General features: G+C 38.9%; 3 protein-coding genes across 5 annotated transcripts; 2 read left to right on the forward strand and 1 right to left on the reverse strand.

The window, feature by feature from the left end:
- Nucleotides 1-19,537: 19,537 nt before the first annotated feature.
- Nucleotides 19,538-24,842, forward strand: ALKAL2 (ALK and LTK ligand 2; the record flags this gene model as incomplete). The annotated part of the gene is made up of 4 exons (XM_084202984.1): nt 19,538-19,820; nt 22,148-22,201; nt 22,312-22,392; nt 24,778-24,842. The coding sequence occupies 4 exons, from the start codon at nt 19,538-19,540 to the stop codon at nt 24,840-24,842; spliced, it is 483 nt and encodes a 160-aa protein (XP_084059110.1).
- Nucleotides 24,843-35,262: 10,420 nt separating this feature from the next.
- ACP1 (acid phosphatase 1) lies at nt 35,263-54,313 on the reverse strand. Of its 2 annotated transcripts, XM_084202148.1 has the most exons (7): nt 54,297-54,313; nt 54,013-54,139; nt 44,298-44,371; nt 43,913-44,026; nt 39,583-39,644; nt 37,282-37,387; nt 35,263-36,392 (listed from the first exon to the last, which is right to left on the reverse strand). In XM_084202148.1, the coding sequence occupies exons 2-7, from the start codon at nt 54,053-54,055 to the stop codon at nt 36,315-36,317; spliced, it is 477 nt and encodes a 158-aa protein (XP_084058274.1). In that variant the 5' UTR covers nt 54,056-54,139; nt 54,297-54,313; the 3' UTR covers nt 35,263-36,314. The 2 variants fall into 2 exon arrangements, with proteins under 2 accessions (XP_084058274.1, XP_084058273.1); XM_084202147.1 differs by lacking the exons at nt 43,913-44,026; nt 54,297-54,313 and adding an exon at nt 44,082-44,195.
- Nucleotides 54,118-100,661, forward strand: SH3YL1 (SH3 and SYLF domain containing 1). 2 transcript variants are annotated; one of them, XM_084202145.1, is made up of 10 exons: nt 54,118-54,166; nt 66,696-66,806; nt 67,816-67,929; nt 68,434-68,498; nt 71,077-71,189; nt 74,353-74,481; nt 75,198-75,342; nt 76,007-76,076; nt 76,780-76,836; nt 100,241-100,661. In XM_084202145.1, coding segments are annotated over exons 1-10 (1,005 nt in total). In that variant the 5' UTR covers nt 54,118-54,165; the 3' UTR covers nt 100,441-100,661. The 2 variants fall into 2 exon arrangements, with proteins under 2 accessions (XP_084058271.1, XP_084058272.1); XM_084202146.1 differs by lacking the exon at nt 54,118-54,166 and adding an exon at nt 54,320-54,406.
- Nucleotides 100,662-144,179: the final 43,518 nt, after the last annotated feature.

The following is a 144,179-nucleotide window of genomic DNA, read 5'->3' on the forward strand; positions in this document are numbered from 1 at the left end:
TTACTATAATCCTTCTTCTTATTTTTAAACTTGTTAACAGTAGTGTGTTCCACAGGAAGGAGAGTACCTTCTGGAAGATAGCTCTGTGGCTACCCCAGCCTGCTACTGTGCAGTTAAGACAAAGGAAAAGATTGTGGTCATGGCAAAATTCATTGAATTGTCAAGGAATGCTACTTGTCAAACTGGGACTTGGGCTGGCACAGGCAAGATCTTGTATCTTACAGTTCATTCCTAGGTTATTGTAGGCTGATGGTAAGTCTAAGAATAAGATTTGACTCTGGTGTTGGTAGTACTGTTGGGGAGAGGAGATCATAGACATTTGGGGATATAGCCACAGCGCTTTCACCTGCTCTCCTGGCACCTCTATGTCCCCACCTCTCTCAGTTTTGAGATTAAATTTAAGAATAGAGGTGATTGATTTATTGAGGTTATTGCTGTATCTTGATAAAAGTGCAAAATTTTGATGAAGGCTAGGTCTGGAATGACTGTATCCTTTTTCTTCTTAACCTGATATCAAAGCATGCATCTACCTTTAACCAAAAACAAAAATAAAATGCTTCACCTAATCTTGGGTCTGCCTGGCTTGCAAGATGTCTTCAGCACCAAGTTCTTCAGTATCTCTGCTGCCCGCATTAATTGCGCCGCTGCTCCTAATCTTCAGTCTCACTTTGCATCTATTAGTCATAACTGCCAGAGAATGAGCCATGACTCCCCCACTCCTATTGGCACCAGCTTTTATTCCAAGACTATGAGCCTTTTTTCCAATACGGTATTATTAACTATTTGGTCCCACTTTCTAACACTTCATAATGTGCTGGGCACTAATATCTTACCTAAAGTTTTAGGGAGGAATGAAATCTGGCTAAGTGTCTATGCTTTTGGAAAAGGTGCGAGGTTCTCAAATAAGACACAGTAAAAATTTAACTTCTCCTGATTTCTTAGGGGCCAAAAAAGCAAAAAATGATATGACAGAGGTGGATGGGTTCTGTTAAGTAATTTCCTGTCTACAATTCCCATCTATTGAATTATCAGTGTTATTGATTTATTGGAAAATCTATTCATGGTTTTAGTAAAGGTTCTGCTTAAAAGCATAACAGATATAAATTCAAAATGAGATGTGCTGGATGTGATACACATAAATGTTTCAGAGATGTTAATCTACCTACTAGAAGTATCCTTTGGTATGGTAAAGAGGCAAGGATCTCTTGGATAAGGACCAGGGACAAAGGCCTGAACTGGAATTCTCCTCCTCACCCAGCTGAGGCCTCCAACACAGCTTCTTGCAGCTCTTTCACAAATCCTTTTGCAGCAATTTGATTCCAGGTTACACAGCTGCACTGTATCTAAGCTGGCCTTGACCACAGGTGGTCAAACATCTCAGAGAGGGGAAAGGAATGAAGGGGCTGCTGTTGGCACTCAAGGCCCTGACAACAAGAGTGGGTGGGAAACACCTATCCAATTTTTTAGCAATAAACTCTTACCATGAGAGCTGAATGAATGAAATGAATGCTAACAGAAAAGAGGCACCTAAGAGAGAAGATCAGCCTCACAACTAATTTTTCAGTTTTTATTTGCTGTCAACATTGTTGCAGTCCATGCAAAAGTGAAACCCCCAGGTTCGCCTGCTGATACTTCATCTAAGATAAAAACATCAAAGTGTTCCAACGTACATAAAAGATAATTGTGGCACAGTCAATACACAGATCTCTGGTCACTCTTTGTAATAACTAATATGGTTGATCTAATCTATTCCAGATCTAACTCTTCAATATTCTTAACACCCATATTTTGCGATTCTTTTAATCTATGCTGAACGTCTTCTATATTCAGAAGTTCCACCTGCAGCCACCTGCACAGAAGTGTCCAAAAGCATACCATGTCCTTAATCACTAAACAAATGTCTCTGAAAAATTCTGAGGCAGCTGCTTATCTTTTCTCTCATCACAAGGACAGAATCTTCATGTCTGTTATTTGGCCTCATTCCTGAAAATCAGGTGCCAGTTAAAGCATCAACAACTTCACAACCATAATAGATCCCTGCCCTGTGTATTGTAGCCATCCTTTACAATGCCACAGAATTCCATGAAGATCAACAACTTAATCTCTCTTAAAGAAGCAAAATAGAGTGTTGGTCCATGGATATTCTAATAGCTTCTGAGAATGCTTTTCATGTTCGGATCAAGTAACTAGTAAGATCTAGCCTTCACTTGCAGTCAGTGCTAGACCACATTTGACATGTGACCATACATTCCCTGCCCAAATTCTTGCAGCAGATCTGGGATTTTCCAAACTGTCTTCCACAAACTGGATAGTTTGACAACCTAAAGGTGTCTGGATCACACCAAGCCACCTGAAAGCTCTACAAATGCTTCCAGGTTACCCTCAAGCTCATTTTATTGGCAGACCACCACTCCCTGTGCATTTCAACACCACTGTACTTATGCTGTGCATGGGTTTCCTTTTTATTGTGGTCTGCTGATCAGAGCAAAAGCTTTTAATACGTTGCCTTAGTTCTGGAGCCACTTTTTTTATGTTCCTCCTGTAGCAATTGCTCTTACTGTGCCATAAGTTCTTGTAAATGCTCACAGGTTCTCAAAGCTTCTACTGGGTCTGCTGCTGCCACCTTTACCTGCACCTGTAGGTACATTTGCTACAGCTGTTGGTGATGTGCTGCTACCTCCTGGTTTTCTTACCAAGGAACTCAGAATCTGCATTTTCTACTAGAAACAGCCTTGCTTCATTCTTCCTCTCAGGTGGTCTGCCTCAGGTGGTCTACCATCACAGGATCGCTGGTATCACTCCACTGAACAACTCTTGATCAGTGTTTCAACACAAAGAAAATGCAGGAAGGCTACCAGGGAGCAACAAACAACAACAACAACAACAACAACAAAGTCCTCCTTCCTTGACATTATTTTTGCACTTATTACAGAAGAATCAGGACACAAACAATGGCAGTCCCACACTTTTAAAATCCACAAATACTTGAAAAACTGGTATGCAAGCTCTTCTACTCCTTCACTGGGGTAGGAATTGAGAAGCATGTGTGTATCATTTTATTATCGAATACAAACAGTCAATTTGCTAGATTTAAAAAAATCCACATGAACTCCATTTGAGGGAACTAACAAAATTAGTTCTTGTGACTCATCACTGTATTGCTGGTAAAGTGAAAGTATTCAGAACAGGAAGAATAGATTGATTAAATTTGAACCCTGCAAAGCTCACATGGCTAATATAAAACCAGGACCAGTAGGCATGATATGAGTTTTATTTTATTTTCTAGCAAGTATTGATAATAGGTGGTTTATAAGGCTACCAGAGCTGAAGAACAAAGCATAGTCATCTCCAAGAATATAATGAAGGTCAGAGGTCATAATTGTTATGTGTCTTCAATCCAGAGTAGAGTTAGTTATGCTTCCCATTAAGGTTTCTTAACAGAAAGAGCTGAATGTTTTTAAGAGGGATTTTCAAGATCTCCAGGTATGCCTGTAGATCTGGAGCTATGACCTTTACTTCTGAAGCAACTATGATCATATCATAAAAGAAATATAGTTGGTTTTCAACAATTCAAAATAGATTATAGTGCATGTGATGGCATCCTGGATTACTATTAAACAAACAGTTTTATCTGGAAATGGGCTTTGGGACTTTAAAGATCTGGGACAAGTGCAGTACAATTCTAATATCTGGTTTAATAGGGTAAAAGCTGGATTTAAAACAAGCATGGGGTTTTGGTTTTTTTTGGTGCCCAATGTGAGGCAGTGGCCACAGGTGTCAGGCTTCCACATGGAAGCCTTGTCTATAGGTTGCTCTTTCCAGTGAAGGACCCACCACCTGTGATCACCTCATGGTGAAAATAGATCTCCATCACCTGTCAAAAGTCCCTGGGTCCTCCAAGAAAGACAGACACCACAAGAGAGCAGAGACCAAGGAACTACCCGGTGCAAGGAAGCAGGACTTGAAAAGGAAAACCACAGACACTCCTGAGGAGTCCCTTTGAAAGAGGAGGAGAGAAAAGAAGGAGGAAAATGATAGAAAATTAAATCAGAAAAAGAATCAAAATCATTACAGTGTTCAGCTAACAGACTCCAATAAACTGAAAGCATCAAAAACTTCACTTGAAACCCAGAAAAAAGACCTGCTGCTCCTGCCACTGTCACATTTCTATTGCAGTCTGCATCAAAGTCAACCAAGACGGCCCAAAAAGAGACACATAACTGAGACTGATAAGCTTCCTCCCATGGATAACACCACCAAGAACAAGAACAACCACAAGAATCCTTTGCTCACCATGCAGAAGAAAGTGAAAAGAAATCACACAGAACTGTCAAAGGATCTGCAGGAAATATCACAAATAATTTCTCAGTGCTTTCTTTACCAAATGGTACCTTAAGTCACAGAGGCCTCTAATCAATTCTGAAAAACAGCATTTTAAAAAGTACTACCTAGAAAAGACCAAGAGGCTGAAGCACAAAGCTAAAGCAATGAACAACAAGGCTGCCCTTTTATTCACCAAATATGGGATTGCCTTGAAGCTGGATGTGCTAGAACCAAAATCAGCTTACAGCATATTTAGTGACACCAGAGTTCTCATCAAATTCATTATGATATTGAAACCATTTGTAGACTCCTCAGTATCTTCACATGGAAAAATCTTTGCCATGCTATGAATGTGCTGCCAGTCCATTTTGCAAATGGCCATGTTTGGTTACATTATTCCAGGCTCCTGAATGACCACTTCAAGAGTAATTCCACAGTAAAACATGCACCTTCTCCAGATGCTGCAAGAACAGACTTGCTTTCTCTTTATCCAATACCCTCTCCTGCTGCTCTTGTGAGTTCTGAGCTGTGATAAAATATCAATAACAGCATTGGCAAGAATGGCACTGTCTAGAACGTCTTCACTTCTATTTAAACTTTTACCATTTGGATCATGTTGTGTCAAGGTGTTTTGCAGGTAACCACAGGTAAATCGCCTGTTTGAATCTAAAGCCCCCAAACCTTTCATTGGAAGGCACAAGTATTCCCTGTTTACTACTGTACCAACAGCACTCTTGATTTCATAAGCCTTTACCACATGCCATCAATCGTAATTTCCATGTTGAAAGTCCTAATGCATTTAGCTGTTCCCTGTATAGAAGATATTTCAAGTATCTGATCACCTCTGTCAAACTTTTCAGGGCCTCATCCAGGGCTAATATATTTCTGCAGTGGGTAGGGAGGAGGGAACATAGCTGCAGACAGGTCAACATGGTCCATGGAGGGGGAAGGAGTGGTTTCCACCATGTTTGTCTGTTCTTTTTTAAGTAGTTCTTAATATTGACTTGATTTTGAGCAACAGGATGACATTTTTAACAGAATAATCCATTTTAATTTAATAAAATTTATATTATTTTCCCCATATATTTTGCTGAACATCAGATCTATTTGTACTGAGTTTTACCTGCCATTGCAGTGACCATGCAGTCATACATGATTCTTTCCTACTCTTTTCGTGGTCAGGCTTTCCTGAATACCTTAATATCAGTAACTACTGTCACATTTCCTAAGGAAATAATTTATGAAAATGCTGAAAATTATTGATCTCAGCACAGATTCCTGAAGGGCTTTATCAGTAACTTTACAGAACCACAGAATTAGCAAGGTTGGAAAAGACCTTGGAGATCATCAAGTCCAATGTATGACCTAGCACCACCTTATCAACTAAAACCATCACACTAATGCCATATCCTGTTTTTCTTAAGACACCTCCAGGGATGGTGACTCCACCACCTTCTTGGGTAGCCCATTCTAATGTCCAACCACTCTTCCTGTAAAGGGTTTTTTTCTAATGTCTAGCCTAAACTTCCCCTGGCACAGCTTAAGACTGTGTCGTCTCATCCTGTTGCTGGTTGTCTGGGAGAGGAGACCAACCTCCACCTGGCTACTACTCCTTTCAGGGAGTTGTAGAGAGTAAAAATTTACTCTTTACTCCAATTTATTGCACTGTGAAATTTTATTGCTTACTCCAGTTTCCGTTTTCTGTTGTCTACACATCTATATGTGTAACAACTTTTGTTCTTATTCAGTGGATGCTTTATTTATGTAGGAGCCTTTTGAGATGCCTTGTTGACAGCATCAGTCAAATTTCCCTGATGTCTGCTTATTTTTCAAACAAAAGCACGACAGGTATTATATAATATAATTGTAAGGTATGACTTTCCTCTACAAATTCTGTGTTAATAATACTGCAACACAAACCCCACCTGAACTAAAACCACCTGGACCATAGGAAAGCTTACAACAATGGAAAAAAAATCCATCTGCAGCACAGCTAAGAGTGAGGAATTCTAATGCACTGAAAAAGAAATGAATCATAGCAATGAAACGGCCTTTTAACTAGACATGAATTGTTAAATTATTAATAGTGCAGAAAAGGAACATTTATTCAATTAATACTTTTGTTCTGTCTTTAAAAGAAAGCCAGATAAGATACATGGGTCACGTAGGAATAAAGGAAAGATTCTTAATTCACTAGCAACTGAGAAGGATATTAGACAACATTACAACTAAATAAGCATCTTACAGGTGCATAAGATGTTTCCAGTAACACTTAATTGTTTGCTGAGGAAATATCTGCCCTCCTAATTTGAATTTTATTTATTTATTACAGTGACAATAAAACTGTAGAAGACTGAAAACACTGATTATTTCACTGATTATATATCCATTCCGGATTAGGAAATGGAGTGTTAATTGATTAGTCTGATTCCCGTCAGAAGTAAATTAATCAAAAATTATTTCAGAATCAATAAATAAAGAATTAAAAGACCGATTTCTTGTTAATCTCAGTCAACACATATTTTTTTTTTAAAACACAGTTTTTCAAACAAGATGGGATGAATTTTTTAAGATAATATATATCTATAGATAATATTGATAACTTAAAGAATATATATTTTTTTAGATCATATTTCAGATGGTATATTTTTGTTTACAAAAGTCTGTTAACCAAAGGGATACTGTATCATTAAGGAATTAAATATGTGCTATTAACATCATAACTCAATGCCATCCTGCAGCAAAATGACTGAATGAATTTGTACTTGAGTTTCCAAACAAAAGATACACAACTGGAAATCCAGATAAAGCAGTGGTGAGACTGCTACTGTCATACTATGACCTCTGGATGTTTCCTTTTAAAAAAGGTTGTAGGGAAAAACATGGAAGTCCCACAAAAGAGGGAACATAAAAATAATTAAAGGGTTGTAGAAAATGTGAGAAGAAACATTCTACATAAATTGGAACATGAGTCGGGTGCTCTTGCCTCAAATAAAATGAAAACCTGTGAAAATAGGCAAATGCAGTAACTTATTTCTGTAATCTTCCATTAACCTATGATTAATCCACTGATGTTTGAATAGTTAATTGGGCTGGCTTCATTAAGACCTTTTCTGGAGTCATGAAGTATATGGCTACTTCATCAGAGAGAATTAGGATCCAGGTTAATGTGGTTTTGCTGAGTTAAATATCACATGAGTTTGACTTTCTCTATGTATTCCTTTGGGTAAGATAAGAAGGAATCATTCAACTTCACTCTCATGGCAACAAAAATGTACCCGTTCTCCACATTATCTGGAGCAACTAATCAAAGCATCCATTTGTCCCAGACACATATATCAGCAATATTGGAACAATGTTTCTTTTCCAAATTATGCCATGTAAAACTGCTTGCCATTCCTGTGCGGCCGCATTTCTCCTCACAGAGAAAAGCAAGGCACAACTTCCCAAAGAAATTTCTGGGAATCGCAACAAGGAATCTCAGAGAAAGAAAAAACAATTCTTATCTCATTTGCTAGCCTGTGTTTGTCCAAAAGTAGAATGCAATATGGAGATTGTTTACCTAAAGTGATGCTGTTTTGTTTCCTTGGCCTATCAGGGCCAAGCATGTGTCCAGACTGTCGGTCAGCAGACGGTCACAAGATTTTGTGCAGTTGAGTGGAGTTGAGTGCTTGTCCAGATTCAGTTTAGATGTAGTGTAATACAGTATAGAATGATATAGTATAATAAAGTAATAAATTAGCCTTCTGATATCAATGGAGTCAGATGCATCATTTCTCCCCTCATTGGGGTTGCCCTATTTACTGTTTTCTTGTGGGATAAACTGGTGACAGGGTCATCTCACCTTGAATATAGATTAAGATGAATACAATAAAAATACTGATTTTTTTAAATGAATATAAGATCCCAGAACTTTTTCTGATTTTTCTTCATACCTCTCTTTCATATGTATCTGATTGCCTACACAAGGACTTGCTTGTTCAATACAGTGAGTTTTACCTTGTCTACAGAACAACAACAACAAAAAACACCCCAAACAAATAAGCAGTGGCAATAGTTAGTGTGCTGCTACTAAAAAACACCCTAAATGTTTTTTTTAATTCATTTAATTTTTTAATTAATTTAATTTTTTTCCTTAACCCAGTTTCTCAGACTGAGAGCTTCCTACTATGTCAAGAGAGCTAGTAAGAAGTTTTCAAACATGGCAATATTTAATTTGATTAACACCTCTTTGTTAAGGTGCTGCAGAAATATTTTGCTTTTTTGTCAACATCTGACGAATCACAAATGCTGCTTCCTAGTAGGCTGCACTACACAGATCACTTCAGAGTCCAACAGCTGGGCACTTAACAGATAGAACAGCCAATCTCAAGTTTCTTGGCACAGTCAGGACTTGTAGAACATTATGCAGCCAAGAGAACAGTAGCCTTGGGAAACCTATATTCAAGCTTTAAAGAACCTGAAAACATCCTCAAGGTATCCTGTTCCACATGTTCGCTGTGCTAATCCTAATTCTGCAGAATTCCCAAGAATTATCTTACTTCTCAATGAGAAGTGTGCACTGTTTAATTTCGGAAAAATCATAGGCTATTCTGATTTTCTGAAATTATTTTAATATTTATTTTCCACTCTCAATATCTTTGAAGGTTTTTTATTTGTTTGTGAGATTGTCTCAGATCAAAACTAAAATATTGTGAAATGTTGGACTTTTTCAGACGATGGAAGTTCCATATTTTATCTAGCTTCCAATCATTATTACTGTGCTCATGATACTTTTCCTTTGAGTACTGTCCTTTTGCTCCTCTAATGTGGGAGGAATGGACGAAGAAAAGGTGATAAATAGCTCCATCTGAAATAAGGTTTTTTTCCTTTATTGCAAATCTCACATTTTCAAATAGAATAATTGCAGAGCTCACAGTGTTGCATTGGGCAACATTGCCCAGGGAACATTCTCATTCTATGACAGCCTCTAACAGAAACATCTGCCTGCAATTTGTTACTTAACTGACACTACAAAGTGGTGTTTCAACTAAACTAGCACTGCAAAATAAGACAGGCATAAATATTGATATCTATGTGCAGTACCTGATGGCTGTGACAGAAGTCCATCTGCATTCCTTTAATCACAGAGACAAATTCTTTGGTATATCAGAAAAACATCATACAAAATTTGGATATAAGATAACTAATATCTTAACCAGAAGTTAGCATTTTAAGACAGAAACCCTTCTCTTGTGGTATTTGACACTAAATCTTTAAAAAGAATGAGGACTTCCCCAGATGAGTATACCAACTGGAAAAGAGGGGAAAAATTGCACTGCTTCTCTTATTCTGGACTGAGTTCAATGTAAAATTTAAATCAATTACATAGAACGGTGAATTGTCAATTCAATTTTTATCTTTATGTTAACCATATAGGCAGTAATTCAGCAATACAAGATCTTCTCATACCTGTGTCTGTTGCTGTTCTTTGCTAAAGAGAGTGAAAAGTTTCAAAAATACTTTTATAATGTGATTTTTGAATATGACAATGCAACACCAACAATAAAACAACCCATAAAGATTGGTCCCATTTTGGATGAATGTCAGATCCAAGTCAATTTCCAGTTCCAGAACCATTTGGCATTAATGCTCTGAGACAAACTGGAACACACCTGACATTTAAGCTTAGAATAAGACAAAACTAGAAGTGACTACTACTACTACTACTACTACTACTACTACTACTACACTAGTACTACTACTAAATGACCCCTCAAATGAATCAATTTTTTTGACTGGCCTCAAAATGATATTATTCTTTCATATGTGAAAATTTCTCCATTAAAGAATATATGATTAATTTCGGTGGGGACTGAGGAGGGGATGATGTCAGGAAAGAGGCTAAAAGAGCAGTCATAATAGCAAAACATTCAGCAGGTATGTGTCATGGTTTTACACTGGCCCAACACCAGGTACCCATGAAAGCTGCTCCCTCACCCTCCCCAGCCACAGCTGAGCAGAGGAGAGAAAAAAAAATAAAGAAGGGTTCAGGAATTGAGATAAGGACGAAAAGAAAACACTTCAAGGGCAAAACTGGTTCAACCAAAAGTTGCAAAGTGACTTTGCAGACCCCAGCCTCTCCCTCTTTGCTGCTGACAGCACAGGGAGACAGGGCATGGGGGTTCTGGTCAGTTCATCACCTACATTTTCTTCTGCTGCTCCAGGAGAGGAATGCTTCCCCTATGAGACTGTGGGGTCCCTCCCATGAAAGACGGTCCTCTGTGAACTTCTCTAATGTGGGTCCATTTCCATGAGCAGCAAGCAGTCCTCCCAAAACTGCTGCAGCATGGGTCACTTGGGGTGCAGTCCTCCAAGGACAGGCTGCTCCAGCCTGGAACCAAGGGCCTCCTACCTCTACTGGGTCTCCCAGTGGATCACAGCCTCCTCCAGGCATTCTGCTCTGGCATGGGCACCTCCCCCACGGGCTGTGGGTGGATCTCTGCATTCCCTGTGGATCCCCACAGGCTGTGGGTGGATCTCTGCATTCCCTGTGGATCCCACGGGCTGTGGGTGGATCTCTGCATTCCCCATGGATCCCCACTGGCTGTGGGTGGATCTCTGCATTCCCTGTGGATCCCATGGGCTGTGGGTGGATCTCTGCATTCCCTGTGGATCCCCATGGGCTGTGGGTGGATCTCTGCATTCCCTGTGGATCCCCACGGGCTGCAGGTGGATCTCTGCGTCCCTGTGGATCCCCATGGGCTGCAGGGGCACAGCTGCCTCACCATGGGCTGCCCCACGGGCTGCAGGGGAATCTCAGCCCTGGTGCCTGGAGCACCTCCTGCCCCTCCCTCTGCACTGACCTCGGTGTCTCCCTGTTGTTTCACTCACATGCTCTCACCTCCTCCTCCTCCTCTCTGGGTAGAAAAAACTGTAAGACTTTGTTTTGATTTTCTTCTTAACTATGTTATCCCAGAGGCATTACCAACCTCTCTAATTGGCCCAGCCTTGGCCAGCAGCACATCCATGCTCAGAGCCATCAGGGATTGGCCCTGCTGGACATGGTGGAAGCTTCCAGAAGCTTCTCACAGAAGCCACCTCCATGCCCCCCCTACCCAGGCCGCTACCAAAAACCAGGCCATGCAAAACCTAATTTAAAAATCTATACCTTTTAAAATAATGTCATGTGAGACAAAGTCATTTTCTGTCTTAAGAGAAAGACCAGATGGTAATGGTCATATAAAATTATTTTTAAATTTTTTATTTATCTTTGGACTAAAACTAAAGATATTGATAATTTTGAATCATTGCCATACAAGTTCTAAAAGATCTTGCATTTATAAAAATAGTGAATTGAGGGGAAAAGGAAAGAAAAAGTTGTATTAAGTTGTGTAACTAAGTTGAGTTCACTGTGGTTCTGCCCAACTTGCATTGATTCTTTGCTGCCTCCCATGGAAGCTGCCTGACCATAAAGACATGGAACTATTTTTAAAGGTGATTTCAAGTCTTGAGGCTGCATTTTGAAGCTGCTGCAGTTCCCAGATTCTGGTGCTTATTTTATTCCTATTTAGGACATGATGCAAAAAAGCTCATGCCAGTTCTACCAATAGATAAGTAAGAGTCCCCAAAGCTTTTGCCTCTGCTCCTTGCAACATAGGTGGAACCCACAGGTTGTGACTAGAACCAGGTTGTGACCAGAACACAAATGTGAAAACTGCCAGGGAGGTTTCCTGGCATTGGAACCCAGCCGTCAATACTGTTAAATTGTTAGGGCAGTCCCTGGAACGTGGTTAGTCTGTGACAACTCTCCTGATCGATCCCTGTGTACTGTTGGGAAGCCAGGCTGCCCAGGAAGTGTTCCTAATGAGTGGTTTGCGTAAGGCTGTCCTCTTGCTGGCAGTAGGAGGGATGGACAGAATGGATGTGGCCCATCCTGTGCCAGCTGGCTTAAGTGCTGCAGACTTTATCAGCGCTCTTGAGCGCATTATATTTATTCTTGCATATGTATCCTGTGTATTCCAGGTCCTTAGCTTCCCGCAGTCGAGCTGAACCAGGATGTTCTGTCTCCTCTAAAGGACAGCAAATTTCCATACAAAAAGAGACAACATTCACAACCCTTGGTTGGTGCATGTACAATACAGTATACTGAATATATAGTTTTCACTTTAATATCTTTGCATCACTTCAAGTGCAGAATCGAGAAAACCTACAAGCTGGACTCTGAAATCTAGAGACAGCTCTTAATAGTCTTCCGTTGCTGTTGAATAAACTTTCTGCCTTTACTGTGAAAACAATCCTATTATGAAGCTGGTCACAAGGAGGCTGCCTGGGTACAGTTTGGGACTGCAGTGCTGATTTCTGGAAGGAAAAAACCTCTGATCAACAATGAGCATGTGTTGTAGGGTGCCTCAATGCTGCACAGTAGCTGTAGAACTGTTATGGCCTGAAAAATATCAGCCGAGAAGGGGATTAACCACCCTCCCTTCCCCAGCAGCTTTTGCAGGTACATGATCTTCCAAAGGGTGTGCTTGCCTACAAGAGGTCTCTGGAATAGAGTCTGGCCAAGGGGCCTGCTCTGCATCTGATCTATAAGAAGTCATCCAGCTCTCCACTGGATAGTCATGAGTCCTGCTCCCTACACCAGCACTGCGCCTGCCTACTGATGACCTGCAGAAGGAAAAAAGTACCTCGGCTTTTTATAGTTCTTAATGTTTGTGCTTAGCATTCATATGCTGATGGTGAGTCATATGGGATATCCTTATGTTGCCTGAGATGGCATTTGTTTTTCAGCATAAATTTTTTAAGTTGTGCAAAGACAATGTGAGATAAAATTCTCGGATTTAGAGTACACTATCAAAACATGTCATCATTTATCAGCCATGCCTCTAAAAAACACATGTGATCCACTTGTCTCCTCAAGCTAAGAACCATGGTTGTGATGAAAGACGACGCTACTCTGCTTCTAAAATTACTAAGTTCTTACATGCACTAAAGCTATCCTCTTTCCTTTGGCACAGAAAGACCAGAGTAGGCCAGAAAATGTAATGCACTCTATCAGCTAATGAGACATCAGCTAGGGCTTTTACTTGTAATCTTAATTTGATGTAGAAAGAGTTTCTGTGGCTGCAGCTATGTGAACAGATAGGAGTCCACAGTGAACCCACATCTAGCAGGCCCAGAGCTGCACAGTAGCTATTGAAGGTAGTGTCATAGAATGGGATTAACCCCTACACTCACCTACCTGCTTAAAAGTTTGAGGTCTGGTCTATGTTAGTGTATTCCTGTAGGCAGTACTCTACAGTTGGAGAGGTTTGATGCCCCTTGCTTCACTGGGGCCTTTCTCTTACTGTGTAAAAGAACATACCTCTGAAAACCTAAATACAGAGTAATTCAGAGGGATGGTCTCTGAAGATTTCAGGAGGCACCCTGAAGACCATGAAAAGCATCTAAAAAAGTGAGACTATGCTCTCTAGACTTAAATTTCCTCCTGCTGGTTCAGTAGGATTCCCAAAAGAGCTTTGTTTTGGTGTAGCACTGTTGCCCTGCTGCAGCACTGCAAAGCTGATTGAACATAACTTTAAAACTGGCTCAATAACTGATGCATTCGCCAACTCAGAGCTGTCTTTAGCCTTGAATTTACAGGCAGAGAAAAGTTCTAGCCAAAAATCTGGTTGGAAATTTTTGTTGTGGTTTCTTTTTTTAACTTACTACCAAACATCAAGCTGGCCCTGGCTGCAGTTCTGATGAAACATTTGGGAACTGTATCAAAGTTCTTCAGTTTTGGTTGCAGTGATGATTAATGGGATTTTAATCTTGTTGGCATTTGCATCAGGTAGGAAGTGGGGAAAGCCCTTAAAATGCTCAATTGGCTTTAATACCCCTAACATCTGTTGAAGTTTTATAGTTATATATATATATATATATATATATATATAGTTATATATGTTTATATAGTTATATATGTTCTCTGGCTGATTTCAGTGCTATAGGAATTCTTACTACCTCATCTTCAGTCTCCCCAGCATCTGTCATTGGGCATTGCCTTGGAGACTTGGAGGCTCACAGAGATGACTGAGCCAGGTGCATAAATATTATTTTATACTTATGTACAATACATTATATTGAAAACATTCTGCATTTTCATTAACTTGGAACAGAGATTTTGGGAAGAATCATCTGTTGGATGCAGTGTATGCATTTTTCTATAAAGATTTTAAAAGTAGCTATCACACATGCAGATTCCATGTGTGTGGTCAATATTTTGTGAGTTGAACTGCCATGTCAACCAACTGCTACCCACTCAACCCAGCAGAATTACCAGCCCCATCTCATCCCATAATACTAATCTCTACTGGGATTGGTGCGTAACCTGAGGATTAAATACTGCTCTTCTGTTGTGAGGAGTGAAAAGTCTTGCTTTTAGACCTAGAGTTTTGTAAGTTGATGTGATGTTTAAGAGAAAAAATGAATTTCAAAATATTTTTTGAGGTTCTGAGGTCAATGAAGAGCAATGCAAGAAGCATTTCTTTAGCCTAGTCATATAAATGTCCATTGGAATTTTCTTCTAAGCATACACTCAGTTCATGTATTGGTTATGAGCCTGATTTAGACAATCAGCTCTGCTCTGCAATCACTTCAGAAAATGTTGCACTTGCTTTTATTAAATATAGATAGGAACCCTTATGTCTGTTATAATCAGCTGAAACAAGAGCATGCTTAAAACTGTAGGGCTCTTAGCATGAAAATTTCACCAGTCTAAGACAACAAAACCAAAGAGAATACATTTTCTTGTTTTCATGTACACCACATAAATAAAGGAAATCAAGATCTCTTTCCTTTTCTGTCTTAGCATGGCATACTAGAATGGAGTACTAGAATGGAGTTGTAAAAACAGTGATTTTGTAAAAACATTAATGTGTGTTATATTTAACAAAACTAGAAGTTCTGCCTGGTACTTGTTCCGAATCCCAAATGCCTTTGTTTCATAACCAACAGAACAGGGAAGAATACACTGGCTAAAACTATTCACCAAATGCTGCATTTGATCTCATTGGTGTATGTTTACTGCATGAGGTCCTTATCCTGAGGATAACAGCGTTTAGTTTAAAGACAGCACATTTTTAATAACATTGTAGATCAAGCTACAGATTTTGATTGTGGAAGAGTTAACTAATTTGATGTCCCGTAAAAATAAGACAAAAAACATCCCATTGCTTTTAAATGATAACCACTCCTCTAGGACAAGCCAAAAAACCTAATTGCATAGCATTTACTCTAGGGATCTGCTCTCTCAGGTACATGCTGCTCTTTGAGACTGAGTTTCATAGGTCCCTCTCCACCTTCTTTCAAGGAAAGCAAGGAGGTTTTTTGTCCTGGCAGGGAAGGTGTGTTCATCTTTCATCTCTGCCTGAAGGGATTAAAGCTTACATCTTGTAATTCCTGGAAGAATGCTTTCTTCACCATCCTGGCTGTTTAGTGTTGACAAGAGTCAGGCGCTTCCCGGCATCCAGGGAAGAAATCCAAGAACCTGTGAGCAGCCATGGCAAACAGTGCACCTATTCACTTTAGAAGCCTCAGGAGTCAAACTGAGGGTGGATAGAAGGCTTGGAGATTGTAGTTTTGACAATATGCAGAGCAGGAGCTTGGTAGCATATAGGCAGTTATCATCTAGATGGCTAGCTTAGATGGAGCCTGAAGAAAATATACTTAATAAAATATAACTTGTTGGAATATTAAATTACCATCCTAAACTTATCAGTGGGAATTTCAATTTAGTTCTATTGAAGTCATGGGAGCTATTATACATCCTTGTATAATTAAATGTAAACCAATCAGAATAGACCCTTGCCTCAGAGTCTGCATGCAGAAAAAGACAACAGACATCTACCTCATATCTCAGCTAATGCCTTCATTGTACTTTGAGTCTATGTTTATATTAGTAAATTCAAAAGGAGTATTCCTGAGCATTGGAATTTAATTGTTTATGACATTAACTTCTCTTGGTGTGTCTTAGGGCAGTTCCAGCAATCTCATTCTCAGAATAGAGTTATCTCATAAGAGGGATTAATGCAGTTCCTGCTAATGTCCACTGTCTTTTCAAAAGGAAGACAGCTACATAAACCATATTATTCAACAATTTGCTGGCTGTTCCTTGACAGCTGGTCTCCATGCCAGACATAACAGGCATGTCTGGGTACATGTAAAATAGTAGAAAAGATGCAGCCTAGCATTCCTGCCTTGAATTGGCATGTACTCAAAACATGGGCTGCTCCTTCCTTACACAATGGTGACCAAAACTGACATAGAAATTGTAGCTGTAAGGAAGGGGAGAATCCATCCACCCATGTGTACATTTAGCTCTTTCAGTTCTGCAGTTGTATTTACCTTTTTCCAAAGAGATTACCTGGGGTGAAGGAATACTTGCAATGTAATCTAAGGAACAGAACACCAGGCTGTATTCTGTCTGCCTCATTTTCTATCTTCCCTCTTTCCAATTGGTGACCTCAATGTGTCAATATTTGGAATGACTAACATGTAAATACAAGTTATTTATTGGTATGTTAGCCATACCAAGTTATGTCATGCAAAGGGACATTCTTTCTCATTGTGGAACTAATTGTTCGATTTCTTTTCTCCCCTGAGTCTTAAGGTGACTGGAAACAAACCATGAAGCCAAGAGGAGGAAGGATTCTGGAAACCTGACAAAGCAGTCTTGCTCAGTCTTGCCTCTGCGTCTCTTTCTTCATCATGCGGTGTGTATTTTTTTAAATGTTTTTGTACCTTCACTGTGACAGCACAGGCTGAGTTTTTGTAGTTAGAGACGCGTGCCATTCATGTATTGGTTTTGGAGGCAAATCGGTTATAATGATGAAGCAGGCGGGGAGCCCGAGTGCCGACAGTACGGGGACGCGGGAGGTGAATCCGTGCCCGGCACCCCTGTGGGCCGGGCCGGCCCTCACGGCCCCGGGGCGCGGGGCGCTCAGCGCCGCCTGGCGGCGGGCGGCGGCAGCGCCGGGCGCGCGCGGTGCGGCGGCCGCCGGGGGTCGCTGTTCCCGCGGCGCGCGGGCAGCCCGCGGCGCGCGGCCCCGGAGAGGCGCCCGCGGGGGTCGGGGAGCGCCCCCGGCACGGGGGGAGCTCCGCGTCCGCGGCTGCCGAGGGACAGGTTCATCCACACGGGAGTAAACACCCAGAGTTCCGCCGGATCGGGTTTCAGCCTCCCCCCGCCGCGCCCCGAGGGGCTACGCGGGGAGGGCGGCAGCCTGTGTGCGCTCTGGGGAAGGGCACTCGTTGGAGGGGGCTCGGCGCTCTCCTCAGCCTGCCCCGCGCTTCCACTGCCCTTCGCTCAGGCTGTCACCTCTGCCGAGGGCAGCTGCGGGAGCGGACAGGGTGCTCCCGGCGATGGCACTGCCTTCGTCGTCCTCCTCCTCTTCCTCCTCCTCCTCTCCCGGCCCCGCTGGGAGCTCTTCCAGGCAGCGGCGCGCCGGGAGCCCAGGAAGCCGCCTCGCCACCCGGGACCGCCCGTGCCAAGAATCGGCCAAAGCGGCGGCACGCCCGCTCCCTCCCTCTGCACAGACCCACTCCAGCCGCCTCTCCGCGGGCTTCCCGGCCGGCGGGAGCAGAAATAGCCTTCCCCTTCCCCGGCAGCTCGCCCCCGCCCCAACACCTCCCCTTCCCCGCCGCACCCGGGCCCGGAGTTCCCGGTATACAGGCGGCTTCCCCGCCCGCCCCCCGTGGGGCTGCGGCCGCGGGCCGGGGACCCGCCTGAAGAGAGCTGCGCCAGGGACATCAATATTTCAGTGGCTCCTCAGCGCGATTCTAATTAAAGGCTCAGGCGATGCGCGCCCCCCCCGCCCCGTCCCCATCTTCCCGCCGCCGCCCCCTCCCACTCCAAACACACACACACTTGGGACCGTCTCCTTACGTCGGAGAGCAGCGAAGGAGTGACTGAGCCCTGCCCGGGAGAACCGAGCAGGGGGAGGGACGGGGGGGACCGGGGCGGGAGGGGAGAGAGGGCGGGAAGGGGGGGCTTGTGCAAGCAGCGACGCTCCCGAGGTTGCCAAGTGGACTTTTATTGTTTTCCACCCACTTCCAAGTCGATACTATCTGCCGTCTCATGTCCATCCTATAGCCTATATAAGCGGCTGCGCTGGGGCTGGCGGCGATGGAGTAGTTTGTGGATACGGCGGGAGCGCAGGGACGGGAGGGGGGCGGGCGGGCCAGCCGCGGAATACTCGGACTCCCTGCCGTTCGCGGGCTGCTGCCGTCCGGGGAGCGACTCCTGGGGGAAGACACCTCGGCGTCTGGGACGGAGACACAGGTAAAGCGGCCGGCGAGCGCCAGCAGCCTCCTTCCCCTCTGTTTCCCTCCCCGTGCCCCCATCCCTCCCGCCCCGCCGGGCCGAGGCGCTGCGTGCGGCGGGACCGGTGACAGCCCGCGGGCGGGAGCGGCCGCCGCCGGACCCCGCCAGGGCTGCCAGCGCCGAGCCGCCGCACGGAGCGGCCGTGTGTGAGGGGCGGTCAGTCGTCCGAAGGCGAGCCGCTCGGGGCATGATGCTGGCCGCTGCTCCTGCAGGGAAGGGGAGCGGGGACAAGGACAGAAAATGGGGAGACTGGCGGTGCTGTTCCCTGCCCCGTCCGGCTGCCCCCCAGTCGCGCACCTCCCGTCCCGCCGCTCCAGCCCGCAGCCCGGGCGCGGAGGCCCGCAGCGAGAGTGGGGACAGCTGTCGCGGCTCTCCGGCGGAAACTTCGGGGAAAGTTGTCGCCCCTCGCCCGTGCTCCTCCGCTCCGCGGCGGGGCGGGGAGAGGCGGGGCGGAACGCCCGTCCCGCCGGGGATCTGCTCCGGCGGGGCACCCCCAGCCTGGCCCCGCTCCGGGGCTGCGCCCCCGCCCTCCCGCGGGGCCCGGAGCCAGCTGCGGGGAGGCCGAGCCGCGCTGCCCGCGGCGCTGGGCGGCTCTGCCCGCGGGGCGGGCGCTGTGGGCGCGGGGGCAGCGGCGGAGCCCCGCGGACCCCCCGCCCCGTCCCGCTCCGCCAGCCCCCGCAGCCCGGAGCGGTCTGTGCCCCGCCTTGTGCAACCTGCCGAGCGGTCGCCGCTCTTTCCTCCGCTAGTGTTTCCGATTTCACCCCCACTTCCATTTCACCCCCGAGTCTCCCCACTTTCGACCCACCCCCAATTTTCTCTTCCAGTGAAACAGGAGACCTCACACAGCAGCGGATCCTTCCTCTTCATCCCCTCATGCACTCTTCAGGTCGGACTGCAATGAGTGGACTGAGGTCTTCTGGACTGCTGGGGCTTGTACTCTTAATGCTCTCAGCAGGATACTGCAAAGAAAAAACAGACTCCACAGATTTGAAGGACAAGCAAAGTCTCTTAAATCTCATCATGGAGATCATTCAGGAACTGAAAAGCTACCACCTGGAGAAGGACAGTGGGATGCAGTACTTCTCCAAGCATGACTATAACTTGGATCGAAGGGAAGTGGCTGACTACGGAGGGTACCAGGACGAGCAGAGAGTTGGTAAGTCACAGTCCATTTTTTTTCCCTAGGGTGCCTCGGTGAATGAGTTAGTGCATCAGGTTACTAATTTTGTATTAAGAATTCACCACTCGAAATATGTGCAGATTCCATTTGGTATCAGAAACAGACACAGATGGCAAATTTGGAATAGAAAACCTCCATTCACCTCTCAGAGCCTTTTACTCTCTGGATAATGAACTCAACTGAAAGTCCAACTTCCTGTGGCTTTGAACAAAACCTAATAATATGGGAAAAGACCTAAATGGGCTGAGATCAAAGAAACAAGGGATGAAAACACTTTTTCCTGGAAGGTTACCACTTATTATCATGTGCTTGGTTTAAGTGTTTCTTGGAAATGACCCTGGCAAGAATTCTCCTGCAGGACTTTAGTATGTCCTTAAAGACCTTGCACGTAGAAGTCTTCCCTGCAACTCAGCTTCACTGAGTTGTTCACCCTGCTTGTAGTTCCTTTTGTACTCCAGAGGTAGCACCTTTGAAATTCTAGGGAACTGAGACAGTACTCCTCTGTCACTGTGCAGGCTGTGACCAGTTTGGGACACTCCTGCAGCCATCCTTCTGCTCGTTTGATTGGCTCTTCTCTAACCTGCTTAGTTTGGTGATGTACTTCTGTGCACTCAGTTGAAACTTGATTTAGTTCCTCCTGCTGCCATGTCTAATTTAGTGTTCCCTGTCACTCCCAAGCCCCTGCAGCATTACTGCTGCTCATCTGACCCCTCCAACTGCAAGTGACTTTCTGAATATTTTCCAGCAAATATCTACTCAACTTTTCCCAAGCTGGCTTTCATTTTGATAGTATGCTATTTATTTTGTCTTTATTGATCTTTTAAAGCTTCTTTGTACCTTTTTGCCATTCTCATTCATACTCAAATATCCTCATAATTTGAATTTATTGGTGGTTGTCATGAAGATGTTGCTTCTCTATTTGGATGATTAATGAATGCACAGAGGAAGACAGGTCTGTTCTTAAGGTCAACACAGGAGAGAACATTTTGTTTTACAAATGTTCAAGAGTCAAAGAGCCCAGATTAAGCAGGGAACTGTGATGTGCACAACTCTAAATCTCATCTTGGAACATGGGCATAATTTTGGTCACCCTGTTGGTGCAAAACATCTGCCTTGTGTAGAACAGTTATCTACAAAATGAATAATCCTGCTCCAGAGCACATTAGTTGGTAGTTGTTACTGATTTTGAAGCAGGATTTTTCATTCTGTTATTATGATGGAGTTTTTCCCAGCAACTCTGAAAAGGAACTACTAGTTAGTGTCTTTCATTTCAGTTTTGGCATCACTTTCCTAGTGAGCTTGTCCCATGGGAAGTTTCTGAGTGAAGCATGTGTGTTTTTAATGCTCTTCATGACATAATTAGGTCAAATAGGATAAGGTCAATTTTACTTACACCAACTAAAGTTAGAAGTAAATGAAGAATGACTTTCGAGAAGTGTCTAAATTCACAAGTGAATCAGATCTGGATGGAAATGCTCTCTGCTTTATATCTGATAAGAGGTGCCAGGGGAATGAAAAAGGCTGCTCAGGCATTCATGGTCAAGTAAATAAAGCACCATATAGTGTATCATACACAATCAGCACTAAGCCATCAGCATAGAGTTTGTAACGGAAAGCAATCAAAGATAGCTGTAAATCAGGAAGTCACAAGCAGGGGTTAGGGCTAAAATGGATTTCAGTAAACTAGTTTCATTTTGCCATCTGCTGAACACAAAACACAAGGCGGTAAACCACAAACATAGGGAGCCAGAAGAGAGCAATTTGCTTGGAATAATTTCCTGTGAATTTTATTTACTGCTGGGGGAGGGAGGGAAGATTCCTGTAAGTAGATCAATCCAGTTTCATGATTACAGTAGAGCAGTACTTCTACAGACATACCTGGGACAGAATAGTGGTTACATTTGCATAAGAGAATTAGAAGACACAACCCCAGGCTGGAATATACTGTTGAGTCTTTATCACTCATGTAATATGAAAGAATTTAAATCTAGGTAAACTTGATAATGTAGTTCATAGAGAGCTAAAATTTGACTCTTAGTTAATAACCATCATCATTAATGATTTCTCCCCTAAAAGACATTGTTCCATCAGTACTGTGTTTCACAGAGCATTTTACAAGGTCTCCCTATGTAGAGTGACTGCTTGCAATTTGGCCTACTGTATGCAAAGGACTTTTGCCCTCATGCACCTGCCAAGACATACTGGTCATGTTGCTAGACAGAGTATTCCCTGTCTTCATACTATGCTTGGCAAGCATAGGTCCGGTGCAGCAGAGTAACACTATTCTTTTTTCTGTCCCACAGAAATAGTTCCCAGAGATCTGAGGATGAAAGACAAGTTCTTGAAGCATTTAACAGGTATGTTTTTATTTTGCATTGGTATCCATATTTCACATACATACCATAAGCTACACTGCTCTACTTGTGAGCTGTGCTGATTCATAACTTAGTTTTTCTTTATCTTTCAGGTCCACTCTACTTTAGTCCAAAATGTAGCAAACACTTTCATCGGCTTTATCACAATACAAGGGATTGTACCATCCCAGCATGTAAGTAACAAAAGCAGGCACTTCCCTAAAACGAGAGGAAACTCTCAAATGTATTAGTTCTATCAAGTATCAGTAGTGATACAATGTCAAAATGCATTCCCTGCAAAGAAAAATTTGGACTGCTCTAAAATGTAATTAGTATTCTCTACAGCTTTGGTAGAACAGCATCAGCATTACAGAGAGGAAAGTGGAAATAAAACTTTCTCATTGCAAATACACTGTGTAGAATGGCTGTAAACACTGCATCCGCAGGTACTGATGTATTTGCCTCATGGGCTCCAAACCATGTGTTTGTTTTTCCTCTCACAAATATATTTAATTTTTAGTGCTGTAAATTCAAGACAGGATCACAAATCCAGGTGGAGTTATTTTACTTTTCGTTGATAATATATGTAGGACACATTTTATAGACATTTTGTATTTTGACTATTCAGCTACCAATCTTCCAGTGATGTTGACAATGAATCTTTGCAACGCTTGTCTTTGGTGAATTATAGAAGTATAACTTGTTAGCTTAGGGAAAAAAAATGCTGATGGACACAACTAAGCAAAAGCCACTTATGATAGCTCATCACTGTTGGCAGCACAGAGAATTAAATAAAAATCAAACACTGACATTTATCAGTCAGTAGATGTGACTCTAGATTCATACTGAGGTGGACCTGTTGAGTAAGCAGATGCTATTTTAGTACAGCCTTTTCAGAATGGAAGCACACTTTATTTTACTTGTCTGAGGTCAACCAGTTGGGTCAGTAGCAGAGCTGGGAATAGAAACAAGAGTTACAGATTCCAAGTTTCTAGTATTAATAAGTATTTCAGTCCCAGTGCATTTTAAAGGCATATTTGGTAAGAATTGTTCACATTTTCTCTATTTGTAAGGCTTCAGATCAGGAATTCCTTGGAAAGACAGGGATTTCTAGATGATAGGTAACCCGATCACCCTCTGTTTACATGGGTGGAGATGTGAGTTGTTCATAACTTGTCTGTTCTGAACAAGCAGTGGTCATACTACCTTTTTCATAGGGATCACAACACAAATGTCATTTGGCTCAGCACTAATGAGTACTCCAATCTGTGAAGCTAAAAACTAGTTGGCCTTAAAGGCTCTAAATTAGCCTTTTCCTCCTGACAGGTGACATATCCACCAACATAATGTCTGGATAATGTAGGATCATTTGTATGAGTGGCAATTTTACCATAACTATGCTGTGAGTTGGGATTGTTAACATTTCATCTCCAGAAAACATTAGATGTAGTTACACATTAATGAAATAATGCCTAACAGAAGTGAACATCACCTACTGGGCTGGACTGACCAGCATCTCTTTAAAGTCATTTTCTTCTAGGAAAATGAGACAAACAGCCTGCTTTATTTCTTCGTACACAGAACAATGTTACTTTTTGATAATATCCTGACTTCAAATTATACTGTTCCTTGTGTGTAGAGATCTGAAGGCCAAACAGCAAAGAAACTAAAAGTGTCCCTGATGCTACAGTGTGGTGGTAGCCAGTACAAAAGCATTGTGTTGGCATACTTTTTAGTACTTTGTACAGTGTAGTAGCATTGATACCTGAAAAATAATTTACTTTTCTGTCTGTCCATAACCAACTTTCAAAATATTTGTTTTCAATTTTTCATGCAAATGAAAAAAAACCACAATCTTTTGAAAAATTTCTTTAGTTTTGCATTGGTTCTGTCTTACTATGAATGCATCAAAAAGTTGAAGATATCTAAAATATGAACAACTAACAATAGGACTTCAGTGGAAAAAACATTTTTACTAGTTTTAAGATGAAACTTCATACTCCTATGAATGTTTATGATATGGTCATCTGCTTGGGCTGGACTTAAGATTTGTATGAATAGAAGATGTTATTTGTCTAATTTAAGTGTTCCCAGGAAGAAAATCTGTTGGAGAGTGGCATTACTTAATATTAAGTTGGCAGACTTACTCATTGAAGGCTGGATTTAAAGGTGGATGAGCACTATTTATTCAGCACTATTTATTCTTTCTCTAACATGGAAATACTAGAGTCACATGTTTAGATCCTGCACGGAAGCACAGGCACAGATGTATAAATTTTAATACATACATACATACACTTGGAGAGCCTCCAAGCACTTTCACACTGTTTGTTTACAGATAGAACATGTGCAGAAGTCAGTTGCATAGTTAGACGTGCCTTTAGACATGGCTTTTAGTTATTACCCAGTTTTTACACATTCCTCTTTTAAGTCAAAGGAGTTGATTTTTTATTCTGTTGCAAACGAAGGTATTCATTGAACTTTGCTATGACACTAATTTGCATACTGAAAACGATTTTGATTTTTAAAGGCAAATTTGATTACTTTGTTAATCTAGTCATGCTTTTTTTTTCATACAGACTATAAAAGATGTGCCAGGCTTCTTACTCGATTGGCAGTAAGCCCTATGTGCATGGAAGGATAAAGGTAAGCTTTTTCTTAGCAGAAATGACATTCCATAGCAAAGCAGCAGATGTTGTGTTTCATACATGAAAATTCATGGGAGTATAATAACAACTGTCCTTTAGATAAGGTATTCCCCTCCCAGAGGACTTGAAGTAACTGGCTTAATCTGGCAAATTTTGGCATTAAGGAAAGGGTACCCCCTACTGGAAGTCATTACATAAATGTCCATGTGCATCATCTGTGAATTATTTATAGCAGCATACAGTTAGCAGATAGTGAATTTGTTGTTACAGAACAAAACACAGCAGCTGTGGCTTATTTTTCAAGAGTTTACTCAGTACACAATTGCCTGTATCGGCAGCAGCAACCGCCCTTTTATGTGTGCAGCTGTTGATCTGTGCTGTACTCAGAAGTATGAGTTAATATATACATAGCTATGCACATCTAAGCTTCATAAATGCAGATAGGTCACACGTGCTTTTACAGTAATTCAGTTAAAATGTATTGATAGTAGCATTGATAAACTATCTTCAAGCTATTCGGATGTTTTGGGATTTCCTTGTGTACGCCTCTCATGTCTATAGGTTAATTCCCTCCTTCTTTGCCTAGATGGGCCTATATTTTCCACAAATACCTGGGAAATTTCATCATGCACCAAAATAAAAACAAAAGCCAATCAACCAAACCAAAAATTACTCCCAAACTATGTGTAGAGAACTGTAACACAAGAATACAGAAGGACTAATTTACATTCTGCTTTCAACCTTTACCTGAGACAAAATGTGATCTTGGACAAAGGGATAAATAATAACCATGTAGATTTGTCAGTAACAAATGCTGTCAAACCAAGATGCTTTAACTTTGTGACAGAATACACATCTTGTGGAAGGAATCTGTGAGAAAAGTAATAAATATCAAACATTTTATTTTATTTTATTGTATTTTAAGCATTTACACTGTTTTGCACTTCACTCTCACAAGCAAGCGGGGGAAATAGGATCAAGATAAATGTAAAAATGACTGGAAAAAAACCACCTAAGTCATTAGTGCTTCATTGTCAAAACTGGAAAAATGTACTGACCAATGTCACACAGCTGCATTACAGGTTTGATATTGTTCAGTATTTTCATTAATAACTTGGGTAGTAGAATACTGTATTCATGTATTTCAGTATTACAGGACAAACAACCATGATACAGTACATTCTTGAAATTAAAAATAATCTTGGAAAATAAGTCGCAAATAGTCTAAAAACAGGATAACAGATAAAGAGCAGAATTATTAAATCCTAAATCCTGTAGGATTATTCAACTGCAGAAATACATGGAATTTGGTGAATAGGTAAATAGTGCTGTTGAAAACAGAGGTTGTTGTGGACTGCAAATTAAGCAAGTCAGCAGTGTTACACTTGAAGAAAGTCAAACAATACTGGAATATATAAGTAGAATCATTGTTTATGAAACTCCTGACACAATTACTGTTACTGGAATACTATATTTAATTAAAGGCACCACACTTGAAGACATACAGGTTCTTCTTGCATGACTCCAGAGAAGAGCAACATGGATGACCAAAGGCTTAGAAAACTCAGTATACAAGAACAGTTACAGGAATTAGGATTATTTAATCTAAAGAAAACATAACTGCAGGAAAACCTGATGGTGCTATTCAATATCATGAAAGGTTTCCACAAGTCATTCTCTCTATATAGTCTGGAAAAATGAGACTTAATTTGTTTAACTTTGCAAATAAGTGAATAATATTATTACCAATACTAATAAGCAGATACATCAAAGTGTGAAATTCTTTTCTCCCTTTCTTTAGAAAATTTTATCTGTATTTTAACAATCTGCCATGTAAACATGAACTTGTAATATGGAGGAATAAGAACTAAAGTAGTTCACATCTCAAGCTGGGAGTCTATTTAAAAATATCCTTTCCTTAAACAACCTTTGATCAACATATTTCAAACCTTTGATCAACATATTTCAATGTCAGCAAAAACTGTCCACTTCTTTTATTCACATAGACACAAATTAGTGGTGGTAGACTCCTTAAGCAGCCTCACTTAGCAGAAAGGAAGACTATCCTCTTCCACATACATCTGGAAATGCACAGGTGTTGTAGGATTAAACTTCTCCTCAAGGCTTTCCACTGCATCAGTTAAATTTGTGTAAAACAAATTAGGTTTCCTGTTTTGTTCAGTATCTGATTTTTGTTTCAGTGCAGGTTTATAAGTGGGCTAGGCTATAGTTGGACTGTTACTTTGGCAAACTAGTAGTTTTGTTGCATTTTTCACATCTGTCCATGTTTAGAGATCAATTTGGAGAGAAGAAAAAATAAAAATTTATTTTTATTTGTACTTACAGTGCATTTTGGACTAGCACAGCTTTAAAGCACACAAGACTTTGAAACTGAGAGCTAAGATCAAACAAGAAAATAGTATGTGAAAAGAGGAGTTAGACATGTTACTGTCACAACACATTCCTATGTGGCATGTGTGTGTTTATGGTGTGACATGTCTTGTGGAGCCTTAACTTTTTCTCATGTATCTTATACATATGTAACTGAGCTCCATCTTCTCTTTTTTTTAGAGTGTATGTTCCCTTTCTGCCTGTCCTACAGACATGAGCAATGCAGGGACCCAGTAACAGCCTTTCAGCTTGCTGAGATTGCATGAGTGAAGCCAGAGCACCAGATTTGTATTATCACATCTCTCAGTAGTCCTTTCTCGTTGTTTTTCTTCCAGTCAGCCTCCCAAGCTGTATTCCCTGGCTGCCACCAGCACCAGCTCTAATTAATTTTATTCTGTAACCCCTTCTCATGGTCAACACAGCTATGCTAGATTCCTGTCCTTGATGCTTCTTTTTTTGTTCTGCTCTTCAGCCTCCTTCTTCTGCCAGCTTCCTAACAGTTCCCATGTTCTATGCTTGCTTTGCTCCACTCCATGCAGATACATCCCACAACTGTTAGGCTGTCCATATCTGCAGTAGTAAGAGATGCCAGGAACACAATTCCCGAAGTCTTCACCTAAATAAAGTTCACAATTCAGATCATGAGCAGTTCTGGTGACAGAGAGTGATGAATCTGAAAACCCCTTTGACAGTCTGTGTCACAGCCACTTTGGCTACAGTCATACATATTTTACTGCTTCTGTTTGAAAACTTATGGTGCTGTTGTTGGTGCTCCATCCCTTTTCCTTTACCTGTTCTGTACATGTTTGCTAGAGACCAACACTGATCTCATAACTTACTCTGAAAACTCTTTGCACTGTGAGGAGAAGTTCAGGGACTAAGGGCTGCATTATCACATCTTATTACATATTTCTGTTTTGAAGATTTCTTCTAATTTCTGTACTGACAAATATTAATGTAGTTTTAAAACCTTTTAAAGTATCTACAGTTATTTCAAATAAACAAAGTAAAACTAATGACACATTTTTACACTAATAAATATAAGACTGGTGCAAGTAGTTGGAATCTCAGGCTATGCAATTGCATTCTCCCTTAGACTGCTGCTTTCTCAGAGTAACATCGAGCGCATTGAAATGTCAGACACTTGAATTCCATATAAAAGTGAAGGTGAAATTAAGATGAGAGGATTGTGTATTATTCAGTGAAGGCCTGTTTTTTTCTTTTTTTTCTAGAAAGTATAGCTTGATCTGTTTTACACAGCTGCTCAGGGCATGTTCAATCACCTCTTCATGATGCCAGGAATTGGTTCCCAAGTTAACTAATTTAAGACTTTTCTCAGAACTACTGCTTTGAATTAAAAGGGCAGCCAGTGTGCATGGTTACTATTGTGGCATCATCCAGATTTATTAAAAGGCAGCTCACAGTTTTCCTTGCTGTGAGATGTCTGTGGTTAGCACCAGATGGAACATTCTGAGCTTTATAATCTTCAGTGCATGGATCTCTGTGATCACATTACAGCAGAATTCCACCTGGCTGTGCACACTTGAGTAAATAATTTTTTATATGTAAGTAGAGGAGGTTCTGCTACAAAAATCCTACTGGCACAGTATTTTAAAGTTTATATTGATATCTAAACCACTAAATTCTTCTCATATAGATGACCTTGTTCTTACAGAGTTCATCATCACGCAGAGGAAATAATCAGAATCAAATCTGGAAAGCTGCAATATACCTTTACAACAGTTTTCATGTGTGCTTTTAAAAATTAGCACAGTTGGCTGGGGAGTTGTGTAGTTACCTATGTTCTCAACAGAGGCTGTAGTCAAATCGCATTCAGGATCTCCACTAAGACTATCCATCATCCTTCAGCTAAGTTCCAGCCTAATATTCCTAGATTGATGCATATAACAGACTATATGATATTAAAAAAAAAAAAAGGAAGTAGAACAGATTTAGGTTTTATCAATGCTAAAAACCTGGGGTCTATTCAAGGGTTTCTGAAAACACCAGGGGTTTAGAAAACTGATTAGCTGATACAAAACTGTCAAGTTCCCCTACAAAAGCAAGTGTAGATGAGATGACATGAACACCATAACCACTATTTTTCACCCCCATGAGCTGCATATTCCCATTAGTAATGAAAAAAGTTTTTATTACATTTTCAGTGTTTAATTTGTAGATTGTACCACACACTGATCAAACCAAAAGCATGTTAATTTCTTCTAAACATCACTTTTTAACATCATAGCTTAAATAGGTTACAGTAGGAGCATACATACAGAAAATAAGCTAGATGAAAATGCAAGACAAGGAAAATTTACATCAGTTTCCCCCTCTAAGGAAGGATATTAAAAAAAAAGTAATTGTCCTATCTGCAAAGCCAGAAAAAAACCCTAGATTGCATTAAGATTTTCTGTAACATTATTACATTTCCTAAATAGCTTTCAAAAATTGCAAAACTAAATGTTTAAATACTACTAACAAGTATTTCTGTATGCACCAATAGCTTGATTTTCAATGGATTATGTCAAGTCCAACTGACTTCGCATACAAATGATTCCATTACAAATTATACTTAAGCAGTAGAAAATGTAGAGAAGCTCAGAGTATCAGAGAATTCACAATGATCATGGGGAAGACAGTTACCTATGTTCAGACAGACAATATCAAAGTTTTAACTGTGAAAAATATCATCATCAGAATTTTAGTATCAGATTATCACGGGTTTTTATCTCTGCCATGGATTTTTGATGGCTGTAAGACACCGAAGCTTTATCTGTGTCTGTTTGCATGTGTAGGGGTCTTTCAGCTGTGTAGTTCCTGCTGACTGAAAAACATTGTACATTTTTTATTTCTAAATAAGAACAACAGGCATAGAAACACTTGAAACTGGGTGGACAAGCTTGCAGCATTCAGTGTTCACCTGTCTAGAAGAGGAGGATAGACTTCTAGATATTTGTATGTTACACTACATTTTCTTGCAAGCTTTAAAGGTGTGGGGCAGTAAGGTTGTGATAACCTTCACTGCTCAGCTTCTGAATCAACATTTCCGGAATACAGACAAAATACATACATAAGCAATGTGGAAACCTGTAATTTTGTATTGGTGATTTTGACATCAGTGTCATAGGCATGACTGTGATTTCATTCCAAGACACTCTTATGGAAGACTTCAGGCAGCAAATTGAACCACTGCAGCTCCTGATTAGTTTGTGGCGGCTCAGTGTTGGCATGTTTCAGGGCCTACGGTTATACAACCAACTCTTTAAATAACTTTTAAAAAGTTATTTCTATTTGTTTGTTTATATGAATCCAAGTTTCTTCACAAAAGGGCCCAGTGAAACATCAAATCCTTCCTAGATCCTTCCAACTGGACACGCCATGAACAGCTCCTGACACCAAGGTGTTTAGACAGCATTTTGCAATCTGTTAATGCTATTCCTGAGGTTTATTCACTTCTTGACTTCACAGATGCAGTCATTGGAACAGATTAACTATGAGCACATTTTTAATTGGTAGAACTGGATTTCCCCAGTGTTTTTCAAAAATGAACCATCAGAAAAAAATATGCTTTCCAGAATTTTAGCCTTGATTAACAGAGAAAGCATTAATGTTTCAGTCAGGCTGATATGAACTGAGGTAAATCTAAAATTCACTACTGATCTTTCCGAAGTTATTACTGAATTCTCCAGTTTTATTTGCTATTTTCACAATGATAAACACATTCTCAAACACATGTGTGTGAGTATAAAAATGATGAACGTCAATTCTTTCTTTCTTTTAATCCACCAGATGTTATTACCACGACAAGGAACACCAAGAACCAAGAGAAGTGCCTTGGAAACCAACAGGGAAACAGAACTTACTACCTTTTAGCGAATTCCATTGTGAACAAGAGATTTATTTTTGCAGATTGACAGACTACTTCCCATAATTCTTTTAACATGCATTTTGTATGTCATCAACAGTTTGCAGATTGACATTCTTTACAGTAGCGTAACTGCCAGTAGTACTTAATGCTCCATACTTAAAAACACACTACAATTGATGTGTAATGCTGCCAAAAATTATGTAAACACAGATATTTCACCAAGAAAATTCATGTTCTGTTGCTTAATTCTACAGTTTTAAGGAATGTTTGTTTGTATATCTAGAACTACTAAAGATCTGCTCCACAGTACTTGTGGTCACTTGATATCCTTCATGCTTATGCAATTTTTTAAAAGTTTGGTTAAAACAGACTTGCATTGGGGTCACATTGTACCCTGGAGTACAAACTGCATGACAAACAGGAATGTTATTCCAAGTAGACATACTTTTTGGGACAGTGGAGCATGGATTTTGTACACAAACACAAGCTGCCATTAATTTACTTTATATAATAAATGTATAAAACATTCCAGTGAACGTGCAATATGTAAATACTGTAAATAACAAGCATAAGTAATAAAGTGTTTGGTATTAAGTTGTTCTCAGTTTGCTTTCTGGTCACTGAATCCAGGTAAACAAATACCTTCTGGCAGCTACTATCATTTATCCACACTTACATCTCATTCCACAAAGAGTTCACTTGTGTTAAGAAGGAAAGGTGTACTCACTTCAGACTTCAGTAACCTGGACACCCTGGATTTATGAGGATGGACAGATCTGTGTGTTTCAAACCCACAGACTGCCCAGACTACAAGACTGCTCAAATTCTCTACAGAATTATAAAATGGAATATTTTTTAAGACTAACAGATGTTCTGAGGTTTTTGTTTGGTTTTGGCTTTGGTTTGGGGAGGGGGTTTTTGTTTGTTTTTAAATAATGTGCAGTCTATTCATGATATTGCAAGGCAATCTAATCAGAAAATATCCAGGAAATCATTTTAAGTCTTGTAGAATTTTTAAGGAGTTAGTGCTACTCCAAAAACTTTGGCATACATTTCCCTTTCTTCCTTAAATCAGATATTAAATCCAGTTGTCACAGTAAGATGACTCAAATAGAAAGAAAAATTTTATGCGCAACCTATAAATCCATGTATTGGATTTGCATGGCCAGGTTTTGGTAGTGCAGGGGCTACAGGGGAGGCTTCTGGGACCATCTGCCAGAAGCTTCCTCCATGTCCAGCAGAGCCAATGCCAGACAGCTCCAGGATGGATGTGCTGGGCCAGTCAGAAATGGTAACACCTGTGGGATGACACAGTTGAGAAAGGAAAAGTTACTGCAGAGTTGTAACTGCAGCCAGAGAAGAGCAGGGTGAGAACATCAGAGGAGCAGCCTGCAGACACCAAGCAGGGTCAGTGCAGAGGGAGGGGCAGGAGGTGCTCCAGGCACCAGGGCTGAGATTCCCCTGCAGCCCGTGGGGCAGCCCATGGTGAGCCAGCTGTGCCCCTGCAGCCCATGGGGATCCACAGGGATGCAGAGATCCACCTGCAGCCCGTGGAGGAGACCCACACTGGAGCAGGAGGATGCCTGGGAGGAGGCTGTGACCCTGTGGGAGGCCCGTGCTGGAGCAGGGTCCTGGCAGGGACGTGCAGGCCTGTGGAGAGGAGCCCACCCTGGAGCAGGTTTGCCAGTGGGACTTGTGACCCTGTGGGGACCCAGGCTGGAGCAGGCTGTGCCTGAGGCACTGCTCTCTGTGCAAGAGTGATCCACACTGCAGCAGTTTGGGGGAATTGGTGCCTGTGCAATAGAGAAGTTGGAGAAGTTCATCGAGAACTGTTTCAAGTGGGGGGGACCCCATGTTGGAGTAGGGGAAGGATTCTCTTCCCTGAGCAGCAGCAGAAACAATCTGGGATCGACTGACCATAACCCCTATTCCCATCTCCCTGCACTGCTGGGGGAGGAGGTAGAGCTGGAAGGAGGAATGGAGGAAAGGTAATTTTAAGGTCTTCTTTTACTTCTCATCACCCTGCTCTGAATTTGTTAGTAATAATTTCAGTTAAAATCCCCAGCACGAGTCTGTGTTGCCTATGACACAATTTGGTGAGTGACCTCTCCCAGTTATCTCAACCCATGAACCCTTCCTTCATTTTATTTTTTCCACCTGTCCAGTTGCAGAGGGGAGCAAGAGAGAGAGACTCTGGTGGGTGTCTGGCATCCAGCCAGGGCCAACCTACTACAATGAACCATTTTTAATACTGGCATTTATAGTTTCCATTCTATCCTCAATTTGAACCACAAAATGTAAAACCAAAAGCAAACATGACCCTCCCCACCCTGAGAATGATAGGAGCTGAGATTCTGGAAACTGACTCTTCAGAGCCTTTAGCATCCAACTCTTTGGAAGAAAAAATGGTAGAAGTACAAAATCCCATCCTGGAACGTGGCTGTATTTAGCAGGGGAGAAGTACATATTTTCATTTGCTTTCAGTGATGACTACATGCTAAGTTCCATATCTCAGGGGATGCAATACATGCCTGCAGAAAACATGGTTGTTAAAGGAATCAACTTCTATGGGATTCACTAAAGCTACTCACCTGCAGTAAACGTGGGTGGAACTCTTGTGTTTCACTGTGGTTCCATTGACCAGACCACAGACTAATACTTAACATGGGAGTTTAAAATATTGTGAAGCTTTCTTTTTGTAGTAGGATACCCAAAACCTGGCTAAACAAAAACCTTCTAGAAAATCTCCATGTAAAAGGGAAACTTATTTCATCAATTAATATAAATAAATTAATCCCCTAGAAGTTTTCTCTAGATTTAGCAGAAATCATCATGCTCAGACAGAAAACACACCTATACTAGACTATAACAGACTTTTTTTTAGCCTTAATTCACCACTCATAACAAGCTGTGGGAGCAGGGAGGGAGAAACAGAAGTAATTCTGTATTTTTTCATTCAAAATTCCATTTTTCATGAGTGACATTTTGGATGTGTGAGCGCTTAGTCATCTGTATGATACATGATTTGTGTCTTAATCCTGTTTGCACTGTTTCTCCTTGAACCCAAATAATGGTTCTGTGCAACTGTCTTTTCTGAAGGCAATCCCTGTTCTGTATTCTGGGCTTCTACAAATTTGTATAGAATACCAGTGTTCCTTCCCCTCTTCCATTAAAAAACCTACTAATTATAAAAATAAATCAACCAGCTTTTTCTTCCTTGTAGAGGTGGTGAATTATTAAGTCACTAGATTGCTTGCTGAAAGCCCCTCTCAAGGTTGAAACTTTTAAAATGTGAACTGAATTTAACACAAGTTTTGACTTAGTATCACTTTACAGGAAGATTCCTAAGCGCAGTGAAGGTAAACAACCATATGCTCTTATTTCCTTTGTTACCCCAGCAGCTCAAAGATAAAGATTTAAGACCTTTCAATCTTAGCCTTAATATGCAGGAAACTATAGGCTGAATTCCTACATAGCCATGAATGGGAAAGCACAAACCATCATGTTCTCCATCTTATGAGTTATTTTACTTTCACTGGAATATTTGAAATTGTCATTCTGGCAGGGAATAACACAAGATTATGCCTAAGTAGTTCCAGCTTTGAGGTTAGTGCATCAAACCACATTTAGGATGTTTTGTCCCTAACTGCCCATCATTTTCCCCATTTACTTTGTCAAAACATTAATAAAGAAATCAAAAATAATTTTTTCAGAGTCAGTATTAATTGGATCTGAAATAGTGTATAACTCTTTATCCCTGAAAAGTGAAACAGCTATTAGCTTGCAATTCCTTGCTTGTTTGTAGAAGTCAAAACTAATGGTAATGCATTAATGCTCAAAGATTCTGATTTCTGTATTTAAGTATTCCTTCTACCATCTGCCTTTTCTAAGAAAGTTCTGAAGTTTTATGTCTGATTGAAATTTTAGCACAAAACAGAAATTTCGTTTACACAAACACATCTATTCTACAGCTAAAGTCCCAAGAAACTTAATCCCCGTAGTGAAGTCTGCAACAAACAGGGTGACACCAGGATTCCAACCTCCCCAAGAATAACATGATCTTCCGTTGAAATCCATCTCTCTCCCAGAAGACTGAGCAGGTGACAACTACAGACACTACAAGTTTGGAAGGCAGCAAGAGACAAAAACAAGGCTAAATAAGAAAACAAATTTTATAGATCCAGTTTTACAGATAATGTGGTAATGCTAGTTCATACCAATGCTGAGAATACTTAAAACAGGAAAACCATCATGGTATCACTTATATTACTGATCTCAGTACATTTACATGTCTAAGGCAGACAGGAAGGGTGATATTCAGAGAACAGGCATAGACTTTTACAAAGCATTCAAATTTTGTCCAAGAGCAGAACTCTCTACTTATTGGCCTTCTGCTAACTTAGTATTGTATAACACATGGACTGTCTTTACACTGAACTATACTCTCAAAGAACACTTTTGACAGGCTGTACATCCTCCTGAGTAAATCTGGAAATACTGTCTGACCCTCATGTAGGAACTGGGATTACAGCAAATTTCTCATCCATTGTATTGCATGGACTTGAGTATTTTACTACTGTGAGATACAAGATGTGATTTCACATTTCAGCTTTAAAGCTGGTATGTTTTCTCCTCAAAGTAAATGCTATGTTAGAGGTGCTTGTGTCAGTGTGCTAGGAACTGACCAGAAGACCAAAGGAAGACTTAGCCAGTTCTATCAGGCAGCAGATCTTTTAGTCTAGCAGGCTCCACATGAAACAGCTTCCATCCAAAGGCTGCCTAATGATACTGGGATGACACACCTAAGTTAGACATCAATTATTACCTCACAGGCTACCATTGAAAGTTGACTGAAATCAACTCACTGAGGACAAGATCTCAGTTCAGTTAGCATTACATATAAAGAAGCAAGGTGTTACTTTTGCAGTGCTTGTGAGAAAGCACTTGAAGAGATTACAGAAAAATTTATACTGAATTATATACTTTGTAACTACATTGATGTGTGACAAAATGGTAGATCATGTAATCCAATTAAAACCTTTCTATATTTTTTCATTAGATGACAGAACAGCTAAAACACAAAATTAAACTGAGTAAGTACTGAATGTAGAGGCATAATCTTACAATTTACATACATCAATCAAGTAAACTTTACATATTTCAGAAGAAGCTAATTATTTTCTCTTAGAAATTATATGATGTAGCATTAATGATACTTCTCCAAAAATGCTTTACAGCATCTAAGACACTGCTCGTAAACAGTTTCAAAGTCCTTTTCGCTCCCCTAGAAAAGAAGAGAGGAAAAAGATTGTAAGAATAGTAATAGCGGCTGAAGAGCAAATACAAATTGCAGACTGCTTTCTCTGCTGTCAGTAATGGCAAACAACAGATACTAGGAAAAAATAAAAACTGTGCAAATACTTGGTGACAGCTTTGGCATATTTCTCTCTAATTTGAGCTCAGGAATTTCTACACACAAACTCTATGACTTTGTATTCAACAGTCCTGAATGACTTTCCTTCATGTATTTCTACCGCTAATTTTTGAGCCTTTTAAGTCTTTTCCTTTTTTAGGTTCTAACCTGTCATGTTGAATTTCAGTTTAATGAAGCACTGTGTGGAAACAAAAAGCCCAAAACAAACCTCTTTTTGTTTTGAACCTGCTTCCCACTAATACCATTACCTTACCACTATACCATATTCTCTACTTCCGGGGTAATGAATAGCAATTCAGCTTTCCCCATGATATCAAGATTTTATAGAACCCTACTGCATCTTCATCCACTTTTATTTCCTAAAGTGAAGAATATTAGTCTAATTGTTTGCTCTTGGCTGGCATTATCTAACTTTTTTGACCACCTGTGTCAATGGCTATGTCTCTAACTTTCCTAATCATATCCTCTTTGTAATAAGGCTGATCAAACAGGGTTTCACCCAATATTGAAAATATTTTAATTTTATAATAACTGCATTATTTTAATTTAAATAAATGTTATAAGCATTTTCCTTTCCTATCCCAGTAATACATAGTTTTCTTAAGTCATTAAGAAAAGTTTACACTTCACTTTATGTAACATCAGATTATGTATCATATGCCAACTGTGGGATCTGGGAAGATTATACTGCACATGCACAATTTTTAATCAAGCCACCCAAAGAATTTCTTACACATACATAGTATGGATCTTCAATGATAAGCTGTTTCTGTGGATCATAAGTTCCAAGTAACTCAATTTTGGCCTTGCAGTCCTTAACTTGGTTGCTTTTGCTGTTCAAATCTCTGTAGAAGAGAAAATAAAATTTTCCCCTGAATTTTCCTTCAGAATTTTGGCATCAGTACAAGATGTTCATGACCATTTCTAGACAACACAGGAAAATAACATCTCTGGACTACTATGCTACTCCTTGTTTTTGTTTGTCTTGTTATGTGGGGTCTTTTTAAATTGAGTATGGAAGACACAAACTGAATTCAGAGCATAAATAAGCAGTCAGGCATTTTACCTGTAGCTTAAAAAAACTTTTTAACAGTAAGTTCATCAAGTTCATTCTCAAATCAATCATTAGTACTTTCAACACTCACCTTTAGCTTGTATTGAAGAAAAAACAATGGAAATTATCCAGGTATTTTTCCAGAAGTATGAGTAAGATTCTCCTATCTGCTCAAAGCCACTGTTTTAGACTGGTATGATCTAGCTCATGTGAAATCCTACCACATCCAGTTAACAGAAAATGGTAAATCAGTGAGCTACACCTGTTTTCCTTTTGATATACTGTAGCATTTTACCAGCTGTCAAATCCTCTTCCTTCTACATTGCTTCTCATTGATAAAACATTCTAGTTTTGAGGTGGCATTTTTCCTATTTGCTTAAAAATGGTCATCTGTTATCCCAAAAATGGTCATCTCTTATCCATACTTAAAATGGACCTCTCATCATCTTCAGATTAAAGGCAGCTCAGTACTATCATCTTCACAGTGAACTCCCAAAAGATACTAAATTATTTTAATATTACACATCTCCATACCAAATCATCATTTTACTCATTCACCATTACAAAAGGCAAAGAAATCCCTTGTGAATACTTAGTCATAATCATATCAGTTTTAAGAAATTAAATTAAAATTAATTCTGATTAAGAAATTAATTTCAGATAGTGTAGAAATAGCAGTGAGATGACAGATTTTTCTTTGCTTGAAGAAAAATCAGAGATCCTCTATCAAGCTATTGCTTGAATTTACAGATTTTTCAATAAATTCTCTAGCCTTCTATTATTAAAAAAATGTCAGACCATCTTAAAGGGTTTTGGCATTCCACTTAATGAACAGGAGAGGGTCAGATGGCTCTGGTACTAAAGAAAAGATATGTCCCAAATCTTCCTTTTCTGACAGGCATCAACACCTGGAATCAGCTTGCCCTCTTAGAGCTACAAATAAGCATTCCTAGGCAAAACAGCTGAACTCAGTGCAAGCTAAAGGCAAAACTTTAGCACAGCAGCAGCAATATCCCTGTTATAGTTGTGACATTTCTTCTGCTCTAGAGCTCATATCATATAAATTGTTAATTCAAATTTCTGTTTAAGAATTCAAGTGAAAATAGAAGGAAGCCTTGTCACGTCATTGCCTGAGACACTGCAATCAAGCCAAGTGTTACATACCCTTCATTCATGAAGGCTGTGGAAGAGTGCTTATTCAAGACATTCTAAAAATTCAACAAAATCATAATTATTTCAATTAAGTGGTGCTGCTCCTAGAAGAATTTATGTGCTATTAATAGGGTCTTTATTTAGGTTTTTTTGTTGGTTCTGGTGGTTTGGTTTGGGCCTTTTTAAACTAACCTGACAACAGACCTTACAAGAACTTTGGCACTTGTAGTTTATTAAATTCAGCTCCTTAATCCTCAATATGTATGTAATTGAGTAGAATTTTTGCTGGTGATATCCAAAATTTTACACTAGGCAGCTACTTAACCAGATCTTTCTTAAGGATGCTCAGCTAGAGCACAGCTAACAATAAAACAAGACTTCCCCAAGCTAACAATCTTGCTAATTTCAGAGTTCCCTCTCTTTTTCCATATTTAAAAAAGTAAAAAAACCTCACACAATATTTAATCCCTTCCAAGTTCCCAGTTTGTCTTTTAATTGCCATGCAATTAGAAAAACCAATCACTTCAATCAAGACAGTAAGTACATCCTCATTCTTAATTATACAGGCATCAGCTGCATATAGCACAAAGTAACTAAATTTCCATGTCCTTCATCCTGGAGTGGCACGTATCACACAAATAAACCATTGAGTTCTGCCTCAATAAACTTATTAGAAGTGAAGAATCCATCCATTAGCACATCATTCACATACATGTAGGAAAAAAAACCCCAACATAAGCTATGCAGTAAAATGTGACATCTGTCTTCAAAGTGACTTATGAGACATCACTACAAGTAATCCATATGAATTTGTTCCATTTCTTCATACATTACCTTAGATTGCTCTCATCCATACAAAGTATATGATCAAAGGTCTGGAAATCCTCTTTAGTGATCTAGAAGTAAAAATAAGTGCTTTAGCCTACAAACCTCATTTGATTAATGAAAGGGGGGGAAAGTGTTTTCAAATTCTGTAGCCACGATTTATTAAAAAAAGACATAGGTGGAAAGAATAGAATTGCACCTTTATACAATTTTACAATAACTTACAACATTTTAAATATATTCTACCATGATTATTTATTCATTTCTGCAAGCATTCCACAAGAAACCAAACCCAAGGCAGCTACTTGACCAACCTTTTCTATTTTTTTCTTTACATTTCATGCATCAACTTAGAACATCATTAAAAACAGTATTTCTAGTACTTTTCAACTATTAAAACGAAAGCAATTTCCAATTATGGGAACCATGCAATAAAATGGTTAAAAATAAAACAGAAAAATTACTTTCTTGATAGGACAACAAAAATGTAGGTAACCTGGAATCAATTGCAATACTTCCAATCTAGAAATCTGCCACTGCACAAAATCATATACCAAGTGAAACTTAAAGCTGAAGTATGATGGCATGAGTTACAATCTCTTAGAAACAAATGCATCCACAGTATTTTAGACCATGTAAATTCACAAAATTTGTAGTATGATGTGAAAACTCCGGGATCTATTGTACATCTTCCTACCATCATATAATGTTCTTATTCTTTCTTGTAATTTATTGACTCCTAAATATGAGTATCAATTAAGTTCAGAGATCTGAGTTCAAGTCATGTAGGCAAACACAGCAGATAAACCACTGACTTAAATACTAATGTCATCTTCTTGTTATAAGGATGCCTGGAGATGTTTGCCAGTTGTCATTTTATACCTGAACCAGGTGTCCAAAATGAAGATGAAAAAATGGAATACAATTTTTAATATTAGAGTTCACTTTAAGACTGTCTTTCATGCATAGTCCTGTGTGAAGCATCATAACCAAGAAACTTGTGAAGGTTGTTCACAGCAGGTTTTCTGGCAGGCATCCCTATAAAGGATGGGCTACAGAAGTGAGTAAGCAAGGAAACAGCCAAAAGGCAAAACACAGTATCCCATAAGTCAGAGTTTTAACTTGCAAATATATTTCTGTATTAAAAAAAAAGGTTTAGATGGAAAAAGAGACTTTTTTTTTTTTTTTTTGTGCAAACAGTAAATAGATACTGATTAAGCTCCCGTAACAGGGAGCAAGAAAAGACAGAAATTATCATCAGAATAAAGCCATAAATGAAACATTACACACAAAGAGAACTGAAGAGGAAAGGTCAGGAATGCACATGAGAAGAAAGGGTTAATGATGAAAACGAATGCAGACTTGTTTATTTTCACTGTAAAAATATTTGCTGTATTCATGCAGTGCCTCTGACCTATGAAAATATTTTTGCAGTGGAAATAGCTCTGTTTTCCTGGCAAATCTAATCAGGACTTCTACAAGCTGCTTCTGATTGCTCTACACAGCTGAACACTTGCCCCTGTGAAAATAAGAGGGCACAGATTTCTTTGTTGTACAGACAAATGGAAGAATAAACTAGGAACACTTGACAATGTGACAGTTATTACCCTATGACCAGCACTAATACAGTTGCAAATGCAGCCCTAAAACCAAGGTTACCATTTGGCTTGTGCTTTTAAGCCATAAAACAGTGTCAGTATAAAAAAATAAAAAAGCTTTAATTGTGTAAACTCCAGTGAACTGAAGGTACTTCTCAAAACTACTAAAACTAGTACGTAGGGGGATGAAATTGAGGACCTAAAAATTTAGATACATTTTGAGAAATGTAGTGGAGAGTTCAAATAGTCAACTTGGATGAAACTACACAGATAACAATAACTTTACATTTAAAAATGCATATAGCAATTATTAAATTATTAGTGAAACATTCCCCTTTATTTACAGAAGGGAAATCTCATTTTCTGTCTGAAACCCACAGAGAGGTAGCAATCCTCAAATTTACCCAGTTGTGAAACAGTATTTAATACAACTTTCTTCTAATCTCAATTTCATATTTAAGGCAAATGCACGGCATGAGTCATACCAAAATCGGTTTTTGCCTCAGCATGAATAAAAGTGAAAATTATTAAAACCTTTCTGGTTTGTGAAGGAAGAATAAGAGCTTAGAGAATTTCATACAGGAACCTGCCATTAGCTAAAATAATAACAACTTTATTTTATATATAAATATATATATTTGTTTTTATACTTCACTTTTAACATCGAAAGTCACTGTACATGATGGTAAGACATGAACAATTTAATATTCTCTTTTACATAAACCATTTTTGTAGTATTGAATTTTAAAAAAAAAGCTAAAATCCATGATTATCATAATTACGCAAAAAATTACATGAGAGAAGGTGCCTTTCACTGGGTGGGTAACAATTTTCCACAGGACTGAAGAGGATAATTGTACAGTACTTCGAAGGCAACAGAAGATAAATCCCTACTCTCTATTTCTGCAGCTTCTGTTATTAAATCTTCCTTAATCTGTTCTGAAACAAGTGTCACACCAAATTTTATCCTTCCGTTTGTCTCTAAGAGTGAAGCAAATACACTTCCACTTGTACTAACCTGACCACTCTGAAAAGTCCTGCTCTACACTGTCAAGTACCTCTTTTATCAGAAGTACCACAAGACTATATCAGGTCTGCAGTTCAGAGAATCAGCAGAGACCATCTGACAGAAGTTTAGGAAAGCAAAAAAAAACTGAAGTTATGTTGTTAACATCAGTGCAAAATAAACAGTTACCTGCAGTTCAGGGATCTGAAGATTTTCTTTACAAAAGAAAACTATGTGTACTGGAATGATTTAGACAAATTTTCATCCTATTAATCTTTCATTTTATTGCCCCATTTTTAAATTTTCTCTTCCTATATGTAACATTTTATGGTCTTCTGATTGAAAAATTTCTTCATTTGCCAGAATGTATAAGCAAATGTCTTCATTAAAATTTTTTCATTCATTCTCTGCCAAAGGAAGATATAAAAGATTTGTTTAAAGACAGAGGATCATTTGGGTTCTTTGCTTTAATTTAACTGCTCATAAACCACTTTAGGAATACTTAGAAGAACAGTTCTCAAGTTTCCAAGGTGTATCTTCTAGGAAGACAAATATGTCACACTACTGTGATGACTGAAACACTGACTGAATAACTTCAGTACCATTTAGCTTGTATATTGACAAATAATGATGTTTGTAAGAACTGATAAACAGTAAATCCAGATGTTGTAACAGGAAAAGATGACAACAGACTTTTGCAGTGATTATCCTACTAGTAAATTATTGAAAAATCTGAAATGGTGCTGTGCTTAATTCTGTTTCATATAAACAGAGATTAACATCAGGAGAGGTCAGCAGAGGGCAATTGACTAATTGAGAGAATTTATTTTTGAAAGTCAAAAATCTAAACATGTAGTCTTTGAAAAGTGAAGAAAGTAAACATGACCTCAGTGAGGTCTAGAAAAATTCTGAAGGGAACAGAAATGTAAGATAATAACAAGACTACTTGATCTTTTTGTCAATACAAAAACTAGTGGCATAAACTCAAACTAAGTAAAGGTCAAGCCCTAAAGGAATATCTTATATCCAGAGAATAGTTAACTGAAGTAAATTATGTGCATTTATATGAGTGTCTGAATGATTTAAACAGATGCAGACACATTTACTTCCAATCTCTCTGGAATTCAGTATGGAAATACATGTTCTTTTGTTAATGAAAACAGATATGAGTTTAGGTAAAACTTAAGAGTGGCAAACCTACTTTTGACTTAAGAATGCTTCAAGGGTATGTTTTCCTCTGAAGTTACCACCAACTTTGCTACTAATCTTGGGTTTGAGTGCTTTCATTCTAATTTAGCACTCCAGATATTTTTAAAAGATCTACATGCAAGCGCAGAAGCTTTTTGTAATGGATGAAGAGGTATTCTACTTCTTTTTAGACCTGCTAAATAAATATACAATTCCTCGCTGAAGGATGCATCACAGATTACTAGATTAAGTCCATTTTTTAAAAGCATTTTAAAATGCTCAGAATATTAAACATTTTGAGGCAGGAGTTTTCTATAATGCAGAAAGTGGTTCAATGCTTTCCAGTTACACTTCCAATGAATCTTAATAATAAAAAACTCACTAAGCTCAACTAGAAGAGTTAAGTCACTCTGGAGTCCCTTAAAAAAAACTGCACAGAGTATTTATTTATTACTTGATGCTTAACCATGCATGGTCAAATGACTTCTATGATTTGCAATGGTTAGGGCACGAGCATGAATAAGGAAGAAAATATACTCTCTTCTACCTGTCGTGCTTTATGTGCTGTCTCAATGCCATGATTTCTTAGACAGCTTAAAGCCCTTGAATCTGGGAAGCGCCCCACGTTCCAGTCTGAAACAGCGGCACTGTCTGTCTTCCACTGTAACAACAAAACAAATACATATACAGATTTAAAGAAAATTAAGGTACAGTACCTGCCTGGCAATATGACTCATGGGAATGCCATGCTTCTTCATGCAATTCTGTCCTCGATAGTCAGGAGGGCTTCCTATTTCATAGGCAGATGTCGCTGCACTGTCTATCCTCCACTACAGAAAAACAAATTCATATTTTTATGTTTCTTTTCTCACTGCTTATATTCTAACTGGCTATGAGACAGTTATTTCTTGGAACAGAAATCAATAGCTTACCTTATGTTCAAGCTTCTCATCAGTTACAAGTTTTTTGAAAACTGCTTCAGCTATTGGAGAGCGACAGATGTTTCCTATGGAAACAAGAGATTCAAGTGAAATTTCAGACTACTGAAAGCAAAAAACCAGATTTTTCAGCCCAGATCAGATTAAAGATTTTTATTTACTCAGAATGCAAATTGCGTATATGAGAACCCCGAGTCCTGCGCCTGGGTTGGGGCAATCTCCAATATCAGTACAGACTGGCATGAAGGGTTGGGGCAATCTCCAATATCAGTACAGACTGGCACGAAGGGATTGAGAGGAGCCCTGTGGAGGACCTGGGGACACTGGTGGGTGAAAAGCTGGATATAAGCCAGCAGAGTGCACCTGCAGCACAGAAAGCCAATCATAGCCTTGGCTGTATCTATGGGAGACCTCTTAAAAATGCATGCAAAAATTCATATTTGAAAAGAATGAAGTGTCTCAACAAAAAGAAAAACCCTTTCAACTATTACTTTAGCTCCTTCTACCTTTTCATCCTTCAAAAATTTTCAGTAACAAGATGGATATTCAAAATATTTGATTTGCCGTTCAGATTGCGGTAACTCACATACACAAATCTTCTGTTCCCATCAAATATAATGTGTAACTTTGTCATCTCTGATTTTTGAGCAGGTAAGTAAAAAATACCAGAAATGGCAAAACTCATCTCTGTACCCTTAATCACTCTCCTACTACTGATTAAATTCTTTCCAAATCTCAAACTGTAAAAAGAAAAAAAAAATGCCAATGAACAAAGCTAAATTTCCATCAGCAAAAAGAAATTTTCATATGAGGCACTTAATCTCATTTTTAAACAAAACACCAAGGCAGATACTTCACTGCTAGAGAGAAGTTGCTATGACCTGGGGATTTAATAACTTGCTGTCACACATCAACTAAAAAAAAATCACAAAGAGGGAAGTGAAGGTTTAAAGCAACAAACTGACTATCAAAGATTTAGACAATACCAAATCAACTAAATGGCAAAAGGAACAGGCTAACCACTGAAAAACTGATCTCGCCAAAACATTAAGTGAGTTCTGATGTCATCAGATCTTCTGCCAGGAGAAAACATACTAATTCCATTGTTTGAAGTAGTTTATTTCATGCACAGAAATGAAATCAGTGCTGGAAGAAAAATAAAACAGGAAATTTTGGGGCTCCCTAAGTGGTTAAGTGAGAAAATAAGTTAGTACTATTAATTATTTAAATACTTAAAATAAGGTAATAAAGTAAAAAAATAATCTCAGTTTTTGAGCGAGTTAAGCATTAAACAGTACAATTTCAAAACAAGTTAACATACAGCACAAGGCAGAAAATAAACTTCATAAGAACTCAATTCTTTGATATTGCAAGCCTATACAGCATCACTCCTCTTACAAACACATCAAGCTCCATTTTAAAAAGCATCATCTATCTTAAAAAGCTATTCCAGATACTAATATCCTGTGGTACCATAAGATCTTCCAGTTTCAACTTAGTATTTATTCTTGGAAGTCTCTGCTCATCTGATCTTGGTTAACATCACTCTGTCTTTCCTTCAACAGATACAAAACCCTTGCCAAGCACAGCTGTGCTAAACGAAACAAACCAAGCTCTCAATCTCTTTGAGAAATTAACTGACCTTATCTTATCACTCCAGTTAAGTCAGATCTGCACTTCCTCTAATACGCATTTACTTTTCTTGAATACTGACAAACAAAACGACAGATTACACCACAAGGAAAGTTTCTCCCCATTTGTTTTTTAAATAAAAAAAGTCTGTAATAGGTGCTTAGTGTTTTTGAAAATAACCTGAGAACTTCTACAATCATCTTTGACTCATTCACAAGTATCAAATTTATGATTATAGCCCCCTACTCCTAATTTGCCCATTCCCTCTCTTTCTTTGTTACTTCAAATAGGTGACCTTTAAGTCTTTTTTCTGAAGTATTATATTCTGCTTCCATTACACCAGCTGTGGAGGCCATCCATTTCTTCATAACAAAACTTTTTTCTCTGTATGAATGATCCCACAAAACTGTGCATGAATGGTAACCTTCATTACCACACTCAACATTTCAGTAAAAAACAGTTATTAATATTCTTGGACCTAGTAATTCATTAACTAGGTCCTAAAATTTCAAAATGGTGGTTCTGAAATAAATCCCTCATAGCTTTTTCCATTTGTTTAACCTTCCGCTCACATGGATTGAACTTGTTCCAAATTTTCACTCTTCTAGAGCTTGCTCACTTCTTAAAATAAATGCCATAAATATAATCTTTAATGATATCATATAAAATGCCATAATGAACAGCACCATGATCACCCTTGATTAAACATATTAACTACCACTTCTAGCAGTACCTAGAAACTTCAGTTGTATCATTTTTGAAACCAACACTTAACCCAGTTTGTGACTTAAAATTCACATCTTCCCTGATGACACACTCCAGATATTAACGGAGGTATTAACACTGTCAGGGAACTTCAAGCAGCATTTAAGTCTATTCCTGAGAGCTATGGACAAAATCACAGAACTGACTTAACAGAAGCTCTTGTCCCCACATACTCTGCAAAATTATTTTCATCTTAAACAACTTTTACCCATGCTACTCCTTGCAACTGTTATCACTCATCTCAAGACCGATGTAAAGCTCTATTTTACCCCACTAACATACGCAAACTTAATCCTTGTTTTCCAGTCACTTTCCTCACTAACTTCTATCCATTTCAGATACAACTGTATATCCCACATTGGTCTTTCCAGGCTGTGAATCCTCACAGATGCCAAATATTTCCTAAGTTACGGACTGAGAGACATATTAGGAGAATTGAGAAATTGAGAAAGAATAGGGCAATTACCATCCTCCTTGGACTTGAACCATTCTTTTCCTTAAATGTTATCTACACATTATCTTTGCTACCTATCCTCCTCTAGTGTTCCCTTCTTTTTTGTTGTATTTCCAACTGATCTGATCAGGCTGGCTTTATGTAGAAGGCAGCAGTATTCAAGTTCTCAAAATCTCCATCTTCTCCCTTCATTTTTTTGCATATCAAGTTCTTTAGGTTGTAGTGACACTTTCAACCATAGAAAACTAGTGCCCAAGGTAGCTCGAGTCCACCTACTGAAATTAATCCTACAAACATCTCGGAATACAACAATTCAAGGACAAGAGATTTCAATCACAGAATCAGCACTGGAACCATTTGTCAATCACTTTCCAGAAGCCATGTTTTCACATCCATTTTCTAAGCACAAGGCTTCCAGTGACAGTGACCTAAGTCAACACCTAATTTCTTGAGTTCCTACTCCCATCTCTGCACTAATTGTTGACCCATCCCAGACAGAAATGGAAGCTCTGCTTCTATTGGCGGGAGAGAGAACTTGAATCCATTTCATGCTCAGTTCCATTGCCCATTTCTGAGTATGTTGACCCAATCACTTAGTTTCTCAAGTGGTTTTGTATCTTTAATGTTCCTTATTCAGCTCCCTACTTCTTTCAGAGCTTCTCCAAATGCAAACAAATGCTTTTCTCTTGTGTCTTTCTTTTGCTGTCTGCTGATAGTAACAAAAGTTTACTGATTTTCATCCTCTCACATGCAAAAACCTGATTTTTATTCTACTTATGTTTCCATGAATGGTCATTTAATCCAAGTGACTGGAATAATGCTTCTTATCATTTGCACCATTCATCAGGTCCCCTTCACGAGTGATTAAAACTGACTGGTCACTTTCTTATCTTCTGTAGTCAAATTCCTGTGAGAACTTCATCACAAGTCCTAGCTCCTTCCATATTGTCAAACTCAGCATTCAATAACTTTTGTGAGGAAACATTCAAGGCACAGATTTCAGTTCAGATTCCCTGGTTTTGGCATTTATGTGCATGTACGTGTGTGTGTCTCAAAAAACTTTCCTTGCAGCGAGAATAATTATTCAACTGCTGAATTATTCAACTGCTAGTACATCATGCTTTTCTAATAAAGCTAAAGATTCATCAGGAAAACACAAGTTTTCAAACATAAAGCACTTAGTTACAATAATCAGACCCTTAACCTATTTCAAGCATAGATCTTGTTTTTCAATTCCAAGATTACTTTTACAACCATGCTTTCAACTCTCTAATACTTCTGCATCATTTTGAAACACAGATTAAATAAGACACTGTATTCTAACAGCTGTATTACCAATACTGCATGGGAGAAAGATAATCTTCCTTATATTTATCTAGCCATCTCTTTATAAAAAAAAGACATTTCTTTTTGTCAACCTGCCAAGAATCCTCATCACAGCAACTGTTTTTCATCACTTTGTCAATGTCTTACCCAATCTATTGCTTTCCCATTGTGCAGCTATAATTAGCATTTTGTCCTGTGAAACCTAGTATTTGGCTATATCTAAACCCACACAATGAATTGTGACACCTGAACCAGGAAACTCAACTCTCTCTGTAACTGTCATCTAATGTCCTCATACCCACTAAGTTAGTTGCCATTTCAAAAATGATTTTATGAAATAATTTCTAGATGCCCGGGGACAATACTCATACTCAGTGATTCACAGCAAGCATTAATCATCTGAAGGATCTAGCCAAACTTTGCTCAACAGCACACCCATCTTACAACCACTCCCCCATGTCTGGAAGAGATCAGAAAGCCAGTGCCTGGTCTAAGATGCCCAGTCAACTTATTGTGTTACAGAGGAGAAATCATCATAGAGAAAGAGGCAGACTTATACAACACAGCAACGTATTAAGCCCATTTGTGGAGCTCAACTATTAATTACATGAGCTATTTAAGTGTAAAATGAGCAAAATGCATTTTGATTCACCTCCACTTTTAATTCTTTCTTTGCTTAAATGAAAAAAAATATCTGCTGGTGCTTTTTCATATGCTGTAATTACATATGTTGCTGGGTATTTCAATTATTTCTCAGCGATGAGGAACCCTTATCATTAATGTAGTTATGCACATTAACTAGATTGTATTTTGTTGTGTAATGACTATCTGCTCATTTCATTACAAAGAAAGAACACAATCAATGCATATTTAAATAACAGGTTTCTTTCAAAACAATGTAGAAAGAAAATGTAGTTTTTCATGAAGAAGTGTCCTTTCTAGAATCCATTCTCACTAGATGTGGCAAACTTTAGAATTAATGTACTGCATTAACCAATACTACAGTAAAATGCAGTTCTAGAAATCTGTTTAGTACTCTTTTCAGCAATAATCTCAGCTATTATTCCTCGTAAAATTTAAGAGGAAAAAAGTATCACTCTTGAAAAATAAAAAAAAAAGCAATTTTAAAGCAGGAACAAGAAACAAGTTGCCTACAGAATTTAACTGAGAAGAGTGTATTTCACTGTAAAAAAAAAAAAGGGTTTTTTTTCATAACCCAGTGACACAGAAGAGGAAATTTAAAAGCTATTTAAAACATCTGATTAAGACAATCCATCCTATTAATATTGGTACTGATTGCTATTTGTGCATCCTTTCCTCAGGCCTAACAATTAATAAATATAAACTATTATGTTACACTAAAAAGAGTTCCTGCATTAGAACCTTGTTATAGTGCAAATCATAACCACATGTATGAATTGTTTCACAAGATCACAGAATAGTTTAGGTCGGAAAAGACCCTGAAGATCACATCTGACTGTTAACCCAGCACTGCCAAGTCCCCCACTAACTCATACTCTTAAGCACCATGTCTGTTAAATATCCACGCAGCCTCAACTACTTCTCTGGACAGCCCCTTCTAATGCTTGACAACCCCTTTGTGATGAAATTTTTCCTAATACCCAACTTAAACCTTCCCTGGTGCAACTCAGGGCCATTTCCTCTCATCTTGTCTCTGTTAACTTATTTCAGGTATTGTAGAGAGTGGTAAGGTCTCTCTTAAACCTACTCCTCTCGAGACTAAACAACCCCAGCTCCCATAGCTGCCCTTCAAGACTTGTGCCCCAGACCTTCCACCAGCTCCATTGCCCTTTTCTGGACACATTCCAGCACTTCAATGTCCTTCTTGATTGAGGAGTTCAGAACTGGACACAGCACTTGAGATGCAGCCTCACCAGCGCCAAGTATAGGGGGACAATCCCTGCCCTGGTCCTGCTGGCCACACTATTGCTGATTTGGGCCAGAATGCCATTGGCCTTCTTGGCCACCTGGGCACACACTGGCTCATGTTCAGCTGTGGTCAAGGAGCACCCCCAGCTCCTTTTCCACAGGGCAGCTTTCCAGTCACTTTGCCCTCAGCCTGCAGCACTGCAGGGGGTGGTGTGCTTCAAGGGCAGGACCCAGCACTGGTCTGGTTGAACCTCATATTGATGGATTGGACCCAGCCTGTAAAGCTCCCTGCAGAGCCTTTCTACTCTCCAGCAGATCAACACTCCCACCCAACTTGGTGTTGTCTGTGAATTGACTACAGCAGCCCTCAATCCCCTTGTCCAGGTTACTGATTAAGATATTAAGCAGGACTGATCCTGGCACTGAGCCCTGGGGAACCACTAGTCATGACCTGCTGCCAGCTGGGTGTAAATCCATTCACCACTACTTTGGGCTCAATCCAATTTTTCACCCAGGAAGCAGTGCACCCATCCAAGACTAAGTAGCCAGTTTTTCCAGGAGAATGCTATGGGAAATGCTGCTAAAGGTTATAGTCAAGTCCAGGTAGACAACATGCCTCTTTTTCTCATTCACAAGGCAGGTCACCTGGTCATAGAAGAGCAGGTCCTTCAAGCAAGACCTGCCTTTCCTAAATTCACGCTGGTTGGGCCTGATGCCCTGGTTGTCCTGTGCTACATGATGGCACTCATGATCATCTGCTCTATGACCCTTCCTGGCACGAACATCAGGCTGGCAGGCCTGCAGTTCCCCAGGTCATTCTTTCAAACCTTCTTGTAGAGGAGTGTCACATTTGCCAACCTCCAGTCAACCACAACCTCCCCAGCTGACCAGGACGGATGGTAAATGATTGAAAGTGGCTCAGTGAGCACTTCCAGCAGCTCCCTCAGTGCAGGAAACATGGCTGGAAAGCAGCCTGGCAGAAAAGGACCTGAAGGTGCTGTCTGACACCCAGCTGACAGCAGTGTGCCCATGTGGCCAAGCAGGCCAGTGACATCCTGGCCTGTATCAGCAGTAGTGTGGCCAGCAGGACCAGAGACTGACCAGTGATTGTCCCCCTGTAGCCAGAACTAGTGAGGCCACACCTCAAATCTTGCCTTCAGCTCTGGCCCCTCACTACAGGACACTGAGGTGCTGCAGTGTGTCCAGAGAAGGGCACCAAGGCTGGTAAAGGGTCTAGAACACATGTCCTGTGAAAAGCAGCTGAGGGAGGTGGGGTTGCTTAAGCTGGAGGAAAGGAGGCTCAAGGAGACCTTATTGCTCTCTACAACACCTGAAAGGAGACTGTAGACAGGTAGGAGTTGGTCTGTTCCCAGGCCACTCATAACAGAAGAGGAAATGATCTCAACCTGCACCAGGGGAGGTTCAGGTTGGACAGCAGGAAGAAATTTTTCACTGAAAGGGTGGTTAAGAATTGAAAGGAGCTGCCCAGAGTGAGGGAATCCCTTGTTTCTGAAGTGCTCAAGAACCAACTGGATGTGGCACTTGGTGCTATGGTTTAGTTGACAGACTGGTGTTTGGTCAAAGGTTGGACTTGATGATCTTGGAAGTCTTTTCCAACCTTAATGAATCTGTGATTCTGTTCTGTGAATCTGTGATACAATTCTCCGTCCCTGTTTTCCAGTTCAGGGAGCTGGTACACAGAGACTAACTGGTCTGAGTGCTCAAGACTGAGGCAAAGAAGCATTAAACACCTCAGCCTTTTCCTCATCCTTTGACACCATTCCCTCCTTCAGCCAATAAAGATGGAGATTCTACTTAGCTCTCCTTTTGCTGCTGATGTATTTATAGAAACATTTTCTTTTGTGGCAGTAAACACTTTAAGTTCTAACTGGGTTTTGGACCTTCTAATTTTTCTCCCTGCTTAACTTCATGACATCCTTTAGTCCTCCTGAGTTGCCTGCCCCTTCTTCCAAAGGTCATAATCTCTCCTTTTTTCCTTCAATTCCAGCCAGAACTCTCTTTTTAGCCAGACCAGTCTTCTTCCCCACTGGCTCACCCTTCAGCACATAGGGATGGTGATTACCACTGTCCTTAGAACATCATGTTTGGGAAGGAGGATTCCTATTAATTAATATTTTTTATAAAAAAAATCTGTATAGACCACTAGCTTCTAAACACACACTAACTGATAATGCCTTACTAAGGCATGTTTTCTCTGGATTATTATTAGGGGTTGATTTTACTCCAAGGTAAACATCAGAACATATTTCAGAAAACTAAACTCTTATTTTGCTATTCAGCTAATCTGTATGTCTCCTATTACAACAACAAAAAAAAGCAGATAGCGATAAACCCAAACGTTAACTAACGGTTTTGCAACAAACCTGGCAAACTGCCAGGGGTTCATAGCACACAGGTAAGATTATATGGGCTAGGAAGCAGATAATGTTAACAGCCCTCCTAGACCAGTGCACAGAGCCATCCTGCTAGACCAGCAAGCCGAGAGTTTGTTATGCCCTGAAGAAAGCAGAAGTTTAGAGAAAGCATGTACAAAATGGGGGATGGCTCTGTAATCTGTGTAGTCAGGTTAGCTATTTGCTTGTTGTGATTATCTTGCTTATAATTGACAGTCAAGTAATTGACTGTGCTAAACTCCAGAAAAGCATTCAGGTGATTTCTGATCCCATCTATACTTCTGTTTTCTGGGACTTTGCATGACAAGGTTTACAACTTAACCATACAAAACATCAGTAAAAGAAAGTTTCCTATTTCTTCACTTTGGTAGCCTTTCAAAAAAATCTTATTCTTTTCATTCATTCTCATACCAGATCAAGAATTTCATTATTAGATCATAACAGATCAGCCTCCACCAAGCTCTTTTTTTAACTTAAAGCCCTACCCTTCTTTCCCTCCTTTTACAGCAGCTCTTACATTAACTTCAGTGGTTGTTGTTGTGGTTTTCTCTCCCTTTCCCACATCAGGTGCTCCTAACAGCAAGCCTGCAGGCAGGCTCCCTGTTCTCATCCCGCTGTTCCCGAAGCCAAGTGCTGCACAGCCCATCTCAGGAAGCTGTTCAAAGCCACCTCTCCGTGCTGCCCCAAGCAGCAGCCTTAGGTCAGAGCTGGTTTACGCCTATTTAGGTGTCGCGCTTTCACACGCACAAGCTTCGCGTTTGTCCCCACTGCATTTCACTTCCTTCACTGCTTCCTGCTGGTTCCACAGAATCACACACTATTAGGGTTGGAAGGGACCTCTGGACATTATCTAGTCCAATGGGCCTGTCGAGGCAGAGTGGCCTACAGCACGTTACAGATTCGTTTTCAACGTCTCTAAAGAGGGAGCCTCCACAACCACCGCGGGCAACCTGCTCCAGTGCTCTGCCGCCCTCAACGCTAAGCTCTCCCTCGCTGTTCCCCTCACAAAAAGGCGGCGGGTGTATTCCGCCTTCTATCTCCCTTCCTACCGACTACTCCGGCCCTCCCCGACACGGCAACCCCGCGGAACCGTCCGAGGGCGGGTGCCGCACTTTCCCCGGTCCCGGCCCTCGCCTCACCGGGCTCCCACCCCGCCCCGCCCCGCCGGTGTCCCGGGCCGAGGAGCGGCGGTCGCGGAGCGGGAGCGGCCGTCCCTCGCCCCGCTCACCCAGGCACACGAACAGCACCGACTTCGGCTCCACCGCCGCCATCTTCGCTCAGGGGACCTCGCGGCTGTCGCACAGCTCGCGCCTCGCTTTACGGCATCGGCAGTTATAGGCGGCTACGGGACTTGCCTGTTTTGAGCGGGAAAAAGGAGCGAAGTATGGAAAGTGCCCGGGACAGCGGGAAGGGAGGGACGGGACGGAACCGGGCAGCGCCGGTGCCGCCGAGGAGCCGCTGCCGGGAAGGGGAGCGGGCGCTTCGCAATCGCCCCTGCCCCGCCCGCCTCACCTGCGGCAGGTGCGCGGCTCGGCGGGGCCGCCTCGGCGCCGCCCAGTGAGGCTGCGGCGGCAGGAGGAGAGGAAGCGAGGGGGAGCGGGGGAGTCCTGGCCCGGGCAGGAGTGAGTATCCCGCGGGGGAAGGAGTGAGGATCCCGCGGGGTCCGGTGGGCTCCTCAGCGGGGCCGGGAGTGAGGATCCCGCGGGCTCGGTGGGCTCCTCAGCGGGGCCGGCAGTGAGGATCCCGCGGGCTCGGTGGGCTCCTCAGCGGGGCCGGGAGTGAGGATCCCGCGGGGTCCGGTGGGCTCCTCAGCGGGGCCGGGAGTGAGGATCCCGCGGGCTCGGTGGGCTCCTCAGAGGGGCCGGCAGTGAGGATCCCGCGGGCTCGGTGGGCTCCTCAGCCCCGCAGCCGCGGGCGGAGCGAACGCGCTCGTGCGCCGCGGGCAGGGCTGCGCTGGCACATCGCGGCCCCTTCTCGCCTGGGGTCGCAGCATGTGCTGCGTTCTCCACGTAAAAATCTAAGAAGCGTCGAATGCGGCTTTGGCCTCGCCAGGTTGTTGGTGAAATTGAGCACAGGGGCGCTTCGCTTTCCAGGGCAGCTCGAGTGTCTGGTTTTTAGTGTGTTTTATTTAGTTTTACTTTATACCTATGTATGTTACACATAAGTTATCTATACCAACTATGTATTGTAAGACATATATGTGCACATATATTTTATTTCTATTTTTAAATTACATAATTTTTAAAGTTTTCTACGTATTTATTTATATTTTTTCTGCTGGCTATCTTGTACGCTGGATCTGTGTACCTACCTGGGTTTTGTAACACCAGCAGATGCAGCCCCACCACGGCAGGGTGTGTCCAGGACTGGATTCCTCTGCTGCTTTTTAAATACTTGCTTGGCTGGTCTTCTGGTCAAAATGCAGCAGTTTGGAGGTTAAATAAAAAATGCCAGATTCTTAATTTTGTGCCAGATCTGTGACTTGCAAATGAAAGCTGAAGAGCTTATATAACGTTTGCTGTGGAATGGAGCACACTGCACATTTCCTTTTATGCAGCTTGAAATGCTATCCTGCATACACCTGCTTCTTTTGTAGGCACAGTTGAGCACGATTTTAAAATAGTCTAGTTATTTGACTTTGCAGTGAAGTGATTGGTAATCAGCATTGTGCTGTTGTCAGGCCAGCTCGCAGGTGTTGCAGTGTGAGGTGGTGGAGCCAGGCAGGGGCCAGGGCTCTGCAGGAGGGCAAGATGATTCAGTTGTGGCATTCTCAAAAGTGGCTCTGCTATATTATGAAACTGAGCTGTGCAGAGTGCCTTTAGTCCCGCTTTCTGTCCCTTGCAATGCCTTGTGGTGTTGACACTGGAAGAGGATTCCCCTCCTCCAAGCCCATTTCTATGTTTGTGGGTGTGGGAGGGTGAGGCTCTGTATAGACGTGAGTGCTTTGAAAGGGCACCCTAGAATTCCTATAAAGCCCTGAGCGTTTGTAGCTGTGTATGTCACATGTAGGCACATGCCTAGCTGTAATTTTGAGACAAAGTCTTTCATGTTTCCATGTCTTTGGGAGGGAACTGGGGAGGATCCTTAAGTGTTATTCCACAGTCTTAATTGAAGGGATTGTCAAGCATTGGAACAGGCTGCCCAGGGAGGTGGTGGAGTCGCCATTCCTGAAGGTGTTCAAGGGACAACTGGACATGACACTTACAGCTGTGGTCTAGCTGACCAAAGTGGTGTTTGGTCAGAGGTTGGACTTGATGATCTCAGAGGTTCTTTCCAACCTAAATGATTCTGTCATTTTCAGCCCTCAGCAGTGGAAGAGAGACTCAGTTTTTACCTTCTTCAGCTAATGGCAATGCCATACCTTTGAAATGGACTGAGACAGAATTCACTGTTGTCCATTGTGCCATGGTTTCTCCCATTAAGAATTACTCTTTCTGGTGTAATAAGCTCCCCATCTTTTGGGAGCTTTTGAAGCAGTTATTGCATTGTTGTAAAAGATCCTCTAATGCAGAGCTGTTATGAAGGATAACCTGTATGACTTAGTGGAGAGGAAATGCTCTTGTGAGCAAGATAATTTAACAACTTAGGAAGACCTAGGGTTCTTCTAATTCTTGATTAATAAATACTAAGAGCCTTCACTTTTTAAAGGTTTATTCCTTTTAGCTTGAAGAAATGTTTCTTGTGTGATTAATTGTAGGAATTAATTAGTTGTGGGAATTGGTTACTTTGATTTTATTCATGCACATAGTGAATTGGGACATCTATGAAGTGTGGAAAGGAGACAATCAGAATGATAGTGACAGTTTTCTTGACAGAAGTGTTGCGTATTCATTGGGAAATGAACAGAGTATTTTATTTAGGTAGTTAATATTTTTTCATGGTAACATAGAAGGCTATTGTGTACGGTACATCTGGGTTTCATCCTTATATTTTTATTCTCTCTGTACTTCTGGCATTGGTGAGAAGATAAACAAGATGTTTGTTTAGGATTTTTGTATAAAAATTGCCTTGTTTTAGTTAAAGCTTTCATGTGCAAAGGGTAATAAAGTTAATCTGCTTGGGTTGCCTTGAAGTTTATTCTTCATTATTAAAATACAGTTAACAAGTTAAAATTAAGATTCCCTTTGGGATATTCCCCTTATCCCACTGTCTACATTTCACATATCATACCAACTCCTGTATTAAGATGTCACAGGACAGGTAGAACTGAATTTGTAGCTCTGACTTAGCTTCAGTCATGCTACTTATCTTACTTGTAGGGTAGCACCTCTTTGGTGCCAGTTGTTTACACACCCAACATATTTTAATAAGTGTATATGAAAGACTTGCTAAAAGGGTTTCAAGGGGACAGCCTCCTGGGGCATGGGTGTAGGGTGCATAGGTGTGGAGGCATATTTTGAGCCAAAGCCTGCAATTCTTGTAGTACAAATTCTGGCTAGAGTTCACATGTGAGTCTCAGACAACCCCCAGCACAACTCTGCCTTTTGTGCATGATTTAGAGCACATCACTGTCATCTCTGTATTCTTGAAAATGATGTTTTATGATTCTTTTTGCACAAATGGAGTGATTTCTTCTTCATGCCTCTTGTGTTTATCCTTTCTTCTAACGCAAAGGCTGCAATTTGGTTGTAGAACTGTAAGCTTGGGATTTTAGTATTCTTGGAATTGCTAAAAGTTATAAAAATTTTTGAAGACTTTTAGCTACTGGTATTCCACTATTCTGCCTCCTGTGCATCTGAACAGATGTCTAAGGTACTTTTTGGAACAAATCCTCTGTGCCTCAGGCAGGTATCAACTGTCTTCACACGCCACGGTTCCTTAGAAATAAGGAACATCACCTAGTTGAAACATCCTGCATCTACAAGGGAAACATATTTTTCTTTAAAGCACATTTTTCAGCTTTGTCACTCTCATTTTACCCTCATGCATTCCAGCTTTCATCAGAATAGGAGATGAGAGGGATTTCTACATCCCTAATTAGAATTTTCTCCAAGCTGACTTCAGTACAAAAACTGCTGGGAACCCAACTCATCAAATGTTTTTGATAACACAGGAGACTGTGTTACAGGGCTTTTTTCCTTGACTTTTCTCGAGGAAATAGTTAATTCAACATGGGACTGAGGTCTGATACCACATAAAGTTACAAAGTGATCAACTTTGTGTTTTAATTACTTCTTTCCTCACAGTGGAGAAAAGTTATAAAAATTATGCTACAATGAAATGGGGTGTGGTTTTGTTATGTGTTGTAATATTATTTTACTATTAACAAAATGAATATTTCATGTGAAAAATATTGAGCTCCCATGATCTAGAAGTGCATACATAATTGGTTGAAAGATTTGAAAAGGCAACTTGTAAACACTAGAGCTGACCAAAAATCTTTTATGCATTTGGACACTATACATGACAATAGTCACACTGATACAGCTAACAAGGATTATTATTTTTATCACATTTCATACCATATAATTTATATCAGATAGCCTGTGCAAAGCCTAAACTTATTTTAGATGTGTTATTTTATATAATTATGGCATTTCAAATAAATTTTGCTTTGCTTTCCAAAATGTCATCAGCTAACATCTCAATTTATATCTCTGTAAGCCTAAGTGTACAAAATACCTGTGCTTAGAGGACAACAGCGTAAAGACTTGACCATGAAGTTTACTTACTCCTTTAAAAAAGTCATGGCAGGAAGCCTTAAACCTACATTCAGTGTTTATCCTCAGCAACTTTGCTGATGACATGAAGCTGAGCAGTGCCATTGATACAGCAGAAGGATGGAATGCCATCAAGAGGGACCTTGACAAGCTGAAGAAGTGGTACCATGAGAACCTCATGAAGTTCAACAAGTCCAAGTACAAGGTGCTGCACCTGGGTCAAGGCAAACCCAGATACAAGTACAGACTGGGAGAGGAACTCATTGCTGAGAAGGACTTGCAGGTTCTGGTAGACAAATGCTGGACATGAGTTGTCAATGTGGCAATGCTCCCCGGCAGTCCAGAAAACCCAACTGCACCCTGGGCTGCATCCAAAGCAGCGTGGACAGCAGGGTAAGGGACAGGATTCTGCCCCTCTACTCTACTCTTGTGAGACCCCACCTGGAGTGCTGCTTCCAGCTCTGGAGTTCTTAGCACAAGGCAAATGTGGATCTGTTGGAGCAGATTCAGAGGAGGACAACAGAGACATCAAAGGGATGAAGCCCCTCTCCTATAGACACAGGCTGAGAAAGCTGGGTTTGTTCAGCATGGAGAAGAGACAACTCCAGGGAGAGAGGTGATGCCTAAAAGGTGACTTCTTACACGGACAGATAGTGACAGAACAAGGGGCAACAATTTTAGATTAAAAGAGGGAAGATTTAAATTGGCTGTTAGGAATACATGAGGGTGGTGAGGCACTGGGAACAGGTTGCCCAGAAGAGCTGTGGATGCCTCGTCTGTGGAAGAGTTTGCGGCCACATTAGGTGGGACTTGGAGCAGCCTGGGCTAGGAGAAGGTGTCCCTGCCCATTACAGGGGAGCTGGAACTGGATGATCTTTCAGGTCCCTTCCAACAGAAACCGTTCAATGACTCTCTAAAAAAGGCTGTGAAGAATCACTCCTCTTAGAGTACTAGGTCATGGTAGATGTAGCGCACATGCGGGTTGGGGTGAGGCCGCTTGCCTCTCCAGGTTTAGACTTACAACAGAAGTATTTTAATTTCCATAACTCATAGTAATATATTTTAGAAACCCCCAAGAACACACACACACACAAAACCCCCAGAAACTCAAACCTACAGACTGCTAGAGATGAGAACAAAGGAAGAAATCTGCTCGTCTATCTCCATTACTTCATTTCTATCAATGAAAGGCCTCCTGTGTTTGAAATTGTACTTTTCCCAGTAAAGACTTGTGATTCTTTGTATTTTGGGTTTATTTCATAGTATTCATATTTTCATGTGTATTTGCATGCCAGAGGCCAAACATAGTTGCCTGTTTTACTTCTCATTATCTGACTTAGCTGCCTTGCAGTAACTGTACAGATGTAATGCAAGTTTATGTAAAGGTTTTCAGAAGTATTAATGGCATTTGTCATTCCTCCCTCCACACAAATTGCTGTGATTTAAATGTATAAATATATGTAATTGTGGAAATATAATCACAAATATTATTATAATTTCTAATTATAATATTCTCCATCAAAAAGTTCTTCCAAATACTGTAAATATCTCAGCTTTCTATATTGATAGCAATGTCTCTGAGATTCTCCTCTTTGAAATATAGACTTGTTGGGCTGTTTTCCTTTTAGAGAAGGTGCTATCTTCTGTTATGTGTCATTCCTTTTGCATATTTGAGTTCTTGAAGGCTGAATTTAGTTGTAACTTCAGTATGCTCATGAGGTTTTTCCTGGGCACAGGCTGTCATCAGCAGCTAACTTTAGCAGGTTATTGCAGGTAAAACAAGGAAAAACAGGCTGGTTTTAACATGGGTAAGAGTGGGTTTGGTTTTGGTTTTTTTTTCATTTTCAGCTTTATTTTTAAGCCCTTTTTTACTTCCTCTCACCAGAGTGTTTGGACAGAATATATTTCTGTCTGTCTTAGGTAAACCTTAAAATACTTCCAACTCCTAGATTTCTGTGTGCTGTCAGCTGCAGGTTCTGCAGATCCTTTTGGTCTGTTCTGCCTCTCTCACCACTACCAGTGCCAGCTTAATGCAGTGCCATCCAGTAAACAATTTGTAATCCAGGGTGGGGAAGGAGGAAAGTGTAGTTACATTTATTCACAGTATAAAAACCATTAGGGTTATGAAAGCACACATTAGAGTCTTCCAGTGCAGCTCAGCTGCCACTCTGCAAGGACACATAGTGCTTGCTGTAGTACTTGCACCCTGCCATAACTCATACTGTTATCACTGACAGATCACTGATTTCTCACACCACTGCTGTTGATGAGCAGTGAAGCATGGAAGCTGGTAAAACTTCAGGAATCCAAGTGATAAAGATCATGGTAGAAATACATGAGCATAGTACAAAACTTCACTGTAGAGAGATCCTGTTTTGTGCTTTTCAGCTCTATTTCCATTGCCTTACATTCCTGTCACCCTTGCTGTTCTCCAGCTGGGTATATCAGGACTGTACAACCTTGCCCCTTGTGTCAGTAATGCTTTCCCATTCCCTGCTACTGCTTTCATAGACTCCTTGCCTATACCATCAACAGGATGTTCACAGTGTACATTCTGAGCCTTTCCTTGTTCATGGTCCTTGGAATCTGGAGGAAACAGTATCTGGTTGTTGCTGTTGTTTCCAAATCAGGAGTAAGGAGCTCAGGCTCTGACAATAGTAGTCTGCTGGATTTCAACTAAAGAGGGTTGTTACTGCCTTTATTTTTAAAAATCCTTTTCCTGTTGGTTCCTTTTCCACTTATTCTGCTATTTCCTTGAACTCCACAGGTCTTTTCTTGACAACTCATTAACCTGGGTTCTTTGCTTTCAAGTGTTCTGGCTTCAAGTGTTGAAGGTCGTAAAAGGAGAGAGACTCACAGAGACATGTTTAGCATAGGCTGCTGCTCGTCATCCACATCTCTCTATTGCATCACATTTTCTTGGGCTGGGCAAAATGCTTACAATGCACATCTGGCATGCTGTTTGAGGAATTCCAAGTACCAGATTAATCCCAAGGCTGGAGCTGGCTACCACAGTATCATGTTGTTACACATTTGTGGAACCAAAATTGCATTAATCTCTTTAATTGTAGTGCCAAATTGAAATTTCTTGTTTAGGCCCTTTTCCAGTGCTGCACAGTCTTGTTTTTCAGGTTTCTCCTTCCCATTAAAATGTTGTTCTTTAACTTTTCTTGACTATGTGAATTTTCATGTTTATGAATGTACATAATTTTGAATGTTCTCTGTTCGTATAAGCCTTTTAGCATTGATGTTCCTGATATAACCATGAGTATTTGCAAATCAGCTATGCCTTAATGTATTCTTGTGCTGTTTCTGTACTTTTTAGTGACGTGAAAGCAAAGACTGAATGGGGCTCATAGAGGTATTTGTCATTGTTTTTCTTCTTTATGTAGCCAAAAAAACCCACAAAACCACTTTTCACCAAATACTTTGAAGCTCAAACATACATGGGCAACATATGTGTGAAATCTGCATGTGAGTCTTTGTCTATCTCCCCTTTGTCATCTGTTCTCTGAAACTGTACTTCTGATGTTTGGGTTCTCGTAATGCCGCTAGGCTTTATCTCATCTGTTCATATTCAGCATAATTTTGATTGTATCTGAATTAGTTATAGCTTTTAAGTAAAAAGGCTTTATTTGTTCTTTAATGCACCTTGCTTAAATAATTTCATCAAATGTTCAGCCAGCAAATTATTACTGTTAGTCAGAATGTAAATTAGAGGCTGACGCACTTGCCTCATCAGCTTACAAATTAAGCAGTTAATCAATTTTGGTGTGATATTCCCCCATGGGGTTTGTGTTGCTGACTCACATATGCTCAATATCTTCTCCTTTCAACAACAAGCAGGAGTGCAAATGAAGCTTGCTCCCAGCTGAGCGTTCTCTGGTCACGGCATTCCAAATCCATCAGTCAGTGTATCCTCCTGATAGATGTTATTGTCTTATTGCTCCTGGTTGCCTCTTTCCTGAGCAGTGCTTGAATACAAACCAACCAATTAGATATGCATACTTAAAAGCTAATAGTGAAGACAGTGCTACAGGGTTATTACGTATATTATTGATGGGGTAAACGAAACACGGAAATTATGCTTGTGTCTAAATATTTCATACAGTATTTTTGTTAAAAAGCAGATGTGTCTATGGGATTTTTTCAATAGATTTGCAATATTAAATGAATTTCTAAGGAACTAATTTTGCAAACTAAATCCTAAGGCAAGCTTGAGGGAGAAGAGGATAATTTGATAGATGAACAAAAGCTGAAATAATTTGTGAGGTCACAGAAATCCCACTTACAATTTGGTCTGTGTACAGAGTGATTAAAATAAATAGAAGCAAGAATTTACTCCTCTGCCTTCACTCTAATGCTTCTTTTATTTCTATTGTATTTTGGGACAGATGCCACCATTGCACCACAGTGCAAACCTCTATGTCCATTTTTTTTAAAGTGAATAGTTTTGAATTGTCTGACATATTTGTGCTATTTTTTATTTACTAAAAAAACAATAATTTTCTTTGCCCTTGGACAAAGTTTTATGAAATATTGATCTAAAATTAAATTGTAAGAGCCATATTATATATACACTATATATTGAACCATTAAACTGCCTTTTTAGTGTTGATCGTTGACTCTATCCTTATATAATCCTGAACTGTGTTGACAAAATTCTGAGTGTGGCACAGCCCAAGAGGGAGAGCCAAACTTCCCCCTTTCCTCAGTGATAAAAATGCTATATTTCTTCTGCTGGGCTTCTAGTATTCACCAAAATGGGAGTCCAGCCAGGCCTTATCAGGCATCATAATATATGTAATTGAGGTGAGGGTGTGGATTTGTTTGGGCTTGTTTTTTTTTTTTCAAACAGGTCACCAGGTCATCAGGCTCCTCAAGGCTCCTGTAGGTATCCTGCCAGTTCCTTAGTATTAGACAACATTATGGAAGTAAATAAAGGAACTCAAGTGAGCCAGTGGGGAAAAAATCATATGATTACCACTTTGAGTAACTGTTGGTTTGCAGCATGAAAGTGTTTAATCAGGTGGCTTATTCATCTGGCCCATTGTTAAAACCTCTCTGTGCCATCTTTGCTTGCCAATTAATGTCACTTTAATTTTCAAACTTGCTACTGTCTAAATTAAAATCTTACTTGCAGCCATTCTCTACAAGGTGGATCTTTGAGCTCTTCAGCTGGTAGCATGTTCAACCTCTTTCTTTTTTTCTTTCCTTCTTTCCCCTCTCTTTACTTCTCTTGTGCTTTAGAAATATCACCCATTTCTTAGCTTCTGAAAGGGCACAAGTCTAGCCCCATGCAAAGTAACTGGCAGAATGCTGTTGTCAAATCCACCTGCTGTGTCTTAGTTCAGAAAAATAATCCTGCATTACTTTGGTCTGTGGCAGGAAGGGAAAAAGCAAGGCACAATGGAGGAGTGAATTCCTGTAACTGCCTAAGGAATGCAGAAGAAACAGCTACCCAAGGAATGCAGAAGAAATAATAATGCAGGAAATAAGTGATACAGGGAGAAAATGAAGTTTCTGATGTTGGTTTGAGGATGGGAAGTTAAGCTTTCCTGTGCTTGCTGTTGTAGAGAACAGCTAGATGAATGTCTCTCCAGTTTCTCCATTTCCTGGTGATAAAGGTACCCCACACCATGTGGCACCAAAAAAAAAAAAAAAAAAAAAAAAAAAAAAAAAAAAAAAAAAAAATAAAATCAAACACCAAACCAAACAAAAACACACCAAAAAAAAAAAGGGGGGGAGAAAAACCCAAAAAACCCTTTAGAAAGGTTGGAGTGGAAATACCTAATTTTTAATTTGCTTAACTAATGCTGTTTTTCTGTGCAAAATTTGTATTTTAAAATGCAGTTTTTGGAATTATAGTGCAGGAAAGTCATAAAATGGTTTGGGCTGAAAGAAAAAAGGACATCTAATCCAACCTCTCCTGCAATAGGCAAGAACACTTTTGACTAGAGCAGGTTGCTCAGAGCAACCAGTTACGTATTGAGAGGTGAAGGAACAATATGGTAGTAACAGTATTACGTTTGCTAACTCCTGAAGTTCAGCTTCAAATTGTCACAGAGGCATGCACACAGTGTTTCTGGTACCCATCAAATCTTTTTGAAGCAATTCGGAATCTGAAATCTGAAAATTTACAGCTTACAAAAACTGTATTGTGATTTTATGGGTTTTTCCCACTCTATTATTCCTGTTTGCAGACTTTCAGGTCTGAAAACGCCTCATTTTCTCAATGGATTTAGCTAAGGGATTTCTCTTCTAATTTGTATGAAATATGAACTGGTTTGGTTTTTTTTTCCTAGTGGTAGGAAGAATAATTGGAGATGCTTTCCCAAATTCTGAGATTAGCCAAAGAGAAGCAAAGAGGAGGAAGGAATGTGTTGGTAAACAAGGAAGAAGAGCACAGAAGTTTATTTTATTTCTCTAATCTAGAAGCTGGATAATGCTTGCTTTTGATCAGTTATGTTTTTTAACTCCCCAGTGTTTTCATCTCCCCAGTGTTTTTTATCTCCAGTGTACAGGTCTTATTTTCATTGTCTTGATCTCTTTGCTAGAAGTCCTGCATGGTCAGGCACATAACTGTCCATTTTACCACAGACTAATGTTACTGAACCATGTGAAAAATTAAGTACCATGAAATGTGTGTTTTGGGTAGGGTGGGTGGGTGACTCTTTCCAAACTTGAGACCTCTAGACTTGCAAAGTATCTTAAGTGGAAACCTACATATAGAAGTGGTCACCTGATTTTGCAAATGGACATGCGCTGTGTATTGCAATGTTAATTATTAGTTACAAATTACAATAGGTTTATTCTTTGTGCCTTCTTGAGCAGAATGGTGTTGCAATGTGCTTTTTGGGACTGCCTCAATTTATCTCCGTACAAAAACAGAAATCTTATTTTTCTCTTACAACATGCTGGTCATGTTTGCCCTCTGACCTTGAAAATGCAGTGTGAAGTACAAAGAACAGAAGTAATGGGGACATTTGCTCCACCCCAGTTTGTTAATCTACCAAAAGCAATTGTGAGGTCATGTTTTATTTGAGCTACACTGGCCTCTCCTCTTGCCATGTAGCCAGGTTCCAGCCTGGGGAAGCCTTCCAACCACAGAAGAAATTCATGTTCAAAACTCCTGAAGCAGTTTGACAATTTTTAGTACAGTAACAGTTAGAGAAAATTAACATGCCAAGAACTTTTCAGAATATCCTGAACCCTTAGAGCTTCATCTTCTCCTATCCTTTCACACTCAGGGTCTTGAATATCATCTTAATTTTCTGAAAAGAGAAGGGATTATTAGGAGATAGAATTAATATTTCTACTCTGATAAGTGTAGTATGGTTTAGAGTCTGTTGCATTCTGTACATTTCCTTTTGTTCCCAGAGAAGCTGATATTTCTGCACAACCTTCTGATGACTGATGTCACTTCAACCTCTCCAAGGTTGTACCTGCTGCATCTTCACCAAAGCAAAATGTTTCTTCAAGCTACTTCAGAGGACACTAATCCAGACATTCAGCTTTCAAAATCTCTCTTGTTCTTGGAATCTTCCTTCTTGCCTGGAGAACATACCAGAGGAATATTCTTCTCTTTGAAAAACAGAGGTGTATCCTATTCTAGCCAAGGGAGCCTGGACAGAAACCTGGCTGACTTGCTGCTATGCATTTCACTTGTTCTGAGCTGAATTGCCCTCTAAGCTTCATTGATGTAACCTTAAATTGTATTTAGTCCTCACCTTCTTGGTTTTAGGTGGGAATGTTGTCCAGAGTGAAGAGGTGAATGAATGCCAATCAAAAAAGTAATCCACTTTTGACTGAATGTTGTTTCTCTATGCACAGTGTTTTTTGGGTGTTTGGGAATTTAGGAACAGTAGAATTTTATGGGAATGCTGTCACTAATTTTTTCAGAGATGTGATGTGAGACTAGATGCATCTTTGGTCTGGCAATATATTTATGTGTTAGTTGGACAGTTTAGTTCTTCTAGACTTGGAAAAAGTGTTGTTTTGTTCAGACAGGAAAACAAGAAAAATTTAGGTAACTCTGAGGGATTATAGTAGATGTAACAATCAAGACTAACTCTTATTTCTTTAACTGCACTAAGGCTTTTTTTTGCAAATCTACAGGTGAAACATTACTATTCCTACATAAAATGGTATTTATCATGTTGCAGAATACTAATAATTTATAATACTCTATTCTGTCTAGTCAAGTAGATATCCTAAACTGACCATAATTTATTTCTTTCATGTTTTACAGTGAACAACCCTATACCTTCCAACCTGAAGTCAGAAGCTAAAAAGGCAGCTAAAATACTACGAGAATTTACAGAAATAACTTCCAGAAATGGACCAGATAAAATCATACCACGTGAGTAAAGAAAATGCTTTGATTCAGCTAAAACCTTCAGCATTCTCTGTGTTGCAGTCATGCTGTCTTTACCAATTCCCTCTGTTTCCACTTACCACAACTTAGAGATGAATGAAAATTTCGGGTGCCATAACTTCTTTGAAAATATTTTGGAAGTAAAGGGTTTCAGTTTGCTGTATTCTTGGCAGCTGTTACTCACTGGGAGAGATCTTTTGAATGTTTACTGCTACAAGGTACCTGCATTGGAAGGCTTTCCCCAGGATGGACGGACTGTCTTATGCTCAACCCTCTAAATGTATGTTCTTAAGGGAGAACCTGGCCTGGTAGCTCTAGCTCTTGAATATCTGTGTTGATTAGAATTAGCTAGATGAAAATAAGTTGAAGCAAAGAAATCTGGGTGATTTTCCTTTTGATACTGGTTCAGCACTCTTATTTGCTGCTGTCCTCTTCATTTTTGAAGTTGTTACTCTGTGTTTTTCCTAGTATCTTCCTCCACCTGCTGTTGCTGGTTGTGGTTTTAAATTCTTAACTTTTATGTTCTGGAAGGTCTGCAGTAAGATTTGCAGGATGATGGCACATCAGTATTTGCCACTAACACTTTCTAATGGTACAAGCTTGTTAGGCTGCTCTATGTTGCTGTGACTTAAATTTGGACTCCTCCAAAAATTTGTGGAGACATGGTTGTCAGCTATTCACTGTCTGTTTTCTGTTTATCTTGCCAAGGGTACTCACACACAAAGTGTGTGGCACTATACAAATTCTATACGAGCTAATCAGGAGCAGTTTGGCAGTGTATAGATTGTCACAGGCTAGTGTGACCTGCAGCTGGGTTTGCAGTTCACTGTGGTGGAGGAGTCATTATTAGTTCAACTTTTTTTGCAGTTTTCTTTCAGCTTTTGCTTTGATTATTTGACTCTTGTGTTCATATTTGTTAAATATTGAGTTTTGTTTTCCCCTTCTCTTAGAACTTCTCTTACAAGGTCTTGAATAAATGATTTTGCTGTTTCAGCTCACGTAATAGCTAAAGCCAAAGGCCTTGCAGTTTTGTCTGTTATCAAAGCTGGATTTCTGGTGACCGCTCGAGGTGGAAGTGGAATTGTATTAGCTCGTCTTCCTAATGGAAGTAAGTGGATATTTTCCTTTTGTACTTCATGAGAAGTTAATTAAAAAAGATAAAAATATATTTTTTCATTATTCTTTATACAGCATAAAACAGGAGGTGTGTGATGAGTCAGGCAAGTACACCTACAAGTGACAGTGTTTGGTGTGAAAGCTGTTTTCAAATCTTTATACCTTTGCTTGACCAAATGTAAATCTTTCTGTATCTTTGTGGAAAATAATGAAATATTAAAGTACGTAGTACAAAATTCATTACAAAAATTGATTATATCTGATTATGAAGAAGTATATGATAAATAATTTTTAGCAACAAATTGTTTAGATTGTGAGTGTTTGTATTTCTTAAATCCTTTCCTTTAGGATAAAGCATCATAGTTATGATTCTATTGTGGTGGTTTTGAACATAGTTTTAAATAGAGAAATTGTTATCATTTTTAACTGTAATAATGAAGTATTTCTTGTAATATATGGTTAAAATTCCATAAATTTATCTTGTTTTACACAACAGCCTGGTCTGCTCCCTCTGCAATAGGAATTGCTGGTCTTGGTGGTGGATTTGAAATTGGAATTGAGGTATGGTTTTGCATTTGAAGTACTTGTTGGTAACTTTTTTTGCAAGAAATTAAAATACATTCACAAAGATCTAAATGTTAGTGAGACAGTAGAATCTACTTTCATCTACAAAAATATTATTATAAAATCCATTTATGCAAGACAAAAAAAAGAGGGGTTTTGATCCCATCAGTCAAATTGTTAGAAGACATTTAGATGAAAAAAATTGACATGACACTAATTTTCTTGATTTCTCACTTCTAGCAGACTGAATTTTTCACTTTCGGAGAGCTTCCTGTCAGTGTTCCCATATAAGACAATTGAAGTTAATTGAAAAAGCATCCTATACTTAATAGTGTGTCAAATGCTTTGCTGAAGGGCACAGGGACTCCATCTGACAAGAAAAAGTGTAAAGAACTGGAGTAAAATGGACTCCACTTAATGATACTGTATTTCACACATTTCCCACTCACACTTGTGGTTACTGACATGACCCTTCAGTGTGAAAGCACCAAAACTGGTGATGCCTCTCCTGAAGGAATACTACAGAAAAGGAGCCAGTTCCAGCCAGCAGAAATGCTTACGTAAAGGACTCCCATCATATTCAGAGAAACCCTGATGGGCTGAGCCCAAACAGTCTTCTGCCTCTGCTTCCCATTTCTTCTTCCTCACAGCTCCATCACTCTTGTATTTTTTCATCTTTTCTCTGCTTCCCCATGCTGGCCTCCAGACTCATCCTTCTCTTAGTTTAGCTTTTGTTCTGCTGATTCCCAAAGAAAATCAGAGTAACAATATGCTGCCAACAAGGTCTCTTGCAATGGGCATTCTGCTCTTCAGAAGAATCCATGTATAGATGATCTGGGTGATCCATGGCAGCCCCCAGTACTTCTACAGCTAGCCAGCTATCCCTGTCCTGGCAGCCAGTCAGCCAGCACTCACATACTCAGCAACAGATCAATATTTTATTCTGTCCTCATTGTTCACTGTGTGATCTCAGGCATTATTGCATGCACTTTTTAAAGGATGATGTGAATACAAAATCATAAATTTTTATAAGGGATTTTCATTGGTTTTCATGACTACAGGATCTGAATGCATTAAAAAGTGTTCACTTTGAGCCCCAGATTTTGTTTCATTGCAGGCTTTGTTTGGTTTTTTTTTTCCTTTTAAGCCTCTTCATATGTTTTGATTAATCTATGAAAATTTTCTGTTAATCATCCCCACCAAATAATTTAGATAACATAGACATTTCCTATTGATACTGAATCAAATAATTCCAATACAGAAGCTATTTGTGAGAGGGGTTTTTCTCTGAGTAATACTGTGCCCTCCATTTGAAATTTTAGTCAGCTTACAAAATGCTGTTTCTTCACTGACATTATTATAACACAATATTTTTTGTTTCTTCTAGAAAATATATGTTACTCAGAAGTACCTGAGTGACTTAGGAGCCTACAGTCCCATTTTATCATTCTTCTAGTCCTATATAAACTTAGATGTTTTAGAAAGTAGGTAAAATTTATTCCTGTAGGAGAGATTATATTTGATTATATAGTTGTAGTGATACTTATGGATGTTTTTAAAAAACAAGACAGTGATCATGTTTCAGAAGACACAGTGACTTGGTACTTGAAATTAAGGACCAGTTTTAAAATTTATATAAAAGCTTTCTTTGAAGGCTTTCTCACTGTGGATTAGCTTATCTTTAACAATGGATTCATCCTCTTAATGGGTAAAAGGAGGAAGCAGTATCCTAACAGATGTTTTCCCTCCATCCCTGGATGATTCACAAACTGTCCCTGTAGCCATCTTTTGTTTGGGATGGGGTGGAGGGCTAATAACAAAGACCTCTCTTATGCTATGTGTAAGACTTCTAGAACAGCCTTGTTTTTGCAAATAATCTGGTATTTCCTCTTATATTCCCTGCTGTCACTGCTTGGAATTTGGGGTAAGTTGAAAGTTTTTTTCTTCAACCTGGCTTTCAGTCAAGTCCATCAGATTAAAGATCAGGTGCAGTAGACCTTGGGTATATTGCTATCTCTTCAATTATTAGGTTTAATAGGTTCTTGAAGCAACTGACTACATCTCATATTCAAGTCTTAAAAAGTTAATTACTAATTCATACACACACACAGAGATATATAAAACTCCTGTCATGAAAATAAAGTTTTCTCAATTGCACCTGTGTCCTTTTTCCTTTTTATTCTTTGGACAGGAATTTTTGTTTAGTAAGTTCTGTCTTGCCTTTATTAGTTTAACTATTGAAAGATCAAAATGATTCACATTTGAAAATGTGCCTTCATAATTGTATAAGCCCTGGAAAATAAGAAATTGTCAATTAGGAATTTTGAATTAACATAGAGTTTCTCTTATAGCTTTTGTTTCTCACATACTGACCATATCAGCATTTTGAAAAAAATCAATCAAATTTGATTAAAACAGTAGTTGAAAGGATTTTTCATTCAAAATACCTTGCAGAAAAAGAATCAACTTTGTCATGGAAGCTGTTTGAAAATAATCCTTTACAAGAAAGGAAGATCATCTCCTGTGCTGTTCTTTCTTCTTAAAAAGTGTAGTACTTTTACTTGATATTTTATAGGTCTCAGACTTAGTGATAATACTGAATCATGAAAGAGCAGTAGAAGCTTTTGCCAAAGGAGGAAATCTTACCCTTGGAGGAAATCTTACTGTGGCAATTGGACCTCTGGGGAGGTGAGTAATATGTTTTCCTGATAAGGCATATATGGAAGATAATTTTTAATAGCTACATTGATGTGGCTTTTTTTTTAATATGTTACAGAACAACCTGGGCAACCTGTGTGCTGACTGGGCCATATTGTTCTTGACAATCACTTTTTTTTTCTTTTTTTTCTTCTTTCTTGATTAAGTAATTTATTGGTGGAAGGAAAGTGTTCTAAGATTTGCTCTCTTTTTGCAGGAGACTGTTTGGCTAGGCTCAATGAAAAGCACAGGTGCTTCTGTGCCTGGTAGAGCTATGATTTTCAGTAACATATGGTTTTGTGCTTTCTGTCACCACACATCTGCCCAACAGTAAATGAAAAGTATACCAAATAATTGCTTTTAGACCTGTTTACTTTGAAGGATGTTAAGTTGTTAAGCCTGTTTACTTTGAAGGATGAGGTGAAATAATCACTGAATAATTTTACTTGAAAATGAGTCTTGTAAGACTGCTACTCTAACCTCCTGCTCAAACCATGGTCTGTTACAATTTCAGATCAGGTTGCTCAGCCTTTTTTTCCAGTTAAAAATCCACAATGCAAGAGACTGCTTGGTTCTCTGGGCAACCTGCTCTACTGATCAGCTCTCCTGCCTTACATCCAGTCAAAGTATTTCTTCATTCTGTTTATGTCAATAGTATTTTATTCTTCCTCTATATGCTGCTTTTAAGAGCCTGGCTTCATACTCTTGATTACCTCTCCCTAGATATTTGAAGCCTGCTGTTAGGTTTGCCCCAAGTCTTCTCCAGGCTAACCAAGCCCAGCTACCTCAGACACTGCTTATGGAATATATGGAATAAATGCCTCCTTTTGGCTAATCTTCTTATGATTATGAAGTTTTTACTGCTGGTTTTTAATCTTTTCTAACAAAATACTAATTGATACTGACTTATTGGATACTTATTGCACAGAAGAGAGAGAGAGATCTGTGGATCAGGGAAGGGCAGTGAATATTATCTACCCTACAAAGCCATTCAGTACACTGTCCTGCAACATCTCTGTGTCCAAGCTGGGACATAGGTGTTAGGGTGGGAAGACAAGCAAACAGGTGAAGAACTGTATCCTCACAGAAGAGCAGTGGTAAATGGTTTATGTTGAAGTCTGAAGCCAGGTTTCTTTACAATTCCTCAGGAGACTCTTTGAGGACCTTTCCTGCTTGGTGTTTTTATCAGTGACCTAGAGGAGCAGTTGCAAAATATCCTCTTTAAGTTTGTGGGTGACTCCAAACCAGGGTTTGCAGCCAAGACCCTTCAGAGCCACCGTTCAGAGCAATGGACCTAGAGAGTGTAAAGCTCCGACATGAAACTCCGTGAAATTAAACAAGGACAGGTGCAAAGTTCTGCACTCCTAGTTGGATGAACCCCTTATCAGGCTGAGCAGCTTCTCTACAGAGAAGGTGCTGGGGTCCTGGTGGGCAGTGGGACTAAGCCTGCAGTTGATTCCTGAGAGAAAAGGCCATGAACAGTGTAGGGGCTTGCATCGACAGGACTGCAACCAGTAGATATGAGAAATGATTGTTCCCCTTTATTGGACATTTCATAGACTGTGCCTAAAATATTGTGTTGAGTTTTAGCCCTGCAGAAAGTTGTTTATAAACCTGAATGTGTGCAGTGAACCACCACCTAAATGGGCAGGTAAATGCAGCATGTGAATGATGAGGCTGGGGGAGCTCAGCTTATTGAACCTGGATGAGAGAAGGCCTTCTGAGGCTGCATTCCCAACAGGGCATCATCAAGAAGACAGACCCCAGTTCTTTACCAGGCTGCATGGCAAAACAATGAGAGGTAGTAGTCATGTATCAAAACAAGGAAGGTTCTGACTGGATATGAGAAAAAGTAATCTGACATGACTAAAATGGAGTGCTGATAGAGGTTGCTCTATCAGCAAGAGGTTGCTCAGAGTGTCTGTGGAATTATATCCTTAGAATTCTTCAAAAACTGGCTGGACAAAGTCCAGAGCAACCTTCTTTCAATTTGATGTTGTATCCATTTTGAGATGACTGTCTTTAAACCTAAAATATTATGTGATCCTGTGAAGGACAAATACTGTAATCTTCCAAATCTGTTGAGGCTCAATAAGGCCTTACTCGAAGTGTTTGTGCTGACCATAAAGTGTAAGAGGGTTTGGAAATATTGAATAGAGTGTCAGTCACCAGTCCAAGCATAATCAGATAATTTTAAAATGTGATTAAAGTGTGCCTTAATAGTTTTCAGAGGAGGCTGTTAAGATCCAGTTATTAAAATTATTACAGAGATGCCTCTGCCCAAATAAGATGCAAGTGAGACCATATGCAGAAGTCAACAGTATGGATTTTGTTTAACAGTAAATGTGAGTGGGGGAGAGAGAGAAAAAAAAATACAAAAAGAGGAAGAGGGGAGGGAAAAAGTGACAGAAAATATCACCTCCCTGTAGATCCCAACAGTATCCTGTTGATCTCTTCTTCTACTCTTCTCAGTGGTGAGGGCTCCACAAGGCTTAGAGTTCAATGGATGCCTGTTCAATGGATACGTTCAGGCTGGTTGGGAGCACCCAGGTACCTCCCCTGGTTGGGAAGTTTTAACACTGTCTCTTGCCACAGGCTCTGATGGGTTGCAGCCCTTTGCATCACATTCAGTCCTTTGGTGTAAAGCCTCAGAAATCAGTCTGAGGGTGCTTTTGGCATCTTTGATGGTTTGTGATCCCTTCTGAGACATGATAGCTGCCTCTCTTGTCAGTGCATTGAGCCAGTTATGTCCCATCAGACCTTCCCTGGGTGAGGGGTTGGGAGCTGTGTAAGGGAGAACGATTGCCATGATAAATGGTGCCATCCCACCTTGCAGGATTTGCCTCATCAGCCTGGCTTGCAGCCTCCCCCTCTGTCTTGTGTCAATCTCCCAGCACACCCAAACTCGCCTCTCCTCAAAGGATGTAAACCTGGCCTCAGCAAATCACCCTGGAGCCTCCTGATTGAGTCATAAACCATGAACAGCCCAATCTCTCAGAGACCTAAAGGGGAGCATTCATATGAGACAATATTTTCCTGTGCTTCTCTCTGAAAATAGTGTAAAAATGAAATGGAGGATTAAAACAAAAAGATAATTGCTGTTCATGCTAGAAAACTGTATTGAAGAATATCAACCAAAACCTTTTCCTTCCAGAAACTTAGAAGGGGATGTTGCCCTGAGAAGCTCTGCTGCTGTCTATACATACTGCAAATCTCGAGGGCTGTTTGCAGGCGTATCTCTGGAAGGAACCTGTTTAATTGAAAGGAAAGAAACAAATCGCAAGTAAGCTCTCTTAATATCTAAAAGGTTCAGTGAAAGCAGAGTGACAGAATTAACTAGGACACATTCACTTTGGAAAAAGTGGTTTTTGTGAAAACATACTATATTAGTTTAGAATTTCTTGAGGGACAAGGGTTTCTTCAATTTAGACATCTTGCAATGGATACTGAGATGATGCTAAATGTTTAGGGATTATTTATCTATGGCAAGTTGAACTTAGCTAGCCACCACATGCCAGCCCAGTTGCTTTGTCATTCCGCCTCCTCAACAGAATGAGAGGAGAAAAAGTATGATGATAAACTCATAAGTTGAGATAAAAGCAGTGAGATCACTTACCAATTGCTATTTCCATCAAAAACCTCCAACCTCATCAAGGGAAAATTAGTTTATTTTCAGTAAATAAGAGAATAGGATAATGAGAAATAAGAACAAATTTAGAAAGCAATACTTTTTCCCCACACACCTTCCATCTTGCTGGGCTCCACTTCAATCACAGCTTCCCTACCTCCTCCACCCAAGTGGTGCAAGAAAATGGGGGCTGTAGTCAGTTTTCCAGATTTACAGCTTTGAAATAGTTGTGTCATTTTTCAGTACATGATTAGTAGGAAAAATGCAGGGCTAGGGATGGAGATAGGGAGCATTTACACAAAACGAATTTATCTAGAAGTTGAAATGTAATAATAATCAAATGCCTGCAATCTTTATTTTTTTTGTATCAGGTTTTATGGGCAGGACATTCGTGCTAGTGCCATCCTGCTTGGTGACGTGCCTTTTCCTGCTCAAGCAGATGATCTTTATGAAACTCTAGCATCCTTCACTGAAGTGTATGAAAATGAAGAGCAAAAAAATAATCCAGGAAAATCTGTAAGGGAACAAAGAAGGGTTTGTGTGCTTCTTTCCATGTAGACTTTCCCTGTTCCCAAGTTGTTCCTAGTCAGTATCAATGCTGATGTTCATGTGTCATTTTTAAGTTCTCTGTTGGATGACTGAAGGCATAGCACATGTCAGTTACTGCATGTGGAATATTTGTTCAAATATTTCCCTTCTAGGCTCTTGGGGGCAAGAACGTTGCTGGGTTTGCTTTGCATCTTCCAGAATAATAAAGTGCATCCTTGTTTTGTAATTGTGCATTATCAAATCTGAGGTGATGATTAGGAATGTTTCATCAAGTATTTTTAGTGAAGTTAATTGCAAATTGGATACTCTTAGTTTTCCTACTTTTTCTGTGTTCCACTCAAACAATCACATTTATAATGCAATACTGGGACTGTAGAAGTTATTTTCTTATAGATGTTGATGTTACTGATAGACAGGCATTTACTTTAAGCTTTGTTAAACCCATGGTGATTTACTTCAGTGTCATGTGTATATCACTAGTGTTTAGTACACTTTTTGAATTCTTACAAGTTCAGTGGAGAAAGAGTAATTTTAATTTTTTTTCAATGTAACTTGACGTACTTCTAGGCTCTGAAATCACAATCTCTGTTCAGATATGATGCTATGTTTTTAAAAAATTTGTGTACTTTAGGTAAATGACCGACCTGCTAGACCATCCAGACCAGAGCCACCAAAACCCGCGGTTAGACCTACACCACCAGGTGAAAATTTTTGATAATGGCTAATTAGTTCTCTTCATAAAATTAGAGCATTAAAGCTAATTAATACTATGCAGTTATTATAGCAGCTGCCTCTATAAAAATGTTTTTTAAATACTCTTCCTTGGACAAACACTTTGATGTAGTGCCATGACTGATAAAGACTAAAGGATTTGGCTTTTTGTTTTATATTAACAAGCCTTTTCTCTCTGACAGATTTGCTATAGAAACTGTTTTTATAGTTGCAGAATCGTGTAGTAATTCAAAGGAAATATTCATAGATACAGGATACATAGGAGCCTCACAGTACAATGAAACCTCAGTAAAAATAATAGTTCTAGAAACTGCTAGTCCAAGTTCTAGAAACTTCTGGTTTCTATAAACCATAGTTTCTCTTTAGGTTGTCATTATCTTTTAATCCTTAGAGGTTTTACTGTAGATCAGGAGAGGCAGAATTTTGGCTCTTTACAGGTTGTCTTAACAAAGTGCTTTCATTCAAAGTGAGGCTTTACTGGGCACCATCTCTTGTTAACATGCTTCTCCAGTTAAGAATGTGAGGCAAAATCTGTATTTCTTTCTTCTGCACTGGTTCCTAGTTAACTGCAATTATTTCATAACTATTGAACTGTATCAGAAGAGCAGTATACAAAATATAACAATATATGTTAGCATGTCATATAAGTCACTACTTTATTTTCTCTTTCAGCTAAAAAGAACACAAACAAACTTTATCCAGAACTTCCCAATGATTATGCATCTGGGGGTAAGTACTAAGCTTACACTTCTTTTATTAATACAGTATAGAATCTGAGAAGTCCTAAAAGTAATTTGAAAGATATGCAAAAATATCTGGCCATTGATATTTTTCTTTATTGTCCATATGTTAAAAAGAGATTCAGGTCTTGTATGATCTCCTGAAAATATTTCATAATTATTAATCTCATTCCCTGGCTTTACATTCTAACAATGTTGTTCTTTTTTCTGAGCAGCCCAAGTTCTTTTGGTTTATTCTGTGAGCTTGAAAAATGCACTTGGAGTAGTAAAATTGTTTTATGTTACCACCTAATTGAAATGAAAAAGGAAGCTGATATAACAAGCTTCTGTCCAAGTCCTTATGCAATGTACTATAATTGCTGTTTTAATTTTAAAAGTGCTTCCACAGATGATACCTGCTTATGCTGGCATAAACACCAATTTACATGGCTTCTTCACGTTTTTGTACTGAAATAACTCTGTGCTACACTAAAGATATTACTATTGATTCTCTTCTTTTTAAAGCACTTTTCAGCTCTTAACAGGAGAATCTTACTGTGCAGTATTTGTAGTCCATATTACCTATATATAAATAATTTGAATATGTACTTATATTTTCATATATTGCATGCTCACTTGAAAATATATTAAACAAAATACCTCTTTTTTACTTCTGCAAATAGAGCTAAAATTGAGTTTGATAATAGATCACAATGAAAAGTCTATTTCAGGCAAAGTGTAATTAGAGCTTTTAACTAAAAATTATGATAAATTATGTGTCTTTGTCTTTACATTCTTTTTCATATCTTCTCTTCATACGTGTTCTTGATATGTGTGTCTGTTAAAAGGGCCAACATAGGAGTATCTTAAGCTGAGCTGTCAATATGACTTCTGCAGATTAGAGACTTCCTGAGAATCAAGATTTGTTATTGTATTATAAGACTTCTACAAGGAAAAGAAGGATGACTCTAGTGGTCTGTACACAATAGCTGTCATCCAAGAGAGAAGAACTGGTCTTCTGGCCATTAAAACTAAGCTTTCCCAGTCTTTCCAAAGCCCTGGCCAACTGAGAACAGATTTTTAAAGCTCGTACTCATTTGCTATTTTGAACAGAGTATTCTTCTATTCAGGTGCAAGTGACAAGGTAAAAATATTCCAGACCCATCTGTTGAATGGCTTTCAAGATTCTTTGAAGTCAACGTATAGACTCAGTCTGCTACTGGTGATTTCAAGCAGTTTCTCAAAATATACCAATTTTTCTTTAGGAATGCAGGGGATGGGGGCAGTAGGATCTTGTTTAAATGATGTCATGGTATATTTGGCTTTCTGTTGCAGATTACATTTCCAGAGGTAACAGTTCAAATGCTTTCTGAATCCACAGAAATACTCTATGTTTCTAAAGGCTAAAACTTTTTTCCTTCTTGCAGAGGGCAATTAAGGTTGAAGTGAAGAGTCACAGTCCCTTTCACAAAAGAGTGTATTAATGCTTCGGAATGAAATAAAAAGAGCCATAAGGCCATATCTCCTGTCAATGATCTGTTTCTGCCTATTTTTAGTCCTAATTATTTCAGCAGAGCTGCCTAGCAGCTATAGCACATGCATGTCAATCTTTATTGCAGGAGTAGTTGCTGCAGCAGATGTTCTTCTACAGTGATCTGTAAAAGACATATTCAAAATTTTTTCTGTCATCCTAGTTTAAAAATTACATATAGATAGGCAATAGAAGAGTGAATGAATCTTATCTTTAGGAAGCTACATGTTAGGTATAATGGCTGGGGTGGAGGTAGGTTTTGATGTTCAGCAACAAGCTTAAGTGGGTTGCAAGTAATAAGGACTTCCCTTTGGTTGGGGAAGGGGCAACTTGGCATTGTGTTGCCAGCATTTGGTTTTGCAGCAGTTATACAAGTAGCAGAAAGGTTGAAACATTAACTCTTCTCATTAGATGAAAGAAGAGCTAGACTTGTGGATGAAACATTTTTAATTATTTTATGTGTACTTGAATTATATAGATAAGTAATGTAATATAACCTTTTTCAAATGCAAGAAAACGATAAATTAAAAACATTATTTTCTGAACTGATAACGTGATGCTTGAACTCAGTTGCAAGAAGATTGTTTTCATGTAACTGAATAATGCTTAAGGTAATGCATTTAGTTGTAAAATGAGCTTCAGTAGTGTTTTAAATGTTTCCAGAAACTTGGGAATACCACACATTTTATTTAGATGCAGTTAAAAATTGCACAGACCTTTTACAATTCTGGGAAATAAAACCCCAAAACAACCACAACAAAAAACCACAACAAACTAGCAGCTGCTACATTTATTGTGATTCAGTGAACTATGAATTTTCTACACTGGTAGACATTTTTCTGAAGACTCATTAAATAAAGAAATTTGATTTGCTTATGTGCATGAAAGTTCATGCCTTCTCCTTTACTGGAATTAGGCATTTGCATTTCATTTTTCTACTTGTCCCCTCTTTGTTGCAAAGTCTACTAAAAGGGTTTACTGGCCCTTCCAAGATTTATTACCACAACATAGCTTTTCTTTTTCTGGATGGATGATTCTTTGGACTTCTTTACCACATTTGTAATACAAACAACCCATGATTCTTTAATGACTACTTGGACATTGTAGACTCAGGAGTTTATTTCATTAGGACCATTTTTTAGATACATTAGGTTCATAGTTTGTCACACTGGAATATCTAATCCTAGGTATTAAATTTTCATTAGTGTTTTGATTTGTAGTTTTTTCTGCTTGGGGTTTCTGCCATGGAGCAGCAAGTAACCAAAAATGTAGCTAAATGATTACTTCCTGCCTACCCTCCTAACAGTGTGCTGAATAGTATACAATTCTAAAAATGTTACAGTGATGTGGTTTCCCAGCTGAACTGGTAGCAGCAGGAGCAGTGATCTGCTAATAGAAGTTGGCTTGGATTGAGGTGAATGTTGGTGAGAACTGAATCAGTAAGAGGCAGTTTGTTCAAATCAGAAGTCAGATATTTTTTACTTTTTCTTCAGCTCAGCTTATCAGAAAAGGATTGTTTCATATGTTTGGAAAAGAATCACTTGAAACTGGCAAGGTGCTGAAACAATCACTTGAGACAGGACTGGGGATGGAAATGGAAGAAATTTCTTCCTTCCAAGCAGTGTGCTTTCACTGTTCTTCACAATTATCAAATCTCACCATGGGTTTAAATTCTTACAATACTGTCAGACAAAATACTCATACTGAACACAAAAGCAGTTCTTTTGATAACAATGTAAGTATTTTATGATAATTTGGAGAAAGTAATGATGCTGTCTGCTTTTTTTAAGGGGTCGTGTGATTTGCTCAGGAAACCCATGGGAACTTGTGGCTGTGAAGCCTGAATATTTAAGGATTTTTTTTTTAGATTGCTTTCAGAAACACTGTCTTCCTTACCTTCTAGAATTTCTAAACTAAATATTTTTAAATTTTATCTTGAGAAAAATACTTGCCTTCTTCTTTGGATTTTTGAATGCAGTAAATTATCTGCAGCCATTGAACTTTTAAACTCTTGTGCATAAAATCAACACACCCCAACCTGATTACAGTAAAACTAAAGCCCCAAAATATGAATTTTGACTCATTTTTTTTCAGCAGAAACCTTTCACTTTGAAAATAAAATAAAATATTAACAGATTGCTATTGTCCCAATAGGCATATATTTATATTCTAGCATATGAAAGTGCTATGTCAAACCTACTGATGAGGATATGGAGGCAGATGAGAAAATTGTTTTTAAGAAGCTATATCAAACTTACTGATGAGGCTATGGAGGCAGATGAGAAAATTGTCACTGTTTTTAAGAAGCTAAAAAAAACCCCTTCTTCCTTCCATGATGATTTGTGTGATTTGTCAACCTCAGTATTAAAAATTCATGCCTTCCTACATAAATTTGTCTGCAGCTTTTAGACAATATTTGTTGTGGCTTTCTTCACTATATTAAAGAGCCCTTTGCTACGCAGAGGAGCTTTTTTTTTTTGTTCCCCTCTTGTTCTCTTTGAGACACTTGTGTTGTAATCAAATCACTTTTTGGTCTTCCTTCATCTTTCTTTTGATTGCCAAACAGATTGATGAGCTCTTTGTCAAAAGTCATTTTCTATTTCCTCTCAAATTTTAAGTTATAATACAAATACCAGATTCTGAGCTGTGAACTCACTGAGATCAGTATGATTTGGGCTCCTAAAAACTCTAATGAATTTGCACTAAACTCCAGTCATATTTTCTATTATTTATTTATTTATTTATTTAAACTTTCTTGAGTGTTTCTTATCTATGTTTAAAACAATTGAGGCAACATCAACCTTTTTTGATTAGGTGGTACCCTGAGGTGGTAAATTCAGTAAGTGTTAACTAAATACATCAGAGCTGCTGCTTTTCATGGTTACAGTTCTCCAGGAATCAGGCCTGGCCCACTTCTCTGTAATTTCAGAGATGATCTCAGTACTTCTTTTGGTAATCTATGAATGCCAGATGGTCCAGTAGATCTATGAAAATCTGCTTCCCAAGAGAATTCCAAGACAGATTTTCATGCCTCCTGAAGTGTATTTTGTCAAGGCAAATTGAGGGTCTGTATGTAAATTTGCCTTTGTTAGTACGTTATGGATTTTTTTGAGGCCAGTTACAAATGTTTTAACTGAGCCAACCTAATTATATGCACTAAGAATTCATAGACCTCTTTTGAGGTAAAAAGCTTTTTTTTTTTTTTTTTTTGCTTGTGATTTTACCTCCTGTTTCATTTATTTTACTTTCATACCTATTCTGCAGTTCAGTTTACATCTGACTTGTTATCTTGTTATTTTGAAAGGTACTACTCTCTAGGATAATATTGATCAAACTTGGAAAAGAAAATATAAGCTGGAACATGGTCACCATGCTAGCAGCCTCTGCATAAATTAGTACCTCTACTTATGTGTGGTGCTGAGCTTTTTTAACACAGTATAATGAAAAAAATGGAATTTTTACTTAGAACTGCTGAAAGAGAGCATCACTCATGTTCTTGCAACTTTAAAATAGGCTTGCTTTGGTAAATATGTATTGAAGCAATCACTTTATTTCTTTATATATGTATTTCTCAACTTAGGTTTAACAAAACCAGTACTATTTTGGAGCAACTCAGATTTAACTGGAAATCTTACATGCAACTATTTGTATTCACTGTGCAGTTCCATGTTTAGATATGCCCACTGATAAAAAAGTCTGACAGCTGTGCTACAAGAGAAATGTAAGTGTGCCCAAATCTCCTCTTGATGAGTGACTTTTGGCTTGGGCATTTTTTTTTTCAATTAAGACTAAGCACCACAACAGGAAAGTAAAAATATTTCATGAGTTTTCAAACAAACAAAATCAGCTATCTCTGTGGTCTCAGTGTAATACCTGAATTTTTGCTTTTCCTTTGTTATTAGAAAGCAAAGTCAGGTCTCCTTTTCTAGGATATTGTCAATATTTCATTATGTGCTTCTTTCTGTCTGTTCTGGATCAAGATGATTTAAAATGGTTTCATCATTCTGAAGTTTCTTTTGCCAACTTGAACTGTAGTAAAATTGAATTAAAAGCTTTTAACTTTTAGTTAATATTATAAAATGTTGGGGTTTTTTTGTATTTGGTATCTGCATAGACCTGGAATGGAGAAGGAGTCTAGAACCTCTTGTTTTTAAGGATGGAGGAAGACTGTGGTTCACAGTGAAGGGAAAAATGCATTTTGCTTTGAAACTGGAAATTAAATCATCCATGAAAACATGATAAAATCAGATGTGTACATACTCCTTTAGATGATGTGGATATGTGCTGTTTATGTGGAAAAAAATGAAACTGGAAAAAAAGCCACTTTTTTTCTTCAGTTTATGAATTACTCGTTTTCCAAGAAAGGAAGATATTTGCTGAAGGATCAAGTAGAACTATAGTAAGGAAGAGCCCTCATTAAGCTGTGCAGTAATCTGTTCCTTCAATGCTATAATTTGATGAGAAACTCTTAGCAGATTATAAACTATAAAATCAATAAGCTCAGTGAGACAAATAGGTATTTGTTTTAGAAAAATTTTACAAAGTGAGACATATAATATTTCTGCCATAATCCTTCATAATATTGTCTACTAATTTGGTAAACTAAAGTATGGGTGTTTTTGTTTTGTTTTAAGAGTTTTAGCTGAGCTTGGTCTATTTTTGTGTTATTCGTGGCAAGACTTGTGACATGTTTATATTTAGTTACTAGAAAAATCCATCTGGTGGTCCCCCACAGTATTAATTTTCTTGCTATTATGAGCTCTGTCTTAATACTAACGAAACCCAGGAAATCCCAGGAAATTATTTTAGAGACTATTTTTATCCCTGATTCACTTTTACTAGGATTGTACTATTACTATCATGAATGTGATAAGTCAGATAATCAAGCTGCTTATGGTTTATATTGTGGCAAGCTGAGAGGAAAATATGCAGCATGCAGGCCTTCACTGGTCATACTGAAACAAATAACTTGATGCATATAATCTGCTAACTCAAAATACAACAAGACACAGAGAGATTGAGGTCAGACATGCTGGAATGAAATTGGGGTCTTTTTGATGTATGTGTGCATGCGTGGGCAGCGAGCTGTTGTGCTAAGTATGAACCAGCTACTCTGGCATGGGTAACAATATTTTCTTCCTGGCATTTTTTAATGGTTTGAAATAAAAATTGTGAAATTAGAGCTAAAGCACGGAAAAAATTCCGTGCAATCTATGTGTATTTTTTTAAGTGTAAGGCACCACTAAGGTGATAATTTTGATTCACAGAATTAAAATATGAAATTGTTCACAGGAGCACATAAATGTTAAACAGTATAGATTGAAGTCTTTTCTGAAGGCATTGTAACGCATACAGATTAATGCTTTAGCATCTGGAATACAAGCTTTAAATGTTGTTTCAAAGCTGTGTATTGCTTTAGATAGTATTTTCTTCTGTGTTGTTCAAGCAGTAGGACTAAAGCAAGCTTAAATTGCTTTCCTGTCTATTATCTAGAAAAGCCTTTGGGAGTATGGGAGCTTCTGCTTCATTTATAGTACTTGAAGCCAACCAGAAGTTTTGACTAGCTCAAGGAAGTGATAGATATACAGAATTTCTCTCCAGAGTGGGCTGAAATGCCCTGTGCTTTACTGACTTGAGAGAAAAGCTAACACTGTTAGAAGAGATGCAGGTCTTTGGACTGATGCTTTACAGAGCCATCCTCCTGGCAGGGACGAGAACATCTACTTTATTACTAAATGCTAAGGGAAGACTTTCTGTTCTCTGGGAAATTATTATTTTTCACCCTGATGGAACACCCACTTCAAATGTATTTTCCCATGAGCAGTAAAATCATGGTTCCCCGGAATGCGATATATTCTCTGTCATGGAGGGACCTGGAGTCCTGCATCTACCTTCACTGTGCTGGTTCAGTGTTACATCAGGCATATCAGCCAGCTAGATATTTCTGATTGAACCAAGAAGGTCATTCACCTTTTGTGGAAACAGTCCATCCCTGAATAAGGAGTCCATGGAAAAAAAAATAAAGCAGACACTAATATAAGCTTAACTAGTATGCCAAATAACTGTTCTAGAAATGGTGTAATAATGCTTTTCACTTCTACAAAAAGACAAGGTTTCAAGAAACTTCTTTCCTTTTTATGGAGAGGTCTGGCAAGGTTTGCATGGAGACTTCTCTGATTATATTTAATTTGGTTTGTCTTTCTCATGAACAATTCTTTTGCCATATTAGGTAACCTTCAAATATTCTTTTTCCAGTTGTTTTTTCTTGAAGCAGCTTAGCTAGAAGTGACCTCTACTCTTGTGGAAAGGAAGTGTTAATTTTTTCATACACAGTGAGACTTGCACCCCTCTTCCCCCTTTTCTCTCAGTGTTGCATGTTTTTAGCAACTCTTTTGCTATGTGGCAAGGAAGGTGTCAAAAGAGGATTAAAAATAGGAAAATAGAAAACTCCTCTGTAAGGAAAAATATAATGGGAAAACTTACCCTGGTCCACAATTTCCAGTATTGGTCTCTGCCATGAGGTTTAGACTGTGTCTTCTCTTCTCATGACATTTCTGCCTTTTGTCAGCATCTACAGAAGGATGAGACAGAATCTGAGGTTGAGACAGCAGAGTAAGTTTGGAGATACTGTTGAGTGAAAAATCTGCCTTCACATACATTGTACATTGGACAAATTTGAGCCAGTGGTTGAATCCCATCTGCAAGCCTGAATTTCCTCATGCTTGAACAAGGGATGTGATTACTGTTAGTTTTTTCTTTTTGAAAAGCATCTATACAGCCAATATCTCACTTGACTTAAAAGCATATGTAATGAAGAATACTGTTATTGCCACTCTTAAATTTAAACTGAAAATTGTGGTACTGTTTGCTTTTTCATTTCAAGAACTTTATCATCATTGACTAGGCTGATGTAATGAGTATTCTGCAAAGTTTGGTTGTGCTTAGCTGGGAAGTGTAATATCAGCACACCATGAGTGATAATGGCTGTCCAAGATGCTTCATCCATGTGATGGTGGATGTTGCAGATTGCAGATTAGGCTCTAGTTTATGGTTCTGTGCCATTTCTAGCCCTTGCTGAAGCTGTTCTGTAATGAGTAGGGCTATCTGCCTTTTGCCTACCAGTTTAAACTGGTCAAATGATTACAGCATTGTTCCATGGGACACTGTATGTGTAAGTACAATTGCTTGAGTCACCATTTGGCACAGGAAGGGAACATTGATTGAATACCTTTTGAAATGATAAGTTGATGAAGCCTGTGGTGTAGGTAGAATTAATAATGGCTGTACTGCTGCTGAAGGAACATAAAAGCAATGAGAATTAGTAATTGTGGCAAGAAGAAATCCCAGCATTGATTTCAACAGCCCCTATGTCCCTTAGTGCAGCTAAAGTTAACAAGAGTTTTCTATATATTGCAGGTGTTCATATAATATAAATGTTATCATGAAAGTGCTAGACTTTGTATTAAAACAGGAGATACTCACTTGCTGCCTTTACAGAAAGCAGTTCCTGAATCTTTCACAATGACTTGAAACTCCTTCTTGTTTTCATCTATATTTTTTCTTATCAAGATTAATTATTCTTTTTCTCATGCTTTCTAGTTCTCTAGCAAAATTACTTTTCTGTCTCATTCCTTTGCATGGTAGTAGTAACATCTTTAATTTGTTTTATTCTATGAAGCTCATTTTCATGCTTTCAGCTTTCTATTCTTGCTCTGCTTTGTTTTCAACCAGTTTTAAACGCTGATGATAAGGATTGTGAACAGACCTTCAAATGAGGCCTTGTACAGTATTATTATTTAGTATGTTTCCATATGAGATACTCTTTGATTTTGTTGTTTTAACCATTGTTCTAGCCAGCGCAGAGAAGTATATCTCCATGTAAAGCAAAAAAATAAAAAATAAAAAATAAAAAAAAAAAAAATAGTTCAAGCAACTGGCAGAAACTGTATAGCTGTATATAGTTGTTGCATTTACTACTCTTTAGTTTTTTTCTAGAGGCTGTAGATTGTTTCCCAGACCTTTGTAAAAGCTAAGACTACTATCAAGTGAACCAGGTTATGTGCCAATAATACCCTTGGCAGAAATTTTGAAGCTGGCCGTACAGAGATTTGAGAAACAAAATGCAGAGACAGTGGATTGAGATTGAGATAGTAACTTGGTATATGTAGAGGAAACATGGAGAAGCTTGTCAATATAAAAGAGTCCCAGATCATTCCTAAATAATCAGTTTGACTTGAATAAAACAGAGCTCAGTTCTTGTGACTGTACTTTGCTTTTCAGAATATGAAGGCTATGCTTAGGATTGCATCTCAGCTTTTGCAGTATGGTTTCAGCACAGGCATTATTTGCATTAATGTTGTGTTGAGCACAGTAAAGCCCTTGACATTGATATGGTTCATTTGACCTTTTCACTTTGAATGAAAATCTTATTGTTTTTTGAAATGTCAGAAAAATCCAAAAAGTAATCAGCAAAAGTACTGCTATGGAATTGATTCTTGGAGCAGGAGGTAGGGGGGTTTTTATATCCTAAATATCAAATACATCCACAGATGCTTAACAAAAAATGCACTTCCTTAATGCAAAAGCTGAGTGTGCTGAAACAAAGATAGAAAGCATTCCATCAGCAGATGAAGATGATGAGCCAGCATGTTCCCCAGTAGGCCAGAAACTCAAAACCAGCGAAATATGTTTCATACTGAATGAGCTAAATTTGCACAGTGACTTAAACTTTAAATATAGTCAGGTCTGTTTCAATCACCAGTTTTGTTTGCTAGACATGACTGTTCGGTAACAACTCAAGTTGGTAATACAGAATCTGTTTTGAAATTATCCATTTCTAGCTTATATAGAAGAGATCAAAAATACATAAGTCTTCTCCTGGGTTTTGTAAGTCTCTTACAAAAGTGTGTGTATAATATCTTCATTCCGTGCATAGAGATTTGCAGGTGATGTTGAACTTTTTATCTGTTGAGGCTTTGCTGCAAAGTTGAGGGTCTTGTACCTTATTTGGAACTTCTGTGGCTAACTTTGCCTTGAATAGTTTTTTTCAGCCACCATTCCTTTGTTAATGGAGAATGTAGTTATTAAGTTATTCTGAAAATCAACTGGAGGGCTTTGTAATACTGGAAACCTGGACAAAGTACTCAGTTAAAGTAATGCATAATATCTAGTACTGCAGCTAAATCAAAAAATAGGGTTTGCTGAGGCAGTCCTCATGGAAGTAGAAGAGGGCTTAACATCTGGTTTTGCTTTCCCTTCAAGAACTTGGGTGTACATTTAGTATTGAAACATATTTAAGAGAGTAGTTCCTGGAATGATACAGGCCTTCCTTGATATTATCAATGTACCTTGAATACATTTTCTAAGTAACTGGAAAAAAGGAAAACATTGTACACCTCTTTAAAAAAGGTGGAAAGGAGGGCTCCAGGAACTACACACCTGTCAACCTTCACCTCCGTGCCTGGGAAAGTCATGGAACAGGTCCTCCTACAAGCTATATACTAAAGTACAGAAAGTCAGGGGGTGATTTGGGACTGCCAGCACAGCTTCACCAGAGGCAAGTCCTGCCTGACCAACTCAATCAACTTCCATGATGGAGTGAGTGTGATGGAGTGAACAAGAGAAGAGTTACAGATGCCATTTATCTGGATTTCAGGTCCCTTCCAAGCCAAGCCATTCTTTGATTTTGAAATTACCTTAAATCCATAGCTGCTGTAAGAAAACAGCCTTCAGGTGTTCTAGGTATAAAACAGTTCTTTGTCCATAAGTGAATGTAGAATAGAATAATGCAACTTTTGCCTCTTATCCCTCCTCAGACCAGATTTGTTAACTGGGCACAAATAGGCATTTGTGGGGCATTTAAAGAGTGGTTTTACCCCAGTGACAGTGAAGCTCACTTAATGCAAAAAGTCCACCCTCATTTTCTTAGTCATGAAGAACTGATTGTTTGCAGGCTTCAATATTGAATTTAAATAATTGAGTGTCTTTAGTTTTTAATCAGAAAGTAGAAAAAAACAGGTGATTTTGTTTACTTGCCCCAAACAGGCCAGAATTATTGGTAAAGAAACAGCTAAGCAAGATATTATTTGTTCTGAGAGTGATTTGCTGAATATCATGTCTCCTGACTTTTGATCAGATGAGCATTATTGGAGATTATTTGGATCAATGGTGACATATGACATACTTCAAGTATCTGTACAGAATATATCTGATTATAGCAGATTAGTACCTGTAGATATAAAATGTCAAATCTACTGTGCATATTTAGTCCTTCCCAAACATCTGTTCAGTGAGATCTGAGGTTGTTGTTTTGTATCTGCAGAGGGTTTTTTGAGGTGAGTCTACATTTAAAAAACAAAATTAAAAAGCCCATTAAGGAAATTAGTAGTTTAATGTGAATAGGACATTTGAGATTTCACTTTTAAGGCTTGGTTGAACAAACACTTGATTTGTTATTTGTCCAGAAACAACTAAAATTAAATTCATAAGTAAGTATACATCTGTTCTGCTCTAGAAGCTGAAATAAACCCCTTTTTTCCTTAAGCTAAAAGCTGAGAGGTGAAAGCTAAGAATATGGAAAATGAGCACATTGGGTGAGCTCATCTGTATATTGGTGTGATTCAAGAACTGAAATTATTTTCATGACTTTTAGTATTTGGGATACAGTTAGGCTACTATTTTTCTTTCTAAATGGGAGTTGCTTGAAGACTTTTTCTAAGTAGCCATTAGAATGCATAATATTTTGTTGCCATATAGGAGTGAAAAGTTAATTTCTGCAGGGTCACCGTGTATAATACACTATATGGTTCTGCTTTAGTCCATTTTCCCCAGTCCCCTCTGGCTGCTGTTTTATCTTTTTACAATAGAAAAAAGCCATAAAATCTTTTAATTTACTGACCTCTTATTCTCTGTGTAGTAATTCATATGGCACTTTCTTTCATCCTTTCTCTGACTTTCCTTCATTTCCTTCATAAGTTTTTAAACAGATCATTTGCCACTTTCCCAAGATGCTGCTCTTTTAAGCCTATTCAGGCCTTTAGATGTAGTGAATGGTAAAGCCTGAGAATGGACATTGCCCAATAAGGGCCCAATAAGTGAATCTCAACATTGTAATATGTTTTATTTCTGCTTATCATGACATTGTAACTTAGATAACACAGTAATTTGACTTAACTTTTGTGCATTCTACCTGTGAACGTGAATTCAATATCACCTTTGTGGCTCTGAGCTGCAACTTTGAGCCAAAGCTGATGTTACCTAAATTTCTTAGAAACCACTTACACATGGTAAAGCCTTGAAATTCAGACATAATCAGAACATGTACTATTATTTGCATTAAACTTCTTCAACCATAAAATAGTAAAAAGTATACGTATTCAGTGAACTATACTTCATGATGTCTTAATCTCCAGGATGCCAATTTTCGAAACATCATATGGAATGAGATACTGCCTTTGTCATGTTCTCATCATTGTATGTGGTCATAAAGGGGACATTTTGAGGTAGTGCTGTTTAAATATTTCATGATTTTGGAATTTTTCTTTCTCTTTTTACATTGCAGGAAGTAAATGACCCAGGCCTTTTTCATAAAAGTATTCTGTAATATATGCAAGAGGTTTTTAAATTTGAGAAGCTATTCAAAATGGTAGTCACACCCATTGCAAACTATGTATTTTCTATTTAAATAACAGAATACTAATTTCAGTTAAGTTTTTATCATTTTGATTGCTTTCTAAAGTCATGAGTGGAAAAATTAGTTGTAAAAGAAATTAATTTTTTTATATGTGCATATAGTAATAAATGTACAATTCTGTACTTTTTAATCTTTATTTCTTTACATATGAGAGTATCTTTTTCAGTGTTTTCAGAGTTATTCTGAAAATTTGACTGTCATAACATTAATGAAATTGTTTCCACTGCTTTGTTTCTAAGAAGTTCAGTTGCATGCATGTATTCTTTCAGATACTGACACAACTCTGCTTACAGATTATCAACAGATGTAGATTGATTTTAGAATATCAACAAAGTGTCTTCAATTTTTTCTTCGTTATAACTCAGAGTGCAACTTCTCAGATTTATTATGATCATGACTACTGTAATTCACACATTTTGAATTTAAAACCAGTATTCTTTCCTGTTTTAAAATTTTTAAAAGCAATTACAAAATGCAATAGTGACAATAAGGTGTGTGATCCTTAGCATTAAAAGACTGAAAAGCTTTCAGGAAACAGGTATGTCAGGATAATTAGTGGTTTCCTTAAAAACCCAACACTAAGCCTTACATCTTTCTGCCCCACCTCCTTCTCACTTCCCTTCCAATGTTTCTTTTACTGTCCCTGATGCAATTCACCCAAGAAATCAAATCTCTTTTTTAGCTGCTCTTCTACATAATAGTTCAGAGTTAGACTTCAAATATAAAGAAAACCAAGGGGGTAAGTTTAGATACAGTAAAGGTAGATACTCCCCAGTGTGACTGATCATATGCAGCCAAGATGTTGGATTTGTCTCATTCTTGAAAAAGGCACTGTGTCACTGAGGCTTTGGTAGTTTCAGCCTCACACCTCTTTGGCGAAAGGAGCGACACAGAATTAGCGTTGTATCAGACGACACGCCGGCCAGTTTCTCTCTCTGTATCACTGGTCTGGTACATATTTAATGCTTTGACTTCAGCCTGATTAATGCTGTTCTTAAGTATTTTCTGAATTAATATTGACAGGTCAGTTTTAGGCTTGTTTCCTTGGTCTCTTTGAAACAGATTTGAATAGTACCATTTACTTCATGTACTAGTATTTCTTATGGCCAGGGAACAGATCAAGGCACTAATCACAAAGACATCTTTATCTTCCCTCTTAACTTTGCATCCCTCTATTCTTCTGTTTGCTAACTGCTTTTTTTGGGTTTTTTTGGTTTTTTTACCTATTTGTGACCTTAAAAATAGGTTCCATTATTGTACAAATAGACTTCTCTCCTTTGAAAACCCACTAATATTTAAGCAGTTTATGGAACCAATGACTTTTTGTTTGATTGATGATTGTTAAACTAGTGAGTATTATCTATATTCAGTACTATATTATGTTGAGTTCTAATTTGACTCCAGGTTTAGAGTACTGGGGTATGGAATACATCCACTAATTTTCAAAATCTCTCTCTAGATATATTTAAGTTTCTTTAAATTATGTACACATTCCCTTAATTTCTTGATCTTTGCTTTTAGTTTCTGTAACTTCATTAAGATTCTTCTCAATGGATTTGTCTCTGTGTTGTCTAGCTCTGTGTTGTCTAGCTCTGTGTTGTCTAGCTTTATCACATATTTTACTCTTAGCTCAGCCTTCAGCTACAAGAGTGGCTCTGCTACATCACTAATACTTCTCCTGTTCTTGTACTTCACCTTTTTGTGGCTTCCAGTTCCTCCAGTGTTCTCTGTTCTCCTTTCCCTTCCATTTTTCATTTGCTGATTTCTTCATTCATGGTTATGTCCTCATTAGAAAAAAACTGTTCTGACAGTCCCATGTGCTGATTCATCACAATTTTTTTTAATTACAATTTTCACATTCATATATAAATACATTATCTCCACAAAGTAAGTTCTCTGTTCCTTCTGTTCCTTCACCCTTCCATTTAAACAATTCGTTGTTTAATGGTAATATGAAAGGTCAGTTACTACAGACCTTTTGCCTTATGAGAATATTCTGTTTCTTCATTTCCAAGAAGAAATAGGTTAATCTGAAGAGATGAGGAGAAGAAGTTCAATGAGTGAATGAATGGAGTAAGGAGTCCCTGAGATGTGGTACCTATCTTATTTTTAGTGTAACAATCTGAAGGTGTGAAAAAATGGGGTTTGACTATAAAAGCATAAGTCAAATATATAATTGTCAAGAAAGGTTTAAACCAAAGGCCAGTGTTGAACAAAAAAAAAGTATGCCAGTACTGAATTACTTGGAGCTAGACATTAAGAAAGTTATCTTAGCAACCAGGGGAATACAGCTGTGAAATAATCTTCCCAGATGACTAATGGGGTAAAAAGAGAAGTGGCAAAAAAGGCAGTTTATTGTCTGGAAACATACCAGACTCTGACCTAGGTCTGAGAGAATGTGCTTCATTCAGTTATGAGCTGCCTGTCTCACCTGTATGGAGGCCTTGCATTACTAGACCATGCTTCAGGTCCTAGCCAGTGTCTGTCCCCGTTTACCAGTTCATACTGGTTATCTTTCAGGAGGATACTGATGGTTTTACTCAGTTCATATCTTCTCGAAACTTGAGAGCTTTCACAGGTGCAGATGATTCTCATTGTTTTATCTCCCCTCTCTCTCTGTCCCAGGTATCTATCTGATCTAGTTGCTTCTTTTTAACCCTCCAGCTCACAATATCTCTTCACAGTATTATCATCTCATCCTTTATCTTATGAAGTCCAAGGCTGATCATATTGCTGTTGTCTAATCTTTTTTCTTGTTTGGAGTTCTTCAGTAGTGTGCTTTACCTTCTTTAAAAGAGTTTCTCTTGCTCCCCGTTCAAGCCATTGTCTCTATCTATGCTGATAAATTAGTCTTTGCTAATTTATCAGCATCAATAATGCCAATGTGATTGGGCACTGGAACCTGGACTCTGCTTTGGAGACATAAAGTTCAATAAACATGGAAAGGAGCCATTCACTGACATAAATGTAACTGTTACTTCCAAGTCTCTGCTGACCTGTGTACAACCGCATATTAGAAATTGCATTCCATCCTTCTGTAGGTAACCTGTTAGATTAATATTCATCTTCTGTTTTCTTTGGTAATATTTGAAATTCCTGAATTCTCTTGCTGGGCTATGTCTGTAATCACCTTTACATTTATATTTTGGGTGTCTCACTGAGAAGTCTTCCTTATTCAGCCCTCTATTTTTCTGCTAAGTTTTCCCAGCTACCTGTTCTTTGTTGCTTTTAATTTCTTAGATAATATTTTCTGCAAAGAACAATTTCTATTTCTCCTTTACTCAGATATTCTTTTGTTAACTAATTAAGAATTCAAGATAAAAATTGTAAAACAGAATCTTAAACTTCATCTTGTCGATCACTGCAGAGCTCATGTGTTCTTCAGCTTGAATTTCTTTAGAAGTTCTCACTTTTACTATAGGAGCAATGAGACCTATAGATGTTCTCTGGGTACCACTTTAAAGATGCAGCCTTTTCTTTCTGTCTCCTATTGTCCGTGCTTTTGTCCTGTTATGATTCAATTGTTGCAACATCCTTCTCTTTGACCTTTGCAAATTCAATATTTCTTTGCTCTCATCTAGATTCAGTTCTTGCTTCAAAGCTAATTTCCTGCCCTATCATTTTGTCCATCTTTTACATTCCCCCACTAGCTCTCATGTTAAGTATGTCTTTGAGCTCAGACAGAACCTAAAGCACCGTCTGACAGATCTAGCTTTCATCTCAATCTTGTTAGTATCACAGATTTAACTTAGTGGTTCACCTGCCTACTTCAAAGTTGAACTTTAAGCATTTCTCTGCCTGCCTTTAGTCATCATCAGGGCCCAATGCTGCTGCTTTTCTCAAGTCAGAAATTTAGATCTTTAGTTTCTCCTGTCATAAACCCTAACACTCCTTCAGAAAGCTATCCTTGTCATTAGTAGTTACCCTGATGCCTTCAGAATTTACTGCATGGCATTTCCTTTGCCAACCCCTTGCCTTTCATATTCTAATGTATAATATTCTGCATCCAGCATAAAATGTATCTCTCTGGGTCCCTACCCAAATCCTACCTGAAATAAAACTCAATAAACCTTCAGGCTTGTTGAGCTCAAACAGACCTAAAAGCACTGCCTGACAGATCCACCCTTCATTTCAAGGTTTATTGAAGGCATTATAAAGGAGGAAGGGACTGTAAGACCTCTAGAAACAGCGAGTGCAGAAGCTGAACAGCTGTTACTTTCTGGATTCCATACCATGAGTTTAGTTCTTCCCTTAAAGGTGGCTTTGACTGTAATGCAGTTACTCACATGGGTCAGAATAAGCCGTAAGATAATTTTTTTTCTCTTCTCCATCCTTCACTTGACCTCCAAGGAGCCGGTGTTATCTTTTAGTTTTTACATCTAGCTCTGTCAGTTGAGGAACACAGCAAATGCTGACATACCTGCAAGATTATACTTACTCATTTACTGCCTCATCTCATTTCTCATATTGCTCATCCACCAATAAATCTTTCTCTTTAGCCCTTCATTTTACTAAACTCTGATCTAAGAGTTGCTCTGTCAGTCCTAGGCTAAACTGATTTGTTTGTGTGCCAGTGCAGCTCCTTAAAACACACTGATCCATATGTTGACAAGAAGGCCCTACCAGAAGGTCACATTCTCAGAGAGATGGGGGTCCCTGCTAGGTGTGCTCCATGCTGTCACTCCCCTAACTGGATACAGGCTAGTCAGTGTCTGTTAAGAAGTCTGCTCTGTCTGGCCTGACCGTCAGATGATGCTGACAGTGGGAGTTCCATTAGTATCAATTTGGGTTTTGATTACAGCTGTTCCAGTCCAAACTCCCTACAATTACAAATTTTCATGCTGCTTTTATACTTTCAGGTAACTTTATTTCGAAAGTCTCTTTGAAGTTTTTCACAAATTGCAGAATGGATGAGGTTGAAAAAGGCCTCTAGATATCATCTGGTCCAACCCCCTTGCTCAAGCAGGATTGGGTCCATAACTTTTGAATACCTCCAAGGATGAAAGCTCCATCAGCACTCTAGGAAATCTGTTCAGTCACCCTTAGGGTAAAAAAGTGTTTCCTGATGTTCAGCACTTCCTGTGTTTCAGTACATGTCCATTGCCCATGTCTCTGGGCATCACTGGCAAGAGCCTGGCTCCCCCCTGTTTTTACTGTCCCTTCAGATATCTTTAGACACCAATAAGCCTTTTCTTCCCTGGGCTCTCTCAGCCTTTCTGCATAGGAGAGATGCTCCAATGGCAGCTTCCATATGGCCCTTTGTTGGATTGTCTCCTGCATGTCCATGTTTCTCTTGTACTGAGAAGCTCAGAACTGCACTGCACTCCAGGTGTGGCCATGCCAGTGCAGAGTAAAGGAGATCACCTCCCTTGATCTGTTGTCAGTGCTTTGCCTAATGCAGCTTAGGATACAGTTTGCCTTTTTTGCAAGAAGGCGGCTCATCTATAGATGTTGAATTAAGCTGATGGTTGTCTTCCACTTTAACATGTTTGGTTGGGGCCTGATAATAGTCTTCCTTTTCAATATGGTATTTGGGGCAAACATCCTTCAGGCATTTCAGTGTAACCAATAAATGTATACACACAGTATTTACACTTACAGTGGTATCTTAGCAGGTGGTATTGTTCAGACCATTTTCTAAGGTTGGCATTAAAATTTCCTGTGAAGTCTTCACTGATAATGGCACCAACTATCATTTTTTACTCAGATTTGCAATGGGCCCAGTAATTGACATGGTTCTTTATCCTACTTTGGATTTTTTCCTGAACTCTGATTATAAACTCAATACTAACCCTTTCCAAGCAAAAGCCCATAATGGGTAAAAATCCATTATTTGTCTGTTCACTGTTAGTTACATCTCTCATCCTAAACCTATGAGCAATACCTGATTCTATCAATGCCTCTGAACAGTTAACCAGTATACTAAACCTTTCTGATACTTGATATGTTTGTTTTTAAAAGCACAGATTTTTGCATCTGCCTAATCTGTTAGTTGTTTTCCATCATTTGGTCTGTTTGTTGGTTTTATCTTACTTCTGCACAAACAGGGTACATGGGATTGCTTATTTTCTAGGTCTCCATTTAAGCAATAAGAATTCTATTACAGCTTGGACAGCTGACCCCAACTGGGTAAAGGGATATCCCACAGAGTCATACTCAGTATACAATGCTGGGGGAAAGCTGCCTAGGGGGGCACTGCTTGGGAACAGCCTGAGCATAATTTGGTTAGTGGTGAGCAACTGCCATTCATTTACATTGCCTGCTTTTCTTGGGTTTTATTTCTCTCTCTTGTTATTTTCCTTTTCCTTGCATTTTAATTAAAAAATATTATTTTATTTAAATTATTTTAATGTTCTTATCCCAACCCATCAGTCCATGAGTTTTCTCACTTTTAGCCCTCCAGTTCTCTTTCACATCCCACTGAGGGGGCAGAGAGTGAAATTACTGACAAATTACTCTCAAATTACTGACAATTAGTGAAATTTACAAAGTGGATGTTTAGCAATCTCACCACTAACCTCAAGTACATGAAATTTATTTCAGTTTTATTGCTGTGTCCATGGCCAAAAGCAGCATATCTTCTGCAAGATATTCAGCATCAGGCTGATGGCTGGGGGATATATGCATCTATGCCAGTAAAATTAAATTTGGGGCCCACAGCTGAACAGTGTTCCAACTATTCTGTGTTCCAACTTCGAGCTGGGTTTTGAAAGTATCATAAGCTCAAGCCAAAATTATTACAAATGCCTGTTCTTCTCTAAACCAGTCTTAGAAATAGCCTATGGCTTTATTAATATTTTATAAGCTCACATTAGAATGTGAAACTAGTGGTTACTCTATCTACTAGTAAATTAAACAGTGTGAAGGCATGGGCCCAAGCACTGTAACTCATTTACTTATGTGATTGTGCTGTTAGAAAATACCTTGGCATTATTCTCACCTTGCATTTCTCAAATAATTCCAAGATGTGGTTTAGTTGTTACTCCAGTATAGGAACCAGTAGGCAGTTTGCATGTGGCTCGTCTCTCTGGCCAGTGTTTACTGGTATGTATGTGGCCAGTCTGTGCCAGCTGGCCTTGTAGTCAAAAACTGGCACTCTTAAGTGAGTCACAGAAGTGTAGGCAATGCATCTGTTCCACAGCAACTACATACAAAATGCTTCTGTTACGCGATAAATGTGCCATTATTAAAAATAGTTTTGTTGCTCTTTCATTCACTCTGGGGCTGTAATGTAGCACACCCAAGAGGCCATAAATTCACTCTAGTTTATACCCCACCAAGTCTTTTATCCAAAGCAGTGGTCCTTCACAGAATCTGCAAATCATTATGGTATGTAAAGATAAACTGGAAGGATATTGTGGTCACAGAAGTTTGTCATCAAACTCATGCTATACTCGTGTATGCTGGAGTATTGAATATATATGCTGGCTACTGTACTAATTTGCCTTCAACCAAAATTTCTATATTTCTGTTTTGACCGCTGTGTTTGTGGAAGTGTGTATTCAAATAGCAATAACAAATAAGGATTTTCCACAATGTAGTTTGTTTTTCTTGTAGTGTGCATACTCATGAATCTCAATGATCTTAGTATCATATGCTGTATGTAGCACTGTAGCACCATCTTGTGTGAGCTGCAAATGTCGTTTCTGTCTATGCATTCAGTGATCTTCATGTGGAATATAACAATTTTATTTAAAACCCTTCTGTGTAAAACTGAAACTGGGAAATGAGAACACAGAATAGATCTTCCTTATAATCTGTGTGGTAGATTTTGTAACAGTGCATTCATTTAAGGTACCTTATTGTTAGGATGTTCCATATAAATATGAAGCATGGGATGCTGAACTCTGGAGGGAAGAAATGTGCATTCTGTCTACATTGTGCTACAAAATTACAGAATTGGAATCTTTATGAGAAATGAAATTAAACAAAAAAAAATTCAATAGTAGGGGAAAAGGCTGCTAGGGAAAATTAGATAGAAAATGGCTATGAAAGAGCTGACAGGAATAAAGGTGAAAAATGCTTTTAAATGATTGCAGGTAGCTAATGGGGCAATGACACAGAACTGAGTGTTCATATTCAGCTATAGTGCTTTGAGTTTTCTCGATGTTTGGAAAGATGCACTTAACCCATGTGTGCTACCTGAATGTGGTCCTTCTTATATGGAACTGGGTTTTAACTGTTTTCATGCCATAGCACCTAAACAGTCCTGGGCCACAGTATTTTCTGACTATTCTTCAGTTAATGCTAGGAGTAAAAAGTTGATGTTTTACTTCATACTTTTTCTATGATTTCCTCAATCAAAATATCTAGCTTCAAACTAAACTGTCCATGAGAGCACATAATATCATCCCAACTGCATCAAATTCTGGAATTCTCGGAGGAAAATTGTGTAATTGCTGAATATTCAGTCTGTCAGGGTTTCAGATGTGACAGTAAAAGATATATTTAGAAAAGCTGCAATCTGCCTTTTTGGTAGGAGTAACTGGTGGAGATATGGACCTGATAAATTTGGTTTTCTTTTCACAGTAAAAGAAACAGTGTTGTGTGACTTTCAATCATGACTATAGATACCAGGAGAGAGATACTGTGTGATCAAGAAAGATGGCATTTGACTTCTCTGCAATCAAATCTCTCCCAGCTCATGGCCAAATAATTTTCTATTAGTCTTTGGTGATTGCTAAAAGCGCTGATCATGAAGAGAAAGCACTCACCTGTGGAATGAACGTATATATTGACAGATGTGGGGGGGAAAATCCCCATGCTCTTTATACATAATTTGTGGTCCATTGGTCTTCTCTGTCCTCTTTGGCTACAGTTTGTGTTTGTGAGCCTTAGGGAAAAATTTTTTTCCTCTTCCTTTTGAAATGATAAAAGCAACCAGAAGGAAAAAAAAAAATCTGTGGATATCAGTTGCTGAAGACAGACTGCGAAAAAAGAACAAAAAAAGTTGTATCAGGGCTTCTCTCACCACACTTTCTAGCTCTCTGCTTGCAATGTGTAAACTAGTGAGAGGCTGGGTTTCCCCTTTTGCAACAGTTTTGACAACAAGAAGGTGCATCTAATTCTAAAAGCCTTTAATCTAGCATGCTTGAGCATTTATGCAGCCATCATGTCCATATGAGCAGTACATCCTGAAATCTCTCTGTGTAAACATTACTTCCTGTTAACTAATCTTCCATTGCACCTTCCATTTTTCACTTTTAGATTCACTCATGTGAGAGATTTAAGCATTTTCTAAATCAACATTAATCTAAAGCAACTACCTCCTATAGGTCAGACAGTTAAAGGAATTGAGAGAAAACATATTTATTGTTAAATTGAAGATACTTAGATTTTAAGTTAAGTAGTACTAAACATTGGCTAAATAATAAATACTGGCTAAAATTTTCTACAGGAATGGAGGGTGGATAATAGTATGCAAGATTTTGATAGTTTTAAAATTAATTTAGAAGCCTCGTGGCATGATTCCAACCCCAGCTGAGAACGGAAAGAGTTATGTAAGAGACTGGTGCAAAGAGAATAAAAGCCATTTGTATATGTGGTCAAAAATACCCCTGTACAAACCAAGTCATCTCCAGTACATCAAACCATAATCAGTTCGTTCCACTGGCACATTTTGTGGGTTCTGTTTAAAGTCTGAGATACACCAAAATCCCAGGCACTGCAAAATCTATGGAACAAGAAGGGAGGTGCTATGGATATTTTGTATTTTGCCATCCTATATCCTGAGTTTTGATTAAAAAATCAAATTTTCTCCTTTGAGTTTTACAGTTTCCATGAAGAAGCTGTCACAGAGAACACAAACCAAAACTCAAACCTGAGCAGTGGCTCTGATAGCGGTCATTCAGGAACACTTGTGCTTTCCTCAACATTCCACCTTTGTTCCCAGTGTCTCTGACCATATAAGGCATACAGAAAACTAGCTGATCTTTGCTTTGTATAGAGTATTATTTTATTAAATAGACTGCACTGATAGGCTGGAATTCAAATTTCACTTACCTAAAATTATAGTGGAAACAGAGGGGATTTTTCAACAGTGATTTATATGCCCATATAGATTATTTTAGTGGTTTTGTCACCCTTTTCTACTGTCATCTGAGAGTATTCTATTTAAGAACTTAGTGTGTGTGCTGACACTAGGAATTTCCTTTTAGTAATTTCCTTTTTATTTAATTTCTTTAATTTCAGATAACTCTGGGAGTGATCCAGTTGAAGTGACAGCACTTTATTCATTTGAAGGACAACAGCCAGGTGACTTGACTTTCAAAGCTGGAGACAGAATCACAGTGACGACTAAAACAAATTCCCAGTTTGATTGGTGGGAAGGAACAATTGGAGGAAAAACTGGAATCTTTCCAGCCAATTATGTTGCCATAAGTAACAACTAAATTTGTACAGAATAAAAAGTTGAGGCAGTAATATATTTACACTGAAAAATATATTTTAACTTTTTCAGATTTTATTAAAATGAGATTTTAGATCAATATTATTCTAACAAAAAAAGATTAAATGCTTTATATGACCATAACTTCCCCCTACATTTATTTAAGTAAACAGTAGTTGATAGTCAATTTATGAGTTTTATTTTTGAGCAAGTTGCTCCAAAAAGTTATCCAATTTGTGTATAACTTCAATTCTGTCTTGCTATATGGATTAACTTTTTACATGAGGGAAAAATTGGAAACAGTTTAGAATTAGATATGCTGAAAAAAATGTTTATTTCTATTAAATTGTAATTTATGGTCTCTTTCCTTAATAAATGCTCTTAAATTTGCTTCAAACCATGTCTGAGTTCTTTACTTAGTAAATACAGATGTTTTTCCACAGGTATGGCAGTTAAAAGTGACTTCCTACTTGGTTTTAAAAATCACTCTAAATATTGCAGTTTTTTAGTAACTACTTTAGGTCTGGTCTGTAATTTTTCTTATTGTTAGGCACACAAAGACCAACTCTGTGACAGTTAAGCAGTTCAGCTTCTTTGATAGCTTGTCTTATATTGTCCTCACCTTTGTAGAATTTAAGCACTTCTGAAAGTTTGTTTGGTAAAATGCATGCATAGTCCCTCAGAAAACATGGAGGCTTAACCTTGATTCCTGTAGGAACTTGTTCCACAGATCTCTCTCTCCACAAGACAGAGAAATTTCTTGTTCACAGGTGAGCTTCAATTCTTCCTGGTTCTTCCAATTTAAAACTTTGAATGTTTAATCTTTAAGAAAAGAGCAACATAAACTAAAATACAGAGTAAATATTTATAATATTTAGGGATAGGGAAGATATTTCTGTAGGATAGATGTGATAGTAATGTATAGCACTATACTATGTATCTGATACTGTGAGATAGTATGATTCTCACATTTCAAATTTGTTTTGATTATATTTGTGAATCAACTTTATTTTAAGATACAGATGCTGCCTTTAAAGTTGATGTAACAAATCAAAGCAGAGGTGACAATGTGACTTAAAGTTTTTTAGAACCAGTTTAGTTCCCTTCCCAATGCTGAATCTGCTGGATTTGCCTCTTATTTGGAGTTAATGCCAAGATGTAATTATGCAGTCTCAGCTTTTATCCACTTGAAAATGTCCTTGTTTCTTCTATGAGGACCAGAAATTTAGTATGTGTGATCTTTCCAGCAACCAAGTTATAGTTGCTCTGTTATGATCCACTAAACTATAAGGTAATCTTTAAGTTATTCCATCAGAATGGTAAGGCTAAGCCTAGTGTAGATGAAGACTTTGCTTTCTTTATTTCTACTCATTGACAAAAATTTTTGGATTTCTTTCAGACTGGGCCAAAATACATTTTGATAAAAAAACTCAAAATGACACAGAAGAGACTGAAACCATAATCAAATGTGTTTACAACCTTTCAGTGAAAATCCTTTATATGCTTTGCCTCATAATTTAGACAAAATCTGTCTTCATATAGATACCACCACCAGATAGATCCATTCTGCTTGCACATATTTTTTAGTAAATATTTTCCAGCTAGTGGGAAAAAGTTATACAACCTCATGTAGCTGCAGTGGAAATATATACTGCCAATATATGCCTTTAGAAGGACTGTTGTAGCATCTGCTAATTTCAGGTGAGAAAGGTTCTGTGCTTACCTATCATGACAGACTGTATCTATTGCTTCTTAAGCCAGAAAACACCAAATAAGCCACCATCAGGACTCAGTGAACAGGATTTATAATAGTGTGATAGTCCCAGAAGCTAGATATTGTCACATATTCACAAAGAATAACTCCTGCATTTATGATATCCCGTTGCTGCACTTTAGTTATACACTACAAGCTGAAGCATCCACTAGCAGAATTTTGCTGAAATACTTTATTAGTAATTTCCAGAATGCTGGCTGCTTTTTCAGCCAGTGTACTTGCTTTTATGTAGAGTTGTTAAAGCTTCTTAACTCATCTCAAGTGTATTCTTTCATATAACTGTCAGAATTTATGAACTTGCACAGCAAAATCTTTCTATTGTTTATGTAAATTCAGTTTCTTGGATTGTCTTAGCTGAGTTTGGGGAAAATTAAGGATTGTCTAATCTCAGTGTTCATGATAGTCTGTAGACTCTGCAGGATATCACTGATTAATTACTAAATCCAAGCTGCATTTTGAAGGGGAAATATTAAATGGAAAGGATATTTTATGACTGGAATGTGTCTTACTTCATTTAAATGTAATGTAGGAAAGAGAAGATTCAGCAAATTAGCCTAATGCAAGGAAAGTCAAAAACAGACCTTGAATCACTACAGAACTCTACTGCCTGATTCCAAATGTCATTGACACAGGCTGGATCAGTTCACATCAGTGGGCTCAGGCTAATTCCAAAAGTGCTTTTGCAGTAAAACCACTTTACAGTAAAAGGCAGTCTGCACATTTCTGTAAACTAAGAGCTCTGCAAGGAGCAGCGGTTGTATCTCAGGTTCTCCGCAGTAGGTCTGGGAACAAAAACCTAGAGGTACACAGAGTCACCCATGAGACACATGTTCTGGTAAGAGAGGTTTTCCATCAATGAAAGTTATGTCTGTGTTCTTTTGCTACAGGATGCCTGACCAGATCAGAAGAAAGATAGTGAAGATGCTGCCTCTGGCACAATGTATTTAATGAGTTATGAGGTGCCTGGTATCCAGCTGTTAGGGGGGTTGGGAGGATAGATGTCTGCAGCACCACATCAGTGGGAATGTGTACTGGAAGAGAAAAAATCAGGTGTGGAGCCATGGGATTCCCTCAAGGGGATACTTAGTAAAAGGTAGAGATTACAGGGGAAGTACTTCTGCTGTGTGTTGAGCAGGTTCAATGAGCAGTTTTATAAGCAGTTACCTTCAGGAGTTAGAACAACTGTTTTTATTGTTGAAACAGTTAATCACACAACAGTAATTTCTATACATACAGTACAGGTACTTTCTATTTTGTGATTATATTTATATATGTTTGTATATATTATATTTGTGATTATATATATGGCAGCTCAGTTTGCTGTCAGTCCTCATGGGCTCTATTTTGAGCAAGGTGTTTCCTGAAGGGTCATAGTTAAGACTATGTGCTCTGTGTTCAACACAAAAACTGTGTGCAACTATTGTCAAAAGATCTTTCTTCCACATCCATTTTAATTAATGCATCCACTTTATTAATTATCTAAAATAGTATTTATGATTTTAGAGATTTAAAAAATTGTTTTGAAAGTCTTTCAGTTTACTGAGAACTGGCTAAACAGCAAGACACAAAAATCTTTTCCTTTAGTAGTACTTTAGCTTTAACTCATCATTTTAAAAGTTACTTTGGTAATAGGTATAATTGGAAAACTTTTCACCTCCATTTGTTGCTTTTTTTTCTTGGAGGCCATTGCAAACCTAAAAATATTTCTGTTATGTGCAGGTGTAACGTTCCATCATGGCTAATATCTCCAGGTCTTCAGCAACAAGTAAACATGTAATCCCAATTTCCCTTCTCATATCAGGCCAAACACTCCTGTTTACTGAACCTTTCACAAAAACTTTTTAGGCTGGTCTTTCTTGATTAAGTGTTCTGTTTCACTCTTTCTGTATGCACACACACACCCTCCCCCTGATACACACAGGGTGGTTATTTTGGAGCTGTGTTAAAATATGAAGTCAGATTTTTACAGATCAAATCAAGTTTTAGAGACTTAGTCCATTCTGCATACATTTCTGTCAATTCTATACGTTAACCTATGCCTAGGATCATAAGAAAGACAAAAAAATTGTTTATGTTTGCAATTTATCTTTAAAAGAATTGTCTGATATGAAGGAAGCTAAATGTCACCTGTTCATGTTAATTTATTGAGGATACTTCGATGCAGAGAACTTTTGAAAGTTACACCTTTCTTCTGTATTTCCTAAAAACTTAGACACAGCATCCTACCTATGAGCGTCCATTTCTGAAATACTTGGCCAGAACATTTTGAAATCAAATTAGTTTTCATTGGGGTTCTAAATTTATCCAACACTTCAGTCTAAAAGTTCATGGGAAACCATTTGACTTTTTAATTGGTTCTTGCTCTTAATTGAATTAGAAATACTACAAAGAAAACCTCTTGGGCTTTTCCCATGCCATAACTAATGTAAGAAAAATAAATAAAAAAGAAATTGTAAGCTTCATTATTTGGAAAAGATTTTTAGTTAATTTCATCTGATATTAAGTGCAAATAGTTCTTTAAATGTCAGGAGTGTATAAACTAATGCGTGGTAATCCTTGTGCTAGATTTTTGTGGTTGATATCCACATATTATATATCTGCTTTCCATTCTGTAATTCTTTATCTGCATTTGGTTTTTGACAGTAAAAACAAAAAATTCTGTTAATTGCAGACTGCAGAGGAATTCTGCTAGCTGCATTGCTAAGATGAGCCTTTGCATCTGCCTTTATAAAGCTTATAGGTAGCACCACTTTGGAGTTCTCTCCAGTGGTTCTTGAGCCTTTTACCTGAGAAGATTCACATTCCATTTGACATTCTGAAAGAGGCAAATACTCCTAACATGCTCATATGTCTATTTCTAGCCTTTGGCTTTAGGATTTGTTTATACAGGAAGGTCTCTTACAAGCACAGCCTGGGCAGGGCCTGGGGGAGCTGAATGCCACATGGAAGATGTGCCTCGCTGGAGACTGAGGAGCTGCTTTGCTCGTGCAGCCTGAGGACTCTGTCTGCAGTGGTAATATGAGCATGAAGGGTATTCTAGCTAGATGAAGTGTTTCCTTGGACTACTTGAATACAATTTATTCCATTCACAGAAGCAATAATCAAAGTAATTTTATGGTTTAAGACATTTTGAAGCAAAGAGTTTCTTCTCCTTTCTTCTTTTCCACCTGTGTATCCTTCTCCAGTCTTGTACTATTCCTGTGTTATGTGTGGCCAATTAGTATCTGACCTGCTGAATGCCTGAGGACTGTGTTTGGCAGTGTCCAAGGCAATTAAACCTTACCTTACTGTGGCCTCCCTCTAAGCATCTGAGTAATGCCAACCATGGTACCACACAGATAGTTTGGGAGGAAAAAAGAAAAGGGCTAGTTACCTGGTTTTAGCAGCCTAAATTCTCACATCATTCCTGTAAATGAAAATTGCTGTTCTATCAAACCAAATATATGGTCTCACAACAAACATTATTAGACTTCTGTGTTTCTAAACATTCTGTTTTCACAATATTGCAGTGCTTTTTCTGCTTCCAGACATTTTAATTTTATTTTCCAAATGCAAGTGCTAATCAAATAATTTTTTCCAAGAGTTTTAAATCTTTTTAGATTCTAATTTCATGCCAACTAAATGTGAGGTTATGCCTCACAATAAATTTATATGATGCTCTTGATGGAAATAAATAAAGCACCTGGATGCAAAAGTATTGTCACAGATTGGCAATTCCAGCTGGTTGGGAGACATTTTTGATTACTAAAGTATCAAGTCATTTAAAGAGGTGCCATTCTGTAATATTTTATCAACTGCAGATATTTGGGTCAAAATGAACTATTTTGAAGCAGAGGTGATGTCTGTTAAAATACTGGGTATAATTTGTCTCAAACATTCTGTGGCTCTCATTTTTTGTAGAAACTAGATCTGCCCGTTACCTTCTGAAACCTGTCTCAAGCTATTACTTGCTATCAGCCTTGTATTCCCTTTAGTGTGTCTTGTATTTTAATTTTCCCAATTTCCTTCTGTCATATCTGATGTCAAAATTAGGGCCACAGTTAAGCCAGAAATTCAAAACATCAATCTCTTATTGTAATTGGTTTCATGTCAGCCATCAGATTCTTACAAATGTGAACAAGGACAAGCTGTTTTAAGATTTTGCAGCTGAAGATTGTATTTGATGTGTTTTGGATCACTCCTTCTGCATATCTGATTTCATGCTTTTCAGACTAACCCCTTATTTCCTTCTGGGAATGCTGAAAATACTTGGGCCTGTTCCAGCTGATTTTACATCAGTGGGATTCTTTTGGTAGCTTGAGGTATACTAAATGTTAGATGGTCCTACATTTACTTAAAATCTACATTACTCTCCTGGCTTTACTAGGAGCCATACTGCTGATCATATTACAGTGTGAAACAGAGATTACTGATGTATTTATAGGCCTCTGAGAACAATCCAATCAGTGTTTTCTCTGTGGCCATCACACTCCCATGCAGTTCGTTCTCTTTATGTAGGTTTCCAGTAGCTCACATTCCTACCAGAAAGGATACTTGCTTTGCATCAGTCCATGGTAAAGGTTTTTTTGCTATGTACCATCTATGTGTTTTTCTGGTCAGTTACTTCTGTCCTTTAAAAAGTCATCTCACATATTTAAAGCCTGTTACAACCTGAGCTCTGAAGCAGCCCTGAGCTTGGCAGTTTCCTGTTCAGAGTGGCGGCAGCGTCTTTTCCTGTAGATCCTTTAGAGTCTGGTCATGATTATGGAAGCCAAAGGAAAAAGAGTTTCTTTTTCAAGATTTTTAGTCACAATTGCTCTTTTGATTGCATAAAAAAAGGAGTTTGCTATATAAAAAGTAAAATTCTACAGCTACCTCCTTGTTTTGCCTTCTTAAGTTTGTAACATTACCTTAGCTTGAATTGGTGTATTTCATGACATGAAGAATTTCCTCTTGTAGCAGGGCTTCACCTTCTGATGGACAGAGGTACCCTTCTATAGCATGGCATTCATTGCATGCTATAAATGCTCTAAAACAAAAGTGGAATCATAGAATCATAGGATGGCTTGGCTTGGAAGGGACCTTAAAGATCATCTAGTTCCAAACCCCTGACATAGGCAGGGATACCATCCACTAGACCAGGTTGCTCAAAGCTTCATCCAATCTGTCTTTGAACACTTCCAGGGATGGGGCAGCCAAACTCCTCTGGGCAACCTGTTCCAGTGTCTCACCACCCTCACAGTGAAGAATTTATTGCTAATACCTAATTTAGACCTACTCTCCTTCAGTTTACGGCCATTCCCCTTTGTTCTATCACTGCATGCCCTTGTAAAAAGCTCCTCTCCAGTTGTCTTGCAGGCTCCCTTGAGGTACTGGAAGGTGCTCTGAGATCTCTCTGGAGCCTTCTCTAGGCTGAACAACCCCAACTCTGTCAAAGCCTGTCTTTCTAGAAGAGATTCTCCAGCCCTGGTCATTTTATTTGCCCTCCTTTGGTCTATGGTCCAGCAGGTCTATGTCTTTCATATGTTGGAGCCCCAGAGCTGGGCACAGACCCCAGGTGGGGTCTCACAAGAGCTGAGTAAAGGGGTAGAACCACCTCTCAAAAATTGCTGGCCATGCTGCTTTTGATGCAACTCAGGATGCCTTTGTCTCCCTGGGCTTCAAGTGACATTGCTTGGTGACATTGAGCTTTTTACCCAACGCCCCCAAATCCTCTTCCCCACAGCTGCTCTCAAGCCATTCTTTGCCCAGCCTGTACTTGTGCTTGGAATTCCCCTGATCCAGGTGCAGGATTTTGTTCTTGGCCTTGAAGTAGAAAGAAAGCATATTCAGCACCAACCAACACATCATTCAAAGAGCAATATTTTTTTTTTAACAGACACCTAGGTTTGTGCCATTGGCTTGCAGGTGCCTGTTCATAAATGTTTAGGAGTCCCCCCAGGTTGGGTGTCTGTTCTTCCAAAGCAGTCAGTTAGGAGGTAGGTTGCATGAAGTGCCTTCTAGAATGCTTTCTGTGCTGCAGTCTGCAGCACAGAAGATTAACTTGTTTCGTGAGATTGCCATCCTAATGTCATTTTGTAGTGAATCCCTCAGGATGAACTCTGTTTATAAATCCTTTATACTTGCATTTTAAAAATAAGTACAATTTTTTCTCCATGACCTGCTAAATTAAGGAAGAAGACACAATTTCATATCCTATTAACCAATGTTTGCAAACTGGAATGTGAACTGAAGCTATGGATCACTGCCACTGGGAATGAGAAATGAAAAATTTAAGAAAGGGAAAGATATAATTAACAGCAATATAAATTCATATCTACTTTATTAATAGGAATTAATATGGGATATTAATCTTATTTGATCATTTTGGCACACTCAAGCTATCTGCTTATTTCATCATTGCCTTTTTAGGTACTAAGACAAATGCTGCTTAAAAATATGTATCTATCTAACTTCATATTCAGAGAACTGGGTTAAATTAATTTAACACCCTTCAAGTTATTTTTCTTTGATCGGTTTTAAAATATTCTTGGCAAAACAAAGAGCTGGAAAGAGAACTTCCTGAACTGAAGAAAATACACATCTCATGAAAAGTTGTTATTTACTAAACCTGTTTAAAACATATATTGTTAAATGGGTTATCTAAATTTAATAATATTACTTGTTGATGATAACTAAAAAGAGTGCACAGTCTAAGCCTAAGAAACTCAGGTCATCTGGAATATCTTTATTTTTACATGTTATAATATAAAAAAATATATATTTATATACTTCTTCTGAGGATGATGTTAGAATAAAAAGACTAATTCTTTTACATTTTAAAAATGCCAGTTTTCTTAAACATGAAGAGTTTGCTCTTAACAACTGGACAATGAAATCCAAATGAACAAATTGTTTAACATATAAGTCTGCAGTTCCCCATTAATAGATCCTGGCTGGCAGTATGAAACTGGGACATTATTGATTACAATTCCAATGAGATGTACTAGCTTTAATAAGGCCTACAAGCAACATGTGCAGGCAAGCCAGATTCAGAACTGAAACATTATCTAAACAGAGTTGATTTCAAATGTTTCAAATGTAAATAACCCACCGGGTGGTCCTTGAGACTGTCAGCAGTCATTATTTTCTGTAGTGTAAACAGGGCTGTCAGCTGGGATTTCTGTCACAGAGATAAAAAAGTCATTCTTCCCTTGCAAATCCCAGGCTGCTTTTAAAGCAAGTCATGCACCTCCAAGATAAATGGAGAGTTCCATTCTGGATTTTAGTCAAAGTATCTTATAAGCTGCCTTGAAAACCAGAATATGTGTCTGAACTGTGTAGTCCATGAGGTAAGAAAGGTTAATGGAGTCAGCAGAGTAATAAGCCTTGAATTTCTGAAATGTCTAAATAAATGCATAATTTCCATAGATTCTGCATGGGGATTTTTTCAAAGTTTTCTGCAGGTAACAAAAGCTAAACCAAAAATCACAGATATTAATAGATGACAAACATGTAACTTTGGATGAAAAAATCATTGTATGTTGGAGGCTACTGCTCCAATTAAACATAGAAACATGACCAGTGTAAGTGATTGAAAGTATTAGTTGATCACCAGGATTTGTATAATAGCTTTAAGTCAACTAATGTGATGCAGATATTTCAGAAGAGTGTTACTGCACTGTCTGCCCCTACTTAGTTCAATGGCAGCTGAGCAATTCAAACATCTTAACAAATTTGGTCTGACATGTCTTAGCACAAAATTAATCATGTATCTTCTGTATCAACAGTCACACCTTTATCTGATAGCCACTGACATCCACAGGAGCATTGCCATTGGCTTCAATGGAAAGGTGATTTTGGACAGTGCAACACATCACAATTTATTTCCAAAATTGTTGAAGATTTCTCCAACTGATTTCCTGGAAGACAGTAAAATTTCTGGGTCCTTCTCAAGACCATTTTTACACATTCTGTGAGACCCTTATTTGTACTTGTTTACATGGTAGAATCAACAGAAAGCATGAACAATGTAGTTAATCTCTCCTGGTGCCTTGCCTTCTCAATATATATTACATTCCTTAGTAATTTTTGGAAGAAGGAAAGAAAAGGGAATTCTTCCCCTGGAGTGTTACTTGAAACCTAAAAATCTAAGGAAACAATACATGATAAATGAAAGCTTTTGAAAGCAACAAGGATTCCATGGTGAATCTGAATTCTCACCCTTTTCTAGCAAAGAATATTGTCACATTTTAATATGAATTAATGAACTGAATCCCATGGGTTCTTCCAGATGACTTGGCAAGATAAACTCAGATGTATTTTACAAAAAAATGTCCTTTCATCTAAGAGTCATGCAAAAGTGACTTTCTTCAAGTCCCTTATCAGAGACACATGCAGTGAATGGTTAAAAAATCAAGAAATATTTATACCACTCTCCTACCTAAGTCTTCATTCTCTGATTGTATGTCCTGCAAAGTCTGTCTGTAGTGTTGTCTGTGCTTGTCAGATTGCCTGGCTACAGTTTTTCTTTTTCCCTTCTCCTTTCTTTCAGTGCACTCCCCATGTCCCCTCAAGCAGCCACCAAGTATTCACTTCAGCCTTCTCCAGGGCATTTTGTACAGTCCTCCTGAGCCTTGTGTTCTTGCTTTGGGGAAACACCTGTATAACATCCTGAAAAGAGGCATCTTCCCCTTCGTAAAGTTGTCTATAGTTGTCTTTACCTTTTTCTCACTACAAAACCTTTCAATTTGCTTAACTGTGTAAAATACTGTGAGCATCCCACTACTTTCTACTGCTGAGAGGAATTTGATGACCAACTCCCTCTGAGATCAATGAATTATATAAACATAAAATAGTACAGGAATATTACGTATTTTTCTTTTGGGTCAGAATTAACTTTATTTGAAATGATGGTATATTTTAAATAGTTTTTTAATTCAGCAGGTAAGGCCAGCAGATACTCTGAGTACCTGAGCTAGATGTGTCTCCATCCCACACATGCTTCAGGAGGTGCAAAACTTTCCCCAAATGACATTTTACTGAGCAGCACTCCAGACAATCATCTATCACATACCATGTGCAGACCTACATACATGAAATGATGACAGCAAGGGACTGTCCTTACATATTGAGAAGTGTATGGAGGCCAATGGCCCAGTTTCTGGGTGCTGAAAGGGAAATGTTGTTCTTTTTGATATGTGGTATCCTCTGCTTCTTTAAATCACAGCTGTGGATTTTGTTTTTGCCAAAAGTAATTTTTTCAACAGAATGGAATTTTCCACAAAACACTTCCTTCCACAAGAATTGCCCATTTTAAAAAGCCTTTGAAATAGGAACTGTTTAGATTGACATAAATTTTTTTTCTTCAAGTATTTTTCAGGTGTTTCAGCCCCCTGAGATTTTTCTTCTACTGTTACCCATAGTTTTTCACCCTGCAATGTCTCTGCAATTTTCATATATATTTCCCTTAGGTTTGTGTTTGTGCATTTCATGGCCTTTCACAGAAAACAAACTTCTTTCAAGCTACTGAAATAAAAAGGGATAGAAATCCCTGAGGAATAATTGTGCATCAGACATACTGTAAGCTGTAAATGGGTGCTCTATAATCACAGTACTTCCCTTTCTTCTTCACCTGGCATTATTTTTTCTAACACTAACAATACATCAGCCTAGTAATCATCTGTAGTAATGAAAATGCACTGACATGTCAGATTTGAATGTTAAAGGAAAACACATGGAAGCCACCTGGAACTGTGGTTGAAGAGAAAGAAGATTCTTTCAAATCCTGTTCTTCAGTATCTCTTTATAAATACTTGTTGCAGTTTTTTAGATTAATGCCAAAAGGCTTTACTGTATCAGCCAGTAATAAAGTGGAGGGACTGGGTAAGCTAGGGGTAGATTCTGTGTAGAGGTTCAGTGAGTGCCTCTGCACGTGTGTGCATCCATATGTGGTCTTTGGTGAAGAAGCAATGCCTGAGTGAACCTCTTTGATTGGATTATATTGTGTCTTGCCCTTTCCATCACCATTATATTATTAGCTGGCGTTTATTTTCATAACTGTGCTTTTACTACAGCTGTAAAAAAAAACCCTTCTTTGAAGTTCAGGATTATATTGTGCTGGGAATATTACTTAAAAATTGGCTAAATACAGCAATGGAGGGAGGGGGCTGTGCATGGGAATTTTAAGGCTGAGTGGAGCAAAAGCCATAGAAGTTCTGAAGCCCTGGTCTTGTGACCTTTAATAACATAGCTTTGCTACTCTTCCACTCCACAAACAGCACTGCTGATTTACTTGCATGAATAAGATTTAAAGGATCAAAACTATAATTTGACACTGGTGGACTTGTAGGCATAGTTTGGTTTAGTCTACTGTAAGATCTAATTTTGCTCTGATTCAGAAGAGAAAAATTAGAAGAGCAATTCCCTACATAGTCACTGGAGAGAGGTAAGTGCTTCCAGGGGAGCTACTTAGGCAGTGTCAGTAAAATGGCTAAAGCAGGCAGCACAGATAACATGCTTCTGAAATATAACCGTACCATGTGGTTCTTGGAAAGCTAGACAGAGACTTGGGTGCATGTTAAGATTAGTCAAAGAAAGATAAACTTATGGTGGAGTTCTTGCTACTTTCATTTGGAATGTTAATAGCTCAAATTAAACAGTGTAGAGTACTCCAAATACCAGAGCAATGAAAAAGTTTACAGCAATGATATCAACATTTGGAGGGTCCATATTTTTTCAAGGTCTGTTCACTTCCCATGACTTTTAACATATTTGTACATTGCCAAATATAACTCAGGGTAGAGATATGATGTAGGCCTGATTTAACTTGGGTGCCTGGGTACAATTCCCTCACCGGTGTTACCCCATAAGACCAAAAAACCCAAATAATGTTGCTTTCTATTGTAAAAGTTTATTTTGTTCCGTAACAAACTTCCAGATTTGTGTACTCAGAAGGAGGCCAAGGAGTGAACCAGCAGAGAAAAATTCTCCTTATGAATAAGAATAAAGTGATTTTCTAAGGTCAATGCAGAAATGTAATTAATCCCTACTAAAATTATGCCTTCTCTAGGCAGAGTTAAGTTTGTTCTCAAAGTCTGAAAACCTTTGATCCCAAATTCAGATGTTTTATGCAGCTTTCACATTAGAGATGTGACATGGAATCAAGCACCATCTCATTAAAAAGGAAGATGAAGTTTGGATCTCACATTTTTGCAAACATAAGTTATCAAGGACCAGGCTGCCAGGCTGGGAAAATGGCAAACAATAGACAGAGAGAAAAGAAGCTGGGCATTTGTGTCCATCCAGCTCCCCAGTCTGCCACTTGCTGGATGCAATTTCTTGGCTGAGCCAGCCTTGCCACTTACTTTTCCCCATGAGCAAGGTGAGGAACACCCTGTGTTCAAACACTGCAAGGACTAATAAATGGAAGGGACTGCACATGGGCATGCTTGAGAGAAGGAAACCTATTTCTAAGCCACTCCTGTTAGATTCTCTGTGTTGGTATCTTGGCAGCCTGCTCAGTTTACTGCTTATGAACACTGGGATGGGGTTGGTCCTTACTTAAAGGGACAGCAGGGCAACAAGATGAGCTCCCTGTGGTCTCCATGGTCTTAAAGGAAGTCAAAGCAAATTATTTGTAATATCAGTATGTGCCCATACAAAAATTGAAGCTGTATCCTAAAGACTTGCTGTCTTGGATGAACCCCAGCTGTCCTGGGCATCTGCCACTCGAAAAGCAAACCTTTGACCCCTTTATATTTTCACAATTATACGTATGTTATCAAAAAACAGTAAGAACGTGGGAAAGGGGGAAAAAAAGGTTAAAAATAAGCATCCTTGCTGTGGGAACATGGTGGGGGAAGAGTGGTAAAAGCAGCAGCTCTCCCTCACATCAGAGCAGAGCTCTGTGCAAGGTTCTGTTGCCTTTGTGCCATTTTTTTTCCAGAAAGGCACTGTTGCTTAAGCACCTGCCTGACTTACACTAAAGCAAACAGGCAGCAAATGGGTCTCTCTTAGAGGCATTAAAACAGCCACAGTTTGTCCAAAGCCAGCAGGAGACCAGGCCAAGCAAATGCACTTTCTCGTTTGGCAAGTTTGGGTGCTGCCTGTTTGCTGATGAGAACACACAGATATCCTCTCCTATCTAATTTGAAACATCTGTGGAAAGATGTATCACATGAATGATAAATACAGAATCGAAGGTTCTTGTTGCCAACAGAAAAAGAAAAAGGCAAGAGAAAGAAAAGGCAATAAAAAAAGGTCTAATTTTTGCTGCTTTTCCATTGCTGTTCTTTAGTAAACACTAAAATGAAAACAACCCAAAAAGAAACCTATATTAAACAACTTATATGCTAAAAAGGTTTGATCCAATTGCTCTTGAAATCAATAGGAATTAACTTTAGAGAGCTTTATATTGAATGCCTAAGGACATTCTTCTTTTAAGAAATAAGCTGCCTCATTGAATGTATTTGAAGAGTTTAGGATAAAGGGCATTTGAATTACGGAGCTACTGGCTAATGTGTCAACAGCCATAGGGTTACAGCAGCCACAGCCCCAAGAAAATCACAGATTAAAAGAAACCATTGACATCAGCAAGAATATCAATGGGCTCTGTACTAGCTCAAGTGTATCTGTGTTTACCATCCTCTTATGTTTGGAGTTTTCTTCCCTAAAAATTTGTAAGTTCCAAATGAAATGAATTTCCTTGGGGCAATATGAGAGGCTGAGCAAGGCTTCTTCATAAGTGTCTGTGAGACATGAAAGACATTAATGCCCAGACAGTTTCTGGGCACATAGAGCAGGAAGAGTCAAAGCCCAAGTTTTGTCAGACACAGAGAAAGGAGTAAGGGATAGGTCACTCTCGGAAGAGGATCTTGTGATTCCAGATAAATAAAGAGGGTTAATAATATCTAAGAAGTTACCATGGTCCCATCAGTCTGCTTCAGACAACACTGGAACATGTGAGAAAATGAGAGGTCAGACAAGTTAAGGGAAGGCATGACCTTGGGAAGAAGCTGTAGAATAGAGGGTGTAAAAATGTTTATATCAGAAGACTGGTACCACCAATTAATTAATTGAAATGTTTTGTGGTTCATGCGTCAGCCTCATTTTATTTTGGGAGTCAGCTTTAGCAACTTTGGAGGAAGATGGCAGAAGAACTGAATAATCCATTTACTCCCATAAACTAAGGATTAATGGAATAGATGTCTGTTGTTCTTTTGAGTTCCAAATTATATTAAACATCCCTTTATTTCTCCTTATGCTCTTCCCATAAAGCCAAAAGGCTAGAATTTGCACAGCACAAATATTGGCAAGGTCCCCCACACAAGGGTTGCACAGAAACCTGTGGTGTTCTGTGAAGCCAGAAATATGGGTAAAACTTGAAAGCCCTCTCAAGAAAAATGCTGTCACAGGCAAAGCTGTTTGTAATTTTTGATAGCAGAACTTCCCCTCCTGTGGATGGCTAAGAGCCACCCCGAGTGCTGGGCAGGGTGAGTCTGCAGCAGGAATGGCAGCAGTGAGCAGCAATGGACCAAGCAGAACTCAATGGAGCTGTTCTTCTTTTGGCCCCTGCACACCTCACCCCAGTGCATGTGATTTCTGAAATCCACCAGAAGCAAGTAAAAACACCTATTTCTTTTCATTCACTGTCCTAGAACGTTTGTTTCCCCCCTTGCTTTTGGGTATCAACTCAGCAGAATCAAAGAAAAATACACTTTTTAGCTCAAAACAAAATCCAGCATACAGGCAAGAAAGGGACAAAGATGGCCATTGATACTTTTGTTCTTTTACATTTGTGTGCACATCACTCCCCTGTGATACAGGGGCTGCACAGAGCTACCCAGATTTTTTTTTTGCAAAGAAGCACAGAGTATCTTGACATCTCAGGTGATTCTCTAACTACAATTCAACATAAGTAGTTTATTTACATGACCTGGCAGTCCTTTCAGCAAGTTCATGTAATGTTCAAATGCTAACATTAGTTTGAGTTCCACAGATTTTAATCTGCTTCTACATTTTTATGTTTATCTGATCATTAAGTGAGCATCTGTACTTCATATTATGGAATAAAATTTACTGAGGAAATAATATACAGAAGGGAGAGTATTCATGAAAGAAGTACATTTTGAGTATAGTTTGGCTGACCTTCAAAAATGCAGAGCTCTGATGGCTCAGTCCATTTCAGTGGGATTCTTGCTCTCAGATGGGCTAAACTTTGTCAGTGGCAGCAACCAAGCAATTAGTAACTTGGCTTTTGATAGATGGAGGTTCTGCTTAGCCAGTTGGGTTAATAAACTGTTTTTGAAAGCAATTTTAATCCACTTTCACATTGAAAAAAACCCTTATAATCATTGAAACTGAAAGTCTGAATTAGAAAATAATCCAACACAGAGAGAAGTAACTAAAGCAATTTATTTTGCTGCCACTAAAGTCAAAAGAGCTGAGCTGATAGTAGAAAAACCTAGAGTAAATGTTTCTTGACAGGGGCAATGGCAATCTAAAATTCACAGTCTGATGCTCTATAGGTGAAAGATGTATAGATATATTCAATTTTTATTGAGAAATATATATAGGAAGTTGAAGTCACATTGGGCTTCAATAAAAGTTTACACTTAATGGGGAATTAGATTTCTTTGCTGAATTAGGAGCCAAAGTAAATAGTTCAATCCCCCCTCCTCCCCCGGTTTTTAGTCTTGCAGTTCTTAATTGCTAATTAATATAGTTTAAGAATCATAAATTTTAAAATAATAAATTTTTAAAATATATTAATTGCAATTATAAATAAGAGCAACAGATGAAATATCAATATTCAAAACAAGAAATTATTTCTTATTTCCTCATTTCTCCTCTTTGTTTTTTAAACAGCAATCTCCACAGACTTTAAAAAGGAATGACAAAGATGATTTAGGAGAGTGTACAAAGAGTAAAAGTAAGGAAATTGCTAGAAAAAATGACCTTAAACCAGATTTTCAGAATGACAGGCTGATAAAGTTAAGGGACCAGATGGCCAAGAATATTGAAGATAGTCCTCAGCCTTTGTTTTAAGCACATTTAGACATTTCCCTTGCCATTATGTTATTGACCTAAAGAAAATATTGACTTCCCTCGATTCTGAATTTCTGTAATGGGGAGTTTTATAGAAGAACAATGTCAGCTTGATCATACACAATTGGTAATCATTGCAAGGAGAGAAAGTAACTTACCAGGTTATTTTTCATAGCTTTTTTTTTTTTTTTTTTCCAGACCTAGGAACTACTAGGTTCACTGCTGAAAGATTTGGGGTGAAATTGTGGCCAATGGGAATTTTGCCATCAACTTCAAAAGATTCAAATTTCATCCTAGATCTATCTTATTTGTTTAGCAAGAAAGTGCTTATTTTTCTATTCTTTTTTTTGTCCACAAACTGTCAGCATTGCGTGAAACAAACCATCTTGATTTCCAGAGTGCTTTTCAAAAGCCGGGTGATTGCCAAAATTGCAAATCCAATTTGTTCACAGACTGACCAGTGTGTGATCATTCCAATTATATTTGGCACATGTCAAGTGGAAGAATCAAACCTCCCTCTTTTTGGATCACTTATAAACACTTCAAAAAATAAACTCCCAATATAATTAGCTGCTGAAATGCTTGGCGAGTTGCCCTTAAAAAAATCCCCGTCAGGAAACACACCCCCTTGATTCTTCCTGGGCACGTTCTTCAATAAGAGACTCAGATCTTGTCCCCTGCACTGGCACTGATTAGTGTAATCCTCCTGACTGCCTGTGGGTACCCCCAAAAACTGGTTTTCCCACAGCTGAGGTCCAGGAACTGTGTTACATGAGAGCTGGATGATGTGGCAACACTCCCCCCCCAGCTCCCATTAAGCACAAGCTGCTGCTAAGCCCATGTGCAAGCTGGAATTGTGCAGCAGAGCTCACTGGCGCCCTTACCCTGCAAAAACTCTGCTAATGATACATGTTGAGGGTTTTTTTGCAATGCATCAGTGAAAATGCATTATCCTGTCGAGCTGTCTGAAACCCTGTGTAGGAGCTACCTTTTCCAGAATGAATCTGCCTTAAATCTTAAAAACAGTTTGCATAATCCTGCCAAAATGCAAAGGAAGAGTCAGTGAGCCAGTTACCTGGTTTTGCTGCTATCTTGAAACGCAAGAGCTTTTCCTCTTATTTCTTTACATTTTTGGGTTTTTTTTTTTGTCTTCCTTTCCAATGGTTGTCATGAGAATCACTCCAAAGCACTCAGAAACTGAGAAAGAGAAAAATTCAGTGCTGAAGAAGGAAAGCAGAATGGCAGATAAATGTATAATGGAACTCAAGCTCATTCACCAAAACTACATTTTAAAGCGCAGCTTGTCAAGAAAGAAAGCATGCATTTGGACTTCTCAAAGTCATATACTTTACCACCAGAACCCTGGGGACCTCCCAGTGCCTAATCCCTAGAGCATGTTGCTTCTGAAAATATTTCTGCCTCTACTGCCTGCTTTTTTTAGCAACTTTTGTGTGGGAAGGCTTATCAACTAAAATAATAATTCAGCCCCATCTCACAACAACCCCTGTAAAAGAAAAAAGCACTTTTCCACTCCATGGATACCTGCTTGAAGCAACACCTCATTTTTTCCTGATGAAGAATTTCCTGATGATTGCTTTCCATTTTCCCCATCTTCTCCATCCCAGTTCAGTTCTCATGTAGGACATGACCAAAGGAGTGTTTTAGACAAGTCTAAATGGTTTGGCTCTGGTTCATCCCCCTTACCCAGGAATAGCTTAGCACAAAAGTTGCCAGATAAGCCTTGCAGAATCCATATTTGGTAAGTATTGTTGCACTTCTTCCACATCTCTACTTGTGTTTTTCTTCAAAATTGTTCAGAAATCATGAGCACTGACAAATGGATCCGTAGATGCCTGACTTATGTTTTTCTTTCATTAAATATAGCTGGGAAGTTTATTATTCTCTAGTCAAAAGCTACCACAGGCAACATGATGGGTGTATTTATAATGGTTCCTACCAGACTTCAAGCTCTGTGTGCCAGTTCTCTCAGTGTTCTGGGATCATCTGATGCCTCTGGCTGAACTGTGGTGAACTATTTAAAACTGTCTGCCATCTTGTAGTCAGTAATGTTCATATCCAGAGGTCAGTTCTTACTGTTTTCTACCCTAACTTCCCACTGAAAGATGATGAGCCGCTTCATTTTAAGAGTAGAATTTATGTTTACATATACCATCTCATGAAGTTGTGTGCCAAAAGACTGCAGTTTTAGGAGAAAAATAGTTGTACTTGGAAGGATATGTAAACCCTAACATAAATATCATGAAAATAGTGTTCAAACGGGTAAAATTGATACCTAGTAAGACACTGGATCTTCCTTACCCTTTTTTAGTTAAGGAAAACAACTACTTCTAAGAGACTGGATAAAAAACTTACTATTAACATTTTCTAGATGATTTTTTTTTTGTGTTGTGTTTCTGCTTTTTAAGGTACTGCAGCAATCCCCACTCTAATGTGTGGTGTTGAGACTTTCTGCCTCTTTATAAATGTGTATTTCTGGATGTCTATAAATTGGCCACTCAAGATGGTTCCAGACAGATACTTGGCTTCCAGACTCTAAGTGCAGAGAAGAATGGTTTTCTTTTCTTCCTGTACTGACAAAAGTAGATGTGATAGTGTGTAAGCCACACCATTGGAATGCAGTAAGTAAACAAATATTTAAAGGACATTTTAGCAGCCTCAGCCAGTTTATTTACCTAGCTCTAACTCAAATGACCTCAGTTTAAAGCACAGCTCAGGCAGACAACTGCACCCCAAGTACTTGCATCCTGCCCCCTCAACAAGAATAAGGAATGTGAACGAGTGTCCCAGCATCTGGGAGCAGCAGGAACAATGGACACAAAGAAGCACCAAATCATCAGGACTGCATTTGCAATCTTGCATCACGTGCCTGAATATTTCTGGTGAGGCTTTGCTGACAGCTCCTGGGGCACAGCTTACATGAGACTGAACACGAGACTACGGGCAAGGAGACCCCAACCTGCTCATACCAGAGGGAAAGCTATGTAATGCTCCACTTCTATTCCATTCTTGGGTTATTTTTATAACTGGAAGGAATTGCAGGCCACAGAGAAAGAAGGTAGTGGGCCCAATATTACAGAATTTCCCCACAGTTCCCTCCTTTTACAGGGCTAAGGCTCCAACACTACATTTCACTCCATGAAATACTCTTATTGCTGTTCCTCAGCTGCTGGGGAGTCTTTCCTCCAAGCCCCTCCTGGGCTCAGTGCTATGAATATCACCTCCAGCACAGCAAGCTGAGGCAGGCAGCAGCCACGGATGGCATTTGTCTTGGAAAGTGTTTAGTTATGTGAACATCAGCTTTCGCAATCCAATTCACAACCTAAATAAAAGTTACAAGTTTTGAGGCTGGTATGCACAAGATTCAACATAAGATTGTAGCCTTTTATTTAATCTGAAGAGAGTCAAGTTACAAGGAACATAACAAATCTTTAGAATACTGCATACACTTGATTTTTCCCCCTTTCTCCCCATTCCATGTTCTTTTCCAGCAGATATGAGTAGGCTGGTTTTTAGAGAGGTAATGAAGGAAAGCAAATATTTATGTATTGGTTCTTCCTCCAGGGCCACATGAAATTGATTGCTCCAATCAGCAGAAGAAGGAAAACACTCTCTGCTATCAATGACTGAGTTAATCAGGAGTCTCAAAGGAAAAGTTTATTGTAGAAGAGCAAAAACATTCAACCCCCGTCCCTTCCTTCCTAGGAAGCTTCAGCACGGAACCAAAGTTCTCCAGCTCTGCTTGTGCTTGTGTCTGAGGCATCCAAGACCCCTCCATGGCCTCACAAGGAAATTAGCATATCTAAAGAACAGTTTTTGTGGTCTCACAGCACCTCAAGCCATTAGGTTCTTAACTCAGTTGATACCCTAAAAATGAAGAATTAGTTGAGAACACAGTTTAATGTAAGTAATTGTGTGAAAAAGACTGAAAAGTCTCTTTAGTGCAGGCATGGGTTTGTGTCAGAAGTGCATAGCTCACCCTGAAAACATGCTGCTTAAGTTTGGTTGATTTTTTTACCCTCTGAGAAACTCCTCTCTTTAAAATACAAGAAAAGTTTTTAATTTTCTTATGTATCTTGGTTTCTATTTCTCTCAAATTTTGCATACATCCTGTTTAGCCTGTGTAGTGGAAAAGAAGAAAGATTTGGTCATTTAAACAGGTGTCCAGCCTCTATGGGATCCAAGGTTACACTGAGTTTAACAAATGGCCATGAAGTCATTGTAGTCATTGTTGATCAAAAGGGTTACAAATATGCTTCTCCTCTTAAAAAAAAAAAGAAAAAAGACAATGCATAGCAGTGCCTTAGATTAAAGTTGGTTTTTAAGGAATTTAATTATTTTATTCTCTAACCACAAGCCAAATGTGTCAGAATAGAACCAAGTTCCTCCTGTGTCCTCTTTGCAATGCCTCAATGATGTAGTGAGATGCTGGTGATCCTGACAACACCTGCCAAAGGCTGACATCCATTTCCTTTTCTCCAAGGTGCCTAAGGCTACACTGACCTGGGTGAAGAACAGGAGCGATTGAATGGCTGGAGATGCTCTCCTGCAGCAAACCCTCCAGCACTGGGGCTGCAGAGACAATGCAGGTTACAGCAGTGGCTGCCAGCCAGGGCAACTTTCCCACATGTGCCTGAGCTCCTTGTGCAGTGAGGAGCAGAGGAAAAGGGGGCACATGAAGCTGGAGCTGCATCTGTGTGGGGTGAAAGATGCAATGACCTCAGTTTAAGATATAAGTGCTGACCATGAGAGGTATTTAACACAGGCACTCTTCAGACATTGATGCCTGTCTTTGGGTTAAGTAGAGATGGTGCACATTGGATTCCACCAGACAAGACTATCAGATGGATCTAAACAGCAAAATTTTTTTTCAGAAGGTCAGGACAAGGCAAGAAGAAATTTTACCCCACTGTACCGCAGCTGACACATCTTGCAGAGCTTTAGTGACCACCAGCACAGTGTGGCAGCCTCTGAGAGCAAGTTTCTCACTTGGGCTTCTGCTGCTGCTAAAAATGTAAGTTATTTATGAGGAGAAGGTCATGTACCCACATTTCAAGCTGTAAAGCAAGCCAGAAAACCCTCACAGTCCCGTGTAACTGTGCCAGAAGCTAAAGAAATCTCATACATAGGAGAAATCACGTTTAATTGTGCCTGAGAAGGACCAGAGGTTGGTGGCTGTATCTGAAAATATTTACTGTCTTTAAGATAAAACACTAAATATTTTATTATCATTTGGGGGTTTTTTAGTAGTTTGTTTTTTTTTTGGGGGTGTTGATCAGAGATTTGTTTTGTTTTGGTTTTTGTTTTTACAAGGGTTTTTTGTGTATTGTTACAGCCCTAACAGACCGGAGACATGAGAAAGACAATACCTGTAGGAAAATGTGCTGTATTTTGAGATGCAAAATGATGCCTGTTAAGTGCTGAAATCAGTCACCACTCTGCAGCCACCACAGTCAGTGTCCCCTGCCAACAGAGCTAAGGAGAAGACAGAGCTCCCTGGTCCTGAGTAAATGTACTGTGCTTCCCCCAGGCATCAAGGGGAGAACAGTGCCATCAGGACACAACCAACCAAGCTGCATTCAACAAGGTGAACACATCCTCACTCAGAGACATGAAGATCAGGTTAGCACTGGGAGAATATTTTTTCATAAAGCTTGAGCTTTGAACCCTATTCCCCTTTAAAAGCTGAACTTTAAAATTCAGAATTTTAAAGTTCAGTTTTTAAATTTGCTTTAAAATTGCTATATAGACAATAGAAAAACTTCATCTTAAGCTTTCTCTTCCACAAATGTCTTTCTCTTTATTCCACTGGGACTAATGATCTCTGTCCTCTTCTAAGTCCTTTACACTTTTTTTTCAAATAGTCTCATTCATGAAAAAAATTAATTTAAACTCACAGCAGTTGTTCTGTTCTCAGCTTTTTTGAGTCTGTTCTTGACCTTTCTTAACTTCGCATTTGCTTCTTCTACCTCAGACACAAAGAAGGGTAATTTATCCCATATGCTAAGTTTGTTTCACCTGTGCAGACACACAGCCAGTATCTTTACATCTTTTTGGAAAAAAATCATTATTTTAATAGTACCTATAAACTGAACCTTAAAATACAAGAAAAAACTGAACCTTAAAATATAAGGAAAAAAAAAATATTTTCACAGAATAGTAGAATCACAGAGCAACCCAGGCTGGAAAAGACCTTGAAAGTTCATCTGGCCCCATCTTTCATGAAAAAGGAAGCCTAGATCTAAATTCCTCTAACACCTTATGATTATAAAATAGTGAAAATAATGGGAATAATCTTGTAAATAGCCACTGAGAAGGCAAAGTGATATTTGATGTTCAAAACTGTCCTTTAGAGGCCTTCTGTTAATGAAGATCAAAGATCTGGTTGCATAGCACACTAAATGAACCATCAGTCACCAGCTCTTCTTGAAGGAACATTTGTCTTGTGTTTCTAAACTACTTGTTTCACACAGCACAAAATCCTCTGAGCGAGTTGTTGTAGTGGGGTTGATGTCCTGTACTTGGCACTGCTTCCATGTGTGCTCAGTCAGAAATCCCTAATGCTACTTTTTCTATTGCTGATCATCAGTATTCTTGAAGACAGAAAATAAAAGTGTATATGTTTAAAACTTTATCAGTATCATTTCTTTCTTTGGGACCTGTCATTTTTCACTGTGTTTTTCTGTGATAATCACCTTTTTAAGACATTTGTTTCTATTGATTTTGTTTTTCTAGTAATTTCCTAATCAATCTCTCTTTCCTTTTCGCATTGAACTCTTCACTATTTTGCCACTATTTTAGAAATTAGGAATTATTTCTACATGTATAATTAATAACTTGGTTCAGTGGCTGACCTCTAAAATGTAGGTTAATGAAAGTTTATGGCTGGCCTAATAAAATTACCAATTTTGAGATGGAAATATTTTCATTTTTTTTAAAGAGCACTTTTGATCAAACCAGGCATTAATCCAACTCCTGGCAATTCAATTTGTTTCAAACTAGGTTTTATCACAGTGGCAATTTTTTCAGTGGGAATCAAATTTTAATTCATCAGAATGCATCACCCTGGTATTCTAGGTGACATCTTACTGGAGCAACAATGTAAAGAACAAGATGTGTCTTGGGTGCACATTTGTGCTTGCTGCCATCAGAGCTGGTTTTCCTGAGACCAACATCTGGAACTGAGAGAGCAGCCAGAATGAGGGACGAGACTGACAACCAACATTTTCTTTTTCTATTGGGACAAAAGAAGTAGAACCTTCTGCCACAAGGTATTTCCCGTCTGATTTCAAGGTGAAAGATTTGCCTAGGACTCAGGTGGGCTGAATAAAGTTATAAGTTTAGGTCACTTACTTCCATGCTCTGAGAATGGTTAGTAGCATATTACAGAACCTAGGAGGGAATAAGGAATCTGTACAAGAGAGACGAGAGATCAAGCATTTTTCATGGAAAATGTCAGTGGTGTTTTAGCTTCAGGTTCTCTGGGTTGAACAGAGGTTTGTCCTTGTAATAAGGCTTCCCTGTATTTTAACTGTTCCTGTTGTTATGGTGGCAAATATTTTTCCTCAAAAATCAAACAGAAAAGACATCCTTGTGACTTTAACTTTTTATGAAGAGTACAAATTATTGGCAGGATTTTCAAAAGCATTCTCTGTGAGTGTACCCATGACTTTGGAGGTAAAAAACTGCTCCATCCCTGCCCCCCATTGACTTCAGTGAAGCTGCTTAAAAATCCTTTACTATTTTCAGCTGACTGTCATTATTCCATGGATCTGAAGGTAAACTTATCTCTCATTGTCTTACCAGACTGAGGCCATTCTAACCGTGTTGTGGATCAACAATTTTCCCATCTTTTCCACGTACAAAATGATTCTGTTTTCTCTTTAGTTTCTCCATAAATCTTAAGATACTGTCAAAAGGCAATGTGATTTATATTCATTGTGTTTCATGTATGTCTCCCAAAGGTGCCAAAACAATAAACCCTGGATAATAGATAAGTTATTGCTGATAACTCAACCAAGAAATATATGACAACTGTGATAGCATGGTTTGTTCTTAGCAATTATTTGTATTCTCTGAGAGATGGAAACTATTGCAGAGCCTGGGAGCACAAAGCCTCTAATCCAGCTGTTAGGAAGGGAAGATGGATTCACTGAACTGCCGGGCTACAGAGATTGCTTATCTCTTTGTCATTACACTGGGGCAAAGGCAATTATTTCTGTTGAGCCTGGGCACAGGTTTCTCTCTGAAGGAACTACAGATTGAAAGCATTTGATTTCTCCAGGGAGAAATAATTTATCCTATTCATAAGCAAATAAGTAGGTTAGTAATTAATATGAGAAAAGCCTATATGAAACAGATGGCAGAAAGGTGAAGAGCCGGAACCTCGAGTGACCACCAAAGAGCAGGACAAGGGCACTGGTGTCTGCAGCCTCATGCCCTCCCCCATGCATGCAAGGTCAATCAGGAACACACAGCTTCACTCAGGAAGGGGCAGGAGCCACGACTGTGTGGAAGGTGGGCTGGTGGGAGAGCCAGGCTCTCAGTGAGGCTGTCAGTGGAGCAGGAGGACAACAAAGGGGGTGACAACACATGGACCTGTGGTGTAAGCCCTGCTCAGGGCTGGGCAGCATTGCCAGGTCTGCCTGGCATGCACTCAAACCAGGGGTATCCCTGTGAGGACATGAGACACGAATTCAAAACACAACGGGGTTATTTCATTAGTGGTATGTTTGTAATAGCACAAATGGCTTCCTTGTCATAAGCATGTGCAGTAAGGCTTTCCAGCAACCAGCAAAGTAACCACAGATCCAAAAACCTCAAGGAATGAAAGGCACTGGGATCCCTCCCAGCAGTGTAATATTACAGACAATATTCAAAAAAACACATCTGAGTTTAAAAATAAAGCAAATAAACAAGGAAGCATGTCACACTCTGCCACTCCTCAGTACATAATGCCTTACTGAGAAATGAACTTTCAGCAGAGCTGATTGAGATTGAAGTGTGGGTCAAAGTTCACCACTACCAGAAATGTAGGTTAAAGTTCACCACCGTTTTTTTGGAGACCAAGGCACCAGCGTACACGTCATCTCAGCTGAGCTCCTTTGACAACCAGAGGAAAGGCCATCCACAACACATCCAAGTCACCTTCTGGAGGAGACTCTTCCACAGCTGAGGTAGCTGAGAACCACTGGAATACTCTGACCTTCCTCAGTAAATTGAGAGGGGAACAGCCAGAACAGGTCTAGTGCTCCTATACAGAGCCTGCCCTGGGACCTTGGACTCCAAGGTCCTATTGTGCCCTTCTCTCTATTTAACCAGCAAACTTCCTAGCTGGAACAGCCTTACCAGGGTTTGCAGGTATTGGCAATTACAGTGACAGTGTAAAGTTCCGTGATTCCACTATGGCCCATGATGCTGTTCAGGCCACCAAGCATGGACTTGTTTGCATTTACAGCCCAGCTGGCTTCTGAACAAAGTGCTCCTGAGTTTGAATGAATCCTGTCATGAGAACTGAACCTCCATAGTATTTTTTGTGCAGAACAGTATGACTCCTTTGGTAGCTGTCCGTTTTTGTATTAATTTCTGTAATTCCAAGCAAGTTTGGTGGAAGAAAGGGAGGAATTTTTAGTAGAGTTGCTTCAGTTGGAACATACTGTGCCCTGTTCCTGTTGTCCCCCTCAGCAGCCTGTTTCAGGAAGGCACTGACAGCCCCAGAACTTGTGGTGCCCATGCCCTGATGCTCCTGCACTCCCTGTTCCTCCAAGTCAGCAGCTGCTTCCCACATGGCTAATGCCTAGAAATACCAACAGCAGGAACTTGAAAAGTAAATTGAATTAAATGCAGCTTTCCTGACTCTCAAAAGTGAGTTTGAAAGAAGGGAAGGCTGCTTATGAAGTAACTGACGTTTATTTACTTACAGTTGTTTAATAAGAAAAAACAAAATCAACAGGAATCTTGTTTCTTAACCAATAATACTGTAACAGGTCATAATTTAAATACTTTAAAATGTGACCAAGAACACATTGCCTGCACCCCCCTATATTTACTGTGTTTGAGTAAACAAATCTCCCCCTGGTCATGGGGCCTTGTGGACGGGCGAGCACAAACTTTATGTTCAGATGAAAACCTGCAATATTTAAGTAGCTCAGAATGTTTCCCTGAAAATAGAAAGTTGTGCCTCAGCGTATATTTAGAGCAGACATATTTATCTGTTTCCACAGGTCCTGATGATTGCATTTCTCAATCACTGTGAAGATGGAAATGTCTGTCTGCAGACTTCAGCAATGACCACCGCAGCTGGAAGTGATGGTTTAGGGCTCAAACTCCCAGCTGCAGTCTGAAGGAGACGCACGATGTCGTTCCCAGGCAATGCAATTCTCGAAGGCAGTCCCTAGATGTCACTGAACACCACGGCTGCTTTAAATATAAACCAAGACATTTTGCAGCAGGCAAGTGGTCATGCTAGAGACATGACGTATTTCTGCTGGCTAGAAAATTATGGCTTTCAAAAATATCTTTATACATTCAGTCCTTCAATTTCAGTGGTGAAATTATTCCATACTGAAAATTAGGATACTTGGAGCATAATGAGCTACTCAGGCAGCAGTGCTAGGTTTGCTCCTCAGCTCCATCAGACCTGCCAGGTGGTTGGTGTCCCCTTTGGAGGTGACTTAGGGCCCATCCAGCATCTTCTCCACTAACAGGGAAAACTCTTGTTCCTTTAGTCCTTCTGACAATTTCTCTCTTTCTCTTTCTTGTATGAAATTACTTTTCCATGGAAACTTGCCTACCTCATGCCCTTCTTCACTTTCTCAAAGGCACTTGGTCCTGTAAGAGTCCCTAGGGCTGGGCACATGGTGCAGCAGCAGCAAGGACCACCAGCCCAGCAGCTGTGCTCAGTTTTACATCTAGTCTGAGTTTCTTGGGGTGGTGACTGTGGGAGCTGGTCTGTTCTTACCTTCTGAAACCAGTCCAGGTGAGATGAACACAACCTCAGCAGTGCCATGGCTGCCTGATGATATCCCCACTATAATACAGCATTCCCTGTGAAGGCTGGCTGGGAGAGCTGCCGTTGTTTGCCTGGAGAAGGGAAGGCTCCAGGGAGACCTTAGAGCACCTACCAGTACCTAAAGAGGGTCTACAAGAAAGCAGAGCACTGCCCCTCACAGCAAGAGCTTCAGCTAAGACACTGCCTTTGCCAAACAGAAGGCCTGTGGGGAAGATTTTCAAAGGTAGATGTGACAGGTCATATTTTTGATCATCTGCCTTTATAGTGCAATACTATAAATTTTGCTATATAAAAACTGGTATCATCTACACATTGGTGTCTAGTACTTTCTTGGACTCCCTAAACAGCCCTGAAAGGATTCATCTGTTATTAGCAATGACTGTGTTAGTTAACTTGCTTTTTTCTTATAAAAATGAAAAATACTTGCAAACTTTTAAAACACTCCCAAATGGAAAAAAGGTTCAATATAAAAATTAAAATGAGAACAAACTATGTTTAAAGTAAGAAAGAAAAGTAACAACAATGAAAAGATCTCATAGGGTTTTTACAGAAGGGAGGCTGTAAACCAGAAACATGCTCCACCAGTAAATCCAGGTAGGTGTTGCTGTTGCTGCTACACCAGCACTGCCTTCTCTGCCAGAAAAACAACTGTGTCTCAAGATTTATTTTCAAGGTTAGGAAATGTGGGAACTTTCTGCAGAATACATTAAATGATACCTGAACTGTTACTGTCTTGACTACTTCAGTGATCTGATCAGTCTATTGGAATGGCACAAGTTTGGCTCCCTTTTAACTTGTCTTTCTTATCCCTCACTGGTAATATTTATTTATTTATTTATTTATTTATTTATTTATTTATTTATTTATTTATTTATTATTGCTTGTGCTTATTTAGCACTCCTGGAGCAAAACTTTTAGTTCTTCTCTGTCAAGTTTGAGTCTAGGTAGACAAAATTACAGCAATTTAATATAGTTCTTGAATTATTCATGTATCAAATGGAAATAAAACAATGTAGTAGATGTCTGGGAAGAAGCAGGCATGAGGTGAACCATAGGAAATCAAAGCTACTCACTTCCATGCATGTGGATTTACTGTAAACATCAATAGTGCAAGAGTACACAAAGCATGGCTCTGGTCCACAGCTCTTGTGCCATCATTACCTTTGGACATTGTAATTAATAATAGTAGTGATTTTTTATGCTGCAATAGAACTAAGAACTCAACCACAAAAGTGGACCTAGCTGCTCTATAAACAGAGGACAAAATGCCAGTTTCACCCAATAACCTTTGAAGTCTTCAAGGTGTCAACCCTACAGCTGCAGGTTCTGCTGCTGGTAACACTGGCAGGTCACCCTCTTGTCCCTAGGGCAACACTCAGGAAGTGTCTAATGGGCAACAGGGGAGGTTTGAGGGTATTTCTAGGGAATCCTGGTATGGTGGGCTCTGCTGGCATCACAGGAGAAAGAAAGTGTTAAAATACAAAGAGAAGATAATTAAGAATGGTTGAGTGAGGAAGGCTATGGAAACATGTCACTGATGCATTAGAGACAACGTTGCAGTTACTGATAGTGGAAACCTGAATGAAAAACTTGTCTGGCTGGATGGACAGAAAAGATCTACATTAGCAGATGCAAACAGACTCACAAGAATTCAGGGACAAGCTCAGCATGAATATATGGATCCAAAGTACTCAAAGAAAACCCGTGTTATGGGCCTGATGGATAGGGAAGCTGAGTTCCCAGTCACTAAGGGAGAAGATGGTGGAATGCACATGCAGGGGAGTGTGTGGGTTGGGCTGTACTGATTTGAACATCTATATATTCCCAGGAGACATGAAAAGACCTGAGTTCTGAGTTTGGGCAGGCATGAAAGGCTCTGGAGCAGAGAAGTGAAATTCTCAGGTCTCCAACACACTTACATGCATCCAGCAAACAACATACATGCTTATGTAATGAGGGAGATTGCTGGAAATTGTTTGTGTGTTTAAAAATGGGATTATGTGAGAAACCTGAGATGCACTCACCAACTGATGATTGTTGCCAGCTCCTGGAGAGTGGTTTGAAAAGATCAGCAGGTATTTGCAGTTGTCACTCTGGCAACAGGTAGTCACAGACACCTGAACACAGCTGGAGGGTTTCTTCTCCTCCCCAGAACTCCTCAGTCTTCTACTTACCAAAAAACCCTGTGTTTATTTTGAAACACTGAACGAGTTCACACCTTGCTCTTTCATTCTGTCTTATATTGTTATCTCCTGCAAATAATTCTGGACTAAATGATTCAAGTATTTTGTCCCAAAAGTTTTCCTGGTCATACATTAAAAAATTGTATTTCATATTTTAAAAAAGCAGTACAATGAAAAAATAGAGAGCAATGCAGCAGAGTTGTTGCATTAAAAAACATACATAATATACTGATTAAAACAGTATGCACTCAGTTATTGTATAGTTGTTTAATGAAAGGAAGCATAAAAGGAAAAAAAAAGAAATGTACAAAATTAAGGGCTATTTTAATAGGGTGTTATTAGAATAGAAAACCTTGTCTCATTTAGGCAACTATATGGTTTTTTCAGTACCTACAAATAAGAATATTCACATGAGCACAGCTATGAAGTCGGCTACTTTTCATTATCTTGAACACCAATATAAAATTATCATAGTCTATGTAATGTAAGTGAAAATGATAAGTTAAATGATCACAAAATGGGGGAAATTATAGCTCCTACCTATACAGCAAACAGCCTAGTTTTCTGGCTGTTTGCTCACAGAAAGCCCTGTGTCATTTCTGCCTCTGACTTTTGGAGTTCCTGTGACATCTCATTACAAAAGCAGCAATGGCAGAAGGTGCTTGCAGTAGTTGCCTATACAAGCCAAAGTACTGCCCGTGTTGCCTTATTTTAGCACAAACATTGTTTCCTACCTTACCTCAAAGTAAACACTTAAGCATGCTCAGAGTGAGGTGAAATACCACATACCCTGTGCTGTGGTGTGTGTGAAAACTCACCAAGGACAAGGAGGTACTGCTGGACACAAGTAGTATTTCAGGGAGGAATTTTGACATTTCAGCTGAATAAAGAAAGAAGCACAACCCTGTTTTGTTACACATTTTGGTATTGCCTCCCTTCTGCCCTGCACCAACAGATCCAATGAGCATTTTTCAAAAAGTAATTCCAAACTTCTGTGGCTTTGGGAATAATGCTACCTGTGAACTAAGCATACAACCCTGGGGACCTGTACCATCTAAAAAGAGTTTGTGTAAATCCTGAAGACAAATTTCAGGTCCTCAACTGAAGCAGAAATAACCAGCTCTACAAATGGGGCAATGTGCAGCAGTCCAGAAAAAGCGGAACAAGATCTTCAGGAGCTCACAGGCTGAGACGGTGTCTTGCTATTTCAGGAGAAGCAAACTCCTGTTTGAACAAAAGATTCACCTCCAAAGAATCCATTGTACATTAAGGCCCCATCTAGAATTGTGACTGTTGCGCTTGGAGATACGCCTTCCATGGAGATGGTTGAGAGAAAAGCAATGAGAATGATGAAAATTATGGAAACTTCTGCCCTGTGAAAAAAAAGAATTAGACTACTTGAGATAAGAAGATGCAAAAAATTATTGTAAAGAAGTGTCATAGTTAGGTCAAAGTAGGTCATTCTGAACCTCTACTCTGTTTTTGTGAGACCCCACCTGGAGTGCTGCATCCAGCTCTGAGGTCCCCAACACAGAAGATGCTAGAATGATGTGGGCCTGCTAGAGAAGGGCTGGAGGAGGTTCTCAAAGCTGATCACAGGGCTGGAGCACCTCTCCTGTGCAGACAGGCTGAGACACTTGGGGTTGTTCAGCATGGAAAAGAAGACTCTGGGAAGACCTTAGAGCACCTTCCAGTATCAAAGGGTACTGGAGAGAGGGTACAAGAGAGCTGGAGAGGGACTTTTCACAATGACATGTAAGGAATGGCTTCAAAGTGAATGAAGGCAGGTTTAAACTAGATATTGGAAAGAATTGTTTTACTGTGAGGGTGGTGAGGCACTTGAATAGGTTGCCTAGAGTTAATTATGGATGTCCCATCTGTAGATATGTGCCAGGCCAGGGTGGAGGGGACTTTGAGCAACCCGGTCTGCTGGAAGGTGTCCCTGCCCATGGCAGAGGGGTTAGAGCTGGATGGTCTTTAAGGTCCTTCCAACACAAACCATTATATGAGTTTACAACTCTATAATGTGCTGAAGAGGTAGCAGGACAAAATTATATTTACCATTAGGAATTTATTTTCTTAATCCTCAGTAGTGAAGGACTGATTGTGTGGAGGTTTGTGAAACCTGCATGATTAGAGGTGGCTTGACAGAAATATCCATGGGGAGAGGTGGATAGACTAGACAACCTCCTCCAGTCCTTTGCAAGTCTAGTAATTATGATTCTGCAATTTAATGATGTCAAATAAATTTAAATTTAAAATGTTTTCACATTTCACGACAAATCTCATAATAACTTGACACCACCTCTATATTTAAAGAGAAAAATATTTCAATCCAAAGGAAATTGATCTTAACTATAGTTTGCTTCTACCTATAGATAGAAGCTGCTTTTCTTTTCAATTTGACATCCATATTACTAAGGCCTTACTAAATCCTCACTTTAAATCACTGTGCAAAAACTAGAGTGTTATATATAGCCCATAATATAAAAAAAAATTAACAAAACCCAACCAAGTCCCCACACCTTATCCCTTACAACTGTTACCTTTCCTTTTTTTTACCACCTGGCCCTGCCAGTGCTGCAGCTTCACTGCACATGAGGCACTGCACCTAAGGCTGGACTGCAAATCCTCAAATCGAAAGTGCCTTTTTATAGGCAAAGTCAGCCATGCCACTGTGAGACTGCAGATGATCTGGGATCAAAGACACAGCAGTGCAGTGCCCTTACACCTGATTGCTACACTGACAGATTAGATTTGTCTTTCAGTGCTAAATTCTCCATGCAAAGGGCAACATCATAACAAAAGTTTCATTAAGCAGCTTTATTTTTTCCATGTAACAAACTTCAAAGGAAAAGAGAATTTGGGGGGAAAATGTATGATATAAGAAAAGACATACAGCTCCAAATGAAATGATACTATGGAGAACTGGGGCATTCCTTTGCAGAAGTATTAAATGCCTGCAGCTGAAAACCGCTGCACAGCCTTCAGAATCAGGCCACTGTTATTTAACCAAGATGAGACATTTTCCACATATCATTCATCAGCATGAATCTGTAATAAACTTTCCAAAGAATAACTAGTGCAGAGTTTGGCCTCAAATATTTCTTTTGTAGTAATTTCTTCTGCTTCTTGTTGAGAGGCTACTTCTCCCTTTGTGATATTAATGTTGACAAGAATCTGTGAGTCCCTAATTCCTAATGAGATTGAAGATGGCACAGATTAATTTGAAATGAATTGCCTTGGAGCATTGCCAAGAATTATTGAATTTTTCTTTTTGGCTTTGGGGAGCTGCTAATACCTTTTAGTTTCCCATTAGTGCATTTCATGGGGTGAGGCATCCTAAGAATTGCTTAGTTCCCATCAAAATCTCCAGAGGAAAACAGCTCAAGTCTTTATGACCTTTTAGGTAGAACATTCACACCAATCACGTGCAATCCCCTGAATTCATGTGATGGAAGACTGATTGCAGCAAATAATTAGATGACGAAGAATTTACAACTTGCTCAGAACGTGCAACCCTTTTTATTCCATACTGTGCTTCAGCTAGAATGGCTTTATGACATATATTGTGCCCTGCAGACTTTATTTTTTTACTTTTTTTTTTTTTAACTTGTGCCAGGCAGACCATTCCCACTGACTTACCCTTGATCAGTTACACGTAAAAAAAATGCCAGCTTAAAAACTTGCCTTTTTTTTTTTTTTTGAGGGGTGTATGTTTTTGCTTTGGAAGCAAATGGAATAGTTTGTTCTTCCCCATAATTATTAATATCTTTGTTCCTTACCATTTCATGCCTGTCAAACAGCAGAGAGTCTGACTTGCAAACAATAAAAGGAAAGAAGAAAACCAAACTAAGACAAAAAAGAAGGTTAGAAGAAAATAAAATACTTTTCCAGAACATCCTCTAAAAATGAGTACTAGCTAATGAATATAGGGCCATACAATAACCTAAATCCTGTCTTTCTCATCAGAACTGGCTTCAAGGAATAAATGATCTTCCATTTAGCTGTTTCATATTTCTACAGTTTCAAATAAGACAGATATATAAACATGGAAATAAAGGGGTTTTTACATTTACACACTAGAATTTTATTGCCTGCATGTATAGGAAATTCAGAGAGTACACATCTAAGGTTCACACCTATTGAAATGTCACCAAAAGTGGCATTTAGACTTCTAATCTCCCTCTGTTAAAAAATATATGTGTGATACAAAATCACAACTAAATTTCAAGCGTAACAAAGGTGGAAAACCCTGTGGCTTTGGGGCCTGATTTCAATCCATGATTTCATCTTGCAAGGCATGTGAGTACATGATATTTTTTTTCATTTTATTATTGGAAAAACACTTGTGGTTACTGCTTGTTTTAAAAATGTTTTTGGTAAGCCTAGTCAGCAAGAACTAGTTTCCCCACCCTGAATATATACTATTCAAGACATGTCTAGTTTTTGTACTCAGAAGTCCCAACACCAAAAATCTAACAGGGAGCTTTCCTGTCACCCAGAAAGTATCTGTAAAACATCTGGTCAGTAGATGCAAGAGAAGAGTTAGAAACCTAGACCCAAGAGAGGAGTTAGAGACACATCTTGTTGCAGAACTCCTTGAGATATTTTTCATCCTGCACCAGCCACTGCAAGAGCTTTCCACAGGGAAATCATCATGTCTTGTTTACATTTAAAGCTGGCACTTTGGAGGCAAATTTTCTTTAACACGTATCAAATAGGATGCATATGCTGCATACTATATACCCTGAGCACAGTAATTACATTTTATGTGATTTAATGTTCTTGCTGAGCTCTACTCTTCTACTGTAATTATATAGTACTGCAAGAATTTTCACCAAGGATGAATTGTGCTCATTCACCTGATTTTATATAGTGCAGGCAGTAGGTTGTCTGTTCTAGTACTATGAAGAGATCTCTGACAATCCAGATATGATCAGGTGATAGTGGATTACTTTTGGCCTAACTGTACTTAGCAAATCTGATGTTCAGTCAGTAGATTTTTCCTAACCATTTTTCTGACATGTGCAATACATTTTATGCCATGCAATTCATGTATCCAGTATGAGATAAGAAATAAGTTTTATATAAGTTACTTCTGATCTGGTGGAAGTTTCTACTACTCAGTCAGTAAGCTTGGGTACTGTCCAAAAGTTTTCTTTTTGGATTTCTCTCAGCTCCAAAGTTTCAAGTCAAGCCATCCACCAAAAATAACATGTTCAATTTAACTAGTGGACTTCTATTAAGCAGGAGGTTGTGGAAGTTTGTTTGTTTGCTTTCTGCAATTTTTTGTGTGTTTTGGTCATATTTTCTGTTTTTCCTCTTAATGCATGAGTCTTAAAAATTTCTGGTTTTTAGTAAGTGTTGGGTTGGTTTGTTATGGGTTTTTTTTTTCCATAATCCTATGACTTCCATAGCTGAGTTTTAAGAAAGCTATTATATATCAAGAAAATGAAGATAAGATTACAAGAGTTGCTACCTCTTTAACTGTATGTACAAATGGGGAGATACTAACTTCTGTAACCTCCTATAGCCACATACCAACTTGTCACCATACCTTATTTCTGAGTCAATTATTTAGTATGGTCAATCACCTGTAAAAGCCATATTTATTATGGGGGTAATTTGTAGCCCATCCTTGTGTTCCTGGGAGTGAACAGAAGAAAAAGTAATTCAGAATATTTTCTTTACTCCTCTGGTTTTTCACCCACAGAACACAGTCTTACATTTTTGTATGGGTTTCTGGGTCTGAGTTGGCCAGCTATGAACACGTCAGTCTAAATTTTTCATTTTAGACTGTCCTGTTCTCCCTGCACAGTTCACACTGACACAAATTCTGAACCTTAAATATACTTTGCACTTCTGGTTTTAGTTTTTAAAGTTCTTTAAAAAGACTTTGTGAGTTTTATTGATACTCTTTCACATAGGCAGGTATTTACTTGAATAGGAATTTTATAGGTGACCACTAAGCCTAAAATTAAGGCTGAAAGATAGAAAAAGATACTGTCACTTTCATGTGGATTGCTTCCAATGCAGATGATCCTATGTCAATTATTTTCTTGAAGAAACTCCTGGATCCATCAGAAACTGTCCTGCTCCTTGGTTTTGATGAGTTTTATGGGGAGGGGGTGCCTCTCTTACATTCAGAGGAGGGAAGAATGTGCTGGGTCTGGAGGAGTAGGAAGTGAAGAGATCCCTCTTCCCTGATAGTACTGGGCTACCAAGACCTCAGACCTGCATGGCCTTGTAATCACTTAAAAGGAATTCAGATGCTGTTATCATGGTGGCCAGCTTCAAGTCATCTGCCAGGCTGAAAGAAAGAGATTCATGCTTTCATGATAATAAAACTCTCTCATTGCTAAAAATTTGATGATCTTAAAGGTAAAAAAGGGAGTATAACATATACCACCTTTAACCAGAGCAAAAACAAAGTTGTGGAAGAACCAAGCTCAAGGTCATTGCTGCTTTACCTAACCAGCACATCTAAACAAACTGTACTTCTCACCTCTGGATTTACCTATTTCAGACTGTGAGTTCAACTTAACATGAACATTCCTGAGCTTTGCAGGGAAGAGGCAAAGTGGGGTAGCTTCCTCTTCTCCAAGAGACAGTAATGGAGGAGATAATTGCTTTTGCACAAGGGAAGCAATGGCTTCCCAAGTATTTGAACATTTATTATGTCCAGAACAAATGAAAGGTGAAGGTCATCTAGGAGGTGGATGAGCCTAGTTCTGCAATATTCTTCCTGAGAAGGCATGACAAGAAATGCATAAAGAATTCCAAGTTGAGGAGTGACATGATTTAATCCTCTATTTCATTCTTTTCTAATAGAGCCAAATAAGCACTTGTGTCTGCAACCAAAGCTAAAGACTGGGCAGATGTCTTGGGAGAACAAGCCACAACAGCTCCAAAACTTCATTTTCTGAGCAGCAACTCATTTAGCATCCATCACTATGCATGTACAGTTTTGAATACTTCTTCCCATGTGAATTCCTTTGCATTTAATGACACTGAAGTTAATCTGTGATTTTGCCATTCGGTATTCTGAACTCCTTCAGTAACATTCTGCATTCAATTTTAATTTTGAACCTACTTGATAATTTCTTATCCACTGCAAAACTTCACCTTTCTAACAATTCTGTTATTCTAAGACGATTCTGAACATGTTGAACAGTACAAAATCCACTGGTTTTCAGAGACTTCTCCTGACAGCTGCAAAAAGCATTTCTTCTTATCCTTAGTCCAAAACCTGATCTTTCTTCTAGGCCAGTAAGAACCTATTATGTCAAAGAGTCAATTAAGACAAATATCATCAAAATATTTTGAAAGTTAAGGATCAGTTCGTCGCTTATTCTAAGTGTATTTAAATTTTCAAAAATCTGATTTCTATATGCCAGAGAACAGAAAAAAGAGGATGGGAGCTAGGGGCAAGGGAGAAAAATGCTTCAGTGGTTTATACTTTTGCTTACCCCAAGTATTCCTTGTTAGGAGTACCTTGTCTCATAGGGATCTCTTAAAACCTTTCATGCTTGCTTCCTCCACTACTGTGCTAGAAACCTCTAACTTCATGCCAAATCCCAAGCTCCCAGTCCAACACCTCCCAACACCTGAATTCCCTCAAACCACAGCTTCCCAGGCACTGCTCACATCTATCCTTCCCAGGCCCCTGTCTCCCACCTGCCCTAGATGTCCTGCCTGGCAGAGTTTCTCCACCTTTTGCTCCCGAAAGACTTTCCCACTGCAGAACGTTTTCCTCACACTTAAAGTGAGACAGGTAACTGCTTGAAAGACAGTCAAGATCGCTTTGTGCTGAAAAGGAAAGCCCCACAGCCCCTGGCCACTGGCAGCCCCTCCAGCTGCAGTCAGCACCAGTGAGCTGCAGTCCTCCCCACTGGCACCTCCACTTCAGTGCAGCTGACCTTCAGTGAGTCTGAATTGTTTTCAGTGCCTCCCCTGGCAGCTGAACATCGCTCGGGAGAACATTTACCCGTCTGTGCTGTAGCAGTTGCAGCAGTTGCAGTGCACATCTTGAGATGTGTTATCACAGCAGTTTCAATGAGAAGCTGGGAAAACCAATGAAACCAGGAACAACTTTTCCATTTAAAATAGGAGCCTTAATTTTAGTACTTTTAGTCCTTTATTTTTACTAACTTATAACAAATAAATATTCTGCTTCAAAAACATTCAGGTTTAATATTTATAATCATAAACCTCTAGAATTATTCCTTTAAAACCATGATTTTTCTTCTGAGATCCACTTTCAGATGAAGTAATTGGCAAATTAACAGTAATTGGCAAAATTCACCAATTTGCAATTTTGAAAAATAAAGATTTTGTCTTCTTTTCTCACTACCAATCAACACAGAGTTTTACTACTTGTATTTCCCTAAACACAAGTAGTGTTTACTTTTCTTTAGATTTTAAAGCCTAAAAGAAACCATTATGATGCCCCTGCATACCATGGACCATTTTTTCCAGTGCTAATAGTTTTGGTCAGCCCATAGCAACATTTCTCACTTGGTAAGATCTGATTCAAAAATGGCCCACAGAAGATAAGGGAGGGGTTGCATAAAGGATTTCAAATTGTGTTTGATAAACCTAATATTACTAATACCAAAGAGAGTATATTGACAAAAATCTCACCCAAACTACATGTTGATTTTATAGTCTTGTGATTAGCATCAGTGACCAAATTTTTAATTTCTATAATGAACTTAAGAAGATTAGGTCTGTTTTAAATTTGAATAGCCAAACAATAAAACTCCCACAAACACTCTAAAGCTTAATCTGAAAAGATCAAGAAATGTTTATGCAAGCCCATGTGTTTTAGCTTTCACAGCTTAGACACGCCCTGTGCAAGTATGTCCATAATTACTAAGCTTTTAGGATGTGCAGATTACACCTTCATTACAGAGTTTGAAAATAGAAAAGTACTAAAATGTGATTTTAAGGATCTCCTAAGTGCAAAGTTGCATTTAGATGCTCTCAGTTAGCTCAATAGCATTCTTCACTGACTGGGCATGAAGATGCTCTGACCTATTTCTGCTGGTTCCCAATTTTGGTATTCACAGAGGCCTCTGCTCAGTTTTAATCTTACTGTAGAAAAGCCTCTTTTGCAACACTACTTCTGTAATTCCCCAGAGTTTAGTTTTGTCCTTTCTCAAATATCTTCATAAAAATACTGTTAAGAAAAAACAATTGCCCTCTGATGGCTAAGTTCAGTATAAAGTCTGAACTGAAACCATATTTTTGCAACTACATTTTAAAAAATACGACTCATCTGTTCATAATGGTACTGCTGATAGAACTTTCATTATTGCAGTGGTAGAAGAGGCTGTTATGGGATAATACATATAAAATGTTCTCCAGATAAATTAGAGATTAACTTCTCTGTGTGGGACTCTGTAGAATATAGATAAATGAAGTAATAAGAATGAGCTGAATCTGAAGCACACTCCAGCTTGCCTGATACAGAAAAAAACCACTACAGATCAAAAGAAAGGGGAATCAATAGTATTAGTTTCAAGAACACTGCAGTGTGTATCTAATAATCCTCTCAAATAAATTGTCACTTTTTCAACCCTTTTCAACCAGAATTTGCCTCCCATTTTGTTCCATTAGCCATGCTGATCCAGTACTGCTTGCTTTACTTGCAGGAGAACCCTACATATCCCTTTTAAATGATGCCCAAATGGATTATCTGAACAATTTCCTATTGAAGGCAGTGAGTAACCACTGAGTGCCAAGGTAATATAATTTCAATGAATCAGTTCCATCTGAAATGTCAGATAATGGTCAAACTGGATAACGGAAATGGAATCCAGCCATATCCTTTTGTGAAATGGCAGTTTAATGTGAAATAAAAGTCATTCATCCATTCTACTCCCTAAATCACATCAGTTGAAACAAAGCAGAAATTGTCAGTGCTGAAATTGGGGTGAAGGTGTAGATTTGGGAAGTAGGTAGGTGATAGCAAGTTGGATGGTGTGATATCTTATCCCTGAAGGGAATACGGATTGATTCTCTCACTGATGTAGAGTATGGGGACTGTTCAGCAGTCTGGAAAGTATTGGTCCCCATATTTATTTAGTAGTTTAATGGCTTTAACCATGGCCAATGAATAAAAGTTTCAACCTCTGGCCTCCCTTTTTTGCCTTTTGGAGTGAAGGGCAAATAAGCAGGGTCAAACCCACATCTCTGACCTCCAGAGGGAGTTCCCTAAGTGTCTGCTTATGGAGTGAAAAACAGAGCAGAAGACGCTTTTTTTTCTCTCCAGTGAGGAGCAGAAATTTCACAGGAGAAAGGAGAGAGCTACAGAAGTCTCCCTAACCTAGGGCTGTGGTTAGGACACAGCTTGGGAAGTTGTGGGTGCTGATGTGAGCCATTTCAGGTGCTGGAAAACATTAATGGCCCCTCTTTGAGGGAAGCACACAGGTCACAAACTGCAACTGAAAGTGAGGTTATGACAGAAAAATTTGTGAGCCACCAAATGATAATAATAAGAGGACACATCACATCTCATCTTCATCCAAGTATCTGCCTAGTTGCCTAACTCTCTTGGTGTGAGGCCTGCCAAAGAAATTATATAGGAGAATATCTGCACTGGGAGATGTGCAAAGATAGAGCAGAGCTGCAGAGATGGGACAGTTCAGGGCATTTGCAGAGCTGAAGAGTAATGAGTCCTCTGGAGGCTGAAGGATCATCTTGGGTGTCTTCAGGAATAGGGGCTTTTGAGTAGAGGGAAAGGATGAGAAGGAAGGAAGATTTGTGATTCACATCTCGCAATTTACGTATCTGAAAGCTGCCTAAGTGCTGGTTTGGCTCCCGACCCAAGCTCTGCTCTGAATAGCAATCATGTCTGAAAGCTTAACACTGTAGAGCAGGACCTGGGATGACAAGAAATGAAGTGTGTGGAGTCTGGAAGCCAGACCAGCATTTCAGGGCAGAAGACAGTGTTAGGGGTACAGTGATGAAGGCTTTGATGGTACTCAGATCAGCAAGTACAAAGAATATGGGAGAGGCAGCACTGTTGAGGCTGTGGTTTTCAAGCTGTGAATTCATTTTGGCAGCAAAGTAAACTAGGAAGAAACACACTTTTCAATGTTTCCAAAGAGACTGGGAAAACAGGAACAATATTTTGTAAAGTTTTTACTCTGGTAGGGAAGAGGAGACAGAAATGGCTTGTAACTGTAGTAACATTCTTGTTACCTGGTACAATCTGTCCATTGTTAACACAGATGTTTGGAGAGAACATAGATGGCAAATCCAGACATCATTTTGCAAGAGCCATTAAAAACCTAGTCAGGTAAAACAATGAAAAATTAATTTGATTAGATTAAAAAAGTAAGGTGATGACTAATGTTAAAATGGATATGCATACAGACATCCTCCTGGGTGGAAGGGAAAGGTTCTGCCTTGCAAGCTGATCTTGCCTTGAAAACAATAGGATGACTCAGATAACTCCCTGGCTAATGAGACAAAAGTGAGGGGCTCTGTGATTAGGGTAAACTCAGACCTATTAGGATAACCTTCTGCCCTCTACATATTTTTACCCACAGAAGCCCTATTTTGACGCCTCACTGCATGATTACCAACTTTGCAATGAGTTCACTTGCCTTTTAGGGCCCATTGATTGGGCTGGTATGCACACACCCACCAGTGCATCATCAGCTTCTGGAGCCCAAGGGGTCCGTTCAGTGCCGTCAATAGTGACTTGAAGTGTCTCTGGTACACCATTTTATGGGTCACATGTAAAAAAGTGCAGGAAAGATTAAACTGATCAGTCAATAACCAGGGGTAGGCCTTTGATGATTTCTTAGGTTTCTTCCAACTCGGTACATAGGATTCTGTGATTCCTTTAAATAGAGTTGTGCTAAAAAATTCGTACATGGGTTAGCTTAAAAAGTAAACCGGGCATTTCAATATGCACCAAATGAAATTGCTCCCCCTCAAAGCTCCTTGGGCCAGATTTCAGTGGGATAGAGGGGGTTTCTGCTGCAGGTGTCACTGGTGGCTAGAAGGTTCCTACAGAGCATGCAAAATCCCACTCAGTCCCTTTTTGTTTAAAAAAAGAGTGTTTAAAAGGTTAATGCTGTGCCAGATCCTCCAGCTTGAGTCAAACAGGTGCATGACTGGAGTCAGTCTTGAAATCCGGATTTAAAAAAAAAAGGCTGTAGATGAATGGAAGCAGAACTTTACATCAGAGCTTTTCGAACTTTACTCTCTAACACTTGGGTATTCTTAGCAAACTAATTGCCATTTGCTCAGAAAGCAGGAAGTTCAGAAAATGAGAAGCACTAATCACAAGAAATTGATTTTAATGCATCTAAAAATAAAAGGCTCTGTACTTCTTTCAGATACAGCTGCAGAGAAACTGATTCATTGCAGTTAATATAAAATTGAAATTCTGAATTAATTCCTGAGGGAAAATGTAGCTAAGGAGCTAAGACAGGATCACCAACTCTCTACTTCAGTACTCCAAGGTGATGGTATTCCTGTAGCACTGATGTTCTGCAACAAACTGTGCTGTGTTTTGTGGATGGATTTTGTGTATATATGTATTCCTCCAGCTGAGAGGCACTTAGCTATTCAAGCTGCCCTCAGTTTATTACACTTTCTCTTTTCATCAAAGGAGAGGTGTTAAGTCCACTGCCTCCCTGTCAAGTGTCATGATATACAATTACATACTAATTTTGAGCAAAAGGTTTTTAGAAACCTCTTTAGTTCCACCAACTGCTGAAACAATGAAAGGTATTATTGATGTCAGCACTGCGTGAGTTTCTTCTCCTGCTGAAATCTTCCATACCAGCATGTTAATTCTCATTACTCACTCAGAACAGTCAAGAAACACTTTGAACAAAAAATACATGAAAATTCTCAAGATGCCAGGTTAATAATTCAAAAAATTAATGGATGATAGATTTAAGATAATCTGAGTAAATTCTTGCAATATGACACAGCTATATGATTATTTCCTTTATCCCCTCTCTTTGGGGGATATTTATTTACCAGCATTTGGGATATAAAATATAATAAATTTATAGGGAAATCTAGGTTAGAGTCGACCTCTGCAGGTCACCTGGACCCATCCTCTGCCCAAGCAAGTCAACTCCAAAGTTAAATCAGGTTGCTCAGGATCTTGTGCAGTTGAGTTTTGGAAGCTTATGGAAATCATGCCCTTTGCTTCTCCTAGCATCTTCAGGAGAATGTCTGAAGCCCTGAAGCCCAATTTGAGAAAATTTGAAAAACTGAAGGTATTAAAAAAAAATGGAGTATTGCCACTGCAGGTAATATAATGAAACTCATAACTTTGGATTCTATCAGCAAACAATTAAATTTGAAAATATAACTCAGGACGGCCAACATGGATTCACAGATGGCAAATCCAGTGAAAGGATCTTATCTTATATTTGGTACAGCAGGTTGTTACGGAGAAAACAACTAATTTTTGCAATATAATTTTCTTCTACAGAACAGCACTTTCACACATTTTTTACTGCAGCCTAGTACTTTAACAAAAATGTTTGCATTACAGAACACACATCATATAAACAAAAGACATTTTGTCTGCAGTGGCAGATCACAGAAAATTAACTGCTGGTGAAGAGGTGTCCAATAGTCAGACAGTTGCTAACAGGTTTTGAGTTCTTTATTTAAAGTTGCTCACATGACTGAGATGAACTAAAACCACTGCGGGTGTGTTTGCAAATTAAAAAAAAATTGGCAAGGTCATAAATACTACAAATATA

Source organism: Fringilla coelebs (genome assembly GCF_963513975.1).
Source record: "Fringilla coelebs genome assembly, chromosome: 3".
Taxonomy (NCBI): domain Eukaryota; kingdom Metazoa; phylum Chordata; class Aves; order Passeriformes; family Fringillidae; genus Fringilla; species Fringilla coelebs.

What these genes read in the sequence shown, in the direction of transcription:
- ACP1 (XM_084202148.1), bottom strand. Translation starts at nt 54,055, where the DNA reads ATGGCGGCGGTGGAGCCGAAGTCGGTGCTGTTCGTGTGCCTGG. An exon ending in CAGCACATAAAGCACGACAG is followed by an intron (nt 39,645 to 43,912) that starts GTAGAAGAGAGT and finishes TTTTACTTCTAG; the next exon opens with ATCACTAAAGAGGATTTCCA. An exon ending in ATGGATGAGAGCAATCTAAG is followed by an intron (nt 37,388 to 39,582) that starts GTAATGTATGAA and finishes TCTCTTCTACAG; the next exon opens with AGATTTGAACAGCAAAAGCA.
- SH3YL1 (XM_084202145.1), top strand. An exon ending in AAAATAATCCAGGAAAATCT is followed by an intron (nt 75,343 to 76,006) that starts GTAAGGGAACAA and finishes TGTGTACTTTAG; the next exon opens with GTAAATGACCGACCTGCTAG. An exon ending in GGTTAGACCTACACCACCAG is followed by an intron (nt 76,077 to 76,779) that starts GTGAAAATTTTT and finishes TTTCTCTTTCAG; the next exon opens with CTAAAAAGAACACAAACAAA.